The sequence below is a fragment of the Salmo salar genome, chromosome ssa01 (assembly GCF_905237065.1).
Source record: "Salmo salar chromosome ssa01, Ssal_v3.1, whole genome shotgun sequence".
Classification (NCBI taxonomy): domain Eukaryota; kingdom Metazoa; phylum Chordata; class Actinopteri; order Salmoniformes; family Salmonidae; genus Salmo; species Salmo salar.
The window spans coordinates 10374284-10517675 of NC_059442.1; the positions used below are offsets into that span (position 1 = coordinate 10374284).

Consider the following 143392-nt stretch of genomic DNA (forward strand, 5'->3'; position numbering starts at 1 on the left):
ATGCGTCTTCTGCATTTAACCCAACCCCTCTGAATCAGAGAGGTACGGGGGGCTGCCTTAAATCGGCATCCACGTTTTCTGTGCCCAGGGAACAGTGGGTTAACTGCCTTCCTCAGGGGAAGAACGACAGATTATCTTTTATGGTCTACCATCTGCCACACTGATTTTTTTACCTTGTCAGCTCGGGGATTCGGTTACTGGCCCAACACTCTAACCACTAGGCTACCTGCCACCTCTTATTACGTGAATCAGGCCTTCATGGTCAAATTGCTGCAAAGAAACCACTACTAAAGTACACCAATAAGAAGAAGAGACTGGCTTGGGCCAAGAAACACGATCAATGGACATTAGACCGGTGGAAATCTGTCCTTTGGTCTGATGAGTCCAAATTGGAGATTTTTGGTTCCAACCGCCGTGTCTTTGTGAGACGCAGAGTAGGTGAACAAATGAGCTCCACATGTATGGTTCCCATTGTGACGTATGGAGGAGGTGGTGTGGTGGTGCTTTGCGGGTGACACTGATTTATTTAGAATTCAAGGCACACTTAACCAGCATGGCTACCACAGCATTCTGCAGCGATACGCCATCCCATCTGGTATCTGCTTAGTGGGACTATCATTTGTTATTCAACAGGACAATGACCCAACACACCTCCAGACTGTGTAAGGGCTATTTGACCAAGAAGGAGAGTGATGGAGTGCTGCATCAGATGACCTGGCCTCCACAATAACCCGACCTCAAACCAACTGAGATGGTTTGGGATGAGTTGGACCGCAGAGTGAAGGAAAAGCAGCCAACAAGTGCTCAGCATATGTGGGAACTCCTTTAAGACTGTTGGAAAAGCATTCCAGGTGAAGCTGGTTGAGAGAATGCCAAGCGTGTGCAAAGCTGTCATCAAGGCAAAGGGTGGTTACTTTGAAGTATCTCAAATATATTTTGATTTGTTTAACACTTTTTTAGCTACTATATGATTACATATGTGTTATGTAATCGTTTTGATGTCTTTACTATTATTCTATAATGAAGAAAATAGTAAAAATATAGAAAAACCCTTGAATAAGTAGGTGTCTAAACTTTTGACTGGTACTGTATAAGTCAAAATACAGCCGGTATATTGAATTTCGAAAGTTACACATCTTGAAAACTTGATTGCTGACATGCAAAACATTGGGACTATATCAACAATGGACTAATAAAAAAAATACCAAAAATAGTTTTCGGGTAGAGTGTTCCTTTACTAGATATAAAAGGCTTTTAATCATTTCTCCTCCTAACAGCTGTCAGAGTTATTGCACACCCAAAATGTAAAGCCATTTTCCACTGATAAAACTATACTGAACAAAAATGCAACAATTTAAGGATTTTACTGAGTTACAGTTCATAGAAGGAAATCAGTCAATTGAAATACATTCATTAGGCCCTAAACTATGGATTTCACATGACTGGACAGGGGCGCAGCCATGAGTGGGCACAGGCCCACCCCCTTGGGAGCCAGGACCGCCAATCAGAATATGTTTTTCCCAACAAAAGGGCTTTATTACAGACAGAAATACTTCTGAGAATCCCCCACCCTTCCTCAGACGATCCTGCAGGTGAAGAAGCCAGATGTGGAGGTCCTAGCCTGGTGTGGTTACACGTGGTCCGTGACCTACGGTTGTGAGGCCGGTTGGATGTACTGCCAAATGCTCTAAAACGACGTTGGAGGCAGGTTATGGTAGAGAAATGAACATTACATTCTCTGGTAACAGCTCTGGTGGACATTCCTGCAGTCAGAATGCCAATCGCACGCTCCCTCAAAACTTGAGACATCAGTGGCATTGTGTTGTGTGACAAAATTGCACATTTTAAAGTGTCCTTTTATTGTCCACAGTACATGGTGCACCTATGTAATGATCATGCTGTTTAATCAGCTTCTTGATATGCCACACCTGTCAGGTGGATGGATTATCTTGGCAAAGGAGAAATGCTCACTAACAGGGATGTAAACTAACTTGCGCACAACATTTGAGAGAAATAATATTTGTGCGTATGTAACATTTCTGGGATCTTTTATTTCAGCTCATTAAAAATGTGACCAACATGTTGCGTTACTCACCAGACATGATGCTCTGGATCGACAGCGTGTTCCAGTTCCCGCCAATATCCAGCAACTTCGCACAGCCATTGAGGGACAACATTCCACAGGCCACAATCAACAGCCTGATCAACTCTATGTGAAGGAGATGTGTCGCGCTGCATGAGGCAAATGGTGGTCACACCAGATACCGACTGGTTTTCCGATACACGCCCCTACTTTTTTTGTTTGTTGGTATCTGACCAACAGATGCATATCTGTATTCCCAGTAATGTGAAATCCATAGATTAGGGCCTTATGCATTTATTTAAATTGACTGATTTCCTTGTATGAACTGTCGTTGAAATTGTTTCACGTTGTGTTTATATTTTTGTTTAGTATTGACCAAGCTACACACGATCACAGGTTTCGGTGTGCCTTGTCTTCCGTTCAGAGGACAGTCTCAGTCATAGTAGGTGTGCTTTTACCAGTCACTGTAACAAAATCTGTGCAAAGTTCTCAATGGGGAGATTCTATTTAAAAAAAAAACACTTGTAAAGAATTTGGTTAGAGGCAAATCCTTGGATGCTAAACGGTTAGTTCACTCAAATGTAATTTGTTAATCTTTTTCTTACCTTGAATGCAGCCTATGAGCCAGGAGTGACACCTACTATGACTGAGACTGCCTTCTGAACGGAAGACAAGGCACACCGAAACCTGTGATCGTGTGTAGCTTGGTCAAGAAAATAGTTGGGACTCTAGCAAATGTAATACCCTTTGACAGTGCAAAGTCATAAAGGCTAAACGACTTGATTTTTGTGTGCAGTTTTTAGACTATGGAACGCCATTATTTTACGGTAGCGGCTGGTGGCAGTCACTCCTGGTCCATGGACCATTTGCATAGGAATTATGAAAGTTGGGTGAACTCTCATTTTAAAACACAAGCATCATTTCATTGGTTTGCATCTAACTAAGCCAAGCTCAAAGTCCAGAAAACAGTCTTGTGAGATGTGGGAGCAAAAATAGACAAATTATTTAAAAAAAATAACATTTTAAAAGTCCAGACAATACATTAGAAACACTGTCCAAAATGTCTCCACACCCTTTCCATTTCTGTATTTGAATACTTCTACCATCTAGGCCATGTGAATGATAAATAAAGACAATAGAAAAAGTAACAAGAGAAAGGAAAAAGAATAAAAGGAAAAAACTTGCAATGCATTGTGGGGTGAAGAGCAGCACCAGGCTCTGGTGTAATGCAGGATTCTTAGCAGCAGAAATAGTGTTGGCTATATTATCGTTCCACTGGGAGAGACGGCTTGCTTTTGGGATGACAAACCCTGGAAAGGAAAACAAGGAGATTTGGCATTGGGGAAAGTTCTCAAAGCATCAAATGAATCACCCCCCATCTTCCTTCTCCCACTTTCCTGCATTCAAATGGCCTTTGCACAGTAGTTAGTGAGTGCATGCAGTAAATATAATGCATTAACATAGAAAGCTGAAAGAATCTGTGTAGTGGGTGAGCGTGCAGAGTTCTTGCTTGGTTATGCTGCGGTGCATTGTGGGATGGTAACTTGTCAATATGGGTGTTTTCGAGCCGATGCACACAAACACACTCGGTTGGGATCAATGTCTTCTTTCCACTAATAAGGAGGGCTGCCTAAGTGCACTTACTTATCCACCAGGTGACTTGATTGTACATAACATACAAGCGTCTAACCATTATTCATATTTTGAAAATGTATGGGCTTTGCATGGGGTGACAGATGAACACAAACCACACACATACAGACAGATTGAGATGTGACATAGTGCATGTGTAGGAGATCCCAACACAATGCCGTCCAAAATGTCCACAATTATATTAAAGTTTTCAAAATGGACCCTTGCAGTGCCCAAACTAACCACAAAGAGAAATGCATGGGTATTATGCAGAACTTAAATTCTATTCAAAAAGAACTTACCACTTTTCCAGGCCTCGCCCATGTCCAAATAACTCCCTCCTGACAAGCTGTCACTATACAGTCCTCAAGAAATATTAAGACAGTCAGTCTCTCATGTGCTATCTTTTTACAGATAAGAGGCTCTAGTAGGGGTAGGTCTTCCATGCGGGGACAGAGCAGTGTCCCCAGAGTCTTTGCAGGGTCTGTTCTGGATTTGGTGAGCATGTTGAGCTTGTCACTGCTCTTGCTGCTAATATGACCCATGCTGTGGTTCCGTTTGTGGTCTGTCTCCTGGTGCTGCTCTTTGCGATCGTGAAGGGAGAGCGTGGCGAACTTGCTGACACCCGAGGCGATGGCACTGCTCTTGTTGTTGGCAGTCATAGCTGGCGAGTGCGGTAAGCTGTTGGAGCGTGGCAGGGGAGAGGAGAGGGAGTTACTGGGGGTGTTGGCGCCGCTGTCGTTCGTGCTAGGGTTATTACTCACATTGTTCACTATGTCACCAGCGACTCCACCTCCTGCCGGGGGGCTGGTAGCATTCATCACATTGGTGTGTGTTCTTGTCCGGGAAAGCGGGAGGTGGGGGAAAAGGATATCTTCTGTGAGGTCCCACAAGCACAGCTGAGTGTCCTGGCCCACTGAGCCAAACCTGTAGGTGGTGTGTACTGTCCGACTGTCCGTGGAGTTGCATTTGGAGAGCCGGGACTGCGTACTGTTGGCCCGGTCGCGACCAAAGTGGATTTGGCCCTGGAAGTCCTCGTCGCTGCCGCTGAACTCCATAGGGTCTGCATCCTCCACGCTGGTTGTGTAGTGGTCAAACGCCACCACGCTGACCCATGATTTGTGTCCGTGACCGCGCGCGATAACCCGGCAGTCCACAAACGACCACACGGTCACCAGATCATCCTCGCCCCCCGCGACAATGTACTTTCCATCCGGACTCCAGCACATGCACAGCAGACCCCCAAAGTAGCTTTTCATGGTCCCGTGCAGCTCCACCGCGTCAAAGTTGAAGACCCGAAGGAAGCCGTCCTGGCTGACGCACGCCAGGAACTTCCCGTCGGGTGAAAAGGCAAACTCGTTGAGCGCTCCCTCGCCCACCGTCCATTTGAGCAAAGGGTTGCGCGTGGACTTGCTCTTACACGTGTGCACAGAGTAGTTCTTGCCCTGTTTGAGCAACTGGTAGTGAGGCGCCGTGGTGCCACACGTGTTTTCTACGTTGTACAAGTACATGTTTCCACTGGAATGAGCAACTAGGAACAACCTCTCCAAGCCGGGCACCCATTTTACACAAGTCACTCTAGATTTGTCTATTAGTCTCTGGGGAAAGCGTTTTGGGAGAGAAAGGGAGGAGGGAGAGAAGGAACAAAAAACAATTTCAAATGCAAATGTAAGCAACAATGGCTTTCATTGAGTTATGTCAAAAAATTACATTTGAAGTCAGTAACAAAACGCCATTTCTCTCTCTACCCCAATCTATGGTGGTTTTAGCCAATCACAGCTTTATGTGGCTTTACATTTCTTGAGACTTTCATGACAACTTACTTCCTCATTAAAGAGCTTGCTGGTCTCCTTCTTGATGGGGTCGATGAGCTGCACTTGGCCTGCCGAGAAGCCCACCAGCAGGGAGACGCTGTCCGCCGTGGCCGTCAGGTGGTTGAAGTCATGACACGTGGGCTGTGTTCCCTTGTATATCCTCTTGTCGATAGGCTTGCTCAAGTCAGCCGCCTGAAAGAGAAGAGTACAACAACAAAAAAACATAAGATTAGGGCAGTAACCTTTTCAATGTTTTCGGCTCTTGATCAAAATCGCAGATCAAAGCATCAAGCATGCAAAAGCAACAAAGCCAACTTGAGTAGAGTGCTCACGATGACACAGAATTCTTTGAACATGACAGCAAACACGAAAGGCCTTTTGAAGTGGTAACTAGGTCTATGACGTGGCCTTTCAAGTCAATAGTTTAATTGCATTACAGTACAATCCATTGTAATAAATCAGAGGACATCAAAAAGACACCCTTAAAAAATATCTTCCTGAAATAAAGGCCTACATGACAACGTAGTGTCTCTGGGGGCTTGATGCTGTGTGTTATGAACAATACTGACATAAAGAATCAGACCAGGGCATGCAACTCTAGCCTCTTGGGTTTGTGCTTTATTCAAAAGGCCTCAGGGGCACAGTGACTTTACTAGCATAACAGTCACACTGGTGAATGGTTGACACTATCAGCAGATCGGAAAGTTTTCTTGTGTCTCCAGACAGCTCAGCTGTTTTTTGCATAGGCCTATTCCAACCATAGGCCCAAATAGTATATCCCAGCTAGGAAATATCAGAAAGGTACACGCTTTAGTATTTTAAATATAGATTTTTACTTTATTTAACTAGGCAAGTCAGATAAGCCTACCAAAAGGCAAAAGGACTCATGCTGGGACAGGATTATTCTTTTTTAAATAATAAAATATGGGACAAAACACATATCACGACAAGAGAGACAACACTACATAAAGAGAGACCTAAGACATCAACATAGCAAGGCATGACAACACAGCATGCTAGCAACACAACATGGCAGCAGCACAAAACATGGTACAAACATTATTGGGCACAGACAACAGCACAAAGGGCAAAAAGGTAGAGACAACAATACATCACGTGAAGCAGCCACAACTGTCAGTATGCGTGTCCATGATTGAGTCTATGAATGAAGAGATTCAGATAACTGTCCAGTTTGAGTGTTTCTTGCAGCTCGTTCCAGTCGCTAGCTGCAGCGAACTGAAAAGAGGAGCGACCCAGAGATGTGTGCGCTTTGGGGACATTTAACAGAATGTGACTGGCAGAACTGGTGTTGTATGTGGAGGATGAGGGCTGCAGTAGATATCTCAGCTAGGGGGGAGTGAGGCCTAAGAGGGTTTTATAAATAAGCATCAACCAGTGGGTCTTGTGACCGGTATACAGAGATGACCAGTTTACAGAGGAGTATAGAGTACAGTGATGTGTCCTGTAAGGAGCATTGGTGGCAAATCTGATGGCCGAATGGTAAAGAACATCTAGCCGCTCGAGAGCACCCTTCCCTGTCGATCTATAAATTACATCTCCGTAATCTAGCATGGGTAGGATGGTCATCTGAATCAGGGTTAGTTTGGCAGCTGGGGTGAAAGAGGGATTACAATAGAGGAAACCAAGTCTAGATGCAACCTTAGTCTGTAGCTTTGATATGTGCTGAGAGAAGGACAGTGTACCGTCTAGCCATACTCCCAAGTACTTGTATGAGGTGACTACCTCAAGCTCTAAACCCTCAGAGGTAGTAATCACACCAGTGGGGAGAGGGGCATTCTTCTTATCAAACCACATGACCTTTGTTTTGGAGGTGTTCAAAACAAGGTTAAGGGTAGAGAAAGCTTGTTGGACACCAAAAACACTTTGTTGTTTAGCATTTAACACAAAATCCGTTGATGGGCCAGCTGAGTATAAGACTATCATCTGCACATATATGGATGAGAGAGCTTCCTACTGCCTGAGCTATGTTGTTGATGTAAATTGAGGATAGTGTCAGGCCTAGGATTGAGCCTTGGGGTACTCCCTTGGTGACAGGCAGTGGCTGAGACAGCAGATGTTCTGACTTTATACACTGCACTCTTTGAGGGATCTTTGGCTTGGTTTACTAACTACCACTCTCAGAGACACTAACACTCCTTAGCCGGCCCACAAGAATGGAATGGTCTACCGTATCAAAGTCAATAAAAATAACAGCACAACTGCTTAGAATCAAGGCCAATGACGACATCATTAAGGAACATTTAAGGTTGCAGTGACACAATCCATAACCTGTGCGGAAACCAGATTGCATACCAGAGAGAATAGTATAGACATCAAGAAAGCCAGTCAGTTGATTGTTGACAAGTTTTGATAAACAGGGCAAAATATAATTTTTGCACCTGTATAGTCCTTGTGAATATTGTAGATGTTTAGATCTGTTTACACACTTGGAAGAAATGGAAAAACTACAGATTTGGTCTACTATCTGCCACACTGAGGAAAATAGGATCAAGCACCTGTAGCCCTGCATTATCAACTTGTCATGTCCAAAAGTTCACAGCGACTCACTAAGATGCCCCTCTGTCTGTCTGATTGAACTCCATGAAGTACTTCCTACGTCACCACATCATTGGAAGTTAATGCAAAACCATTCAATGGAAATCTTGTATGCAGATTTAGATTGAGGTTATATAACATCTTCATATGCATGTGAATTTGCAAGTTATTGTGCAAATTAATTCACAACAACACCTTGTTCTTGACCCCACAACTGTTGTTTAAGCAGTCATGTAGCTAGCTTTACACATTTCAAGGCTAGATTTCCTAGGTCACATCAGACAGGGCATCCGTGCACTGTAAGTCGTCACCCAAGTGGAAGTACAAATAGAGGTCACACTTGTGATTTCACTAGTATGTATTCACTGCCAATATTGGGATTCTAGTAAAATGTCCACCATGTCCATGGTGCGTTGATAGGTGTTACAACCTAACTGTGACTGTCACATTAGAGTTAGCCAGTCTGCTAGCTGGCTCGCCGTGCATACCACAACACTTTTGGACGAGGTGGACTGTGCAGTCAGAACAGACTGGTGGTGGTATTGGACACAGTGCTGTGCATTAGTCATAAACCATGAAAATTGGACAACACTGGCCTGTGGTCATCAATTAAGACACATCAGTTATAAGCAAGTTGTTATAATAATATTTAGCTACCTACCTTTCTAACGCCTTTGTAGATGTAGAAGTACAGCTCCCGGCCCACATTAAAACAGATTCTGTCGCCGTTACCAGACTGGTCATTGACGTTAACGAAAGAGACTTTGACCGGGTTTGAACCCTGGGAATTAAAAGGCACCCTGTTGGGGCGGCTATATTCGGAGTGAGTGAGGAGTTTATAGACGCCTTCCCGTGTATTGAACTGAGTTTTAATTTCGTTCAACTCCTTCCCTCCTCCCTCCGCCGCCGCCATCTTTAAAATTAACAATAACATTCATCCTTCCTCGAGCCCGGATCTTACGCATGGAGCATGCGCATCACCGTTCATGGGTGAGTGTGACCGAAACAAATAGACAGGAGTTGAACAGATGAAAACCATTAAAAAAAAAAGTTTTTGTTCTAAATTGAAGTTTAATACTGGCAAACTCACGTTTCTTTCCTTGGTAAACGAGGCATAAAGGTAAAATAACCTGTTTAAAATGAACCAATAATAAACGAGTCAATCAATTCACAGTATTCAGCTGAGATGCCGACAAGGCGCACCTGTCCAAATCTGTGAAGTTGGTGGTCAATCAAAGAACCATGGCGACAACGAACCGGCAGCAGCAACACTCACTTCCAGGTAATTTTGGGTGAATTGAGTGTCAGTGTTTACAGATGGCAGTGAACAATGAAAACCGAATGCATACAGACTTATGCACATACTTTAGGTTTTCATCCGAATAGACGTGCGTTTCTGCAGAAAAACCTTGTTTTTAAACGTGACGAGTTTAACTTAACCAATGTTTAAAAAAAAACGTGGGCCTATTATCACAGTAGGTCACGTTATTAATTGTGATGACAGAAGAAAATACTCTAATTAGGCCTACTGATTGTTTACCTTATAAAATAAACATGGATTTATATTACTCGCAGGTTTTCCTGATGACAGTCTTGTTGAAAGTAGCCCCAGTAGTGTGGATAAGCTTGCATTCAAATACATGGTGAGGAAATACAAAGATGTAGTTGTATGCACATTTTGTATTTTCTAGACGGGTAAAGTCAACGCCTGTCGGCCTAGCTAGACATTATTGTGCCACAACTTTGAGGTGAGTAATATGTAATAACTTTTCTTTAACACTATTATTGTAGGAGCTGTGTAAAGTGGAGTCCAGTACTGATTCCGAGTCCGATGTCAGTCCAAGGTGGTCTGATACCAGCACCATGGTAAGTCTCATTGTATGTCCTTTTGACTGACAGTAAAATGTTATGGTAGGCATAGTCTACAATAATTATGAACATGCATGCACTTACCTCTCAAACTCTACCCTTATGAAAAAAAGACTGCAGTTACACTGCCTTCTAACTGCATACAACAACAAAAAGACTGGTTAAGTGCCATTCATCCACGAAATGACTTCCGCTACCAGTTTGAGTTACGCTGACACACCGGTGTTCGGGGGACATTAGATAGATAATAAACACAGGTGGTGGCCTCCTGTCTTCCGTAAACAAGCGCAATAACAGGGAGATATGGCCGTGTGGGAACACTAAACGTATCAATTGAACTTTTTTCTTGCTGATATTAAAGTTAAGTTCTTTATGCATCCAAAAACTGTACCGCAAGTGACTCATGTTAATGTTCAGATTGAGCATCGGCCTCTTAAACTCCCTTGTACAGAAGATGCCTTGTGTAATGGAACGGAGTCATGACCAAGAACTAGCATGCCCTCACCTTTGATACAAGTTAAAAACCTTTTATTTTTATAACATTTTAACTAGTTTCTACAATGTTACTCTGATCAGGGATGTGGAAGTAGTGCGCCAGAGAGCAGACAACCCATTCAAAGGATGCTAACATGTTCACACAAGCCGGTGGGACGATATTCGTGGCTTTCTTTGGTAAGTAGGATTGCAATTCACTTACATTCATACTATACTTAATACTATAAAATACCCATCTCGCTTCAGTCCTTGGACCCATATGACGGGAGCTCAGAAGATTCGGATGAGTCTAACGCTGGCCCCAGGCGACCGAGGCAGGGGAGCTGCAGGTATTGGGGCAGGAGCCAAAGAAGGAACAATCACCCTCCCACTGTCATCCTCAAAGAAGTGATCAAAAGTGGTGGCCCAACGGAGCCTCATCTCATTGATGTCCAGATGAGATCAGCAAGTGACTCTGAGCTTTGGACATGCAGCCACAGCAAGGGGCGGGGCCCTGTGACATCTGCAGACTCAGGAGTGCTCACTATTAAATCCTCACCTTGCACACCGGTGTTTCCCACTTTGGTGGGGGCAGCAACCTCTGTCCCCAATGTCCGGATACCAGAGAAATCTCCCGACAATACTATCCCCCTCAGGGGTGTCTTCAAAAGGAAGTTAAGTCTTCCAGGAGCAGAGACACTACAAGATTGTGGCCACAGGAAGAAGCAGTGTGTCACCAAAATGGAGGCTGGGGATTCTCCTCCTGAGGGGAGTTGGTCCATGACCAGAAACACCCCCCTAGCCTAGACACTATTGCTTATACCTGCTGTTCTACACAGGTGGCTAGGAGTGGTTTCTGGACAGGGTCATGACACTGGAAAAACGGGCACTTTTGATCATCTTTTTCTGCAGAACAAGTTGATAGTACATTGATGTTGAAGTTGTGGCTATTCAAGTTAGAGAATGTCACTTTTTTTTACTTAGATGCACTTTTTTTTTTAACACTTACATGTGAGAATTAAGTTAAGGAAAACATTCCATATTAATTTGCATTGCTATATTGTTAATTGGTGTGGTGCTGTATATTTTGGGGGACTGAATAAATCATGCATTTGCTAGTTCTATTGTGTGGTAGACAGATTTGCTTTACACTAATATTAAATAAAGCAGTTCTATCAAATTGACTAAATTTGTTTATATGGGTCCTTGCTTTGTAATTCTCTCCAGACAATGTCTGACTGCTCCCCTCACTGTCAATTCATTGGGTGCATTCCAAACAAGGATGGCAGACTACAAAGAATCATTTGTGGATTGAGAAAATTCCACATTACAAGGGTGCTAGTGTGCACGTAATTCAGCCTAGGAAAAGCAGAATGATGAATCTAATCCCACAGTGAAGTAAAATGCTCGGGTTTAGCCCCTCATATCTGAGATGGATAAGCAGCAATATGGTGCTATTCTTAATTGTGCATTTAAGGTCAAGCATAGACCATAGTAAAAATAAAAAACCTGTACCCAGTCTTTCAGCCATGTTAAACCACTGATACTTTATTTTCCATGTCGTTTACGCCATCATAACATACAGAATCCTTCAAAAATTCACCTCTTTCCAACTTCCCTTTCACAATCCAACTGACCACATTACTCAGACTTTCTTACACTTACCAATGACTTAGTGTTAAATTCAAATTTTACCCACTAGTTACTTAACTGGACTACACTATGAATAAGTGATTAATAGGAATGATGAATAAAACAAGTTCCAGAGTCTACTCTGTGCAGAGCACTGCCACTCCACGCTCGTAGAAGTTGTGAGGGTCTTCCTTGGTGGCGATGTCAAAGTCCACGGTGAAGATGAGATCAGCTCTGGTGAAGTTCAGATACACGGGGAGAGTGACCTGTGGGAATGATAGATATACAAGCGAGTTGTCATTAACAGTACAATGTTCACGGTATTTGGATAATGACTGATTAGCTCCCAACATTCTATGAACCATTTATTGAAGGGAATTGTGAGGTCTAGTCTCGCATATGGAATCTAGCAATACCCCCGAGGGGATATTGAATTCTAAAGAAAGCGTTGAGCTCAAGCTTCACATTTGTGCATTCCCATGTACCATGTGCTTCTTCTCAGCGCTCAACTGCTTCACCCAACGCAGCTGAGTCAGTGGCAACTCCGTGGAGATGTCGTTGGAGAGAGACAGCTTGTTGTTGCCGTGAGTGGCTCCCTGCAGCTTCAGACCTGTCGGGGAGAAAGAGGGGTTCATAAAGGTCACTTAAGTTGAACATGTATATTGGATGGATAAATAAACACTTTCAATAGAGAATGTATTTTAAAAATCCAGGAAACCAGCCCTGGAGGATCACAGCCAGACCATAACTATATTAAAAGTAGCTTTGGTGTTGTGGTTAATTCTTGCTTTCTGGTGAGAATACCCAATGCCCTGTCTGGTACTGTATACTAATATAGATGAGTGACTGGTGAGCTGACCTTTGATGCCGAAGCTGCAGGCATCAAGCGCGGCCCCCTGGGCGGTGGTGACGTTGACCTCCAGACACAGCTCCTCCAGGGACCAGCTGTTGGCCTGGGCCACGTACTGACGGGTGGCCGTGATGTAGGCCTCGGGGACAAACAGGCTGCCTAGGCACACATGGATGTTCTGGACAGGAAAAGACACTGATTCAGAGTTATTGGTAACACTACTGCTTCGAGTCCAATACCTTGTCTGTCATGTTCCCGGGGTCAATTATGGTATCAACCATTTATTTTTAACTCTAAAAAGTGACAACTTGTTCATGGACTTTAAAGTCATTCAGACTTAAATGAATACCATCCAATGGGATGCTAACATTAGCAATATTCCAACCTAACGAATTAGGCTGTCTGTCTCTACGTTGATGGAATCATTTTAAGGCAACACCAAATCCACTTATGGTCTTCCTATCCCTTTGATATAGGATGTCAAATGTACAACCCCGTTAATATTAGAGGTCAGATGAAGGCACCTTGAGCTCCTTAGCGCCCCCGCTGGCGGCTCCCTGGGAGATGGCCTGCAGTTGTTTGACACGCTCGCTGAAGTCGGCCACCCACTGGATAACAGTCATGGACGCAGGCACGGTGTAGCGACACCAGCTACGGGGCAGGATACCTGGACGAGACACACCGTTAGCACTGGGAAGCCTTGTAGAGACTACATGCCAAATCCTAACTAGAGTTGCATGAGTTTAACTTTTGACCCTTAAGTAAAAACATCCATTGATGTCAATGGAAGACTTGTATAAAAACAAAAAAGTACCACACATGGATCTTAAATTAGGATTTGGGCCATTGACTATTACCGTAATCCTCACATTGTCACTATGTAACCATATTAGATGTGATAGTGAAATGAAGATGATCTTGTGTAGAGAATGAGAGGAGAACCTTTGACGAGGTCGTTGATGAGGGTGCGCAGGTCGTTGGTCTGTTTCTTCTTGCCCTCGCACACCTGCACCACATCAGTCAGGTCCTGACGCACTTCCTGCAGCATGCGGGCGCCCATCTTCACCTCGCGCTCAAAGAAGCGGAACAGAGGATCCTGTGTGTGTGTGGGGAATTAAATATATAGAAGTTGATTAAACAAGATATTTTCACATGTATAGTCCTTGAAGACACCCACAGTGTTTGAATTGCATATTAGAAGTCAGATCCATATGAGTTTCATTCACATACTGCATCAAGGGGGAAAAAGCATTATGTAAGAGAGATTGCAGTGTGTGTAGGTTGGAAATAGAAGTGTAAAAATAAAAGGCATCAGATCCCAGGCGTCACACTGACCAGATGAGACGTTGCCGGGACATTACCTTGATGTTCTCCACGGTGCGCTTCAGGTGGTTGACCACCTGCGGGATGAGAGTCAGCCAGTTGGTGGCGGTGGTGAGCAGCGTGCGCATCCATGCGGGCTGGGCTTCAGCCGAGGTGGACGCCGTGCGCTCGCGCTTAGTCTCCTTCTCGTAGGCCAGATCATCCTCATCCTCCAGCATCTGCATTTTCAGCATCTTACCCATCATGTCAGTGCCTTAAGCAGCCAGCAAGGGGAGCAGGAGGGGAGAGGGGTGGAAGAGGAGGGGAGAGGGGTGGTGGAAGAGGAGGGGAGAGGGGTGGGGAGGAGTGTGGGAAGAAGATATCAGCGGTGGACCAAGAACATAGCCTTGTACTGCCTCATCCTCATAGAAGTGTTAATAAAAGGGTTGTTTCACAATCAAAAACAATAAAAGTCCAAGACAGACAGTAAAACATCTGACAAAAACAAGTCAATACCAACAAAATGGAGGGAGACCATGCAATATTTCTTAAAGGAGGACATATAGAAGTGAATACATTTTCTGGGGCTCTCTGAGAAAAATCAGTTGTAGCCAAAGGGGAATGGATGGATGAAGGGGATGAGTGAATGGATTGAGGGGTGGATGGAGGGGATGGATGGGAGGGATGGATGGATGCATCAACAGCTGGGAGTTGGAACTGGAAGCCAAGCGAGACACGATAAATGTGAAATACAGCTGCTGGAGGGTGAGAACACCCCTCTGCTGGACAGAACACTCCCATTCACATGGGCAAGGCTACCACACGGGGGCCTTCGGTTTTAACACTGGAACTGATATGAGGAAAGGTATGAGGAGAGGAAAGGGGTCTACAACCACGTTACTGGAAGCAGTGAGAGAATATGCTCTGTATCAATGGTAGTCATCAAACGAACACCTGCCTAATGTGTTGGTGGGTAAGAATACCTATTTTACTAGCCACGTTGGCGGGTAGGAGGACGTGTGCTGGTTGTGATTTAACAGTACTTGGTTGTGATTTTCAAAGTACTGCTGCCATTTTGTTTCGTAGCTGCTAATCACACCTATCAGACCTGTGCGCTCTGAGTGAAGTGCTGATAGATTCATTTTTGGAGGAGCTGTGCACAGGCATCAAAGTTGATCTAATTTACTCTAAAGTCTACAAGGTGAGACTTCGTCCTCGCATTTCTTGGCTATTTCAATTGTTTTGTTCACAAGCTTGGTTGTTTTTCAACATTAGCTTAGAGACGCCCTAGTCAGATCCCATCTCACGCACACAGACACGACTCAAGTGCCCCTGTTAACCTCCTGCCCTTAAAAGGGGCAGCTGAATATTTAGTAAAAAAAACTCAAGTCACAAAAAAAATAAATGGAATCGAGCAATATTACTTCTTACTAAAAACATTTTTTGTTTTAGAAACATGGTCATCAGTTTATTATTTTTTATGTCATTAAGGTAAAAAAATACCAGTGGCTGGTGGACCAAAACATACATTTTAGGCCCTGGTAGTCATTCCTGTAGTTCAGGGGTAGGCAACCCTGTTCCTGGAGTACCACTGGTACTGCAGGACTTTGTTCCAACTAGGATCCACACAATACCAATGGAGGTAATTAAAGCAGTGATTTCCTGAATTCAGTTAAATCAAAAACATGTGCCTGCGGCCCCTCCAGGACCAGCCTATCCTTGCCCACGTTAGAATATGCTCAACACCAATGGTGGTCATTTCTCTAGTTAGATGAGAATGAGGCCTGTGGGAATAAGATGTGTTACAACAGATATGGAGAGAGGAGAAACCAAAGATGAGTTTCAGCAGTCTCCTCGCTGCAGACAAAGGATCCCACAGACAAAACCGGACAAGCCGCTTGAGTGCAGCTGCAGCCAGGGCCAACCAGCTGTAGCCAATAGCATACCCTGAGTGGTGAGCAGGACCTTCTCGGCGTTGCTAGGCAGGCCCAGCCAGGATGGGGTCTGGGTGTCTGGCAGCATCTCCACCCAGTGCATGAACTCCTCACGTCTGGAACCAAAGACAGAACAGTGTTACTGAGAGAGAAGTGTTACAGAGAGAGGGAGAAGAGAGAGAGAGAGAAGTGTTACAGAGAGAGGGAGGAGAGAGAGAGAGAAGTGTTACAGAGAGAGGGAGGAGAGAGAGAGAGAAGTGTTACAGAGAGAGGGAGGAGAGAGAGAGAGAAGTGTTACAGAGAGGGAGGAGAGAGAGAGAGAAGTGTTACTGAGAGAGGGAGGAGAGAGAGAGAGAAGTGTTACTGAGAGAGGGAGGAGAGAGAGAGAGAAGTGTTACAGAGAGAGGGAGGAGAGAGAGAGAGAAGTGTTACAGAGAGAGGGAGGAGAGAGAGAGAGAAGTGTTACAGAGAGAGGGAGGAGAGAGAGAGAGAAGTGTTACAGAGAGAGGGAGGAGAGAGAGAGAGAAGTGTTACAGAGAGAGGGAGGAGAGAGAGAGAGAAGTGTTACTGAGAGAGGGAGGAGAGAGAGAGAGAAGTGTTACTGAGAGAGGGAGGAGAGAGAGAGAGAAGTGTTACAGAGAGAGGGAGGAGAGAGAGAGAGAAGTGTTACTGAGAGAAGGAGAATGGTAGAAAATCACCTGAAATGCCTAAATGTGTATTTCCCCTGAATTTCTTTATGACAAACATTTTACTGAGGAGAACTGATCACAATATAATGTCGTTTTTTTGTATGTACTGTATACTACACCTCAGTTTTCAGTTGATATATATATGAAATAAATAAATGACTGGGCAGGGAGCCAGGTCCGGTCAGAATGCGTTTTACCCCACAAAAGGGCTTTCTGACAGAAATACTCGTGTTGCGTTTCTATTTTTGTAATAACACTAAAGTAAAACTACCACCCAACCCCAGCCACTGACCGGATGCCATCGGGCATCTTGATGTCCTTGTGACCGTCCACCTTGAAGGCCAGCTTGAACTCTGAGTCGAAGCTGCCCGTGGTGAAGATGCGATCCAGGAAGGTGTTGAGTAGGCGCTGGTCAAACTCGTTGTCGATGCGGCCGCCATAGATGGACTGGGCCATCAGGGTCTTCAGGGCTGCCCAGGGGATCTTGTCTGGGGAGATGTTCTGACGACCCTGGGGGTGTGGAGGAAGAGGACAATGGAAGGTTACCACCATAGAAACACATAGAATACCTGTTCTATTGTCACCACGCCCATCCAACTTAGAGACTAGTCATTTATTGTTTTTAATTGAGTGACCTTCAACTTCATTCCTAATGGCAAGAATGTATATATTATGTTTGTATTGCATATCAGAAGTCAGATCCATATAAGAGTTTCATTCACATGAAATCAGTTTCGGGATAGATTCATCATCTAATGCAAGAGACGTTCTGCATACAGAAAAAACCTAAGGTAAGAGACAACAGCGTGTGACTGACCTTAGCGGTGTCGTCCAGCCAGGTGTCCACGGTGTCGCATGCCGAGCGCAGGTCCGACTCTCCGAACTCGTACTTCTTGGACCAGCCCAGCGGGGCATAGCGCAGACGCTCTTGGATGACGGCGTGGAACCAGGCCAACAGGAAGTAGAGGCGGGCACGCTCGTTGGGCGCCTGCAGAGGATGACAGACAAGTAGAAGGATTTGTTTTTAAAGGGGCAATCTGCAGTTCAAACAAAGTGGCCACCCCACCACTGTTTTGGTAAATAGCTGAGGAATGGGGTTGGAGCTCTCAAATTCAGACAGAGCTATGCATGCAAGGACTGACCATCCATAATATTAAAATTATAGTTTTAACCATGTTGTTTCAAGACTATACAACGTTAGTTTTCAATTACATTGTTTACAAATAATGGAGTAAAACAAGCGTATATCTTGGGTTCTTGATGGGGTAGGACACTTAAACTACACTCAATAGGCCTTAGTTATATTCTTAAAGAATCTATGGGTATATAATATAAATACATAATATAAAATTCATTTAAAAGATAGTCACAATTGCAGATTGACCCTTTAATAGTCAGGGTTAAAAAGAAATCATTCATCCAAGTTTACGGAGGAAGAAGGTGTGAGACGAACAGAGAGGCAAAACGTGACAGGAGAGAAAAGAAGGAGCGAGAGAGAAATCAGTATTCATATAGTTGTGTTGGTCACCTTGCACATGCGAGCCACAGGGATGCTGCTGAAGGTCCTCAGCATGTTGGCCTTGACACCAGGAGGAGGTTCAAACACAAAGATACGTCCAGCACGCAGCAGGTTCACTGGCACCTGAGAGGAACAGAGAAAACACATTTAGATCTCTCAATAGTCAACACATTCATAACTGTGCCACATGGCAAGAAAAAACTTGAGGTTAACCAATCACAGTGATAAGTCACACTTCAAGTAACAACGTGGATATTTTTAAATCACTGTTTTTACATTTTTTATCAACAATTGAGTGAGCTTGAACTTTCTTAAAATCCCTTTCTAGCGCTTTCATTATGTTTACTGTTATGTGTTTATGGTCCTCAATACGGAGTGAAAAACACTGTCAAACTCGCTATCTTCTTTATTTTTCTAAGGAAGTTGAAAGTGGAATGTGACCTTGGGGTTGATCTCCATGGTGAGGAAGAGGCGGAAGCTGGCGTGGGGCTGCATGGAGTGGAGCTTCTTCTCTAGCTGCATCAGCCAACCAGGAGCCAGGTGCACGTTCTCCAGCATCACCCACCTGCCGGACTTGACAGCGGTGTTGATGTCGCGGTCGGCCTTGTTAAAGCCCTCAGCAGAACCTGAGAGAGAGAGAAGAGGAACCAGGTTTCTAAGATGCCAGTAGATGTTTCATACTTACTCCTGGGCTGTTTTCAAACTGAACTGGCTAAACCCTGCTGTAGGCTACCTACCAATGGAGATGGAGGTGATGTGTTTGTTTTCCTCGGCTGCCAGGTCCCGGACCAGGCCGCTGGCGTCGTACCCGGGTACGGAGCACATCAGAACAGGGGTACTGGGTTTCACCTAGGCGGGTAGGAGAACAAGTAGTCGTTTCATGAGGAGATGAGCAGTTGTAATACGCAATGGTACGCAGAACAGTAACCCTTAAAAACATAATGTAAAAATAACACACTATATCTGAGATGATTGTCGATTCAGGGATGTCCAGACTTCTGTACCATAGATATGAAATGACTACAATGGTAGATTCTATTTCTATGCTCTGTTACCTCGCTCTCCACGATGTTGCCCAGGTCAAGGGGCTGCTCGATGATGGCCATGAAGGTGTCTCCCAGGACCTTAGATACAAAGATGTGGGCCATGGCCAGCATGCGGTCCGGACGGAAGGCTTGGATCAGGAGCAGCTGGTGCACTGCCTGACCGATGGAGGCTGTCGAGGACAGACAAAGTACATTTTTGACATTGACAACATTGCAGTCGGGACGGCACAAAATCACTGTAGCACTCTTTACTGCCACCACTGAACTACAAACACTCAAACTACCCATTTTTTCTACATTCATTTTGTATTTTTAATGCAAATTCTATCAAGAGCATAATTGGGATCTCGATAATGCATAGCAACCTCTTTAAACCCCATGGGTTCCCATGCTCCCCCAATGTAAATCGGATTGAAATACTCACTTGACTGTTTCTCCTCTGTCCACAGGTAGGGCACGGACAGCTCAGGGGAGTTGCTCTCAATCCACATGAAGAATTGCTGCAATGATATTAAAAAAAAAAGCCATGTCAACCTCAAATGACAACTTAAATTTTCCTTTCTTACTCTCTTTTATTCTAAAAATAAATTGTAATTCTCTTCTGCTTAACAAACGGCTTAGTAAAGAGCCGGTTTAACAAACGGCTTAGTAAAGAGCCGGTTTAACAAACGGCTTAGTAAAGAGCCGGTTTAACAAACGGCTTAGTAAAGAGCCGGTTTAACAAACGGCTTAGTAAAGAGCCGGTTTAACAAACGGCTTAGTAAAGAGCCGGTTTAACAAACGGCTTAGTAAAGAGCCGGTTTAACAAACGGTTTAGTAAAGAGCCGGTTTAACAAACGGTTTAGTAAAGAGCCGGTTTAACAAACGGTTTAGTAAAGAGCCGGTTTAACAAACGGTTTAGTAAAGAGCCGGTTTAACAAACGGTTTAGTAAAGAGCCGGTTTAACAAACGGTTTAGTAAAGAGCCGGTTTAACAAACGGTTTAGTAAAGAGCCGGTTTAACAAACGGTTTAGTAAAGAGCCGGTTTAACAAACGGCTTAGTAAAGAGCCGGTTTAACAAACAGCTTAGTAAAGAGCCGGTTTAACAAACGGTTTAGTAAAGAGCCGGTTTAACAAACGGTTTAGTAAAGAGCCGGTTTAACAAACGGTTTAGTAAAGAGCCGGTTTAACAAACGGTTTAGTAAAGAGCCGGTTTAACAAACGGTTTAGTAAAGAGCCGGTTTAACAAACGGTTTAGTAAAGAGCTTCACATTGCAAAAGTCATTTTCTTCCCCTTCCTTCCCTCCAAGTTTCTCACCTCATCAGCCTCCACCTTGGAGACCAGGTCCTTGAAGGCGGGGAGACGGCTGAGAATGATCATGGCCTCACACTGCTCCGTGGTCAGGCCCTTCACCTTGGGCACCGCTGTACCCTTCAGCACCATCTCCGCACCACGCAGGAAGTGCTGGAACTCCGCGTCGTAGGACGGCTCGCTGAGGGCAATAGGAAATGGTTATCAATAAGATGCAGGGGCAACGCCACACTGTCCACACTAGTATACCACTTAGAATGCATCCTCAATACATTGCGCTAGTGTAGATTTTGGAACTGAACCATGGACCTTATCCTTCACATAATAACCAGGAATGTGTAGAAAGTTGAATACCTTGTCATTCCTTTCAGGTTGATCCTGGCTAAGAGCATGGCGAAGGTGATGTGATCCTGGTTACACATGCCTCTGGCCACTCTGTTGAACGCCCCCTGAAATGACACAATGGGATTGGTGATTTTGTACTAGAAAACCTTTAAAACAAAAACCCATTGACTTGAGATCTTTGAAGAAAAACTCCAGTTCTAGATGTTCTAGAAGGTGTTCTAGATGTGAGGTTTTTAGATATTCTAGGTTGTAGTGGGTGTTTGAGATGTGCGGTTACCTGGAAGAGGTCCTTGGTGATGTGGGTGAGGCGCTGGGTGTGGTCGCTAACGCTCTTGAGGTTTGCGTTCTCGTACAGCACCGTGTGGTAGATATCCAGGAAGAAGTGCAGCGAGTACTGGTACAGGAAGTGCATCTGGAGATGGACAGGAAGTCATCAACACAACAGGCTGGACCGGTTCGGTACAGTACTAGAAGGTTTTTAAGAGGGTCACCACCATAGAAACAGAACTAGAAGAGACTTGCATATCAGAAGTCAGATCCATATGAGAGTTTCATTCACATGAACTCAGGTTCGGGATATATTCATCATTTAATGCAAGAGGCTGTCTGCACACGGGAGAATCTTTATAAGAGATAGCAGTGTGTGTACCTGGTTCAGGGCCTCCATGGTGAAGTAGATGGAGCTACAGGCCGAAGAGAGGGACAGGTACTGCTGCGACACCGCCTCCACCTCAGCCATCACAATGTCAGTCTCCTCCACCTTCCTGGTCACCTCCGCTGCCTCCTTCTTCAAGTTCTCCAGGGTGGTGATGATGGTGTCGTCGTCCAGGATACGACCCTTGACCTCGTTCAGGGCCTGCAGCAGGGACTTCTCCAGTTGGCGCAGACGCACCTGGAACTCACCTGGTGTAGGGAGGGAGGGTTAATGCTTCCATATTTGAAGGATAAAATAGGACTAAAAGTAGAGAGTAGATACTTTTGTGTGCATTGCATATCAGCAGTCAGATCCGTATACGAGTTGCATTCACATGAAATCAGGTTCTGGATAGATTCCTCATCTAATGCAAGAGACTGTCGGCACACGGAATGAGACTTGCGCAAGCGAGCGTCTCACCTTGCAGTTTGAGGAGGTCGGAACGCTTCTCGTCCACGTCGGGCCTCTCGGCCTTCAGCACCTCGTTGAGACACTGGCTCTGCAGACTGCTGCGGGTCACTGTGAAGTTCACAAAGGTCACACGAGAACACAAGTCTGGAGGGAACTCCACTGTGGGGTCGCGTGTGGAGAGGAAGATGACGAAGGATGGCGACAAGTCAATATCCTGGTCGCCAAGGGTGATGAGCACGCGTCCACCGGTCCTGCGCACCTCTCTGTTGAGCACCGGGTTCAGGATGGGGTCGTAGCTCTCTACATCCTGGGGGAGACGTCGTTACATATTACCATTAGGTACATGGAAGCTAAATGGTTTCTCCAATTGAACACCGGTTGGATAGCCCAACAGTAATCTTGGAACCCAGAACCAAATGTGGCATTCGCTAGCTAGCTACTGGACCTAACATTTACGTTAAAGCTTATGTTAAATATAGTAACATTTATGTTACCATTCTCAAGGGAGATTATATTTTACAGCAGCAGCAGAGGACTACCTCCCAATGTATTCAGATTAATAGCATGTGTTACATGCTATTGTTGAGGTACACATGGTCTGGAACATGCTGGATCAACCGAGAAGTCTGTTCTGACCTGCACAAGCAGAGGGTTTCCAAAACGCAGGGCGCTCTCCAGATTCTTCCGGAAGGCGTCATCCAGGAAGCTGGTCCTGGTGATCTTGCGGTCCTTGTACTCGTTCATGATGAACTCTGTGGCCTGGCCGGACGGGTCGATGATCAGTGGATACCTGGGAAAGGTTGTATTTTTTTTATGTATTAGAATCTCATTTAGCCCAAAGAAATTGACAGCTTTCCTGGAGTCTTTAAAAAACAGTCTATCCATCACACTCTTGGATGCACCGTGGAACTAGGATAAGCATTCATTATACAAACATTTCCATGGTGAAGGTTTGCATCTTCCGACAGGATCCTCAGTGAAGCGTTTAGCTTTCCATACAGGTTTATGATAGACCTATCATCCTCTACCACTCTGTGTTGGTCATTTAGGACACTTCAACTCCTAGACGTGGAAAAAAAGGGGATGATATTGTGATTCGGATGGACACACTCACCTGTTGAACCTCTTGAGCATGATGGCGTTCTCGGTGCAGAGATCATCTGCCGGGAGGGAGTTAGCCTGCCAGCGCAGCCTCTCGTCCGCATTGGACAGGTACTCAGTCCTGGCGATGTCCGTACGGAACTAGTGGGAGAGAGATCTGCTTAGCCATACAAACTGGAGTCTAGAACATTACATAGAAAGAATACGGCCTTGAGTTACAGATGACTGCCAGAGTAGGCGTAAAAGTCTGGGTTTCGAACTTGGGTTATCCATGCGACTCAAAACAGTTAGCCGTCTGAACTAAAGCCTAGGAAATAGCTGTGGGAGCCAACACAATTCTCCACATCTCTGGCAAGGTCATTTATCATTAGGGCCAGTATTTTTAACCCTCATCCTGTGATTTGACATGGAAAAACTCATGACCCCTCCCCCTACTCATGATGTCAACTAAAGCCTAGTGCTGAGAACTACCCCCGTTACATGAGCCACTGATCAACCCACTCCCCCCAGTACCTGGATGTTAGGCTGCTGCAGGTGACCTACACACCCCCCCCCCCAGTACCTGGATGTTAGGCTGCTGCAGGTGACCTACACCCCCCCAGTACCTGGATGTTAGGCTGCTGCAGGTGACCTACACCCCCCCCAGTACCTGGATGTTAGGCTGCTGCAGGTGACCTACACCCCCCCAGTACCTGGATGTTAGGCTGCCTACACCCCCCCAGTACCTGGATGTTAGGCTGCTGCAGGTGACCTACACCCCCCAGTACCTGGATGTTAGGCTGCTGCAGGTGACCTACACCCCCCCCAGTACCTGGATGTTAGGCTGCTGCAGGTGACCTACACCCCCCCCAGTACCTGGATGTTAGCCTGCTGCAGGTGGTGCGACCAGGTAGTGAAGAGGTTCTGCCTCATCTGCTGCTCGAAGTAGCCAGCGTAGGCGATGAAGGCTGCGGACAGCAGGCAGTCCCCGGCGATGGTAGCCATCTGGTTCTTGAACGTCTCGCTGGACTTCTCCCAGCGCTCGCTCTCGGCAGACAGGCTCTTGAGCAGGGCTGTGCTGCGGTTCACCTGCACTCGCAGAAGACGGTCGGATTTAACAATGAGAACAATGATGGATTGGATTGATACAGCACTTTTCCACCTAGTCATCAATTGCTTTACATTGGAATGGAGTTTTAAACTGAAGACTCATCCCACTGGGCAACATTCTATTGTCAAGTCTAGGGCATTGACTTTCAGAATGTTCATAGTGGAGATGCCACGCCTTTTTCTTTGTAAAAAACACTATTTGCTTTAAAACACATTTCCTAAATCTCTTGCTAATTCTTAAGGTTATGGAGATGGTAAAACGGTTGAGTTTATTGGGAATGGTTGTTTTATGGGTGGATGGACTTCCCTACCTTCGCCTCGACGGCGGCCAGATCTGCCTTAATGGCCTGGGCCTCAGAGATGAGCACGGCGTACTCCTCCTTGTAACGGGCGATGCTGGACTCCAGGTCATGGATCATCTGCTCTACCTCCTCGGCCTTGGACTTGTTGTCCATGGCATCGTCCTCCAGCTTCTGCAGCTCGTTCCTCAGCGGCTCCACGCGCTTCAACATGTCAGCGTAGTTCAGCTAGAAGAGGGAGAAGAGATGGGTCAATATAATTGCAGGCTATAACTGCAGGTTTTTACACATGGTAAGGAAGAATTTACTACTGGCACTCATTAGACATTACGTGAATCTCAAATCTTTCCTCTCCAAATGCATTGGAAGATCCAAGAATCCTCCTCTATGACATTCTCCTCCAATGAGTTTTGAGAGGGAGACGAGGATAGAGGATGCAAGGAATCGAGGAAAGACTTAAGATTCACCCTTAAACCGTTCCCAGTATAAAGATCAGCGGGTGGTGGTTTCCTTACCTGAGCGATGGCCCATTTGACCATAGGGCCACAGGCCAGGGAGGCCCTGTTGACCATCTCGTAGTTGAAGTTGGGGTTGGACATGTAGTTCTTCTTCATCTTCTCACGGATTGACTCACTGCATTTACAATAAGAGGTCACAGGGTTAGGACAGAGCAACAGGCAATTGTATAAAAATGTCAAATGAATTAAATTGCGAGTAGGGTTTTCAGAAATGATCATGATGAAATTATGTACGAAAAGGGGTGGCGTGTAAGGAAGCAAAAATAATTAAAAAAAGGCTTATTGGTTGTTAAGCTTTAAAAGGGAAATTTCACCAAAATATGACTGGGTTTGTTTTGATCGTGTTTCACATATATATTTGACCACAAAGGTCGGTGGGTCTTGGTTTCACGCGCTGAACGATACACCCAATGACAACATCCGGTGTATTGAATGAGATCTAAAAAGGCATTTCACGACGCCTCTATGTTATGCCGATCACACATCTGTGTGTAGATATGGTTGTCCTTGTTTGACAGAGCCATTAGATGTCTTTTCAGCGATGCTCCTATTGGCTGATTCACTGAAAAACTACCGCTTGGTGTGGAGGCGGTGCTTCCTGCTCTGGCCCCGCCGTGCATTCGCTATGAATGCCGGAGTGGTGGTACACTTGGAGCAGACGAATACACAGGAAGTTGAAAACTTCCTGATTCTACCGGTGAAAATAAAATGCACTTGTAGCTTGTGCTGGGATTTTTTTTGATAGATGGATGACAAAACCTAATGTTGTTAACATAGTAATGACCATGGCAGAGCTAGGGTGAAATTCCCCTTCAACTGGAAAATTGCATTCTATGAGACTTATGAATCATTTTGAAATGTTTCATCTAAATGGATACAGATCGTAGTGACTGATTTCAGACTAACTGTATGGCTACCAACTACGGTCAGAAAACATATCTAGCCAACTGCTGGACATCCTAACTTGATTCAATGAGCATAATCATGCCAAGATTGGTCTACTATCAATAAATCAGTACATTACTCTTCTTTTTAATTCTGATTTCTCAAGACAACCAATTGGCAATTAACAATAATGCAGTAAATCACAACTGCGTGAGGAAGATTGAGATCAGATTAATATAAAAATGGATAAGCACAGTACCTCATGTCCTCTGAGACAAAGTTGACTATGTTGGTGATGAAATTGTCCCTGACAATAACTTGTCTGATCTTTTTCCAGTCATTAGTCTCCTCGCCCAGCAGTAAGCAGATAGACTCTAAGGCCAGCTTAACCGTGGGAGGGGGGTTGGTCATGGCACGCACTTCAACAAGATGGTGACGCTTAATAGAGCTGACGGCTGGGGAGGGATGGATGGGGGGGGAGGGAAAAAGAGGGGGGGGCCACTCTTTAGGAACCACGCAGGACAGAAGGGGTGGGAGGAGGGGGGTTTGACAGCAGCAGGGTTGGAAGAGGGGGGCAAAGGGACTGTGTTTCAGGGCAGAGGTGTTTAGGGATTTGAACTCCATTGAAGAAAGAGGCCATTTTGTATCTCTTAAAACTTGCTAGCAGGAATGAGTCTTGCTCTAGATTTTACTGCAGAAGTGCCAAAACATGTCGGCAGCTCAGACCAAACCGCTCTGTAATTGGTTCAATCACACAACTCCTCTCTGCCATTGAAAAATCACAGACACCCCTTCCCTCGGTCACGCAAACCCCACCGCTGCAATCTTCCCCCTCCAACAAAACACTCATGGTCACCTGATCTCATCGGCAGAAAAGTTAACAATGGTGGGGATGAAGTTCTCCCTCATTATGATGGAGCGGATCTGCTTCCAGTCTGTGGTGCTCTCCCCCAGGAGCAGGCAGATGGACTCCAGGGCCAGCTTGACCGCCCCCGGCGGGTTGGCCATGGAACGCACCTCCACCAGATGCTGCTTCTTAATGGACTTAACGGCTAACCCCGGCCAGAGGGGAGGCACAAGAGGACGGAGAGGAGAATCAACAGCAAAGAGGGAAAGCGAGAAGAAAAGCAGAGAAGTTAGAATAAGAAGAGAGATATCCATCTCGTACAAGGAGACAGCGGAAGAGAGGACAATAAAGAACCTAAGTTGAACTTGGAAAGAAACAAAGAAATCTGCTCAAAAAGAGCAATGTTGTTTCTATCAGCTGGGCATCTCATAATGTAAACGTGTTGTTTCTATCAGCTGGGCATCTCATAATGTAAACGTGTTGTTTCTATCGGCTGGGCATCTCATAATGTAAACGTGTTGTTTCTATAGGCTGGGCATCTCATAATGTAAACGTGTTGTTTCTATCGGCTGGGCATCTCATAATGTAAACGTGTTGTTTCTATCGGCTGGGCATCTCATAATGTAAACGTGTTGTTTCTATAGGCTGGGCATCTCATAATGTAAACGTGTTGTTTCTATCAGTTGGGCATCTCATAATGTAAACGTGTTGTTTCTATCAGTTGGGCATCTCATAATGTAAACGTGTTGTTTCTATAGGCTGGGCATCTCATAATGTAAACGTGTTGTTTCTATAGGCTGGGCATCTCATAATGTAAACGTGTTGTTTCTATCAGCTGGGCATCTCATAATGTAAACGTGTTGTTTCTATCAGCTGGGCATCTCATAATGTAAACGTGTTGTTTCTATAGGCTGGGCATCTCATAATGTAAACGTGTTTCTATCAGTTGGGCATCTCATAATGTAAACGTGTTGTTTCTATAGGCTGGGCATCTCATAATGTAAACGTGTTGTTTCTTTCGGCTGGGCATCTCATAATGTAAACGTGTTGTTTCTTTCGGCTGGGCATCTCATAATGTAAACGTGTTGTTTCTTTCGGCTGGGCATCTCATAATGTAAACGTGTTGTTTCTTTCGGCTGGGCATCTCATAATGTAAACGTGTTGTTTCTTTCGGCTGGGCATCTCATAATGTAAACGTGTTGTTTCTATAGGCTGGGCATCTCATAATGTAAACGTGTTGTTTCTATAGGCTGGGCATCTCATAATGTAAACGTGTTGTTTCTATAGGCTGGGCATCTCATAATGTAAACGTGTTGTTTCTATAGGCTGGGCATCTCATAATGTAAACGTGTTGTTTCTATCGGCTGGGCATCTCATATGTAAACGTGTTGTTTCTATAGGCTGGGCATCTCATAATGTAAACGTGTTGTTTCTATAGGCTGGGCATCTCATAATGTAAACGTGTTGTTTCTATAGGCTGGGCATCTCATAATGTAAACGTGTTGTTTCTATCGGCTGGGCATCTCATAATGTAAACGTGTTGTTTCTATAGGCTGGGCATCTCATAATGTAAACGTGTTGTTTCTATAGGCTGGGCATCTCATAATGTAAACGTGTTGTTTCTATCGGCTGGGCATCTCATAATGTAAACGTGTTGTTTCTATAGGCTGGGCATCTCATAATGTAAACGTGTTGTTTCTATCGGCTGGGCATCTCATAATGTAAACGTGTTGTTTCTATCAGTTGGGCATCTCATAATGTAAACGTGTTGTTTCTATCAGTTGGGCATCTCATAATGTAAACGTGTTGTTTCTATCGGCTGGGCATCTCATAATGTAAACGTGTTGTTTCTATAGGCTGGGCATCTCATAATGTAAACGTGTTGTTTCTATAGGCTGGGCATCTCATAATGTAAACTTGTTGTTTCTATCAGCTGGGCATCTCATAATGTAAACTTGTTGTTTCTATCGGCTGGGCATCTCATAATGTAAACTTGTTGTTTCTATAGGCTGGGCATCTCATAATGTAAACGTGTTGTTTCTATCAGTTGGGCATCTCATAATGTAAACGTGTTGTTTCTATAGGCTGGGCATCTCATAATGTAAACTTGTTGTTTCTATAGGCTGGGCATCTCATAATGTAAACGTGTTGTTTCTATAGGCTGGGCATCTCATAATGTAAACGTGTTGTTTCTATAGGCTGGGCATCTCATAATGTAAACGTGTTGTTTCTATAGGCTGGGCATCTCATAATGTAAACGTGTTGTTTCTATCGGCTGGGCATCTCATAATGTAAACGTGTTGTTTCTATCAGCTGGGCATCTCATAATGTAAACTTGTTGTTTCTATCGGCTGGGCATCTCATAATGTAAACGTGTTGTTTCTATAGGCTGGGCATCTCATAATGTAAACGTGTTGTTTCTATAGGCTGGGCATCTCATAATGTAAACGTGTTGTTTCTATCGGCTGGGCATCTCATAATGTAAACGTGTTGTTTCTATAGGCTGGGCATCTCATAATGTAAACTTGTTGTTTCTATAGGCTGGACATCTCATAATGTAAACGTGTTGTTTCTATCGGCTTGGCATCTCATAATGTAAACTTGTTGTTTCTGTAGGCTGGGCATCTCATAATGTAAACTTGGGGATGTAATCATTCAACAGCAGCAGTGACATTGCAAATATGAACCCTCCCAAAACAACAGTGCTTGTTAAATAGATCAGTCTATGCCTCTAAGCTGATTTTGCAACAATGTCTAAAGCAGCCATCAGAAGTGTAAGGAAATGAAAAACAAAATAAAACACAAGGGAGACGTACCATTCTGGGCCTCAATAACAGCGGGCTCCACCTGATCCAGGTCTACCTTGACACTCAGCTGTTTGTCTTTGATCTTCTCCTGTTGCTTGTACACAGACTCCTGGATTTCCTGACTCATCACCTAGAAATCCCAATGGAAAACACAGGTCTAATACAACCACCATCTACTTCCACAGAGGTTAGTCTACAGCAGAGACATGAAAGTCCCGGCCTGGGAGCCACATCAGGACCTGATCTGCTTATTTCTTGGCCCAGCGGGACGGAATTGTCCGACCACTGGTATACAGTGAAGTAGTTCATCTATCTCACCTTCTTCTTCTCAGCCTCCTGCTGGTCTTTGACCATCTTTTTCAGCTTGTCGTTGGCATCCGCGTTCTTCACCTCCAGCTCCTGGCTCTTGATCCGCAGGTCGTGACGCAGCTCCTCCACCTATGGATGAAGATAGAGACTGTGGTATCAAACAACTGGAACGGACAATAAAAATCCACCAAACAGATCTACCATAATCTTGAAACAGTGAGCCAAATTGTGCGTCTGCAAGCTAGCTAGCTATCTTTATCCACGTCTTAAGTTTATGTTTGACAGGGAAGACCACTATGGAAGGAAGCGTCACCTGGTCCACGGTCTCCTTGATTTTCCTCAGGCCCACGTTGAGATGCATCTGCTGCTCCTCCAGCTCGCTGCGCTTCTCATTGAACAGGTCGGCGTAGTGGTTGATGAAGTCCAGGTAGTGGCGCGGGGTGATAGCCATGGTGCGCCCGCCACGCTTGGACAGCCGGCTGTTAGCCTGAGGAGGAAGAACGCCATCGTAAGCAAATGTGAGTACCATTTTACCATCATATGATCGACAGATCTGGTTTAAAATGTTGTCCCAATCTCAAATCATACCTGTAAGCCCACTTGTGGAGATCTGAGGGGAATTGACAGGTATAATCAAGCCTTTTGATAGGCTAGGTGGAAGTTTCACTATATTGCTTACACCAATCAAATCCTCTCAGATCTCCACAAGTGCATAGGCCTGGTATTTCTATTCTTTCAAATACTTTAAGCATTTGATTGAGCCTGCCTGGAGTGCCAGATTGGCCGTATTTTTGCACTATTCCATTGGTTCCATTGCACTAGGCGAGCTCATATATATATACACACATATACAATTTGAACCCAGGTCTGATTACCGAAGCGTGAGTCTTACCTGGTGCAGTGTCTGGTGGACAAACACGCAGCCGTTGACGATGGCCTCACGGTGAGATGGTGGCTGGGGCAGCTTGTCGTACACCACCGGCATGTAGTCAGGCACCTTGTAGTTGGGTTTCTCCAGGTCCAGTTTGATGGTGAACTCTTTGCCCACTTGGTAGAGGGCCTCAGTTGACCAGTCTCCAAACCAATTCAACACACACCTGTGGAAGGGAAGAGAGAAAGAGCTATGAGAGACCAACACAGATACTGCAGTGGAAGGTTACAATCATGACAGATCTGAAAACGACTGGGGGGGAATTGAGTGCAGTGTGTCTTGTCTATCCAAAAGGGATCCCAAAGAATCAATTCAACAACAAAAAATATGTTTTTCTAAGAGTTCAGAATCAGCCACTATTAGTGACCTGTGACAGGGTGTAAATGTGTTCAATGGAAATATTTTAGTGGGTTTAGAGTCAGCTACTAGGGTAAGACCAGCGTCACTGTACTGTAGGCTGGGCATAAAATTAACACCTGCCAAATGCGGTAGATTTAGGTATTGGCGGGTAAGAATGCATTTCATCAGCCATGTAAGTGGGTGATCAATTTGCAGGGCTCTACAGAGAGAGCGTTACATTTGCAAATAAAGATTTAGTACATAAAGTCATTTGCTAGTTGGGATTTATATAAATGTTGCGTTAGCTGTATTTCTGCTGTTTCATAGCTGCTAATCACACAAATAAATACAAAATCTATATCCCACCTCGCGCAGCAACAAGGCCTGGCTGGGGCGCTTTGTGCTTATAGATTGATTTTTGGAGGCGCTGAGCAATAGCGAAGAGATGCGGGGTCTACTAGTCAGATCCAAAATCCCGGCCACGTGGCATGACTCGAGTGGTCCCGTTACCACGGTAACCCCCCCCCCTAAAGTGGCAGCTGAACATTTTGCCTCTGATATTTTGGTTAATAAAAGACTCAGGTCACAAAAAATTTTACGAAATTGAGCAATTTATCACATTACTTCTTACTAATAAATTTTTTGTGTTAGAATCATTAAGCATGGTCATCTGTTTTTTTGTGTGTTTGTTAATTATGGCAAAACAACATTTCGGCTGGTAAAAAAATCTAAGTGGCTGGTAGATTTTTTCCATCTACCTGCCACAGTGGCTGGTAGACCAAAAAGTACATTTTAGGCCTTGACTGCAGGTGTGGATATAGGAGGCCCCCACCTGTTGAAGAGGGCAGGGGAGGTGGCGGCACGGTCCTTCAGGCCCTCCGATGAGGGGTTCATGGTGAAGACCACATGTAGGTTTCTGATGACCTGGCTGGTAAACCACTTGTAGAGCTCCTCGTGTGTGTCCAGCATCATGCCCTCCTTCTGGGCGCCCTCCTTACACTGGGTCATCAAGGCGGCATACTCGTCACCCTCAAACAGACCTGGCACCTGGACAGGGACACATGTTAGAGAATATATACACACAAAAAGTATATGAACATAGTGGATTCGGCCATTTCAGCCACACCTGTTGCTGACTGGTGTATCCAAATCGAGTACACAGCCATGCGATGTCCATAGACAAACATTGGCAGTAGAATGGCCTTACTGAAGAGCTCAGTGACTTTCAACTTGGCACCGTCATAGGATGCCAGCTTTCCAACAAATCAATTCATAAAATGTCTGCCCTGCTAGAGCTGCCCTGGTCAACTGTGCGTGCTGTTACTGTCAAGTTGAAACGTCTACGAGCAACAACGGCTCAGCCTCAAAGTGGTAGGCCACACAAGCTCACAGAACAGGACCACCGAGTGCTGAAGCACAGCGTGTAAAAATACTCTGTCCTCAGTTGCAACACTCACTACCGAGCTCCAAACTGCCTCCGGAAGCAACATCAGCACAACAGCTGTTAGTCAGGAGCTTCATGAAATGGGTTTCCATTTCAGCTGACGCTGGTGTAAAAGCTCGCCGCCATTGGACTCTGTTGCAGTGGAAACACATTCTCTGGCGCTCTCACGCGTCACCATCTGGCAGGAGAACGCTACCTGCCCCAATTCATAGTGCCAACTGTAAAGTTTGATGTTGGAGGAATAATGGTCTGGGGCTGTTTTTCCATGGTCCGGGCTAGGCCTCATAGTTCCAGTGAAGAAAAATCTTAACGCTACAACATACAATGAAATTCTAGACGATTCTGTGCTTCTAACTTTTTGGAACAGTTTGGGGAAGGCCCTTCCTGTTTCAGCATGACAATGCCCTCATGCCTTAAGCAAAGTCCATACAGAAATGGTTTGTTGAGATCGGTTTGAAAGAACTTGACTGGCCTGCACAGAGCCCTGACCTCACCCCCATGAAACACCTTTGGAATGAATTGGAACGCCGACTGAAAGCCAGAACTTATGGCCCAACATCAGTGACCAACCTCACTTTCGCTCTTGTGGCTGAATGGAAGTCCCTGCAGCAATGTTCCAACATCTAGTGGAAAGCCTATAACAGTGGAGGCTGTTATAGCAGCAAAGAGGGGACCAACTCCATATTAATGCCCATGACTTTGGACTGAGATGTTCGACGAGCATGCGTCCACATAACTTTGGTCATGTATATAGGAACTTGAGGGTATGGTATTTCCTACCAACACGTTTCTTAATAGCAGTATCTAGGACCAATGGAAGAGGCGACAGGGGATATCTGTTTAAAGTGACTACTTTCTCCTTGTCCCTTCTTCTGCTCTGAGCTGACAAGATAGGTAAAAGCAATATGATCTTGATTTGGCCTTCACCCCAGCCTGCCTCTTCAATGTCAGTGCAGACAGAGGAACGGAGACTGTTGTATTTTTGAGTATTAAAGTGTAAGCTTGGGTTGGCGGCCTCTACCTCTCCGTTGGCCAGCAGGGTGTTCATGCGCTCCAGGAAGCCAGAGTCCAGGACGTTGGACTCGTCCATGATGAAGGCGATCTTCTCGTTCTTGCACCCGGAGCGACGTAGCACCGTCCGCAGGTCCTCGTCAAAGTCGTCACCCGTGTACCTCCTGTGGACCTGGACACAGACATCACAATGCAGTCAGCACCTCATTCAACCACTCAACTCATTAGAACCTACATATTGACTTATTCCAATTTACATCCGATGGATTCCACACTGACATAACAAACACATCTGAAACACTACTTTTCCCATAATATTTGTCGTATTGTGTCGAGATGGCGATTCAGATAGCTTTCAATGGTAATTCAAAAGGAACAGAGTTAGATTTACAGTTAGCCATTACCGCTGGACTTTTCTTTACTAACCTTGATCTGATAGACACTCAGGCCGTTCATCCAGGCCACAAAGCGTGACAGGGTCGTCTTTCCTGCTCCACTGACTCCAATCAGGAGGAGATGACCCTGGGGTTGTCGGAAGATTCTGGAAAGGACATGAATTGGCCATTTTAACAATGTCAAGTAAGGAGTCACATCAAAAACCTCAAGTTTATCCACATGCTAAATTTCACAATGTGAAGCAGAGAAGTATTTTTTTAATTTACCGGTCGATTCGGAGGACATGGTCCAGAACCTCGTTGAAGAGCACAAGCGGCACGTCCAGCTCCTCCTCGTAGAAGACCCTCAGACGGGCCTTGACGTAGTCTCTCAGCTCCTCCTGTTCCACTGGGATATAATCCTGAGGATGGGGACAGACAGCCATTAACACAACAACTAAAAAACATATTTCATTCAACCTACACAAGCCATGATTGTCAATTTCTTGGCTCTACATTGACGGTGGGTATGTCTATATGGTAGTTAGGTGATGCTGCACCATATGCCGATACACAGAATTAAACAGAACCATATTATATTGCATCTCAAATCAAAATCACATTTTATTGGTCACATACACGTGTTTAGCAGATGTTATTGCAGGTGTAGCGAAATGGACAGTGCAGTAATATATATCTAAAAAATGACTTATATTGCGTCTGTATAAACAGAACCGTATTATATTGCTACTATGGGCAGGAAGCTCACCTTAGAGAGCCAGTTGCTGTAGAGGATAGGCCTGTTGAGGGCCTTTTCACGGTCAATGTTGGGGAAGTGCTTGAGGGCCACCATGTCAATGTTTTCGTCTGTCCAGCGCCTCTCCTCATCCTCCACCAACCTGTGCATGGGAGAGAATAGTTCAACAGGACAGTCAGGACTTAGACAACAACATTGATCTCTTTGCATCCAACTTTTAAAATCGATCAGGTCACACAATAGAGAAAAGTCAGGGCCTTGGTTATAGCCTGGAACAAGCACCTGGTGTTATTCCTGGCAAGGGAAAACTCCAAGCCATATTAATAATGCTAAACAATCTTTCCCCCAAAGATTCTACTAGGCTACTTCCCTAAGGACTGAACACACACCTGTCCTGGAAGAGGCGCAGGGCCTCGTGGGCCCAGATGCGGATGAGACCCTCCACAGGGAGTGTCTCCAGGGGCCGCAGGGCCTCGAAGATGCCCCTCACCCAGCGGGACATCTCACGGGGAGAGTAGATGTAGTGGGGCTGAGTGTCTTGGGTGAAGCGTTCCTGTAGTGGACAGAAGGTCAGTTCCCTTAAAGCACATCTAATCTACCCTGGTCCTGGATCAGTTTGTGACGTTTTGCTAACAACCATAGGGTTTGGCAAGATGGCATAAACTGATCTGGGACTAGGCTACATCCTATTCTACCATTGTGTTCAGCACTATAAAAATCGGACATTGAGAGTGATTCCTATAGTGGCTCTTATACAAGACATTTGTGAGGATGTTGTACCATAGAAATGGCTGCTGCTATTACTGCAGATAACTGTAAATATTACATTAGATAATACTACTGTTGATAATACTGGTGCTGTAGATCAGCCTTTCTTAAAGTATGGGTCATGACCCAAAATGGGTTGCGACATGTCAGAGTAAAAAAATAAATATATCTAAAAAAAAATAATAAAAAAATAAAAGTGCAACTCAGGGTCTCAACTTACTGTTTAGAGTCAGAATAGTACAATACACAATTTAAAAATGTGGTTTTGGATCAGCAGTTTCCTCTCTTGTTTCATCAGTCACTGACAGTTAACTATTTTTAGATTAGTATGTTAGTCTAAGCCAGCCGTCTAACCTAATTGTAGTCGAATACCAACCGGGCACGCGCCCAGGGGCCCTGACCTCCAGGGGGCCCCCATTGATATCATGGCATAAGTCATGGCAAAATGTGATAATAGTCAAAATACTACTGTAAATACTTGTACTACTTTATCCGTCTATGTTTGATATGCGAGCTCTTACCTGAGACATAGTGTAAAACTCCACCATGGCGGCGGTGAGTGGCTCAGCGAAGGTACGCAGCGAGGGGATGAGACGCAGCATGGCCCGGTTGAAGGTGCCGTAGATCTGAGTGAGGGAGGCGGGGCCGGGGTAGTCCACGTACACCACTGGCACGTGGCGCAGGAACCTGGAATTCAAAAAATAAAATAAAAATCACACAACAGTTACTCATCATTCAAAACCGACCACAGTGAGTCTAGTCCGGGGTCGTATTCATTAGGCACCAAACGGTAGAAAACTGACTGAAACGGGTAGGGGACTACTTATACGAAACTCTCCTTTTTCTGCTTCAAACGTTTTGCTACAGTTCGTCACGTCGCTGTGTACCATGTGAGTTGCTACTACTAAACAAGACCTAGGATAAAGCTACATGGTTTCAGAATGGACATAGGTCATGTTGACAGTGTACCTGTGGGTGAGGGGCTTCCTGCCGGGATCGGTGGGGGGGTTACAGGCTCCCACAAACTGGATCCTCTCCAGCTTGACCCAGGTCTGGTCTGAGGTGCGGTAAAAGCCTCCGTGCTCCACCATCTGCAGGGGGAAACACCAGAGGAGGGTGAGCTAATGCTCACGCAGGAACTCAGCATAACACAGGCCTTAGTGCAGGGGTAGGAAAACCTGTTCCTGGAGTGCTGCAGGCAACACACCTGACCAACAGATAAACGATCAATTCAATGATGTCCTAAATTCAACACAGGTCGGTTAAATCAAAAAGCATGAAGTGCCTGCAGCCCTCCAGGACCAGGGTTGCCGATCCTTGCCTTTGTGTTTAACTTCAGAACACACCGGCCCATTCTCAAATAGCATCCTTCCTGGTCTCGCTTTGCTTCAGTATCACTGATAGGTGGGAAAGGCCATTAAGGAAAGAGTCATTTTTAACCTATTGAGACACAGCCAGTACATGTGTTTGTACACGCTGAGATCGCCTCACCTGTCTGAGGAAGGAGATGACCCTCTGGGTACCATACTTGTCCATGTCGGGCAAGTTGATCTCATCACAGAAGAGCACGAGCCACTTGCCCAGCTGCACGGGGGCCAGGACCACACCGTTGGGCGTGCGACGGTACTCGCAGTAGTGATCAAAGGTCTTTAGCAGCAGCTCCGGAGTGGTGGCACTGGAGAAGTTCAGACCCACAACCTGGGAGCAGAGGTGAAAGTGTTAACTTAAGCAGGAAGAACGACTCATTGGCACACTTGAAGATTTAGCCTCTGGTCCAATGTCCACAGTAGCATACTTATTGTGGTATTAGCAATGTATTGGGTATGCATTCCAAGTTGTATGCATTCTAAGTGGACATTGGAAGCTGACCTAAGTCCAGCTCTAGGGTGACCAGCTGAAGACATGCAGGGTGTCCCGGCATTTGTTCCAATTCAGCACAAAACAAAAATCACGTTTCTCAATATGCATACTACCGTGCTCCACACTAATGCGCAGAGTGCATTCTCCGAGGGCGTTCTTGAGAACGCATAAAACATGACATTTATTTTAATACATTGAGTAATCTTTTACACGTTTGCCTCGTATTTCTTTGCATACTTTCAGTTGAAGCTTGCATCGATGCATGCTTCAAAATACGTACAAACGGAGTACGCATTTGATAACGGTACTCGGTTTCGCATACTTTGATTTGGACTAATACGCCGACCCTCCAGTAGTATGCATTTTCAGAAACACCCCATGACTCAGACCATGGTCAGTTTGGACTACAATTGACACCCACAGATCTAGCGCCGTCTAACGCCAGTAAACAGCATTCCTGATGGGACCACACTTACCTCCATGTCAGGCAGAGCTCGGAGGGCGCTGAACAAGGTCATGGTTTTACCCGAGCCGGGCGGGCCGCAGAGGACCAGGGGCTTGTGCTCAGCCAGCCAGGTGTAGAGCAGGGCTTCGTGGCGCACCGTGTCCAGGGTGGGTACCACGACATCCGGGCTAGCCACCTTGTGGGTCTCCACTTCGATCTGGGGCACCTTGCCCTGCCACGACTGCCACTCGCCGGAAATGGTGACCTGACGGGAAGAAAAACAAGGAGGGTTGGAGTATAATTCTAGGGACAAGAGGTTTTCCTAGTTAGCTCATATAGTCAGGAAAAAAGGAAAAACTCAGGTCTCCTGTCAGGGCCTAACACGGGCCACATGCCGGTAGATTTTGGAATTGGCAGGTAAAAATTATATTTCACCAGCCACGACGGCAGGTGGTCAGGGCTTGACAGTGCAAGTATTTCATTAGTCAAATATGATCACATTTATAGTAATAAAAATGCTGCAGTAGCAGTCTTAGAAGTATTTTAGCCGTTTTGTTTCATAGCTGGTAAATGTAAAATAAAAAAAATGTTAAAAAAAAAACACAAAAATTAAAATATTTTAAAAAATAAATAAATAAAATCGCACAAAGAACTATGAATCCTCACGCTGTAAACTGCCTCACTTGGGGCTGTGCACACGTGAAGAGCTGAGTGAAAGATTCATTTTTACAACGAATAATCTACTGAAGTGAGACTTTGTCCTTGTGTTTCCCAGCTATTTACATAGTTTTGTTCACAAGCTAAGTTGTTTTAGTTTCAACAGCTAGGGAAGAGAAGACCACGTTTCTACTAGTCAGAATCTCACGGGCACAAACATGACTTGAGTTCCGTTATCACGGTAACCTCCCGCCCTTAAAGGGGCAGGTGAACATTTGTCTCATCTGCTATATTTTGGCTAAAAGACTAAGGTCACAAAAAATGAAATTAAACATATCACATTACCTCTTACTAGTAACACATGTGTTTTAGAAACATTACAAAGCATGCTCATCCATTTGTTTGTTGGTGTCATTTTAGCAGCAAAAAAATACTAATTTGTCTGGCAAAAATTCTGAGTGGCTGGTGGACCAAAAAGTTAATTTAATTTGTAATGATTAATTTAATAGTTAAAGTTAATTTGAAGCCCTGGCTCCAGTTCTACCACAGGATTAGAAAAATAAGAAAAAGGAAAAAATAAAGTTTTGAATTTCAATGACATTTAAATGGGTGATCCACTTTGTTATTCAGCTTGATGATCTGAGATTGAAGAGCACATCCATTCCTACCTCGTAGTCGATGATGGGCACGTTGGGCGCAGAGGGCAAGGGCACAGTGGTGATGCGGCGGATATATTCACCCAGCTCGCCACGTATCTTCAACCGGCCGTCGCCTGAGAAGGACCACAGCACGGCGTAGATCAAGTACCTCTGTGGACCCACCAGGCAGAAATATGGTTAACATTTATAAAAACCCATTCATTATTTTCTCTAATATATTTTTGTACAAAAACCTTCATTCTCCGGTTTAAGTCTCCAGTCTGACAGGATAGTTTCAACTCAATCAATCCAAAAAGTGAATTGAAAAAACATTTGCACCCCCCCCCCAACTACTCGATTCTTAAACTGCAATTTCAATTAATCTCCTAAATTTAAATGAATTAAAATGGAATTGACACCAAGCCCTGGGGGGACTCCATTTAGCCTCCCCACAAGCAGGAGGCGCTGTGGCACCGCTGACTGACCTGCATGTAGCGCTCCAGCTGGTCGTTGGGCATGGGGAAGTCAGAGTGGTTGTTGTTGTAGAGCGCCACGTTGCGGCAGGCCTGGTGCAGCATGGAGAACAGGGAACCCATACAACGCAGCCGCGTGAAATCCATGATGTGCTCCATCTTGGAGGCGTGCTCCAGGGTCTTGATCACCAGCCCAGTGGAGGTGAAGTATGGCTGCAGGATGGCCGCCGTGTCCCTCTGGATCTGGAGCGAGAGAGAGAGGACAATGGGGAGTGTTACAAGGCTGTTAACGTAACGCGAGATGAGCAAGGGCTGTGTTCAGTACGGAGAAAATGTTTTCCAACAGAGTGAAACAAGTGTTTTGTTATGGTGTGCCCTACTGAACAGGATCCGGGTAGCTACAGTACCAACCTGCAGCATGGGGGAGGCGGTCTCCTCGCCCTCGTCCTCAGTGCCCTTGTGCATGCGGAAAGCCTCATCTTCGCCCTCGTCCAATGGGATGCTGCGCAGGCGCGCCAGGAAGTGGTTGAAGATCATGTCAGTGCTGAGCACGTCTTCGCTGAACCAGACCATGCCACAACGTGACACAGTGGCCAGGGTGGCATACTTCAGATCCTGCACCTCGAACATGATGCGCACCTACAGACACCACATTATGGAGTTATGAGAGGAATGCTGATGTCACAGGTCCAAATGTAAAATTGTTGGACCAATAAAAAGCTGGCGCTGGAACACACCCAGAGAAAATTGTTTAGTGTAGAGGTGCTGACTAATGGTGAATAAACCGTAAGCTATAGAAATAAATAAAAAAAGTCGCACACACACTTTTTCTAGATCTTTTTTTGGACTAAAAGATAATGACCAGTTTTATTCAATGGCGCAGTTTCACAGACCCAAATTAAGCCTCCACCTGGAATAAAACTGAATCAGTATGCGCAAGTGTGTTTCAAATGTTGACTTCATAAGGTGACCAATGGTATTACAGATGTAAAGCTCATGTCATGGTACTGGATTGTTTTCATTAAAAAGGATCTGGCTCGAGGGACACGACATACGTTTGGTGGCAGGCTGAGACGCTCTCCGTTGGGCAAGGTGAGCAACTTGTTGTCGTCCAGCACAGAGTTGAGATTCTCTACCCACTCGGGGTCCACGTCACCATCGAAGATGATCCATTGCCGTTTCTGCAACTCGCCTCTCACGTTGTCAATGATCCTGGGATGAAAAATCCCCAAAACAATCGATTAACTAATTGACTGGAATTGTATATATAAAAAGAGAAAACCTTCTGAGTGTCTTCAACCTGACATTGACAAGAGACACCATGTGAGGATATGACAGAACTGAAGTGACTTGGTGCACAGAGAGAACAAGAGGGCTTAGTACGGAGCTCTGGGGGCCACCAGTCGTGTCGCGAGACCATGTGGTGCTTAAAATCAGCACACTTCATAGAATGGCTTGAACAACAATACATTACATTAAAGCCTGCTAATACTTACTTCCTGAGCACGTGCGTGAAGAGCCCATCGGTCCACTCGCGTGTGTTGGGGTCCAGGGTTCCGTACAGGTGGTCCTTGCTGATGGCCTTGGGGTCGATGATGTGGGCCACACCCTCCATCCCCTCCAGGCGCTCCAGGGCCTTGAGGAGCACCCTCCAGGCCATGGTCTTGCCACTACCAGAGGGTCCCACCATCATCAGGCCGTGGTTGATCTGGGTGATCTGGTACAGTTGGAGCACCTGGAATGATATGATATGGTTTAACATTACAGATTTGACACTTGCTGACATCTTGGGAGTGCAGACAAACTTGGTTTCAAATTCAAACATTTGAATCAATGTCGGCAAAGGTTCTAAGAGAATTACATTCAAGTGAGAGTTAATAGTAACGACACTGTCATAGATGTAACAATTGTCATCAGGATAAAGACAGTTTGGCAAAACCAATCTATACTACCGGTCAAAAGTTTTAGAACACCTACTCATTTAAGGGTTTTTCTTTATTTTTTACTATTTTCTACATTGTAGAATAGTAGTAAAGACATCAAAACTATGAACACATATGGAATCATGTCATAACCAAAAAAAAGTGTTACACAGATCAAAATACATTTTATATTTGAGATTCTTCAAAACAGCCACCCTTTGACTTAATGACAGCTTTGCACACCTTGAATGAGTAGGTGTATATTTCTGGGTGAAACCATACAGAATGAATAATTGGGGATTACATTACGTACCTTCTCAACCCACATGCTGCCCACGTCGTCTCCGTCTCCATAGGTGAGGAACATCTCGGCACAGACCTTGCGGAGCTCTTCGCGCAGAGCCGTCATCTCGCCGCGCATGTACTGCACGCCGGGGAAGACGTCCGACAGCAGGCTGAACAGCAGGGGGATGTCCTCAGCCACCAGCTTGGGTACCATGGTCTCACACACACTCTGGATCAGGATCTGAACACAGAGGTTAGGTGACATCCCTTTCTAGAGGTCCTATCCCTTCCACAGGGACACACCTAGGTTAGGTGACATCCCCTTCTAGATAACAGAAATGCCATGCAATATTGGCAGTCCTTTTAATCTTTATACTTTGGGTGGCATGGTCTCCTAACCCAGCGTAAGAAAATATGGCTCATGGGATTAGCTGGTGGTCATACAACTGGAAGTGTATTGTGATTGTAGTTTTAGTATGTTTTTAATGCTGCAAAAAAACTGAATAGAGAAAACCCAAAGATTCTTCAGTTCCTTTACCTCCTGTTCGGGGAGGTTCTCTGCGATCTCGTTCTCGTCCACATTCTCGCCGCGCTCACGCTTATCCTTCTTGATCCTCTGGATGCGCTCCCGCTTCACGTTCCCGGCGCTTACCAGCACGCTCTTGAGAGCTCGCAGGCCAAAGTCGTAGTGACTCTGGGAGGACAGCTGTTCGTCGCACAACCTGCAGGTGCACAGAGAGAGAAATAGATTTTCAGTCAATGAGAAGGAACACAAAACCAATAGAGTGTAGCTTTCAGGGGTAGTAGTGCTGGCATGCATGACAGATTCCCCATTATTTGATCTCTCAAATGTTGTTGGAAATATGCAGCAGAAACGATATTAACCCTCCCACCCCCCGAGCTTCAAGCCCCGGCCTGGTTGAGTACAGGACATACTTGAAGAAGGGCACGATCTTCTTGGCCAGGATCTCTGCGGTGCGGAAGCCTTGTGAGTAGAGCATGACCTGGGCGATGAGTTGGCGGTCAGGCTTGGTCATGGCCAAGGAGCGGAACAGCTTCTTCAGATTGTCGGGCAGGTTTGAGCGGCCGGCGTAGCCGGGGTTCATGGTGATGAAGATGGCCATGTCGGGGCTCACCTTCACCTGCTTGTTGAGCAGCTCGCAGGTGACGGGAGCGCCTGGAGAAGGGGGAAACGATGACATTTTTTAAACTTACATTCTTAAGTGCAACGCCATATGAAAACATGCTTGGTATGAAATGAACGATGCGATATTATCAGCAGTCATTCAACATTTTATGTTTTTTATAACATAGGGCCTCTCGGTCAATACATTTTCATGGACTAAAAAGCATTTTCAAATGAAATTCTAAGAAGCTTTTAATGAGTCTGGAGATACGTACTGCGGTCTCGGTTGGGGTTGCTGTGCTCCCTCAGGGCCACCTGGATGAACTGGACCTGCTGTGACACAGCCGACAGCATCCTCTCCTCCAGACGATTGAACTCGTCAAAGCAGCCCCAGGCGCCTACCTGGCACAAGCCCACGAAGATACGACCCATCGCCTGGAGACAGATAAACAGATCTTCTTTAAAAAAAAAAGATGCTTCTCTGATTCTGAAAATAACATTAAACCAAGATTAGCCTCTTTTAGCGTAAAGTATCAGTCAGTATTAGCGTACCTGGAAGTCGAAGGTCTCGTCACAGTTGAAGACCAGGACGAAGCGTCCCAGCTGGTGACCCAGAGCCTTCACAGACTCGGTTTTTCCAGTTCCGGCGGGCCCTGGAAAAAAAAAGAGAGCGAAAAATCACCAGAGGATACGCTATAAAGTTGCAACTCAGTTTAGCTTTCAGAATTTAAACTGTCTACTTTATTGGCTATGTAGAGTCTAGAGCAGGCCTGGGCAATTCCAGTCCTCGGTGGCCTGATTGGTTTCACACTCCCCCCCCATCCCTAGCAAACACACCTGATTGAAACAAATAACATTTTTAACTGAAGATCATGATTAGTTGATTATCGGAGTCAGGTGTGTTAGCTAGGGCAAAAGTGTGACACCAATCAGGCCTACGAGGACTGGAGTTTCCCAGGCCTGGTCTAGAGAGTGTCATGCAGTTCTTGGAGCGTACCAAAGGGAGCTCCACCGAACCTGGCCTCCAGGGCCTGGGTCATGGTCAGGTAGCAGCGGTCGGTCAGGGGGGTCTGGACCAGCTTGTCCTGGACTCCTAGGTACTCAAAGCCATAGTTGAACTTGGCGTTGGCCATCTGGATGGACAGCTGCTGCAGCACGTCCGTCTGCTTGGGATCAAAGTAGAAGCGCATCTGGCTGAGCCACTCAAACGACTTGGGGTTGTCGACCTTGTTTTTGATCAGTTGCCTGGTCACGTCCCTCTGGTGGACCAGCTCAGTGATCTATAGGGAAGGAACACAAACAGTTTACTTATTAATCCGTTTGGATAGTGGGGACTATACTTCTAAGTGCTTAGAATTGGACTGACAGAGAAAAGCTTGATGCCGAAGTCTGTGCATTTAACAATAATAAAAACAACCTTTGAAATCCTACTTGGAGAATGCTCTTCTAAAAAGCTACACCCATTTCTTCCAAACCAACTCGTCCAGATTGTCTGCCGATGTGTCATCTTCCACTCACCAGATGTTCCAGCTTCCTCCTGCGGAGTGGAGGCTGCTCCATCAGCACGGTGTCAGCCAGCACGTTCAGGGTGGCCTCCACATTGGTCAGCACGCTCGACATGGGCGACATGTCCCCGCCACCCGAGATGGTGGTCAGAGCGGCATCCACTTTCTCAGACCAGTCAATCTGAGCCGACAGCACTACCAGCTGAGCCTGGAGTTAGTAGAGGGAGAGAGAGAGATGGTTTTCAACATGTTTAATTGGTTCCAAGATCTTTGTGGGCGTTACTGGTCTGACTACAATTTTCATGGATATTCTTTCAGGGCTACTAACCGGATTACTATCTGTTAACCACTTTGTCACATATTTTTGTGAAAAGGGCTATGTAAATAAAATGTATTGATTGATGATAGTGGGTCATGGCCAACTTCTGTTGTGTCATTGCCGACTCAACATGATCATGGCTGGACTGCTGGATGAACAATAGCCCACTGTGACGTTCCGTACCTGGTATCGGTCGATCCAATCGATGTATTTATCGAGTTCGATGGAGTTGCCCTTGTTGAACGCGCCCACCTCTGTGACCGATTCGGCTAGCAGCTTGGCCAGAGTGACCCGCATCTCCTTCTCCACCAGGGTCAGCCAGTCGTTGATCTTGGGGTGCTCTAGGAGGTCCACGGGGGTCTTGTAGAAGATCTCCTCGCCCTCACGGGATGAGATGCCCAGCACCACAGTGTTTTCCTCATTCAGCAGGATGCTGGAGACGCCGGCGAACATCTTCTTGAAGTGCTTCTGTAGTTTGGCCACGTTCTTGCTGTTTCCGATGATCTCCAGTAAGTCTTCATCACCAACGAAGTAGAACCTGGTAAACATAAATAAACATGTGTATCCTGAATGTGTTGACCATCAGTCACTTTACAGGACTAAATGACCAGCAATTACTAATTTCTTCAATGGGGGGGGGCTAAATATTACAGCTAAAAAAGCTTAGCTTGCTGCTTAGCCTGCTAAGACTATGCATATACAATCAAATAAATATATATATAATTTTATTTAAAAAACAGTAAGAGTCAACAATACTTTATAGCTATAATATAGCTAACGTTAGCCAGCTAATGAGAAGCTGTTATCTGCTGGATGCTTTCACGTTTAGTTTGTCTGGATTTGTTGCTGTTCGCTAGCACATGGACAAGCACTACTGCAGTAGTCAGACATGACACAAATTACCAACACAGGTGGATCCTTCCTTTATTTTTGCACTACACAAACGTTTATGAGAACAGTCAGCCCACAAATGCTAGCTAACGTTAGCTTGCAAATCAGAGTTGAAAAATGCTGGCTAGCAAACATGAGATAGCAGGGATTTTAGCTAGCTAGGAATTTTAGTGAGCTATCAAACCTGTCTGGTGTGTTTGGTTAGCCTGCTAGCTAGTAGCCTGTGACGTGGGAAGCAAGGTTAGGAATTAAGCTAGTTAGCCTGTTATGCAGGCGATGACGCTAACCGTTTAGCTAGCAAGCTAAACATTTGGCTAGCTGGTGTCGGGAGTATAAGGTAACTTTAGTTACAGCGTGGTGAGGGTGAATTTAATTATTTCTTCAACATCTTGCTAGCTAGCAAGTTTATCTAGCTAGTTGTTGCCAAATGGTCTAGTTTTCTAGCTAGCAATATTAACAAAGCTAGCTGCACAGTCACATTGGCTAGCTAGCAACATGACAATTTCTCTATTCAAGGCAGTGGAAACGCAATTCGAGCTAGCCCACGAAGGCCAGCCCAACCCAGGGTTGACTTTTAAGTGCGAAGCTTTAGATACGGCCCTCTCTTTTCAGAATTCAAACCAAGAGGTACGCTACAACAGCACTTGCTCTTGGTTTGAGCCATTTCTATTGAGAAAAGACCCTACACTTTAGACCGGATATATGATTTCCCGGATTTTCCCAAAAACGGATGTCCCGCCCCAGGAAATGAGAAACGGCCTATGGCAGATGCCACTATTAGAGACATGGATAACATCTTACCTTGGGAACGAGGACCTCTCCCTCTCCAGGTACTCCCCCAGGGCCTTCTGGATCTTTCCCAGCAGGTCGGCCAGCCTCTCCAGAGACCTCTGCACCCCCTGGATGTTCAGCACGTCCATCACCAGAGGAGACTTGGTCACCTTCTTCATCAGAGCCAGGAACTCTGTGCTGATGCTATATGGGAGAGAGAAAGAAAAGGTTGAGTAATGCTATCTTGGGGTGGCAGGTAGCCTGGCGTGTAGCAGCGTTGGGCCAGTAAACGAAAGGTCGCTGGATCGAATCCCCGAGCTAACAAGGTAAAAAATCTGTTGTTCGGCCCCAGAGCAAGGCGCAGTTGCCGATGAAGTAGATGTCGATTAAAACAGCTCTGCCGCACCGCTCTGATTCAGAGGGGTTGGGTTAAATGCAGAAGACACATTTCAGTTGAACAACTGACTAGGTATCCCCCCCTTCCCCTAAAAGCTTACCAAGATCTTTACCAAGTCCTCCTTCCCATAGACAAGGTTCTTTGACCTATTCCCAATTTTAGGTGACAAGGGGGAACCTCAAATATTTCCTTGATTCCTTCACAAAATGTATTGGAGGAGAAGATCAGAAGGGAAGAACTACGGATCTTACCTCGAGAACCTCTGGGTCTCCACAGGCAGCAGGTGTTTGATGTCAGCACTGCCAGTGAAGATGCCCTCCAAGTAGACCCAGCGACGCTGGACATCGATCCACACGTCAAACAAGGCCATGATCCGATTCAGCTTGTCCTCCCAGCTCATAGCATCTTCCTCAAACACCTGGATGGCACAGAAGGAACCATTAATGCCTCATTGAAACCAGAACCATACCATGTATACTGTGTATTCTTATACTAGACTGAGTCAAGACAGGAACTCGAGATTCAGACCAAGACCAGCCCAGACCCCTTTGAGATCCAGGCCCAACCTCTTAAGAAACCAGATCCCATCACGAGACCAAAGCTGCATTTATATGATGTGAAGACCACAAGATCAAGAGTACATCTCTAGCAAGAACCCATTTCAATTGAAAACGTCCACCGACCTTGTAGTAAGGTGACAGCTTCATGGCTGACACGCTGTTGATGTGCTCCTTGACCTTGTTGAAGAGGTCGTCCCAGCCGCGGATCAGACGGCACTTGTTCTGGTAGTTGATCAGGTCCAGCTCATAGGCGTTCCAGACCTCGCGGATCTGTCGCGGACCAATGGAAAAATAATACATCAATGACTTGATCACCAATTGGTCAAAAGGTGCACTAATATTGCAGTCTCTATGGACATACTTGGCTACCCAGATATTAAATCCTTTATCCTTTTTGTAATTGCGCTGCAGGGAACAATAAAGATTTGTTGAAGTGGAATGTTGTGGTTACCTGTTTGAGGAACTCCTCCAGGGCCATCTCTCCCTGGGCCACCAGCAGCACGTCTCTCACCACCATCTCGTTCTTCTGCAGGTCCACGTCCCAGATCTGACCCAGGGTCAGCTCCGACAGCACCCAGTTCACGTGCAGACGCTTCATCAACTGCTTCCAGTGACGGTCCTTCAGGGCCTCCGACTTCAGCTCGATTACCAGCATGTTGATCTGAGTGACGGACAGTTCAGTGTTAGGATAGGAAACTCGATTCAGGTACATTGTAGACGTGATCAGGATGTTATTCAACATTAACATGTACAAAGTCCTTGTCCAAGCTTTTCCCATCCAAGAGGAATGTCAACCAGACATGGTTCAATTTTTTGTCTCAAGTAACTACTTTTCCATTGCAACAATGCAATGTCTAGTTTCGACTAGTACCGAGGGAGATTCGGGGGTCTTACCTTCATGTAACTCTTGAGAAGCCTCTGGACATGCTCGTAGGACGCATACTGCCTCAGTCGAGCTGGGAAGTTCTTCAGCTCGTTTAGCAGGCCGTCTAAACTCTGACGCAGCTACAAAATTGGAAATACAGATACACATTACACTAACAGACTTGGCCCAATAGATAGGCCCAAAACAGACATGGTCCACAGTGTCCTTGAACACAAAGACGAATTAATCTTACCTTGCGTGGTTGAACAGAGACCCAGGGCTGCTCCTTGGCCTGGTCAATCTGCTCCCACACCTTGGACAGCTCTGACCACACCCCCTTCAGGTCCTGCAGCTCCTCCAGAGCCACCTACAGCACATAGAAACAGACCAAACTTGAGCACCACAGAGGAGCATCTGAGGACATCTTACTGGGAAGTGACATGTTTGTATCGACAGATATACCAGGACTCCAGGCACAACGAGGCAAGGAGAACAACAATGCCAAATGCCGAATTACTCTTGCACAGACTAATGAACAGTCCAAATGCAGTAGCGGCTGGCTGCAGATACCATAGTGCTGAAAAGTTAACACCTCTAGTTTAAAAAGACAGAGGTGTGATAATCATACCTGAACTCTCTCTTCGCTGCCGCTCAGCAGGCCAGTGTCGGTCAGCTCCAAGGCCTCTTTGGCGCGGGAACACTTATCCCGGTCATCCTTCAGCCGGCCAAACTTGCCCTCGTAGATGGTGAGAGACTGGAGGGCCTCCTCTGGACGCAGGCCCCCCTATGGAACAACAGATCTAGGATCAGCTTATATCCTCACCAAAATTCCAAGTGCAAAACTCATACGAATGATTTATGCAAAGATCAAATTAAACAAGACCATCCTATATATCAATCTTTCAAACAAAAATGTATCTTAAATTATTTTCTCTTACAGCCACCGGTTTGGTCTTCTCCCAGTCGGCAAGGAGATCGATGGTGCGACCCTCCACGGCTTTGTCTTCCTGGACGATCTTCATCTGCAGGTTGGCCACCTGCTGCTGGATGGCCGTGTCCTTGCGCTTCATGATGTCGCTGAAGGCACCCCACTCGCCCTCGATGTTGTCGATGTACAGCCACGATGGCGGGAACTGGAAGCGCTGCTTCTCGAGAAGCCGCTGACCGTTGCGGAAAAGCTGTGAAGAAAGAAGTCAGGATTTTAAAAAGCCACCCATCTTTTCAGATCAAAAATCAAATGTACTCAACACATACAGTTTACAGCAGGGTAAAAAAGGGCAGTGAAATACTTGTGCTAGCTCCATCAACAATGCAGTACATTTATCAACAATTTCAAGTAAAAAAATGGCACGTATTAGAAGTAGTAGAGGGAGCATGCATAGTAGCAATGAACTGTATTTAAAAATAGAAAGTGGGTAGTGGAATCAATAGTATATAATAGAACAGCAGTGTTGACTGTGCGAGTGCTTGTGTACGAGTTCTCACCCATGACAATGATTTGAGGTCACAGCTTGTGAGGATCCTATGATTTTTTTATTGTTTTTTACAGTACTTACATCCACGTTCTTCTCAAACTGCTTGATCTTGCGTTTGAGCGTCTGGACATAGGTGATGAAAGTCACAGCATCTGAAGTGCTGGCGGTGTCCACAGAGTGCTGCTCCAGCTCTTGGCGGGACTGTGGTGGGACAGATGAAGACATGGGAGTTGAAATCAGATAGACCAATAGTCTGCTCCAACAACCACACTAACAGTTTCATGCTAGTTATGACATTGGAATATATTGCCAGTGACAACAATGAAACCGGCTTACCTTGGAGATCTGGGAGTGGAAGTCCTGCATGTTGTTGCCCAGCATCTGGCCGAACCTGCTAAGAACCTCCTTGTGCCAGGAGTCATACTTCAGGTTCACCTTGGACTGGACCTGGAGTTGAACAAAGTAGATATCCAATCTGCATCACCACATTTCTAGGCAACAATACATCTCATGAGCGCACAACTGAACAGAACAGCAGAAATTGCTCTACTCTACTGCTGAATCGTCAGTCTCTTTACCTTGCCATAGTCAATGACCACGGGCCCAAACTCCTTCTTGGTCTCGGCGTTGTCGAAGGTCCCCCTGGCTTTGCGGATCTGGACCAACAGGGCCTGCCACTTGGTCAGATCCTCCCCCAGGCGGTTGTAGATGTTCTCTGCCTGCATGTCCCACAGGCATTGGTACTGCAGCCACACCTACACAACAGAGACACATGGGTGAGTGACAGAACCAATAGCTGAATGGAACTCCATCTTGGGGTGAATCTCAATAATCGTTACTTGCTTCCTTGTGTTCAAAAGACATTGGAGGACAAGGTACAAGGGGAGGAACCAAGGACACAAGGAAAGACAAATTGAGAAAGAGATCCAGTATACTTTATGGGTGTTTCAAATAGCTAGCTGGCTTAATTTAGCACATATACAGAAATGTTAAGGACACCAATACATCAACTATCCCCGTCACATCAATACGATTGATCGCATACCTTGACGTACTGCTCCACCTCGTTGACGTTGTCCTTGACCGAGTTGTAAGCCTCCTCCAGGGCTGCCGGGCCGTCTGGCATTCTTGTCAGGGCGTTCCTGTAGAACTTCTCCTCCTCAGACAGCTCATAGTGGACACCCACCTAGAGGCCAGGACACCAATACATCAACTATAGCAACCTATACCAAAACATCCCATGTACTCGTACCCAGCATGCTAGAGAGGCTAGCTTGATGATATCACTGAATTCAATACTAACTTGCTAAGGAAGCTAGCTAGGTGATAGCAATGAATTGAACATATAAAAGTGCTCTGCATGGCCTCCAGACCTGGTATCTCTGGCTCTGGATCCTGGGCAGAGAGAGGATGACCATCTTCCAGGCAAACATCTCCTGGTAGAGCTTGTAGCGACAGTCTTCAATGGGCGGGTTCAGGTAGATCACTTGATTGGTGATCCTCAGCTCATGCACAACGTTCTTTCACAAGTAGAAAAAAAAAAAGCATAATACGTTTCATAAACTGCAATTTGTGCCTTTGGGAAGACATTTTATATGTTATATTCTTACCAAATCAATCCTCCTACTGTAATCTTGGACCCTTACCTTGATCTTGGGCTCTCCGCCAGGCTTGTGGCTGACTTGAGGAGCCTCTGTGTCCATGTCCACATCAGCCTTGTCCTCCATCTGACCCCGGAGAACCTGGGTCCAGGCCCTGAGCCCAGCCTGCAGACGCACCCCGAGGATCCTTTCAATCTACACACAGGGAAAATAAAATTTGTAATGAATATTGATTCAATAAACCACTTTTTTTTTTTTTTTTTTACCAGAATAGGGACAAGCAGCAACAGAATAGGTGCTGGTATTTGTGGCCCCTACTGGTCATGTTCCAGGACAACTTTCCGGCTCGAAGGACCATGAAAAAGAGTGCCAACTTGTAATTGGAGTACTTCAGAGAGAGGTGCCATTTTAAATACTGAATAGGAATTTTCTCAGGAATGTGACCAGCAGGACACAGGGTAAGAGCCTCAAGACACAACACAACACAGAAAGTATACTGGAGAGTGTTATAAGGATTTTGGAGAGTGTTGTAAGGGTTTTGCACAGACCTCAATGTCCAGCTTGTTGACCCAGATGGGTAAGTTAGAGTAGGAGTGCAGGTTGAGGTCATCCACAGCTTTCTGCACGCGGTTGAGGATCTCTGTGAAGGTCTTGTGTTCGTACATGCAGGTCTCGAGAGAGCGCACTTCAAGGTCGATCTTCTCCTCGATGAGCAGGAGGTCATCCACCTGGAAAACAAAAGACATGAATATCATACATTCAGGGCGGAATGCAAACATACGATCTTCAAGTGCGGAACGCAAGTCTAGCATTGCTGTCAACTGCACGCTTAAAATAAAAAATTGCCAGGTGAGATCCAACCTTATGGTTCCAAAAAACACTGACCTTCTCCTGGAAGTTGAAGACGGTCTCGGCCAGGCGCTGGACGTAGGGGTCCAGTTTGTAGGACTCCCAGACCAGGGCAATGCCCTCGGTGACCAGAGCCTGCACTTCCTTCTTGAGGCCGGCCACCAGCAGCGAGATTGAGATGCGCTCCTCCACCTTCTCACAGGTGCGCTCGTACGTGCGCACGCTCTCGATCAGGGAGATGGCGAATGGATAGAGCTGGTTAGCCTGGTGTGCCTTGTTGACGATAGCAAGCGGCACACGGAAGCTCAGCCACTTGAGGTTGCGCACCTCCTTAGACAGCGTGATGATCTCTGGCAGGAAGTTGACCTTGAGCTTCAGCATGTTTCCTGTGCGACCGCGGGCCCGGCTGGTCTCAATGGTGAAGATGCGGCCCGACACGCCCAGGTTGCGCTGCTGCACCTTGCGTGCCCAATCGTCAAAGATCTCCTGGGTGTTGAGCTTGGCGCGGAAGCTGTCACCATCCTGCTTCAACTTGAGGCCCTCCACATGGTTCTCCCAGCCTTTGCCCAGCACGTCTTCCACACGCTTCATGTAGGCGGTCAGCTGCCGGTCGATCTGCTTGGCCCAGATGATGGAGCCCGACACAGGTGGCAGGTCACGCACGTGGCTCATCTTGCATGATTGGCTCTGTGGGTACTGCACCTTGAACTTGTCATGCAGCGACTCAATGTCATCTTTGACTCGCTGGATGAGCTGCGTCTGGTACTCGCGGATGGCGCCGCGGATGTGGGGGCGCACGAACAGGGCGTTGAAACGTGAGAAGATACGGAACATCTCGTTGGCATTCTTGGCCGTTCCCAGCTGGTCACGGAGGCGGGCGGTGATGCGGGTCTCCACGCGGTCGATGCGCTCGTCGTAGCGCTTCATTGCTGCCTCCCAGGCCTCCATGCCCTCCTTGGACACATCCAGACCATCCACCTCCTTAACGTTCTCATAGGCCAGGTTCACCTCCTCAATAGCGTTAGCGTCCGCAGCGTCGAACAGCACCTCCGCCACCTTCATCTCAGTGGGCTCCACCGCCTCGCCTGGGGCGTGCTGGGGCACCGCAGACACCTTGACAAGGCATAGAGAGAAAGAACCTTTTAGCAATGACGAATGATATTACCACTTAGAAACCAGCAAGGGCGACTCTTGACCAAAACGGCAAGTCATTTTGGGGTGAGAGGAATTCCAGAACTGTATTAAGCCTACTCCTGGACTTAAAAGTATGCTCAATAGAAAATCTCCATCAAAAGTGGTTAAGTCCAGATATAAACTTAATCTGGGCCCATAACACCAACTCTCGGGGGGCACTAGCCATTGACAAATCTTCGTCTCTTTCTTACCTGAGGCCTGAGTACACGAACGATGACGGCCCTCAGCTGCTCGTGCTGCCTGCGGAAGCGCCTCATGTGGTCGAGGCGGGCCTGGAGCTTGCGGTGGGCTGGGCTCAGGCGCCACACCATCTTCAGGTTTTCCTCCCTCTTCCTCTTCACGATGTCTCTCAGCAGGACCTGCAGCTTCTCATATTCGTCCTCCCAGGTCTGGAAGACCTCGAAGCATGCCACCATCACCTGCAATGGGGTAGAAATTAGTATCAACTAAATGCTACTATCAACTAAATGCTATTAAGTCATGTCAATACAACAATATAGAAGAGTATAGGAATGTTTAAGATGGGTTAGCTGACAACGACACAAAAACCATGTGCACCCATCCATGGGGCGTAAGTCAGTGTGTTGTTGTGAATCTGGATGGCCAGATTGCTAGCAAGAACGACAAGAAACTGCCGTGTGGGGAATCGTAAGTAGCTCATTTCAGCTCGTTTTATCTTGTTATTGGTACCATGTCTTGTTTTGACTGATGTCATGTCAATGCTAATATGGCTAAAATTCACTTGCTAGCTAGCTAGCCAACAACTAACAATGTATTTGAAAGACAAGTGGTCATTGTGCAAATGTATTCATGTTGTTTTCAATAAACATTGGGAGACGAAATATAGCTTACATGTTGTCAATCTAAGCCAACTCTGTCTGTTTTACCCCATAGTTGCACACGTCTCGTTTTTTTGTGTGCCAAACAACCAACTCGTCTATGGAGTATTTGTAGCAGCTGCCACTGTAGACTCACCTTTTCAAACTCCTCATAGGCCACGTGCATGAGCTTCCTGGTGCCCAGCACTTTGAGGAGCTGGGAGCTGAGGTCTCGGGAGATGGCCTCCACCAGCCGCAGGGCTCGCTGAATGGGGTACTTGGTGTTACGGATCTTCCTCAGGTGGGTGAAGATGGCCACCAGCGCCTGGCGGATCTTATCCAGCTCAGTGGCTGACAGCAGGTCGTTCAGGGGGAAGTCCTTCATCAGGGGGTTGTAGTCGTTGACCGTCTCCACTGCCTGCTTCAGACCTGGGAAACAGATGGGGGGGGGGAAACATATTCAAGTCATTAAGTCTAATAAAATTATGGCACGTTCTAAACATAGAATTAGAATACAATAGGATCTCCATGGTTCTAAAGTAGTGATGTCAATCATAAAGTGGAAAATGTATATTGATCGAAGGTTTGAGTGACAAGTCCTAAAAAAGAAAAGGAAAGGGTTCCTCGTAACATCCAATTCATAAAGAGGTATTGGCGCTTGTTCCATCAAACACAACTCACCGGTGTCAGTGTCAAAGCTGACGGTGGCGTGGAAGCGCTTGCCGTGCTTTAGGATGTCCAGAGTGAGCAGCACTTCGGGGCTCTCCCTCTTCTCCTGGATGCGGTTCAGGGCGCGCTCCAGGTTCAGCCAGAAACTGATCTCCTGCAGGGCCGTCCCAGAGGCCGGGTCACGGTCCAGCTTGGTCACCTGACAGGAAGAGGAGAGTATTCAAAACAATCATTCAGACTAGCCGGAGAACACAAAAACCACAGTAAGAGAAGCCAAATGCAACCAACAAGCCATGGTCATGTTCAGTCAGTGGCAAGCGTTTCAAAATGGAGTGAAGCGGGGAGGTACTAACTTATCGTGTTCTATATAAACACCATTTCCCCACCCTCTTTGTAAAACGTTTTGCTTGAGTATGGCCTGCTACTGAACACCACCCGGCACCCAATTTCTCAGACAAGTCATTGTTTCGACCCTCACCTTCTGGATTTCCCGGATCCAACGGTTGACCCCCGACTGTAGCTGGTTGAGGAAGGTGGGGTCCTCCACCTTGTCGCCAAAGTCAGTGACCTTGGGCTTCTCACCGCGTTCGTAGCACGCCTTGGCGATGTTGAGGATGATGGGGTGGATGATAAGGCTGATCTCTGGGATCTCGATGTTCTGCTGCAGGTGAAGCAGGCCCATCTCCAGCTCTGCAATCTTCTTCTCCACAGAGGGAGCCATCTTGTCGCCATCCCTGGACCAGGACAAAATGGAGCCATTATTAACCCACTGGGTATAAACGAGATGCGCAAAATATGAAAACAGTTTTACAAAACTATCATGATAGTCCACTTAGTTCCTGGTTTACCTGTCTGCCTTGCCAGATTCACGGATGTAGGACTTGAAGAAGGGAGCGACGGCATTGCTGATGAAAGAGTGCAGGGTCTCATAAGGAGAATCCTCACTCAGAGTCAACACGCGCACCTGGGTCGATATGGGCTTGTCAGCGTCAATAACTCCAGTCCTCTTGATGAAAGCCAGACTGAAAAACAAGTTGTAAAATGTCATAATCCACATATGAATAAACAGGGATATAGGTTAGTTGATGTAGTATTATGCAATGTTAGGAACTGTTTCACCACAGTTTGATACACAAAGGTAGCACGTAGGGCAGGCCTATCTAACCAGGAAAAGAATCAGTATAACTATTCCTAGGCCCGTCTTAAAATGGAAATCATATGCCATCACAATCTCAAAATGGATATCACTTGATGATCTTGCGGTCAAGGATGACGCAGGGCTTAAAAACAGACTCAGCGACATGACAGTTCCACAAGCGGCAGGGTGAACCGAAGATATTGTAGACTGCAAGACAATGCACTCACAGAGCGCATGTGCACGCTTCACTCTCCTACAATATGATAGCTTTCCAACAACTGGGAGGGGGGGATTAGGTTCTCGCTTCACACTCTTCGTTGTTGCGTAATTCTCCCTGATACTGCCATTTACTTCCTGTATCATAAAAGTTCTTGCCTGTTGGACTTGAGCCCATAGTGGATGTCAATGTTGATGTTGTAAGAGATGCACTCCTTCTCTTCCTCTCCTTCATCCCCAACATCCTCTGAGGAGAAAAAAAAACAAGAACGCTAGTCAGTGAATGCACAGAAGCATAGAAAAAGGGTGTATGGATTCAACCTACATTACCTAAAGCACAATATTTAGCATCCCGAAGAGGAAAGCCCATTCTAAAATATTAAAACACAAGTAGAAAATAATTCAAATGAAACAGCAGCATAATGTTTTAATGACATTAATACTTTAGCAACTAGCCTATTTAAGCCTACACTACAGTTTGTTCTTGGTGCAGACTGACTGCCATTGAGGCCATGAAAACAAAAGGTAAGTGCTATAAAGTGTTGTGTTAGGGCCAAATGTTGGCAGGGCATTAGGGTTGGGCGATATCTGGAATGCTACCGTCCCATCCAAACATGGAGGTGGGGTGGGGGTCAATTTATATTGCGCACAGAGGGGTCAATTGGTGGGAAGAAAGCAATTTAAAAGCATAAAGGACACATTGGTTATACTAGAACTGTGATTTGGTGCAAAATGTATTTAAAATTGTTCTTAAAGCCACAAAGAAAATCTCATTAAATAACTGTTCAAAACAGTGTTGGGCCTAGTTATGTTTATCTAATTATGGCTGCAGAATGGTAAATAATTTCATGGTAGGACCATGTTTCTCGTCCATAAAAATACTCAGATCAGTTATATTATTAGCCTACCATTTAAAGCCGTCAAGTGTAGGCTATTGTTATTTCATCTTGATTATCTAGGTAAGAGCACCTGCGACATTCGTACATGCAGCTACTTTGACATTCTGATTATATATATATTTTTTTAAAAGAGCGCAAGTGACAGGATTTCACTTAGTAACTATAGTAAAGCCTCCCTCATGCAAAAATAAAATGGAATGAACACGGCTGACTTAGTGGGAAAGAAAAGCACATCGTCGCCTGTTTGGCAGTTCTTCAGTTTCAGGTCGAATGGTGGTGAGCCAGCAGACCTGGCCGAAGTCACTTGCAGAAAGAGTCAGGGCAAAGGATGGACCAACTACAAACCTCCGTCAACAGTTACAAGTCCATCACCTGTTGAGTTCGCGACTCCGGGGCAGTAAAGGTGAACATGCTGGTGTTCCTTGCCAGAAACCTTTAGGTAGGCCATAGACATGGTAAAAAAAATAAAAAAATAAACTAGACCTAAAATGGTTCCTTACTGCGTTTTATAAATGTAGTCTATATTAAAATCCACATGCATCTTATTCGAAAGACAGTTGCGCTGGTCAGCGTGACTATAGTGGGGATTTATTGAAGCTCAATGTTAAAATAAACATTTCCCTACCATCATATATATTACACCAAACTCGATGAAAACGTACAAATCAACTTGTCGAGGTAAAACACACACTCCCTGCCTATAGTCATGATCCGTCCGGCCGTTACCGAGAACCACTATACCGGATTTTTTACAGAGAACCACTACTTTGAAGAATCTCAAATATAAAATATTTTGATTTGTTTAACACTTTTTTTGGTTACTTTTTGATGATTCCATGTGTTATTTCATAGTTGTGATGTCTTCACTATTGTTCTAAAACTTTTGACTGTTAGTGTACGTACACACACACACACACACACACGCACAGCGGTCTAAGGCACCTGCATCTCAGTGCAAGAGGCGTCACTACACCTGGTTCGAATGCAGGCTGTATCACATCCGGCCGTGATTCGGAGTCCCATAGGGTGGCGCACAATTGGCCCAGCGTCGTCTGGGTTTAGCCGGGATAGGCCGTAATTGTAAATAAGAATTTGTTCTTAACTGACTTGCCTTGTTAAATAAAAAGGTTACACACACACCAAAAAGTTATTTTGATGGCATTTATGAATGTCCCCATCACCAGTAAAATATATTCAAAACCTATTTCTTTCACTTATTTGTTGTGCCGTTTCGTTGTTCATTTGTTCAGTCATTTCATTCTCAACCAGGATAACTATGGAACGCCGTTTGAAATAACACTATTTGACGTGTCAAATAAGCTTGTTGACCAATCAGGACCTGGATGACTACACGTCACATAATTGAACGCGTTCATTAATTTCTTACATAGTTATTACACTATCCCTCGTATTTCATATTTCACAACGATTCATCGATACGTATGCTATGATGCTGGTAAAGTTGTCTCGCGCACCTACAGTGCTGATAATAATTTTTAAAAAAGCTAGCTAGCTCATGGACGCAAACAATGTTCTTCCCCAAAAACATAGCAAAACGAAATAATCTGTTTCAGTAACTATAGCTAGGTGTCATCTAAAATAACCCTAACTTATAAGACAGTTATTTGATTAATGGTGGTCGGACTATATGAAACTAGCACAATAAGGATTAGCCACAATAGTGGACTTTGTGGTTAGCCTTCAAAATAAGCGTAATTGACAGTGATGCAAATGCATACAAATAGTAGAATTATGCCATAATTGAATAGATCATGCTAAACGAGGTTGGAATGTTATATAAAAACAAAAGACAATCTGTTAAATTTGACAAATCTGTTGAAATCACACTGGATGTATTAGACTTTAGAATTGCATTGGTGGCATACTTATTTCACTGTACAGCCTTAATAACCTATGGATCAATGACATGGGGTATCAGTCAACTAAGTGACACCCAGAGAACATTAGCATCGTAGCTCTTATTGCAGGACTCTGAAACAACTGAATTGAGCCACATTTATTGTCAACCTGTGTGTATTGAACACTATTCCCGAGGAAAAACAGTACTGCGTGGGTGTTTTGGAGTCTGATAACTCTGAGGATGTTGGGAAAAAATATCTTGGGTATTGAGTTGACTGTTATTCCATTGATTCATATTGCACTGCACAGTTTTACAGTGCAATATGAATGTCAATACACACAATAGGCTGACTGGGGAGGTGATTTCACCGTCACAGTCCCGAGATAAGCGCTGCAATGCTAATATTTACAGTTGTGTTCGGTGGGTGTCACCGAGTAGACTGATACCCCATTTCATTGCTTCACACTTCAACCTTGTTTAACATTAGTCTAAATATGGCATGATTCCAGCAATTGTAAACCTCTTCATCACCTTCAAATAGGTACTTTTATTTTGAAGGCAAACAGCAAAATTCCACTATTGTGCCTAATCCTTATTGTGGCTAGATTCACAATACGGTCCGGACAAGCCATACTAGCCAGATGAAGCTAGATGGCTGCTTATAACATTAGCTTTGGGCAACAGGGTTAAGTAGCTGGCTAGCTATTGATTTTCATGAACTGAAGTTCAATTTCTAAAAGCAAACAAGTGGCTACCTAGCTAATACTTACTCAAGGATTCCCGAATCATTGCTAAGAATATTGAAAATGAAAGCCGTTTCTACTGGTCTTTGTTTTCAGGCTGCTTGTATTGGTGCTAGCTAGGTACCATGCTAATGTTAGAGCTAGCTACCCCAGAAGTTGCGGTCAAACAAATAATGCTTTATTACCAACGCGGTATTGTAAACACATCGTTCGTGGCCGGTGTTTGCAAACTTTTTTGTTGAGCATTGACAGTGCTACGGATAGTAGTGGTGGCACTTGGCTTGCACGTGCAAATTCAGAACACACAACATTCTATAACAGAACTGTTATTTGACATGCATCTTTTTTGACACAAAGACCCAAACGGCATTCCATATTATGTTGTGAAGCTAATAGCAGTGACGCTATTACTGTGTAGGGCAACATCTGAACAATAGCGCATTTGGAAACATTCGTGTGTACCGGTGCTCGACCAGTCGCAAAAGCCAACATCACCCACGACAGAGAACGGTTGATAGTCAAGGGCAATTAATTCCATTATCTTGGCGTTGATGGATTGCCGTCGTCGAGTTGTCTCGCTGAAATTTTGTTACCTTAAAAAATAACAAAATTAAAAAGTATCTGGGACCAACAGATACATATACAGTGCATACGGAAAGTATTCAGACCCCTTCCCTTTTTCACATTTTTAGAATGAGGCTGTAACGTAACAATGATTAAATCGTCCCCCCTCAAGCCTACACACACAATACCCCATAATGACAAAGCAAAAACAGGTTTAGACATTTCCACCAAAAAATTACTGAAATATCACATTTACATAAGTATTGAGACCCTTTTGTCAGTACTTTGTTGAAGCACCTTTGACAGAGATTACAGACTCTAGTCTTTCTGAGTATGAAGCTACATGCTTGGCACACCTGTATTTGGGGAGTTTCTCCCATTTTTCACTGCAAATCCTTTCAAGCTTTGTCAGGTTGTATAGGGAGCGTCGCTGCACAGCTATTTTCAGGCCTCTCCAGAGATGTTCGATTGGGTTCAAATCCATCCTCTGGCTGGGCCACTCAAAGACATTCAGAGACTTGTCCCGAAGCTACTCCTGCGTTCTCTTCGCTGTGTGCTTAGGGTCATTGTCCTGTTGGAAGGTGAACCTTCGCCCCCGTCTGGTTTTCATCAAGAATCTCTGTGTACTTTGCCCCGTTAATCTTTCCGTTGAGGCCGACTAGTCTCTCAGTCCCTGTCGCTGAAAAACATTCCCACAGCATGCTGCCACCACCATGGTGCCAGGTTTCCTCCAGACGTGACGCTTAGCATTCAGGCCAAATAGTTCAATCTTGGTTTCATCAGACCAGAGAATCTTGTTTCTCATGGTTTGAGAGTCCTTTAGGTGCCTTTTCGCAAACTCCAAGTGGGCTGTCATGTACCGTTTGCTGCGGAGTGGCTTCCGTCTGGCTACTCTACCATAAAGGACAGATGGGAGAACCTTACAGAAGCACTCCACCTTTCTCCACAGAGGAACTCAGTCAGAGTAACCATCGGGTTCTTGGTCAACTCCCTGACCAAGGCCCTTCTCCCCCGATTGCTCAGTTTGGCTGGTGGCCAGCTCGAGGAAGTCTTGGTGGTTCCAAACTTTTTCCACTTAAGAATGATGGAGGCCACTGTGTTCTTGGGGACATTCAATGCTGCATAATTTTTTTTGGTACCCTTCCCCAGATCTGTGCCTCGACACAATCTGGTCTCGGAGCTCTACAGACAATTCCTTCGCTCTGACATGCACTGTCAACTGTGGGACCTTATATAGACAGGTGTGTGCCTGAATTTACCACAGGTGGACTCCAATCAAGTTGTAGAAACATGTCAAGGATGATCAATGGAAAAATGATGGACCTGAGCTCAATTTCAAGTCTCATAGCAAAGTGCCTGAATACTTATGTAAATAAAGTATTTGTTTTTAAATTTGCATTTTTTAAATAAAATATAAAGCTTTAGCTTTGTCATTATGGGGTATTGTGTGTAGATTGATGAAGAAAAACATGAATTTATTCCATTTTAGAAGAACAACATTTTGAAAAAGCGAAGAGGTCTCTATACTTCATGCACTCCTAGTCATGTGAAATCCATAGATTAGGGCCTAATGAATTAATTTAAATTAACATATCTCCGTATGAGAACTGTAACTCAGTAAAATCTTAAATTGTTGCATGCTGCGTTTATTTTTGTTCGGTGTAGTTTAACCTGTTATGGCTAGGGGGCAGTATTTTCACGGCCGGATAAAAAACGTACCCGATTTAATCTGATTATTACTCCTGCCCAGAAACTAGAATATGCATATAATTATTAGCTTTGGATAGAAAACACTCCAAAGTTTATAAAACTGTTTGAATGGTGTCTGTGAGTATAACAGAACTCATTTGGCAGGCCAAAACCTGAGAAGATTCCATGCAGGAAGTGCCCTGTCTGACAATTTCTTGGCCTTCTTGATTATCTCTATCCATTACAGGGGATCTCTGCTGTTACGTGACACTTCCTACGGCTCCCATGGGCTCTCAGAAGGCAGCAAAAAGCTGAATCGTGGCTTTGCAGGCTCTGGCTGAAAAAAAGTAGCGCGTTTGGATAGTGGCTGGTCACAGTACTGTGAGACTCAGGCGCGTGCACGAGTGGACTCCATGTTTTATCTTTGAACGAAAACCACCGCTCCCGGTCGGAATATTATCGCTTTTTTACGAGAAAAATGGCATAAAAATTGATTTTAAACAGCGGTTGACATGCTTCGAAGTACGGTAATGGAATATTTAGAAATTTGTCACGAAATGCGTCATGCGCGTGACCCTTATTTACACTTCGGATAGTGTCTTGAACGCACGAACAAAACAGAGGATATTTGGATATAACTATGGATTATTTTGAACCAAACCAACATTTGTTATTGAAGTAGCAGTCCTGGGAGTGCATTCTGACGAAGAACACCAAAGGTAATCAAACTTTTCTAATAGTAAATCTGACTTTGGTGAAGGCTAAACTTGCTGGGTGTCTAAATAGCTAGCCCGTGATGCCGGGCTATGTACTCAGAATATTGCAAAATGTGCTTTCACCGAAAAGCTATTTTAAAATCGGACACCTCGATTGCACAAAGGAGTTCTGTATCTATAATTCTTAAAATAATTATGTTTTTTGTGAACTTTTATCGTGAGTAATTTAGTAAATTCACCGGAAGTGTTCGGTGGGAATGCTAGTTCTGAACGTCACATGCTAATGTAAAAAGCTGGTTTTTGATATAAATATGAACTTGATTGAACAAAACATGCATGTATTGTATAACATAATGTCCTAGGGTTGTCATCTGATGAAGATCATCAAAGGTTAGTGCTGCATTTAGCTGTGGTTTTGTTTTTTGTGACATTATATGCTAGCTTGAAAAATGGGTGTCTGATTATTTCTGGCTTGGTACTCTGCTGACATAATCTAATGTTTTGCTTTCGCTGTAAAGCCTTTTTGAAATCGGACAGTGTGGTTAGATAAAGGAGAGTCTTGTCTTTAAAATGCTGTGAAATAGTCATATGTTTGAAAAATTGAAGTTTTTGTATTTTTGAGGAATTTGTAAGTCCCCACATTTCCCCTACTCTCCCACACCTAATAGCCTGAAGCCACAGCACAGCGTTCTTCTCGCAAGGTCTTTTTCCTTACATGGGAGCATAGGGAACCGTAGGTTGATTATTTGTTTTACCTGGTTACATGTACATTGAACACAGCAGCTTTTCGGCATGCTTTGTAATTTCTGTATAACAAAAAAAACATTACAAAACAAAACATTTGACAGTTGGGGTCAATGGGAAATAATGTCCCCCCAATTTGTTGGCGTGGTCGAGGCGAATTCCTTCTGATGAGGTCTATATGGACTTGGAGTATGCGTAGGCCTATAGCCTATTATTTGCCGTTTGGTTTGCAATGAGGAATTTTCTGACAACAATTTAGTTTGCATAAACTCTGGTCAAGTTAAACTTCCAATTTGATTAGTCCATCTGGCAATTATTTGTTCCCCCTCTCATTACTACTATTGTCATTTATTTAGGCTAGGCTATTCGCAAACAACTGAAATGTTACTCCGTTAGGCCAATATATTCATTTGATGGTTGATCGTGAAATAGTTGGCTATGCCTAGGCCAACAAGTCACATTCAAATCGAATGGCGATTAAGGAGAAATTAAGATTTTAAAACAATAACCTAGACAACGAAATTGAAAAGGCCCATGATCATCCGACATTGGGGGAGGTGGGAATAAAAACATGTCAGGCTCTGACATTTTGCGCTGTCCGCTCTTTTTACAATCATTATTTAACCTTTATTTAACTAGGCAAGTCACTGTTCTACACTATTCTCTTGCATTATGCTAAATAGTCTAACTACCGCATACATGTTGTGCTCTGCCAGACATGTCGTTTATGACATCACGATGTTTTCACCATCGACGATGGCTGTCAAACATAGTCGATAGATGATGCTGTCGTAAAAATCGCCCATCAAACATAGTCGATAGATGCATTCGTAAAATCACCCATCAAACATAGTCGATAGATGATGCATTCGTAAAAATCGCCCATCAAACATAGTCGATAGACGATGCATTCGTAAAATCGCCCAACCCTACTGAGCGCATGACACTGCTTTCAGAGATGACTCAAATCTTTTGTGCTCCCCACCCTGCAAGATGAGGTCACTCACTGCTGCTAGAGATAAAAATCTGCATTGCAGCGTACATATACACGTTCTGTCTGTGCATCCCAACCAAGCCTACAGAAAACAATCAAAGCCCATCACTCGAATGGAGACATTTCTACTCCTCATCACTGTAGCCAGATAACTATATGATCAGCACAGATAACTACCTAATTTCCTTAGTTAAGTGTGCCACGCCTAGATGATAAAAATGAATATAGACGTGCGTGTGTGACTGAAATGGAATTTCTATTTGGCACAGTGGTCTAGGACTAACTGTTAGGTAGAAGACAGGAGCCTGATATTCACATGATCCTATAGCTGAGGGCAAAACTCTACAACAATGGAGCCGTTCATTGAACCGCATCCACTGCAAACGTTACCTGCTTTTGGCAGTCAAGACTGCCTTGTATTTTCTATATGATTGTACCTCTGACATTTTAACGTAGCCAGTAAATGTTTGGGTGAGAGGAATCCTCTGACGGATGCTGCTGCAGCATGAGCACATTTCATTTGACTGGCTAGTTAACGTTAAGATGTAGCCTACGAAGGTAGTCTATTAGCTAGCAATTTGTATTATATATATTTTTTAAAACAATTATCTAGCAATTTCTTAAACTAGCTAGTTAGTTAACTACTTTATTTGAATCAGACTGACCTTTGAGAGTGCTTCTCTCAACCAGAATGGTGTGAATTTGGGGGTCCGAAAGAAACTTCCTCATTTGCTCTATGGAGCTTTTCTCTTCTAGGGCGGTTTCCAAGGAGGCCGGAGCTTCGCCGCCATCTTCCAAGAGCAGAGGGACAAGTTTACGAATATGCTTCTGCAGCACCGCGGCATCAGCAACCGTTTGTACGGCAGTAGACACCTCCATGGTGCCGGAGCTATCGTCGCCCCCACCGCCGTCCGACATTTTCCGAATTAACGACCAACAATCGGTCGTAGACTCAACACTGAACAAAGAGACTTCTGGTCAAACCACATCAACGGGTAACGTGTCAATGCGGCGGTACATTCGCTACCCTTCAGATGTAGTCTTGCATTGCATGCTGGTATTTGTAGTACCAGAGGACGAACTTGAAGCGTTAAATCGATAGCAATGTCCCATAAAACTACTACGCTACCCACAATGCAATTCAGACCGGTCTCAACTTTTGTCTGAAAGGGGGAAATGGGAGTTGGCTGATAAACTCATATTGTTTTACTGCCTGAAAACTAATAGTAACCTAAACTACAGCATTGCCTAAACTATGTGGTATATTTGGAACAAGAAACAATCAGATTTCGCGGTAATGCATATGTCTCTGATAAAACAATCTTTCAACAAATGCGGGTTCAGAAAGAGCTTTTACAAGCTAATTGTACCACTAGGGGGCGGTATTGCTATCAAAGTGTCTGGCACGGAAAACTAATTAAACTATTTTAGACAGGTTTATATTTATCTAGGCACCAACTAAATCAAAGGTCCTTTCTCTTACCTTCTATTAATATATTTTGATGTGAATAAACTGAAATCCCTGTCGTTTTATGACATATTACAAATTTAGTACGGACCAGCTTGATATTATAGCCTATCACAGTCTGTCTGACACCCTATTGAGTTGGCACAAGGTCGTTAAGGATTATGACAGTGCAGTAACCATAGGCAGTGACGGTAAATGAAGTGGAGAGCTGTGTGGATGGATTTTAAAGTCACATGACCGAAGTCAGCGACTCAAAACTCTATGGGCGAAAACAGAGGTGTGGGCTACTTTTGTCACGGAGGAATCAGAGGCATTGAGGGAGCGAACGGAGTTTTCAGAAGGACGGGGGGCTCCGACTCCTCGCCTGAAAATGCCGAATAAAGGGAAAAAATATAAGGTGAGTAGGCTAGATGTACAGATATTATCGAATAACAACTGTTAGGATTCATAGGTGAAATAGCCTAATTAGTTATTGAATGACTCTCTCTCTCAATTAAATTCAAAGGGCTTTATTAGCATGGGAAACATATTTTTACATTGCCTAAGCAAGTGAAATACATAACAAACAAAAGTTAAATAAACAATCACAAATGAACAGTATAGACATTTAAATGTAATGTTATGGCTACATGCAGTGTTGTAACGATGTGGAAATAGTTAAAATACAAAAGGGAAAATAAATACATATACATTTGGGTTGTATTTACAATGGTGTGTTCTTCACTTGTTGCCAGTGGTGGAAAAGGTACCTAATAAAGTCAGAAAAAAAGAAACGTCCCTTTTTCAGGACTCTGTCTTTCATATATAATTCGTAAAATCCAAATAACTTGTAAAAGGTTTAAACACTGTTTCCCATGCTTGTTCCATGAACCATGAACAATTAATGAAAATACACCTGTTGAACGGTCGTTAAGACACTAACAGCTTGCAGACGGTAGGCAATTAAGGTCACAGTTATGAAAACTTAGGACACTATAGAGGCCTTTCTACTGACTCTGAAAAACACCAAAAGAAAGATGCCCAGGGTCCCTGCTCATCTGCGTGAACGTGCCTTAGGCATGCTGCAAGGAGGCATGAGGACTGCAGATGTGGCCAGGGCAATAAATTGTAATGTCCGTACTGTGAGACGCCTAAGACAGTGCTACAGGGAGACAGGACGGACAGCTGATCGTCCTCACAATGGCAGACCAAGTATAATACCTGCACAGGATTGGTACATCCAAACGTCACACCTGCGGGCAACAACAACTGCCCGCGTTACACCAGGAACGCACAATCCCTCCATCAGTGCTCAGACTGTCCGCAATAGGCTGAGAGAGGCTGGACTGAGGGCTTGTAGGCCTTTTGTAAGGCAGGTCCTCACCAGACATCACCGGCAACAACGTTGCTTATGGGCACAACAAACCCACCTTCGCTGGACCAGACAGGACTGGCAAAAAGTGCTCCTAACTGACAAGTCGCGGTCTTGTCTCGCCAGGGTGATGGTCGGATTCGCGTTTATCGTCGAAGGAATGAGCGTTACACCGAGGCCTGTACTCTGGAGCGTGATTGATTTGGAGGCGGAGGGTCCGTCATGGTCTGGGGCGGTGTGTCACAGCATCATCCGACTTAACTTGTTGTCATTGCAGGCAATCTCAATGCTGTGTGTTACAGGGAAGACATCCTCCTCCCTCGTGGTACCCTTCCCCTTTGTTCAGGGACACATTATTCCATTTCTGTTAGTCACATGTCTGTGGAACTTGTTCAGTTTATGCCTCAGTTGTTGAATCTTATGTTCATACAAATATTTACACATGTTAAGTTTGCTGAGAATAAACGCAGTTGACAGTGCTGAGTTTAGTATTACTTGAGTAAAAGTAAAGATAACTTAATAGAAAATTACTCAAGTAAAAGTGAAAGTCACCCAATGACATACTACTTGAGTAAAAGTGTAAAAGTATTTTGATCGGATGCAGTAGGGATGACCAGAGATGCTCTCTTGATAAGTGTGTGAATTGGACCATTTTCCTGTCCTGCTAAGCATTCAAAATGTAACGAGTACTTTTGGATGTCAGGGAAAATATATGGAGTAAAACATACATAATTTTCTTTAGGAATGCACAGATACCCCCAAAAAACAACTTAAGAAGTACTTGTAAAGTACTTAAGTAAAAATACTTTCATCACTGCTGGTTGCCCTTATCTTGTGGCAACAGGTCACAAATGTTGCTACTGTGATGGCACACTGTGGTATTTCATCCAATAGATATGGGAGTTTATGGGACTGTGTAATCTGAAGGAAATATGTGTCTCCAATATGGTCATACATTGGGCAGGAAGTTAGGAAGTGCAGCTCAGTTTCCACCTAATTTTTTTGGACAGTGTTCACAAAGTCTGTCTTCTCTTGAGAGCCAGGTCTGCCTACAACGTCCTCTCTCAATAGCAAGGTTATTTTCTGGATTTTGATAATTAGCGGGTATTGGCCTAATTCTGCTCTGCATGCATTATTTGGTGTTTTACATTGTACACTGGGGATGTTTTTGCAGAATTCTGCATGCAGAGTCTTAATTTTGTGTTTGTCCCATTTTGTGAATTCTTGGTTGGTGAGTAGACCCCAGACCTCACAACCATAAAGGGCAATGTGTTCTATAACTGATTCAAGTATTTTTTTACCAGATCTATGTCTATCTAACCTGGGCCTACTGTCACTCACACAGTTGTCTGTCTTATGTAGGAATCTTCCAAGTCTGTGAAATCAAGCAAACCTGGATGCAAAAATGGACATTCCAAGTCTGACCATGAGGTAGGAAGCAGTCAAAGCTGTATTTTCTTCGTTTTGCCACCATATTTCAAAGCAATCTAATAAGGTTGGAAAGTACTGATGAACAATGATACTGATGAACCTTTTGATTTGAAAACGGATTTGGACCCATCTTTGTTTTGTTATATTCTATCCACACCCGTCATGTACTTATCAAGCAAGGTGAAATTCAATTGACTTTTACACTCATGTGTGAAACAAACTGTATGGATTCTTCTAAAATAGACAGAGGAGGGTGTCTTCTCGGGAAGCTGTGAAAGTACTCAATGAGCCAAGGAATATATGACTTTATCTGGGGTTAATTGGGGTTAGTGGAAAGAACAAACCGGTCTAATGAGAGATGTCATGAATCCTCATTCACCTTTTAGAGCCTTTCTAGCTTCAGACTTCTGGCTCTATAAATACACTGTCAGAGTGTTTCCAAAATGGTACCCTATTCCCTATCTAGTGCACAGGGGCATATAAGGCTCTGACCAAAAGTAGTGCACTAAATAGGGAAAAGGTGCCATTTGGAACAAAGCCTCAGGTTTCCTCTGGCATGCAGAGTTCTTAGAAAACCTACTAATTAATATTAGTGTTATGCATTGTAAGTGTTTTTTTAATACACTGTCAGTTGATCGACTGTTAGGTACTGACTAGAACTAGACAGTCACGTCTGGCTGTCTACAGTCTATCCGTATGGTCCTACAGTACGGTACTGTAGTATTTATTTAGACTTAAAACATATGTATATCTGCTGAAACAGCATGAGGAAGCAGAGCTTAAGTCCCTTTACCAAGAGGCTCTTGTGCTGTATAATTACCACACCAGTGTGAACATGAATACTGATTAGAAAAGAATCGTAGCAGCAAGCCTATTGACTGTTATTACTTTTTATCTGTGGTCACAATGAAGTGATACGATATTGATAACACACAGTTGTCACTGTTACACAAATATTATTGTGCATCATATAGCATTTATTGCATAGTAATACAGATTTCTTTTTTTTTTGTCTGGGGTGTGTTTTGTGGTTATCACTACCTGCAAAATACGCCCCAAGACATTGCAGAGCGTGAGATGAGAACAACTCTGTCCACATTCATAATTTACACTTCCAGACATAACTGTTGAAACTTGAGATAATCAATCAAATTCAAGTTCATGTTTTTGGATTATGATAATGTAAATGTAAGAAGCAGTACTAAGCCATTTAATGTGTTTCTGAGCTCTGACGAAGGCCTTGAGGCCGAAACGTAAAGGGTAATAAAGAACGGTGACACTAGCGAGAGCAGTGTGCAGGTTTCTTTTTTTCCCCTCATTTTATTCTATTGTTACCATGTACCTGCAACAAAGATTGCTCAGATGTGCGAGTGCCTTTTTGAATTTTTAAGCAGTATCCGTCAAAAAACCCAACTAGTGTTATATGTTGTTATATCTCCTCAGTCATGATGGCTGATGTGCTATACTTCATGAGAATGTCCATCGCCACCCCACCAGGCTTTAAAGCTGCATTCAATATTAACCTAATCAAAGTTTTAATGGAGATTATTGGGAAACATATGCTCTCATTTAACAAAGGAATAATATGAGGTAGGGTTTCCAGATTACCTTGTCAATGTTAACAAGACAGACAGACCGGCAGAAGACAGACAGACCGGCAGAAGACAGACAGACCGGCAGAAGACAGACAGACCGGCAGAAGACAGACAGACAGCATGATGCCACTATCACTGCCTGTACAACTCTATCAGTTATCTGTCTCTGTGGGACTCCATTACACACCCTGTGTCAAGAGACAGTGTATACACACACACACACACACACACACACACAGCGCCTCTGATCAGGTTCCCTCCCAGGGAAACATCTGATCTGATTTGGAAGAGGAACATGACCCTTAACCACAACTCCACATCATCACTGACTCCTCCCTGTGGAAACAATTTGGGTAATTGTGATCCCTGGCTTCCTTGGGCAGGAAACTGCTGGCCAGTAACAGGAACCCTCGCTTTGCGACTCTTGTTTCCACAGGGTTCCAATAAGAAGATTGCGCAGCCGCCCAACACCCAGTTGCTGAGGGTGAAACCTGGCTCAAACTCAGCAGTCAAGAGGGAGCGGAGGCTGAGTGCGTCTGTCTTCCCCATCAGCACAAATAGGAAGCTGCAGACGCTGCCTGCTATTAAAGGTACACTTGAGATGCACATATACAGTACACATGACAGACTCGGGTGGTTCAAACTCAAGTCTCCGAGTTAACAAGACTGTGTTAGCCCACTGAGCTAAAGCCTAAGTATTAGCTTAGGGAGCCAATGTAAGTCTTCAGGTCTCAGGCAAGGTTACTTATCACAAGAGTGTGGTTCCAAACAAACACTCTCTCTCACTTCCAATAGGGCCTCAAAGATGAAGTTTTAGAGTCGGAGTAGGACAAGAAGTTAAGGTGACTCCTCTTAAATATTAATTGTTCTCAGTTTATCATTGTACTGTTCAGTTCAATATGTCTCAAGGACTCACACATTCTGTGTTAACCGGTAATCATATGCATGACATTAGCGTAACACCGTTAGTTCTGACCTATTAGGATCAGGGGAGGTTATATTAACAATTCATAGGCTCCTAGGATTCTCATAACCAGCTTTTTAACCTTCAGGACTTAGCGTGCTACATTATTTAGACCATAGCGGATGGCAGTTCATGTCTATCTCCAATGCTAATCATCTGCACTCAACTGTATCTCAAGTCTTATCTTGAAGAAACAGATAGTCCCTAGAGAGGGACTGCACATCATGTCTAGGGTAACAGTGATTCAGATGGAGTCTTGAGACAAAGATCGGTCATTAGTGGGATTGGTGCCACTATGAAATCGGCACAGTTAAGGTAAGAGTGTTGACCCTGGTTGCTTCTGTGGGTCACTCTAGATGGGTCTGTTAGATGACTGAATGTAATATAATCTTGAGTGGCTTCATTGCAGGTAGATTGTATGTTTTAATATTCAATAAAACAAAATGGCGTGCTGATCTAAGATCAGCTGCCCCCTTGTCTATATAATGTTATTCGTTAATATCAGTTTTGCCATTCAGATCATATCACAGCACTCAGCACACATATGGGCCCTGGGCCCATATCCACAAAGTGTCTCAGAGTAGGAGTGCTGATCTAGCACCAGTTTAGCTTTTTTAGATAAAAATGAATAGATCCGCAATCCTACTCTGAGATGCTTTCGGTATACGGCCCTGTACTGCTTCTTGGAAATAATTAACCTGAGAAATAGACTCTCTGCAAATCTAGATAAAAATCCTTTATTTCCACTGTTTTGTTTGCCTTTATTGTGTTTTTAAAATGTTATAATTTATGTATAGATTGTTATGAGGGAATAGCTGTGTAATTTTCACATCATAGTAATATTCGAGGGAGCAGAGTGACATGCCGCACCATTCGGCATGCTGCCCACCAACAGTGATTGAAAGCACTGACTGAGTGATTTTATACAGATACTTGGCAGTTGTTGTTTGGACTTACCTGTGTGATGCACTCGATGAGATATAGGGGGTTGAGGTTTACACCTTTACATTAATCATTCATGACTCGTTTGTTTACACCGAGCATTACAGACAAGATCTGTTGCTTTCAGAAAAGTATCCTACAATGCGCTCCCCATTGGGGCCCAAAAAATGGTTAAATCAACGTTGTTTCCACGTCATTTCAGACCAAAAAGTATATGTGATGACGTTGAATGGTGAACTGATTGGATTTGCAAGAAGTCATCAACATAAGGGAAATTCGTCTTTTTTTTCTTTTTTACATCTGAGCCCAGTGGGTCTCTTCTTCTTACCCGCAGAAGAAAGACATTGATTGGTTGAATGACTGATTGATTGATTGACAAAAAAGAACCACAAACAGAGGTATTACTTTTCTATACAGGAATTATGTTGATCGTACACGATCAACCAGGCACGTTCAAAGCTTAAACAGTGCTTAAACCGTGTTTTAACAGTGCTTGGTTCTGTGCCAATATCCATACGATAGCATACTACATAGAGTGCAGTGTATTGGCATTGCATTCCAAGTTGTAGCCGATGCTAGTATGGATATCAGAGCACAACATGTTTTGTCCCCCCAGACCACAAACACAACCCTCCTTCCTACTGATCCAACATTACTAGCATATCTTACTACTTACAGAGAAGCAGTGTATTGGCCATGCATTCTACACTTGGACACCAGTATGGATATTGTTTTTCTCTACCTAGACAACACAAAGGCATTGGTGTTGTCCTTGGTTTGTTTTGCAGTAACCACTAAGCGAAGGTGGGAGCAACCGGAGCATGTCTGAGCAAGCCAAACCTTTTAATGTCATCACACAAATCACACCTGACATGTTTAAGGACTGCGCTGTGGCTGTACCGAACTACTACCCCCCCCTCCCCAATCACTATGTATTGTTGACAGTCCACTATTCTCTGGCAAATATAACTCATTTATATGTATGTCATTAGCTATCTGCTAACTAACCGCGTCTGATAGGCGAGCATTTGAAAAAACATTTGAATACCTACATACCTGCAAATGTAAAGATACAGTATGTCAGACTACAATGGTTTATGTGTTCTTACTTGTTACAGTACATTCACCCACTTGGCAGGTACCAATAACCCCACTAAACGGATAGGCGTCATAAATCTCTAAATGTAATTCACCTGTGTCGGACGACTTAGAAGTTATATAAACATTTGGAAGCTGCAATCGGGAGACTTGGATGAATGGTAAATGGATTTGGGCATTTGTGGTGGCAGAGTTAGTCAGGTGCCTATTTTTAAAGGCTAGTCCTAAAATGTATCTTTAATGCTCCAGGCCTTTGGCGTAGATTGGAATGTACATACGCATTAGGAAAGTTACCTTGAGAAATAAGGAACAAGATGGTATTCTGTTGGTCTATACTGTCTCATGAGTTTCCCTATTTGAGAGGCTTCTCTTATGGTGGTAGAATATCAGGGCTGGGGGTCAATTCCATTTGGATTTATTTTAATTAATTTCTCCCTAGTTACATTTCTGAAATGTCAGTTTACTTCCTGAATTGACTGAACAGCAATGGAATTGACCCCAACCCAGTTTCGTAGAGTATAATTAGAAAGAGGTGCAGACCGTTAAGTTCTCCGTCTTCAGAGATCCATGTGATCCGCAATTATGCTAATTGTCATTACTCAGCCCTATTCTTGCCATCTAAGCGCTGCAATCTATGGGTTTTGATTGACAAGTGTATTATTGCTTGGCCGCTCATGAAAGGTCAGCACTTTAACCTTTTTGGCAAGATAAAACACAGTCCATAAAAACACATCGGACTGTCTTTTCCAGATCAGAAGCAAACAAGACAACACACTGAAAGCATAATGTGCAGGTTGAGGAGGAAAAGTGTTGATAGACTGAAACAAGGACGTGGTGGAGGCTGAAACAAGGACGTGGTGGAGGCTGAAACAAGGACGTGGTGGAGGCTGAAACAAGGACGTGGTGGAGAATGAAACAAGGACAACAACAATTTACTCTTGTCTAGTTACCCTCTCCATCTTCAATGGTCAGTTGGCATTTTAATGCCCTGCATGTGAGTTCTCTGCTACCTGGCTCAAAACTGAAGTTTACCCACTACTCTTTTCACTTGTGTAGAGAAGACAATATTTTTTGTGCAGACTCAATAGGGTTTTCTAAACCATATAACGCACCTACAAATAGTTTCCATATTTCATAAGTTTATTATTCACTGTCAAACTGTCCTGATGATAACACTTCTGACAGCAGAGCTACATAAAATTGTCAAAGACTCCAGCCACCCATGTCATAGACTGTTATCTCTGCTACTGCATGGCAAGCAGTACCCATGCACCAAATCTGGAACCAACAGGACCCTGAACAGCTTCTTCCTCCAAGCTGTAAGACTGCTAAATAGTTAACCAATAGCTACCCGGAATATCTGCAAATACCCTTTTTGCACTAATCTCTTTTGACTCATCAGATACGCTATTACTGTTTATTATCTATCCCGTTGCCAAAGCAGCAGCTACTCTTCCTGGGGTCCAGCAAAATTAAGTCAGTTTACACAATTGTGTGCCCTCAGGCCCCTACTCCACCACTACCACATATCTACAGTTGTGTGTGTGTGTGTGTGTGTGTGTGTGTGTGTGTGTGTGTGTGTGTGCCAATGTTTATGTTGCTTCACAGTCCCCGCTGTTCCGTAAGGTGTTTTTTTTAATCTGTTTTTTAAATCTAATTTTACTGCTTGTGTCAGTTACTCAATGTGGAATAGAGCCATGACTACATGGAACTCTATGTAGTACTGTGTGCCTCCCATACTCTGTTGGACTATGGGAGGACTTGGGGACTGTGAAAAGACCTCTTGTGGCATGTCTTGTGGGGTATGCATGGGTGTCCGAACTGTGTGCCAGTAGTTTAGACAGACAGCTCGGTGCATTCAACATGTCAATACCTCTCATAAATATAAGTAGTGATGAAGTCTATCACTCCTCCACTTTCAGCCAGGAGAGATTGACATGCATATTATTAATATTAGCTCTCTGTGTACATCCAAGGGCCAGACATGCTGCTCTGTTCTGAGCCAAATGCAATTTTCCTGAGTCCTTTTTTGTGGCACCTGACCACAGGACTGAACAGTAGTCAAGGTGCGACAAAACTAGGGCCTGTAGGACCTGCCTTGTTGATAGTGTTGTTAAGAAGGCAGAGCATCGCTTTATTATAGACAGACTTCTCTCCATCTTAGCTACTAGTGCATCAATATGTTTTGACCATGACAGTTTACAATCTAGTGTTGCTCCAAGCAGTTTAGTCATCTCACCTTGCTCAATTTCCACATTATTTATTACAAGATTTAGTTGAGGTTTAGTGAGTGTTTTGTTCCAAATACAATGCTTTTAGTTTTAGAATTATTTAGGGCTAACTTATTCCTTGCCACCCACTCTGAAACTAACTGCAGCTCTTTGTTGAGTGTTGCAGTAATTTCAGTCACTGTAGTAGCTGACGTGTATAGTGTTGAGTCATTGGCATACATAGAAACTCTGGCTTTACTCAGAGTCAGTGGTATGTCGTTAGTAAAAATTCCTGATTTTGATTCTTGATTCTAACTGAATTATATTTGAGAGACTTCCATTAAAGAACACACTCGGTGTTATGTTAGACAAGTAACTCTTTATCCACATTATAGCAGGGGGTGTAAAGCCATAACACATACGTTTTTTCTAGCAGCAGACTATGATCAATAATGTCAAAAGCTGCACTGAAGTCTAACAAGACAGCCCCCACAATCATTCTATCATGAATTTCTCTCAGCCAATCATCAGTCATTTGTGTAAGTGCTGTGCTTGTTGAGTGTCCTTCCCTATAAGCATGCTGAAATTCTGTTGTCAATTTGTTTACTGTAAAATAGCATTGTATCTGATCAAACACCATTTTTTTCCAGAAGTTTACTAAGGGTTGGTAACAGGCTGATTGGTCGGCTATTTGAGCCAGTAAAGGGGGCTTTACTATTCTTAAGTAGCGGAATGACTTTAGCTTCCCTCCAGGCTTGAGGGCACACACTTTCTAGTAGGCTTAAATTTAAGATGTGGCAAATAGGAGTGGCAATATCGTCTGCTATTATCCTCAGTCATTTTCCATATAGATTGTCAGACCCTGGTGGCTTGTCATTGTTGATAGACAACAATACTTTTTTCACCTCTTCTACAGTGACTTTACGGAATTCAAAAGTACAATTCTTGTCTTTCATAATTTGGTCAGATATACTTGGATGTGTAGTGTCAGCATTTGTTGCTGGCATGTCATCCCTAAGTTTGCTTATCTTGACAATTAAAAAGTCATTAAAGTAGTTTGCAATATCAGTGGGCTTTGTGATGAATGAGCCATCTGATTCAATGAATGAAGAAGCCGAGTTGGCTTTTTTCCCAAAATTTAATTTAAGGTGCCCCAAAGGTGTTTACGATCATTCTTTACATAATGTATCTTTGTTTCATAGTGTAGTTTCTTTTTCTTTAGTCACATGATTTCTTAATTTGCAGTACGTTTGCCAATCAGTTGGGCTGCCAGACTTAATTGCCAAACCTTTTGCCTCATCCCTCTCAACCATACAATTTTTCAATTCTTCATCAATCCAAGGGGATCTAAGTTTTTACAGTCATTTTCTTAATGTCTGTGTGCTTATTAATAACTGGAATAAGTAATTTCATAAATGTGTCAAGTGCAGCGTCTGGTTGCTCCTCATTACACACCACAGACCAGCAAATATTCTTTACATAATCAACATATGAATCACTACAAAACTTATTGTATGACCTCTTATACACTATATTAGGCCCAGCCTCTGGAACTTTGGTTTTCCTAGATCTGGCTACTCTATTGTGATCACTACATCCTATGGATTTGGATACTGCTTTAAAGCAAATATCTGCAGCGTCAGTAAAAAATGTGATCAATAAATGTTGATGATTTAATTCCTGTGCTGTTTGTAACTTCTCTGGTAGGTTGACTGACAACCTGATCCAGGTTGAAGACACTGGTTACAGCTTGAAGTTTTTTCCTGAGTGGGCAGCTTGATGATAGCCAGTCAATATTTAAATCACCCAGAAAATATATTTCTCTGTTGATATCACATACATTATCAAGCATTTCACACACATTATCCAGATACTGACTGTTAGCACTTGGTGGTCTATAGTAGCTTCCCACAAGAATGGGTTTTAGGTGAGGCAGATGAACCTGTAGCCATATTACTTCAATAGTATTTAACATGAGATTGTCTCTAAGCTTTACAGGAATGTGGTTCTGAATATAGACAGCAACACCGCCTCTGTTGGCATTTCTGTCTTTTCGGTAGATGTTATATTCATGTATTGCTACCACTGTATCATCAAAGGTATTATCTAAGTGAGTTTCATAGATAGTCAGAATATGAATGTCATCTGTTACAAGCAAGTTATTGACTTCATGGACTTTGTTTCTCACAGTTGTGAGTCTGTCTAGGTAAGTCCCACACCTGGATTGTGCAACATTTGCCCATTTTATTATTTTCAGAATTCTTCAAGCTCTGTCATTGTTTGTTGAACATTGCTAGCCAACCATTTTCAGGTCTTGCCATAGATTTTCCAAGTAGATTTAAGTCAAAACTGTATGTCGGCCTGTCAGGAAAATTCACTGTCTTCTTGTTAAGCAACTCCAGTGTAGATTTGGGCTTGTGTTTTAGGTTATTGTCCTACTAAAAGGTGAATTAATCTCCCAGTGCCTGGTGAAAAGCAGACTGAACCAGGTTTTCCTCTAGGATTATGCCTGTGCTTAGCTCCATTCCATTTATTTTTTATCCTGAAAAACTCCCCAGTCCTTAACAATTACAAGCATACCCATAACATGATGCAGCTACCACCGTGCTTGAAAAATATGTGGAGTGGTACTCAGTGATGTGTTGTGTTGGATTTGCCCCAAACATAACGCTTTGCATTGAGGAAAAAAAGTTAATTGCTTTGCCACATTTTTTGTTAGTATTAATTTAGTGCCTTGTTGCAAACAGGATGCATGTTTTGGAATATTTTAATTATTTACAGGCTTCCTTCTTTTCACTCTGTCAATTAGGTTAATAATGTGGAGTAACTACAATGTTGTTGATCCATCCTCCGTTTTCTCCTATCACAGCCATTAAACTCTAACTGTTTTAAAGTCAGCATTGGCCTCATGGTGAAATCCCCAAGCACTTTCCTTCCTCTCCGGCAACTGAGTTAGGAAGGAAGCCTGTATCTTTGAAGTAACTGGGTGTATTGATACACCATCCAAAGTGTAATTAATGACGTCACCATGCTGAAACGGATATTCAATGTCTGCTTTTTATATTTTCACACATCTACCAATAGGTGCCCTTCTTTGACAGACATTGGAAAGCCTCCCTGGTCTTTGTGGTTGAATCTGTGTTTGAAATTCACTGCTCAATTGAGGGACCTTACAGATAATTGTATGTGTGGGGCACAGAGATGAGGTAGTCATTCAAAAATCATGTTAAACACTATTATTGGTGCTTACCTACGGAACGGCAAGAGGAACTTCCCCTCCCTACCTTCAGGCTATGCTCAAACCCTACACCTCAACCCGAGCAGTCCGTTCTGCCACCTCTGGTCTCATGGCCCTCCCATCCCTACAGGAATGCAGCTCCTGCTCAGCCCAGTCAAAAGCTCTTCTCTGTCCTGGCTCCCCAATGGTGGAACCAGCTTCCCCCTGAAGCATAGTCTCTGCCCATCTTCTGAAAACATCTGAAACCCCACCTCTAACAGTATCTTAAAAAATCCTCCTCCTCACCTCACCCATTCCTGAACTTATTTAGGCATGCCATAACAAAGGGATTGAATACTGACTCAATCTTTATTGATTTTATTTCACCTTTATTTAACCAGGTAGGCCAGTTGGGAACAAGTTCTCATTTACAACTGTGACCTGGCCAAGATAAAGCAAAGCAGTGCTACACAAACAACATAGTTACACATGGAATAAACAAAACGTGCAGTCAATAACACAATAGAAAAGTCTATATACAGTGTGTGCAAATGAAGTAAGATTAGGGAGGTAAGGCAATAAATAGGCCATAGTGGTGAAATAATTACAATTTAGCAATTAAACACTGGAGTGATAAGTGCAGAAGATGAATGTGCAAGCAGAGATACTGGGGTGCAAAGGAGCAAAAATAAATAAATAACAATATGGGGATGAGGTAGTTGGGTGGGCTATGTACAATGTTCTGTAAGCTGCTCTGACAACTGATGCTTAAAGTTAGTGAGGGAGATATGAGTCTCCAACTCCCCGCAAGCCATTTCAGCTATTCATTTGTCATTAATTCGTTAAAAATTGAACAACATAATTCCACTTTAACATTTTCTGGTATTATGTGTAGACCAGTGATGAGAAATCTCAATTGAATCCATTTTAAATTCAGGCTGCAACACAACAAAATGTGGAATAAATCAAGGGGTGTGAATACTTTTTGAAGGCACTGTATATGTACATATCTACCTCAATTACTTTGTACCCCACCCTGCACATTGACCCAGTACTGGTACCCCGTAGCCCAGTTATCGTTACTCATTCGTTTTTTTCCCCCTGTGTTATAATTGTTACATTTTTTTCTACCATCTCTTTTTTTCTCTCTGCATTGTTGGGTAGGGTCCGTAATTAAGCATTTCACTATTAGTGACAAATAAGACTTGATTTGACACAGTAGGCCTATCCCACCAATCATTTAAAGCACTGCCACTGTAAGTGGAATGGTTACAAGGATAGACAGCAGTTTTTGTGTTACAATAATTGATAGAAGATTTAGATTATTGTTGTTTCCTAAATTATACTCACTGACACTACATTATTTCCAGTGTGATATTTGAGATGTCATTTTTGCAGTGTTTGTGTTTTCGTTTGATCATATTACAATAGGTCCATCATGTATGTACCTTTTTGTCATTCAAATTGAGAATTTGACCAACCATTAGGCACTTGGAGTCATATTCAGTAATATCTGGAATAGAATACAGTGAATTTGTTGAGTTCCTTTTCCTTAAAGAAGGCAGGGCCAAGCTCAAAACGGCTCTGAACAATCACAGACCAATATTGCCCCTGCAAGTCCCGCCCCCTACTCAGTTTACCAATCAACATCCGCTTTCCGAGCTGCCTGATCACGTCACTTTGTGGCTGGGCTCAGCCAACCGGCTTGCTTCTCACCGCTGACGTCACTAACGAGACAGTTCCCTCCAGCAGCAGAGAGCTTCATTTTCTCATCTGCTTTTGTGCTAAAATGGAGGTTGGCCCCTTACCTTAAGTGGATTGCCTTCCTGGTCGAGTTTAGATGTTGACATGCAATAAAGCTGGAATCAGGATGGTTGTGGATGCACCTAATTCCAATGGGCCTTTCCAGCCCGTGGCTCTTATGCACTTCAGAGGTACGTAGGAACCATCGTTAAATTTTGTCCTCGAGAAAGAGAGGGAGAATGCTATCTGTTCTGTTCCCCTCCGTTGGTTATTGGCTGATTTGTCACCAAGACGGGAAGATAAGCTTTAAGGGTCTTTGTTTCAGAAGGATTGACGTTTGGAAAGGGTTTTTATTGTTTCCTTATAGGGGTTCAGGGGATGGTTTTCTTAGGGATTGCAGGCAGAGTTTCATGAAAAGATTGAGAAAAAGCTGGTTTTTCTACTCTCTCTGCCCATCCCCCGCACAGCCCAGTGAGGTCATAGCCTAGGGAAGGTTTTCATTATGTTTCTCTCTGTTTGTGTGTGTGTTTTGAGAGTGTGATTTGTATGTTTTTATATCTTTTTGTAAGAGGTAAGAGAAATGCATAAATGGGGTACGGCAGACTCAGCCTGTGTTCGTTAACTCTGTTTTTTCTGGCCTATGGTTTGTCACACTCCAGTTAATCTGGACACAAATTGGCCAGAGGTGTGTAGAATACTGCCTCCGCTGCAGCAGCCCCTTTTCTACTTCTGCTGCCTCCCCGCCCTTATCTGTCGAACTTCCTCTTCCCAACGAAGGAGAGGTCGCCACCGCCAAAGAAGGGCAAAAGCCTGGTATTTCCCTCCCCTGAAACAACAAACCTTTGAGAGTCACAGTCAGTAGGCTAATAGGCTAGCAGTAGGCTAATAGGCTAGCAGTAGGCTAATAGGCTAGCAGTAGGCTAATAGGCTGGCAGTAGGCTAATAGGCTGGCAGTAGGCTAATAGGCTGGCAGTAGGCTAATAGGCTGGCAGTAGCACAGTCAGTAGCAGGCTAGCAGTAGGTTATTCGGCTAGCTGCTAGCGCATTTAGTGAACTCTGGGCTAGCCAGCACAATGAGTCAATAGCACGCAGACATGGCCTTTTCTGGAAAGGTGGGCCTATGCCCCCCCCCCCACTGTTCTGTGAACGCCAATGGGGTTGGTGGTGTTGAATGAGGTCCATTATGCCGTGGGGAGTTATTGATTTGGTTGTGAATTGGAGTCGACCAACACCCCTACATTGAATGACATTAATTTGTTTTGAACAATCAAGTGGTCTGTGTCCTTGTAAGACATCAGAGGCTCCCTCTTGCTAATATAATAGGAAAAAAGGCAGAAAGTCCTTAGGTTTATTATTCAGATAGAAAGGTACAATGGAAATGTGGAGAATGCGATGGGTGCATTGTTTTGCTAATGAGGCACGCTTGACCTATTCAGAGCCCATGTCTTTGCCAGTGACCTGTCAAAAGAATACAAAAAGCAAATGTCACTGGTCCTCTTTGGCTCAGTTGGTATAGCATGGCACTTGCAACGTCAGGGTCATAGGTTTGATTCCCGTTGGGGCCACCCATATGAGAAGAAAAAAAAATGTATGTATGTATGGCTGTAAATTGCTTTGGACTAAAGTTTCTACTAAATGGCATATTATAAACCGGGTAGTTTGAGTCTTGGATGCTGATTGGCTGAAAGCCGTTGTATATTTAAGCAATAAGGCACAAGGAGGTGTGGTATATGGCCAATATACCACGGCTAAGGGCTTTTCTTATGCGCAACGCGGAGTGACTGGATACAGCCCTTAGCCTGGTATATTGGCCATATACCACAAACCCCTGAGGTGCCTTATTGATATTATAAACTGGTTACCAATGTAATTAGAGCAGAGGTTGTTGTTGTCATACCCGTGGTATACCACGGCTGTCAGCCAATCAGTATTCAAAGCTCGAACCACACAGTTTATAAAAGACCTTATGTCACATTGGAGCTCCTTGCTAAACCCGTTTTAAAGACTAATACCGCTATCCTGAAATAAACAACCAAAATGTTTGGCAGCAAAGTTTTTGACAACTTACAGTAGCCCGTATAGAAACAGATTGCGATTTTTGTTAAAAATTGTGATTATGACCTACGGAAATGTCACTCTTAACCCAATGTGACTCCCATTACTGCCGTTATTATAGTCACATAAAGATGATCAAGGCTTCCTCTGTGACACTTGTGTCCTATAGTAATGTGGGTTACATCAGGGTTAGTGCATATGCTTTTATCTCTCTTGCACATCCCATTAGAGGGTATTTTAGGCACATGTACAGAAACTTTATCAGCAAGCGTTTTTGTAATTGGAGAAGTCTCCCCATGACATAGGCAAGGTAAGGGTGCATGCAGGGCTGGTGATTTAACTGACAGTGGCACTGTTATATTACTTTAGAATGGATTATTGATCCTTAATTCTGTCCTTGTTTCCTTGCGGTAAACACAAATCTATAAGTGATTGGATGGCTGAAAGTAGTGTCACTGCCTTATTACTTTGCCCAATCCAAACAATGTGGATTTGTGAGGCCTCTCTGATGTATTCGAACTTGAGTCTTTGCCTAGTGTCATACCCACCAGCAGAAATGGAATGCCGTTTGAATATTTGCGTGTCAAAACAGACGTGTCAAATAACTTGTTGACCAATCAGGATATATATATATATTCGCGAATCCATTCTTCTGTAATTTAAAAATCTCTCCCTAATTTCTGAATCACACTTGTAACATTAGTAGGCTATAACCTAGCGTTTCCCAAACACGGTGCACGTTTTGGTTTTTGCCCTAACACTACACAGCTCACTGAAATTATCAAAGCTTGTTGATTTATTTGAATCAGATGTGAAGTGCTAGGGCAACAACCAAACATTATTAAAGTGACCACTGGTCAATGACTATGTACATAGGATAGCAGTGACTAAAGTTCAAGGCAGGGTACTGGGCGGATGCTGGCTAGTGGTGACTGCAGTGTCTTCGGAAAGTATTCAGACCACTTGACTTTCTACACATTTTATTACGTTACAGCCTTATTCTAAAATGGATTAAATAACAAATGCTCATCAATCTACACACACTACCCCATAATGACAAAGGGAAATAGTTTAAAGACATAACATACAAAAAAAAAATATATTTACATAAGTATTCAGGCCCTTTGCTTTGAGACTTGAAATTAAGCTCAGGTGCATCCTGTTTCCTTTGATCATCCTTGATGTTTCTACAACTTGATTGGTGTCCACCTGTGGTAAATTCAATTGATTGGACATGACTTGGAAAGGCACGCACCTGCCTATATAAGGTCCCACGGTTGACAGTGCATGTCAACGCAAAAAACAAGCCATGAGGTCGAAGGAACTGCTGGTAGACCTCCAAGACAGGAACCACCAAGACTCTTCCTAGAGCTGGCTGCCCAGCCAAGCTGAGCAATCCGGGGAGAAAGGCCTTGTTCAGGGAGGTGACCATAAACTCAGGGGCTGGGAGACTAGCCAGGATCAAGGGAAAGCTGAACGGAGCAAAGTATAGAGAGATCCTTGATGAAAACCTGCTCCAGAGCGCTCGGGACCTCACAGAGCCCAGACTTGAACACGATCGAACATCTTTGGAGAGACCTGAAAATAGCTGTGCAGCAACGCTCCCCATCCAACCTGACAGAGCTTGAGAGGATCTGCAGAGAGGAATGGGAGAAACTATCCAAATACAGGTGTGCCAAGCTTGTATCGTCATACCCAAGAAGACTTGGCTGTAATCGCTGCCAAAGGTGCTTCAACAAAGTACTGACTAAAGGGTCTGAAATACTTATGTAAATGTGGTATTTCAGTTTTATAAATGTGCAAACATTTCTGAACCTGTTTTTGCTTTATCATTATGGGGTATTTTGTGTGTGTTTAAAAAATCAGTTTTAGAATAAGGTTAACCTGTTGGGTCTAGGGGGCAGCATTTGCACGTCTGGATAAAAAAAATGTACCCGATTTAATCTGGTTACTAATCCTACCCAGTAACTAGAATATGCATATACTTATTATATATGGATAGAAAACACTCTAAAGTTTCCAAAACTGTTTGAATGGTGTCTGTGAGTATAACAGAACTCATTTGGCAGGCAAAACCCTGAGACATTTTCTGACAGGAAGTGGATACCTGATGTGTTGTATTGACTTTAAACCTCTCCCATTGAAAAACACAGGGGTTTAGGAATATTTTGGCACTTCCTATTGCTTCCACTAGATGTCACCAGCCTTTACAAAGTGTTTTGAGTCTTCTGGAGGGAGATCTGACCGAACAAGAGCCATGGAACGGTGATGTCCCATTAGACACCTGGCGCGCTACTTCATGTTGGGTACCCTCGTTCCAATACGTTATAAAAGGCTATGCATTCGTCCACCTTGAATATTATTCATGTTCTGGTTAAAAAAGGCCCTAATGATTTATGCTATACAACGTTTGACATGTTTGAACGAACGGAAATATATTTTTTCCCCTCGTTCATGACGAGAAGTCCGGCTGGCTTACATCATGTGCTAACGAGACGGAGATTTTTGGACATAAATGATGAGCTTTTTTGAACAAAACTACATTCGTTATGGACCTGTGATACCTGGAAGTGACATCTGATGAAGAGAATCAAAGGTAATGGATTATTTACATAGTATTTTCGATTTTAGATCTCCCCAACATGACGTCTAGTCTGTATCGCAACGCGTATTTTTCTGGGCACAGTGCTCAGATTATTGCAAAGTGTGATTTCCCAGTAAGGTTATTTTTAAATCTGGCAAGTTGATTGCGTTCAAAAGATGTAAATCTATAATTCTTTAAATGACAATATAATATTTTACCAATGTTTTCTAATTTTAATTATTTAATTTGTGACGCTGACTTGACTGCCGGTTATTGGAGGGAAACGATTTCCTCAACATCAATGCCATAGTAAAACGCTGTTTTTGTATATAAATATGAACTTGATAGAACTAAAAATGCATGCATTGTCTAACATAATGTCCTAGGAGTGTCATCTGATGGAGATTGTAAAAGGTTAGTGTATCATTTTAGCTGGTTTTATGGTTTTGGTGACCCTGTCTTTGACTTGACAAAACATTACACACAACTCTTGTAAATGTACTGTCCTAACATACTCTAAATTTATGCTTTCGCCGTAAAACCTTTTTGAAATCGTAAAACGTGGTTAGATTAAGGAGATGTTTATCTTTCAAATGGTGTAACATAGTTGTATTTTTGAAAAATTTGAATTTTGACATTTATTTGGATTCAAATTTGCCGCTCTTGAAATGCACCTGCTGTTGATGGAGTGCACCACAGGTGGCACGCTAGCGTCCCACCTAGCCCCAAGAGGTTAACCCATTTTTCTTTTAAATGAAGGCGTCTAAATACTTTCTGAATGCACTGTAGTTAAGTCTGATTGCCTGGAGATTGAGAAACAGTTTGTCTCTCGATCCCAGCTTTGATGCACCTTCTAGATGGCAGTGGGGTGAACTAGCTCGGGTGGCTGACGTCCTTGATATTGTTCTTGGCCTTGCTGTGACACAGGATGCTGTAGATGACCTGGATGGCAGGCGGTGTGCCCCCGGGGATGTGTTGGGCTGACCGCGCCGCCCTCTGGAGAGCCCTGCGGTTGCAGACGGTGCAATTGCCGTACCAGGCGGTGATACAGCCAGACAGGATGCTCTCAATGGTGCATCTGTAGATGTTTGTGAGGGTGTTAGGGGCCAAGCTGAATTTCTTCAGCTTCCTGAGGTTGAAGAGGCTCAGTTGCACCTTCACCACGCTGTCTGTGTGGATGGAACATTTCAGGTTGTCAGGGATGTGCACGGCGAGGAACTTAACTTTTCACCCTCTCCACTGCGGCCCTGTCAATGTGGATGGGGGCGTGCTCCTTCTGCTGTTTTCTGAAGTCCACAGTCAGCTTCTTCGTTTTGTTGAGGAAGAGGTTATTTTCCTGGCATCACTCCGCCAGGGCTCTCTTCTCCCTGTAGGCTGTCACGTCATTTTTGGTAATCAGGCCTAATCATTAGCCTTCATCAAGACAGTTTACAGCCTATAGAAAATAATTGTGTACTCACTTGATAACAATATATTCCTCAATGCACTGTGTTGTAAAAACGTAGGCCTAATCAATAGTGGAGCCTTGCATGCCTGGGGACCACTGAGCATCGCCTGGAGGAACAGACAGATATGCCATTTCATAATCTGTTTACTTTTTTTTGTGCACTTTGACTGGTAAATATTTGGCCTATAGCCCTAATATTTAGCTTTTTACTTTGGCTACAAACATCACTGGCCTCTCTTCTAGCTGTTCCCATGCGCAGCAGGCTACGCAAGCCTCTCCGCTATAGGCCATTCCTCTTATTGTGAAATTCCAGGTAAAGTGACTGCGTAGATAAACAGTGAGTAGCTGCAGTATTAGAACGGGGGGGGTCATTTGATTAATTGTTTAGCAGTTTTTTATGGCTCGGGGGTAGGAGCCTTTTGGACCTAGACTTGGCGCTCCGGTACCGCTTGCCGTACGGTAGCAGAGAGAACAGTCTAACTTGGGTGACTGGAGTCTTTGACCATGTTTTGGGCCTTCCTCTGACACCGCCTAGTGTCTGACACTGGCCATTTTCAGCCTGTAATCCAACCCACAAATGCTGATGCTCCAGATACTCAACTAGTCTAAAGAAGGCCAGTTTTATTGCTTCTTTAATCATAACAGTTTTCAGCTGTGCTAACATAATTGCAAAAGGGTTTTCTAGTGATCAATAAACTTGGATTAGCTAACACAACGTGCCATTGGAACACAGGAGTGATGGTTGCTGATAATGGGCCTCTGTAGGCCGATGTAGATATTCCATTAAAAATCTGCCGTTTCCAGCTACAATAGTCATTTACATAATTAACCATGTCTACACTGAATTTCTGATCAATTTGATGTTATTAAAATCTCGAATCTTTGTTGTACGAGAAGGTCAAATGCACTGCATTTCAAAAAGTCTGCAAAAATCCTATGAATTCAGGCCTTGTGAAAGTATTCCTAAGTTAAGCCTTCCACAACCATAAGGCCTGCTAATTATGTCATTATTTTATCTAAATAGTTGAACCTGCTTTCTTTGCAATAATTACTGATGTCTTTTGAAAATGCTATTTTTGTTAAATTTAACCAGAACCATGGATAATGCACATTCACTTCTCGTAGCAGGCACTATAGAAAAGTAACACAGGTCTGTCTCATCAACCATCTCTCAAACACAAGCCCACGTGCTAGTAATAGGCTAGCTTATGTTTTATATTTCAAGTTTAGCCAACTTGGATCTATTTGCTAACAAGGCAGAACAGTTGAATTATGAACGTAACCTTCTAGCCATCGCCAACTGTTTGAACAGCACGTTAGCACAACAGCACTTTAAGATGTTGAAATCAAGTGGCCTACCTTATTTCTCAGAATGAGAACGAGTTGCCAATTCCTTTTTATATAATTGTTTTCCTGCTTATTGCACACTTTGTAGAAAAAAAAAGACGAGACTAGTATACGTCTTTGGCTAAGACGCTACTAGTGGCACGTGGTACCGAAATGCCACGTGAGACAACCTGAGCATACGTTTTCCATAATCAATGTTAATTGATACTCCCGTTTCAGTAGTGTCTGCTCTGCAATTTGATGAGTTGAGACATAAAAAGGATATCGTTAGGAAAATGAACTTCTCCTATTACAGTAAAATAATGTCCATATGACTAATTCCAACAGAAATTGAACTTAATGCAAGTAGCAAGTTGAAACCACTTGTCAGAGAGGAAGGAGTGATCTGTCATCGTTGTTGTTGTGTATGTGACAGGGGGGAGGGGCTTGGCATGTGTTAATGGAGAGGTTCCCGCCGCACACAAGGAGCGACGGAAACGTGACCAAAAAGACATTCGAACAAACCTACATAAATTATACAAAAAATACTTGTTTTATTGCGATACAGGCATTTGGAATATTGCTCACAAACATATACATTGGAATTAATCAAATTAATTTGATATTGCCCTAGTTCTCTGTCATGCTGACTGCCTGCCACCCTGCCATGGCAGATTAGTGATGGCATATGTGCTTATTTGCCTGCTGTCTTTGTTTACATTGGCAGTGATGTTATTGGTGACTTTGGGACATGGTGCGGGCTGTGCAGCAAGAATGTATCTTCTGAGTGTTTTGGTTGCCAAGGTGGAAACAAAGGTCTTAACTCTGTATTGTACATACAGGAAGTGATGCCTTTTCAGTTGTGTGTTTGACCAAATGAAGCGACTGACTACACATTTGTAGTAGAGGTCGACCGATTAATCGGAATGGCCTATTAATTAGGGCTGATTTCAAGTTTTCATAACAATCGGAAATCGGTATACCACCTGCCTTACTTTGCATTCCACGAGGAGCCTGCGTGGCAGGCTGACTACCTGTTACGCGAGGGCAGCAAGAAGCCAAGGTAAGTTGCTAGCTAGCATTAAACTTATAAAAATCAATCAATCTTCACATAATCGCTAGTTAATTAAACATGGTTGATATTACTAGTTTATCTAACGTGTCCTGTGTTGCATATAATCGATGCGGTGCCTGTTAAGTTCTCATCGAATCACAGCCTATTTCGCCAAACGGGTGATGATTTAGCACCACTGTCGTTGCACCAAACCTAACCATAAACATCAATGCCTTTCTTTAAAATCAATACACAAGTATATATTTTTAAACCTGCATATTTAGTTAATATTGCCTGCTAACATGAATTTCTTATAATTAGGGAAATTTTGTCACTTCTCTTGCGTTCCGTGCAAGCAGTCAGGGTAAATACAGCAGTTTGGGCCACCTGGCTCGTTGCGAACTGTGTGAAGTCCATTTATTTCTAACAAAGACCATAATTAATTTGCCAGAATTGTACATAATTATGACATAACATTGAAGGTTGTACAATGTAACAGGAATATTTAGACTTAGGGATGCCACCTGTTAGATAAAATACGGAACGGTTCCGTATTTCACTGAAAGAATAAACGTTTTCGAAATGATAGTTTATGGATTTGACCATATTAATGACCAAAGACTTGTATTTCTCTGTGTTATTGTGCTATAATTAAGTCTATGATTTGATAGAGCAGTCTGACTGAGCGATGGTAGGCAGCAGCAGGCTCGTAAGCATTCATTCAAACAGCGCTTTCGTGCGTTTGTCAGCAGCTCTTCGCAATGCTTCAAGCATTGCGCTGTTTATGACTTCAAGCCTATCAACTCCCGAGATTAGGCTGGTGTAACTGATGTGAAATGGCTAGCTAGTTAGCGGGGTGCGCGCTAATAGCGTTTCAAACGTCACTCGCTCTGAGACTTGGAGTATTTGTTCCCCTTGCTCTGCAAGGGACGTGGCTTTTGTGGAGCGATGGGTAACGATGCTTCGAGGGTGGCTGTTGTCGATGTGTTCCTGGTTCGAGCCGAGGTAGGGGCGAGGAGAGGGACAGAAGCTATACTGTTACACTGGCAATACTAAAATGCCTATAAGAACATCCAATAGTCAAAGGTATATGAAATACAAATGGTATAGAGAGAAATAGTCCTATAATAACCTCAACCTAAAACTTCTTACCTGGGAATATTGAAGACTCATGTTAAAAGGAACCACCAGCTTTCATATGTTCTCATGTTCTGAGCAAGGAACTTAAACGTTAGCTTTTTTACATGTCACATATTGCACTTTTACTTTCTTCTCCAACACTTTGTTTTTGCATTATTTAAACCAAATTGAACATGTTTCATTATTTATTTGAGGCTAAGTTGATTATGTATTATATTAAGTTAAAATAAGTGTTCATTCAGTATTGTTGTAATTGTCACTATTACAAAAATGCAAAAAAAAATCTGCCGAATTTATTTTTTATGTTAAAAAAAAAATGTTTATTTATTTTTTTAAAATTGGTATCGGCTTTTTTTGGTCCTCCAATAATCAGTATCGGCGGTTAAAAAAATCATAATCGGTCGACCTCTAGTTTGTAGGCCCTTATATATTCCCCCCCCCCAAAAAAAATCTCCTTTTGTGGGAACAGGCAGAGATGGCTTTTTATCTGAGTAGGGGACATAACATTAAGTCCGGTCAAGCAGGGATTTGAACTAGAATTTTGAGCATTAATTTAACTTTGCGTTTCAAATTCCCCAGCTTTAAGACCATATGGGGCTATAAGGAAGTTGTCTCAAGTGAACAGGGTCAAAATTGGAATGTGTACTTCTGTTGACAGTGTTTTTTTTTTTGGTTGACTATTTTTCTGTATGTAGTTTGTTGCATGCAGCGAGCACTGTATTACATCTTCACAAAAAATATTTTAATAAAACATTATTTTCTCTCTCCTCAGACTGTGCTCCGGCGGAGCAGGAGAAGCTGTTTGTGCAGAAGCTGCGCCAGTGCTGCGTGCTCTTTGACTTCCTGTCAGACCCACTAAGTGACCTGAAATGGAAGGAGGTGAAGCGGGCGGCGCTGAGCGAGATGGTGGAGTACATCACGCACAACAGGAACGTCATCACAGAGCCCATCTACCCGGAGGTGGTGCACGTGGTGAGTGTCAGCAGACTGACTGGAGGAGAGGAGACACCCCTAAGGCAGGCTCGGGCGGGGTGTCTCTATTGCTGGGTAGGGCTGGTGCCATGATCATCTCTGCTGCTGCCCAGAATGTGCTACATTCTGACAGTCTGAGTTGTCCATCAGAATGTGCTACTATTGTGTCCCTACTGTTCAGAATTAAATACAAAGGGTAGGGTAGCACACGTTTCATTATTACCCAATGTGCTACCATAATCTCTGTTGGGGGTAGCACATTCAGAGTGGGTAGAACAAACAACCTTCTGACAATCTGACCTACTGTTCAGGATGTGCTACCCCCAATTATTGAAGCAATGACAGAGAGAGAGCCAAAGCGAGAGGTTTTACTCCACCCCAAATCCTGTCCATGAAAATACAAATTGAGGACATTTTGTATGGAGGTCAATGAGTGTCGAATTTGGTCAACAACAAAAATGTAATTGCTAAAATGCTACATGAGGCTTATTTGATCAAATGGAGAATTCATAATGGTTAGGTTGTTATGAATGCACTGATGTAAGTGGACGCATGTGACATAGAGATGAATAGATGACCTATAATGGATATAACCCGTTTTTAGCATGGGCATTTCCATTGAGGGCTTCCACCATTTTAAAGTAGTCAACTGGGTGGGGATTCCTATGAGTTGGGAGCAATCAGCCAATGAATAAAATGGGTCTAGGATAAAACCATTAGGTTTGGGCAGTGTACTGGGGTTATTTCAAAATTCCGACTGTATGAGTTAAGCCACTGCTTATAATTTAAGTATAACTATAAGAAATCTAACGTGTCAAATCAATTATATCAAGCTCAGGGCTCAATGCCTTTTGGTTTTCTGACTTGCTAGCTTGATGCCAAGATCAAGCTTCTTGGTGACTTCAGAGATATTCAATCCCCTCCTGGATCAATATCCCTGTTGCATAAATTGTTGTGTGCATCAAAAAATAAATACAATAAAGTGTGTGTGTACAGTTGGATAAGTCATGGATAAGTGTAAATGCAGCAAGCCTTTTCATGTGTCAAAACCTTCCGTTTAGTCCTAATTTTAAAAAGTAAATAAATATTAATTTTATAATTTTCCGCCCGGGATGCCTAATCTCCTACTCTTCTCTTCCTTGTCTGTCTGACGTCATCACCCATGTCCAGTCTGAAATGTTTCTCTATTATAGATCTAAGCTTCCATATGTAGCTGGGCAGCTAATGAGAGTTATTATAATAATTTGACAGTGAATTAAAATAATGTCCCTCTTTGAATGAATGGATCTTCAGATCCGGAGAACTTTTTAAATATCTTCAAAAGGCAGTTCATTATTCGAATTACATACAGACAAGATGATTTTAAAATGTAAAACACATCTCTTTTTTTCAAAGCTAAATCTAGACTTGAACATAGCGTACCTAGCTATCAGCCCAACAGAAATAGCGGTGTTCTATTCCTCAGGCCAACTGCACTGTCTCATGATCTGTCTTTACTGGCAGAAGCAGTTATAGCACCCCACACGCAGTCAGTTGATGTTCAGAGACAAATGGTAACCCACTTGGGTCAAAGGAAAGAACGGCGTTAGACTTTGCCAAGTGGATACTAACTAGGGACGTGTTTTGAATACTTCAGACATCCCCCCCCCCCCCTTCTTCCCTTCCTTGTTCCCTTGAGGTAAACACAGATCTAGATGTGATTTTAGATGGGATAACGTGCTCTCGTCTATCACTTTCACTAATTCAGATCTGTGATTAGTTTAGGGCTATGCAACTGGCTGTCTGCAGGCCAAATCCAGACCAGTTTTTATTGATTTAGACTGGCCCTTTGATCAGTTCTGAACATTAATAAATATCTCATCCAAACTCTGACTTTCAGTGCCATAGTGGGTTGTCTTATAGTCTGGGTTTTAGCGGTTTCTAGCGCCTATGTTGCATGTTGACTATTTTCTTTATTTTGAATGTGGCTCTATAGTTTTGAATGGTTTAAGCTACAAAATATTTCTGAAAGCTACGACTCTAAGGAACACGTACGTGACTTTTGTTTCCCCCTCTGACGCTCACCAGGACTTGTTTGAAGGGAGTGAGACAAACAATGCACAAAATGACTGAGGGAAATTAATTCAAAGCATACTTCCTTCAGACTGGAATTTGGCATTGCCTGATTTGACACATTTTTATTATTTATTGGGATGCTTAGTTTAAAAAAAAAAAAAAAAAATGAGTACCTCAAGTTTTAGGAAGCTTTTAATAGTTGAAATAAAAAAATAACAATGGTTGCTTCTTTTCCTTTTCAATTATGATCTAATTGTTGGGTTGCGACCGTCTTTCTAAATTACTTTTAGCAACGTTTAAGAACTCCTTTTATTGGTGTGTTGCCTTTAAAAAAAAAAGTTTTATACAGTTCTTCAGAATAATCACGTAGCACATTATTTTATATATATATATTTTTTTTTAATATTTTTTTATACATCTGGCCCCAGTAAGAATCTAGTTGACTAGCCCTGGTTTAAGGTAAGACGGAAAAGTCAAGTATGTATTCTTGGCAATCCTGTTACATTCAATATAAAACAACAGCTACTGAAGCAATTTGACTCCATACTGGCCTTCATCACTGTGGTCTACTGACTCTGAATATACTCTTTTGTTTCTCTCCCCCACCCCCCCAGTTTGCGGTGAACATGTTTCGAACGTTGCCTCCGTCGTCCAACCCCACAGGAGCAGAGTTCGACCCCGAGGAGGACGAGCCTACGCTTGAGGCTGCGTGGCCACATCTCCAGGTACCCAGGGATATTTACTAACCCAGCTCACATGGCCTGGGTCCTGTTAATTACGCACCAAAATGAAGAAAACAGACTTCAACCGGAAGGAACTACCTGGACTTTTACACAGCAATTCTTTTTTTTTTTTTCTGTTGTAAAGAGTTTTCAGTTGCGTGTCCTAATGAACACACGACCCTGCTGTTTGAGTAAGAATGAAGTGTTGCAGACCTTACATTAATTATACAGCACTGTATTTGAGAGAATGTATCAGCATAAACGATCATTGGACCTTCCTTACCTCTCGGCCATGACAAAAACAGCACGTCTGTTTTATTATGGATCATTATGATGTTATATACAGATATTACTGATGCTGTTATGTGATCTAATGAACATTTGGTTGTCTATTTATGTGATCTAATGAAACATATTTTTGATTTTTACCAAGCATTTTTTGTAAGGAAGGGCACTCTTGCTATGCGTTCTGCAAATTATGCATTTTAAAAATGTTTTCTTTCCAGCTCGTCTACGAATTTTTCCTTCGGTTTTTAGAATCTCCTGACTTTCAACCGAACATAGCGAAGAAGTACATCGACCAGAAGTTTGTGATGCAGGTAAGAGCTGAAAGAAGCATAGATTACACATTTTTAAATTGTCTGAATGGACAAGTAAAACAAAATCACTCAAATCACAATATCAAACAATTAGGCTACTCCGATCAGAATTGGATCACTGTCTTCCGGATGTGATGTTTTGCTCACTGTCCTCCCAAGCTCTGCAGAGTGCATCGGAGTATAATTAATATAGGCCTACATTGACCGCCACGAATGATCTTTTAATCATGCAGTCGTGAGATGTTTTTGAGACAAAGCGACGCTTGCTGTGTTTGCACATTTGTTGATAATAATTACTAGTGTGGGGGCCTCCCGAGTGCCGCAGCGGTCTAAGGCACTGTATCGCAGTGCCTTAGAGGTGTCACTACAGACCCGGGTTCGATCCCAGGCTGTGTCACAACCGGCTGTGACCAGGAGTCCCATAGGGCGGCGCACAATTGGCCCGGCATCGTCCGGTTTAGGGGAGGGTTTGACACGGGGGGGCTTTACTCTGCTCATCACGCTCCAGTGACTCCATGTGGCGGGCTTTGTGCCTGCAGGCTGATTTTGGTCATCTGAACAGTGTTTCCTTGGACACATTGGTGCTTCCGGGTTAAGCGGGCGGGTGTTAAGGAGCGCGGTTATGCGGGTCATGTTTCGGAGGACGCATGACTCGACCTTCGCCTCTCCCGAGCCTGTTGGCGAGTTGCAGCGAGGAGACAACATGGTAATTGGATATCACGAAATTGGGAGAAGGGGGGGGGGGTAAAATAAAAAAAATTGCCAGTTAAAGCAATGAAAATTCTGGAAAAGTAATGGTGTATCACCTGTGTGTGGGTTGTTGCCAGCGGGGAGAAAGACATTTGCGCAGCAGGTAAAATAAAGATATACAACAGACTTAACTACATGGCGAATTCAAGATATATTGTGTAGTTTAGCTAGTTAACTATTTAGCTATTAGCATGTGTTAATTTTATGTCCCATGTCCTAAAATAACTTTCCACCGACACTCATGTAGAACCGCAAATGCCCGACACCTAGTTGGTACGGGTGCTCGTGTGGAACCGCAAATCCTGAGTACTCCAATTGTAAAACCTTCTCAAGCGCTCAAAATTGACCAGGATTCACCTCCTATCAAATTCTGACAAAGTTACTAATTGACAAGTAACTCCTATGACCTATGCTGTCAAGATTTCCCCTGAATATTTTAACCTTTTACAAATGGATAAACATCTTTGTTTACTGCCTCGTCCTCCTTAGCCATTTTATCCCTGGTTCATTGAATGAGGGAATTATTTTATAAAGACAAAGTATTTGGTTGTAATTGTAATGTTGCAGGCAGACGGACCACGTCTTTGATACTGTAGCCTATCAGTGCAATATTTAACTTTGGGGAGGGTTAAGTGCCTTGCTCGTGGCACAGCGGCAAGAGATACACCACATGGGATCAGAGACCAGCAGTCTTCCATTGTCAACAGCAGTGATAATAATGAGGGATTATATTTTAACTATTTCCTTGCATCATACAACACAATTTTCAGTCACATTTTTGGCACATGGTGTTACAAACCATTTTATTTACTTAAGACATCTTTCCTAAAAAAAAAAAAAAAAGTTAATGTCAAGCACTGGAGGGATGTCATGTGTCCACAGCTTTTAGACCTGTTTGACAGTGAAGACCCGCGGGAGAGGGACTTCCTCAAAACAACTCTCCACAGGATATATGGGAAGTTCCTGGGACTACGGGCCTACATCAGAAAACACATCAATAATATATTTTATAGGTGAGTTTAATCATAGACGCTTTTTACATTTTTTTTTATGTCAGATATTTTAACATATCAAATCGATTGCTAAAGATTCAATGGTGACTTGTGGTTGTTTATAGTTTCATATCACCACTAAGAAATGGGTGTTTGGTTGTGTAACTAAAATCTAATATCTCTGTTTTTGACAGGTTTATCTATGAGACTGAGCACCATAATGGAATAGCAGAATTACTGGAGATACTTGGAAGGTACACCTTAAGCTCTACCTCGGCGTGTATTGCAGTACAGTTATTTATTTTGGACTGCAGAAAGGATCTCTAACCATTGCTCTGCCGCTGTTTAGCCTTTTATCTTTTTCATATTCAGTACTATTTTGAGTTCAGTTGAAATGATTTAGATTAGAATCATTCTAATTGTAATTTGTTTCTCTCTTTCACAGTATAATCAATGGGTTTGCCTTACCACTAAAAGAGGAGCACAAGATATTCCTTTTAAAGGTCCTGTTGCCTTTGCACAAAGTCAAATCACTTAGTGTCTACCATCCGCAGGTAAGCCCTTGTCTGTCTAGGGTCTGGGTCGTGTTCAGTGGGTACAAAATGGAAGTTAACAGACTGAAACAGGGAGGGACTTCCTTGTCCAATAAGAAACGTGTGTTTTCATTTTCCGTTTATTTCATATTTTTTTCCCATCCCCATTAGCTCATGCCAATGGCGACAGCTAGTCCTACTGGGTCCGACATAACGAAAAGGACATTACAAAATACTTTACAATTTACATACATTTAACATGTAGTGTGTGTGGACATTTTTTTTTTTTACTTTCCCATTGTGTGACCCTAATGAACACAACACAGTTCTGATTGTTCTATCGGCCATGCTGCCCTGGGCTCTGTTCAAGAGGGTGTGAGGTTACAGAACGTTCACACAGAAATACAGTGTGTACAACAGACATGATTCTCTGCCATCAATAATTGGGAGTTGTTTCAGCTCTATTTAATCAATTTCAATCTGCCACATTCTGAATGTTCTGCCCCTTTTGCTCTAGTGAATGCACACTATGGAAATGACTGATTATAGGTGTAGGTCAGGCAGTGGGGCTTGTTTCCAATGGGGCCTGGCCTGTTTAGGCAGTGTGTGTGGGGGAGGTGAGGTGAGGGCAGTGGCCTGGCTGCTACAAGCTAGCTGGAATCAGATATCTGCTATTCACAAGCCAGAATTACTATGAAGACAAAGGTTCTTGTCAGGGGCCTCTCGCTCTTTGTGTCTTGCTGTGTTTCCCTCGCTGTCTTGGTGTCTGCCGGCCTGTTTCAATCTTATCTATCTCTGCCGTGCTTGCTATACATTGCTCCATGGACCATAGCATAATATCTACATTACAGCTTGATCAACTGTTAAAGCTAGCCTAATGCAAAATGAGAACACCTCACAAAAAGTCATTGTTTTGTTACAATGTAGTTATACTGCTAGTATTACTGTTACTGCAACTTCATGACTGCAATTATTTGTTAGTAACTATTGTTCAGAATGTCAACACAATTAGGCTGACTGGACCAGCCAGCGTCACCAGTAATTGTGTCCTATCGTTGTGAATGTCAACACAATTAGACTTATTTTAGGATCAGCCAGTAATTGTTTCCCATTGTCTTTTTCTCCCCCCTAGCTGGCATACTGTGTGGTGCAGTTTCTAGAGAAGGACAGCACTCTCACTGAGCCAGTAAGTTGTGAAATTTCTGCTCACAAGTAAGGTGTATTGATGACCCCTTCAGTGACGTTGTATTCTGTCATCTCAAAGGTTTTTGTATTGCAATGCATATCGACCCATTTGATCAAAAAGGATCGGTTACACTTTATAATCGTACTACACCGGCTGATGCTGGTCAGATGTGGCAGGGCTTGCAAACTATTACGGATTACAAAGGGAAACCAAGCTCTCCAGTGACCAGACGGGCTAAATGCCTTTTTTTTTATGGTCGCTTCGAGGCAAGCAATACTGAAGCATGCATGAGCGCACCAGCTGTTCCGGACAGCTGTGTGGTCACGCGCTCCATAGCCGATGTGAGCAAGACCTTTTAAACAGGTCAACATTCACAAGGCTGCGGGGCCAAACGGATTCCCAGGACGCGTACTCGGAGCATCATGCGGAACAACTGGCAGGTGTTTTCACTGACATTTTCAATCTCTCCCTGACTGAGTCTGTAATACCAACCCGTTTCAAGCAGACCACCGTAGTTCCTGTGCCAAAGAACGAAGGTAACCTGCCTAAATGATTACCGCTCGTAGCACTGACGTTGGTGGCCATGAAGTACTTTGAAAGGGACTCGTTTTAATGTGGATATAGATATGTTTGTACCTGTTTCTTCCAGCATCTTCACAAGGTCCGTTGCTGTTGTTCAGGGAATGATTTGCACTTTTCGCACCAAAATACGTTCATCTCTAGGAGACAGAACGCTTCTCCTTCCTGAGCGGTATGACGGCTACGTGGTCTTATGGTGTTTATACTTGCGTACTATTTTTTTTGTACAGATGAACGTGGTACCTTGGTCTTGGAGGTCTTGGCTGATTTCTTTAGATTTTCCCATGATGTCAAACAGAGGCACTGAGTTTAAAGGTAGGCCTTGAAATACATCCACAGGTACACCTCCAATTGACTCAAATGATGTCAATAAGCCTATCAGAAGCTTCTAAAGCCATGACATCATTTTCTGGAATTTTCCAGGCTCTTTAAAGGCACAGTCAACTTAGTGTATGTAAACTTCTGACCCACTGGAATTGTGATAGATTATTTCACTGTCTGTAAACAATTGTTGGAAAAATGACTTGTGTCATGCACAAAGTAGATATCCTAACCGACTGGCCGAAACTATAGTTTAACAAGAAATGTGTGGAGTGGTTGAAAAACGAGTTTTAATGACTCCAATTTATGTAAACTTCCGACCTCAACTGTATGTGAGATTGCTGTTCAGTAACTACAGCTCAGTGTTCACCACCGTAGTGCCCACAAAGCTCATCTCCTAGCTAAGGACCCTGGGACTAAACACCTCCCTCTGCAATTGGATCCTGGACTTCCTGACGGGCCGCCCCCAGGTAGTAAGGGCAGGTAACACATCCACCATGCTGACCCTCAACACAGGGGCCCCTCAGGGGTTCATGCTTAGTCCTCTCCTGTTCACCCACGACTGCACGGCCGCGCTCGACTCCAACACATCATTAAGTTTTCTGACGACAACGGTGGTAGGCCTGATCACCAACAACGATGAGACAGCCTATAGGGAGGAGGTCAGAGACCTGGCAGTGTGGGTGCCAGGACAACAACCTCTCCTTAATGTGAGCAAGACAAAGGAGCTGATCGTGGTCTACAGGAAAAGGAGGGCCGAACACGCCCCCCTTCACATCGACGGGGCTGTAGTGAAGCGTGTTGAGAGCTTCAAGTTCCTTCGTGTCTACATCACCAACAAACTATCATGGTCCAAACTAGAGGTCGACTGATTATGATTTTTCAACACCGATAACGATTATTGGAGGACCAAAAAATTATTTATTTATTTTATTTTTTATTTTAGATTTGTAATGATGACAATTACAACAATACTGAATGAACACTTATTTTAACTTAATATAATACAGAAATATCTATTTAGTCTCAAATAAATAATGAAACGTGTTCAATTTGGTTTAAATAATGCAAAAACTAAGTGTTGGAGAAGAAAGTGAAAGTGCAATATGTGCCATGTAAAAAAGCTAACGTTTAAGTTCCTTGCTCAGAACATGAGAACATATGAAAGCTGGTGGTTCCTTTTAACATGAGCCTTCAATATTTCCAGTTAAGAAGTTGTAGGAATTATAGGACTGTTTCTCTATACCATTTGTATTTCATATCTTTGATTATTGGATGTTCTTATAGGCACTATAGTATTGCCAGCCTAATCTCGGGAGTTGATAGGCTTCAAGTCATAAACACTGCAGTGCTTCAAGCATTGTGAAGAGCTGCTGGCAAAAGCAGGAAAGTGCTGTTTGAATGAATGCTTACGAACCTGCTGCTGCCTACCACCGCTCAGCCAGACTGCTCTATCAAATATCAGATCATAGACTTAATTATAATAAACACACAGAAATACGAGCCTTAGGTCATTAATATGGTCAAATCCGGAAACTATCATTTCGAAAACAAAATGTTTATTCTTTCAGTGAAATACGAAGCCGTTCCGTATTTTATCTAACAGGTGGCATCCATAAGTCTAAATATTGCTGTTATATTGCACAACCTTCAATGTTATGTCATAATTCTGGAAAATGAATTGGTCTTTGTTAGGAAGAAATGGCCTTCACGCTGTTCGCAATGAGCCAGGTGGCCCAAACTGCTGCATATACCCTGACTCTGCTTGCACTGAACGCTGGAGAAGTGACAATTTCCCTAGTTAATATTGCCTGCTAACATGAATTTCTTAACTAATTATGCAGGTTTAAAAAAATCTATACTTGTGTATTGATTTTAAGGAAGGCATTGATGTTTATGGTTAGGTACATTGGTGCAACGACAGTGCTTTTTTCGCGAATGCGCTTGTTAAATCATAACCCGTTTGGCAAAGTAGGCTGTGATTCGACAATAAATTAACAGGCACCGCAATGATTATTTGCAACGTAGGACATGCTAGTTAAACTAGTAATATCAACCATGTGTAGTTAACTAGTGATAATGTTAAGATGGATTTTTTGTATTTTTTTTATATATAAGTTTAATGCTAGCTAGCAACTTACCTTGGCTAATTGCTGCACTCACGTAACAGGTGGTCAGCCTGCCACGCAGTCTCCTCGTGGAGTGCAATATAATCGGCGTCCAGAAATGCAGATTACCGATATGTTAACTTGAAATCGGCCATGTCCGAACACGGCAAGACAGGGCACGACCCAACACCTATTCCCCCTCAGGAGACTGAAAAGATTTGGCATTGGTCCCCAGATCCTCAAAAGATTCTACAGCGGCACCATCGAGAGCATCCTGACTGGTTGCATCACCACCTGGTATGGCAACTGCTCAGCATCCGACCATAAGGCTCTATAGAGGGTAGTGCGTACGGCCCAGTACATCACTGGGGCCAAGCTTCCTGCCATCCCCCCTTTGTTTTTACTGCTGCTACTTGCTGTTTATCTAGGCATAGGCAATTTACCCCTACCTACAGTACCAGTCAAAATTGGACACAACTACTCATTCAAGGGTTTTTCTTTATTTTTACTATTATCTACATTATAGAATAATAGCATCGACCATAAAAAATGAAATAAAACACATGTAGTCATGTGGTAACCAAAAAAAGGGTATATTTTATATTTGCGATTCTTCAAACTAGCCACCCTTTGCCTTGATGACAGCTTTGCACACTCTTGGCATTTTCTTAACCAGCTTCCTGAGGTGGTCCCCTGGAATGCATTTCAATTAACAGCTGTGCCTTGTTAATTTGTGGAATTTCTTTCCTCCTTAATGCGTTTGAGCCAAACAGTTGTGTTGTGACAAGGTATGGGTGGTATACAGAAGATGGCGCTATTTGGTAAAATACTATATTATGGCAAGAACAGCTGAAATAAGAAAATTGAAAATGAAGCTCAGTGAATCTGGAACAATTCAAGAACTTTGAAAAATTCTTCAAGCGCAGACGCAAAAACCATCAAGCGCTATGATGAAACTGGCTCTCATGAGGACGGCCACAGGAAAGGAAGTTACCTCTGCTGCACAGGATAAGTTCATTAGTTACCAGCCTCAGAAATTGCAGCCCAAATAAATGCTTCACAAAGTTCAACTAACAGACACGTCTCAACATCAACTGTTCAGAGGAGACTGAATCATGCCTTCATGGTCGAATTGCTGCAAAGAAACCACTACTAAAGGACACCAATAAGAAGAAGAGACTTGCTTGGGCCAAGAAACACGATCAATGGACATTCGACTGGTGGAAATTTGTCCTTTGGTCTGATGAGTCCAAATTTGAGATTTTTGGTTCCAACCGCCGTGTCTTTGTGAGATGCAGAGTAGGTGAACAAATGAGCTCCACATGTATGGTTCCCATTGTGACGTATGGAGGAGGTGGTGTGGTGGTGCTTTGCGGGTGACACTGATTTATTTAGAATTCAAGGCACACTTAACCAGCATGGCTACCACAGCATTCTGCAGCGATATACGCCATCCCATCTGGTTTGGGCTTAGTGGGACTATCATTTGTTATTCAACAGGACAATGACCCAACACACCTCCAGACTGTGTAAGGGCTATTTGACCAAGAAGGAGAGTGATGGAGTGCTGCATCAGATGACCTGGCCTCCACAATAACCCGACCTCAAACCAACTGAGATGGCTTGGGATGAGTTGGACTGCAGAGTGAAGGAAAGCAGCCAACAAGTGCTCAGCATGTGGGAACTCCTTCAAGACTGTTGGAAAAGCATTCATCATGAAGCTGGTTGACAGAATGCCAAGAGTGTGCAAAGCTGTCATCAAGGCAAAGGTTCGCCTCTTTGAAGAAATCTAAAATATATTTTGATTTGTTTAACACTTTTTTTTGTTTTTTTGTTGTTACTACGTGATTCCATATGTTATTTCATAGTTTGTCTTAACTATTATTCTACAATGTATGAAATGGTCAAATTAAAGAAACCCTGGAATGAGTAGGTGTGTTCAAACATTTGACTGGTACTGTACATGCACAAATTACCTCAACTACATTGACTTGGTACCGATACCCCCTGTATATAGCCTTGTTATTTTAATTGTTTATTTAACTAGGCAAGTCAGTTGAGAACAAATTAATATTTACAATGATGACGCTGGGCCAATTGTGCGCCGCCCTATGGGACACTCAATCACAGCCGGATGTGATACAGGCTGGATTCGAACCAGGGACTGTAGTGACGTCTCTTGCACTAAGATGCAGTGCCTTAGATCCCTGCACCACTCGGGAGCTTTTATTGTTACTTTAAAAAAAAACGTGTCTATTTAGTAAATATTTTCTTAACTGTGTTGTTGGTTAAGGGCTTGTAAGTAAGCATTTCACGGTAAGGTCTGTTGTATTTGGCGCATGTAACAAATAATTGGTTCTTTATTAACTTTTATAAACAATGTGTGTGTGTGTGTGTATATGCTCTTTGCATGTTAATACATGTTAACATATACACTATTTATAAAAAGTTCCAGTGAATGTTTTTGCTTATTGAATATCCACTCCACTCCCTGCTCAATGTGTTTCCCAGGTGGTCATGGCCCTTCTGAAATACTGGCCCAAGACTCACTCCCCAAAAGAGGTGATGTTCCTTAACGAGCTGGAGGAGATTCTAGACGTCATCGAGCCGTCCGAGTTCGTCAAGGTCATGGAGCCACTGTTCAGGCAGCTGGCCAAGTGTGTGTCCAGCCCACACTTCCAGGTGACTGACCCCATGCCATGGGAACCCTGTTATTGGTGACCTTTTGACTTTTAGTCATTACGGTTAGGTGGGAAAGTGAATTTGCGTAGTGAAATGTTCCTAGAACTAAGCAGTCCATTGAAACAAAACAAGATCCAGGATGTAATGACCGTGCCGCCTGGTTCGACCCTGTAGTGGAAACCAACATGAGGGGTTCTAGAGAGATGTTGGAACAGTTATTTCTAGGCTTAATGGAAGGATGTTTCACCAATCAAGTGTGCTTCTCTATCTCTACATGGCTCCTCCTGCCATCACCATTTTGAGTGAGCTGTCCTCACAGACGTTGCTGTATGCTTTGGGTCATTGTGCAGGTAGCGGAGAGGGCTCTGTACTACTGGAACAACGAGTACATCATGAGTCTGATCAGCGACAACGCAGCCAAGATCCTGCCCATCATGTTTCCGGCGCTCTACCGCAACTCCAAGACCCACTGGAACAAGTAAGTAGCCACTCAAAAAGGGCCGTGTTCATTAGGCACCAAAAGAAAGACAACAAACTAAGATATTGAGGGATTACCTGGTCCAGTAAGACATTTTTCATTTTCTGCTGTGTGATCTAATAACAGTGATCCTGATCTGCCCTCATAGGCCACTCACTCCAATATCTCAGAACATGTAGTGTTAGCAAGACCTGGGTTTAAATACTATAAACTTTTTAGCTGCTCTTGATTGAGCTTGCTTGGTTTTCGTGAGCTTGCCTGGCACAAAATAACCAATGGAACAGTGGCGAAAGTGCACAGCCATCTGGCACTGCAGGCAGGTTCAATCAAACAGATTACCAATAAAACTAAATTTCATCCCATGTCCCTTGGAGGCATATTTAATGAACATAATTATTTTTTAATGATTTGAAAGTTCAACACCTTACCAAACTGTTTTAGGTGGAATGAGAGTTGTTTAACATTAAGTTGCTCTGAAAGTGCTAGTGTTGACTGCAGGGAGCTCAACAGTGGTTCAGACCTACTTTAGTCATTCACTGGAATCTAATTTTGGTTTGGGCTGGAGGACAGGCCTACCCTTTTAGACATGATGGCAGACTGACTCACTGCTGTCTTTGTCTGTCTCTGTGCAGGACCATCCATGGCCTCATCTACAACGCTCTGAAGCTCTTCATGGAGATGAACCAGAAGCTGTTTGATGACTGCACACAGCAGTTCAGAGCAGAGAAAAACAAGTATGTAATATGCTAATCCGAAATGAGAATATTCTAGATCTCAAATCTTGACTACAGATTGTAGTTAAGACTAGAATATGATATACTAATGTGAATGATAATAGTACGTTTCAAATGTGGACCATATTCATTAAATATTCTCATTCAGATTAGCATGTATCAAATCTTGACTATATATTGTAATGGTAAATAGATTATGATATGCTAATTTGGATAAATCTTTTCTCATGTTTAGACAGTATTGTAATGATTACTACATATGAAATATTATCATTCAGATTTGCAGATCTGAAGGACTATACATTGTCGTGACTGTGGGGGGGGTGTTACTGTAGGGTGACTAGAGGGGGGGTGTTACTGTAGGGTGACTAGAGGGGGGGTGTTGCTGTAGAGTGACGGGGGGGTGTTACTGTGGGGGGTTACTGTGGGGGGGTGTTACTGTAGAGGGGGTGTTACTGTAGAGGGGGTGTTACTGTAGAGGGGGTGTTACTGTAGAGGGGGGTGTTACGGTAGAGGGAGGGTGTTACTGTAGGGTGACTAGAGGGGGGGTGTTACTGTAGAGGGGGGGTGTTGCTGTAGAGTGATGGGGGGTGTTACTGTGGGGGGGTGTTACTGTGGGGGTGACTGTAGAGGGGGGTGTTACTGTAGAGGGGGGTTGCTGTAGAGTGACGGGGGTGTTACTGTGGGGGGGTGTTACTGTGGGGGTGACTAGAGGGGGGTGACACTGTAGGGTGACTAGAGGGGGGGTGTTACTGTAGGGTGACTGGGGGGTGTTACTGTAGAGGGGGGGTGTTACTGTGGGGGGTGTTACTGTAGGGTGAATAGAGGGGGGGTGTTACTGTAGGGTTACTGTGTAGGGGGGTGTTACTGTAGGGTTACTGTGTAGGGGGGTGTTACTGTGTAGGGGGGGTGTTACTGTGTAGGGGGGTGTTACTGTGTAGGGGGGTGTTACTGTGTAGGGGGGGTGTTACTGTGTAGGGGGGGTGTTATGGTAGAGGGAGGGTGTTACGGTAGGGTGACTAGAGGGGGGTGTTACTGTGGAGGGGGGGTTACTGTGTAGGGGGGGGTGTTACGGTAGAGGGAGGGTGTTACTGTAGGGTGACTAGAGGGGGGTGTTACTGTAGAGGGGGGGTGTTGCTGTAGAGTGATGGGGGGGTGTTACTGTGGGGGGGTGTTACTGTAGAGGGGGGGTGACTGTAGAGGGGGGGGTGTTACTGTGGGGGGGTGTTACTGTAGGGTGACTGTGGGGGTGACTGTAGAGGGGGGGTTGGTGTTACTGTAGGGTGATGGGGGGGGGGGTGTTACTGTAGGGTGACTGTTGGGGGGGTGTTACTGTAGGGGGGGGTGTTACTGTAGAGGGGGGGTGTTACTGTGGGGGTGACTGTAGAGGGGGGTTTGGTGTTACTGTAGGGTGACTAGGGGGGGTGACTGTAGATGGGGGGTTGGTGTTACTGTAGGGTGACTAGGGGGGGTGTTACTGTAGGGTGACTAGGGGGGGTGTTACTGTGGGGGTGACTAGAGGGGGGGTGTTACTGTGGGGGTGACTGTAGAGGGGGGGATGTTACTGTGAGGGTGACTAGAGGGGGGGTGTTACTGTAGGGTGACTAGAGGGGGGGTGTTACTGTAGGGTGACTGGGGGGGTGTTACTGTGGGGGTGACTAGAGGGGGGTTGGTGTTACTGTAGGGTGACTAGGGGGGTGACTGTAGAGGGGGGGTAGGTGTTACTGTAGGGTGACTAGGGGGGTGTTACTGTAGGGTGACTAGGGGGGTGTTACTGTGGGGGTGACTAGAGGGGAGGGGTGTTACTGTGGGGGTGACTAGAGGGGAGGGGTGTTACTGTGGGGGTGACTAGAGAGGGGGGTGTTACTGTGGGGGTGACTGTAGGGGGGGTGTTACTGTGGGGGTGACTGTAGAGGGGGGTGTTACTGTGGGGGTGACTGTAGAGGGGGGTGTTACTGTGGGGGTGACTGTAGAGGGGGTTGTTACTGTGGGGGTGACTAGAGGGGGGATGTTACTGTGGGGGTGACTAGAGGGGGGTGTTACTGTAGAGGGGGGTGTTACTGTGGGGGTGACTGTAGGGGGGTGTTACTGTGGGGGTGACTGTAGGGGGGGTGTTACTGTGGGGGTGACTGTAGGGGGGGTGTTACTGTGGGGGTGACTAGAGGGGGGGTTGGTTTTACTGTGGGGGTGACTAGAGGGGGGGTTGGTGTTACTGTGGGGGTGACTAGAGGGGGGGGTTGGTGTTACTGTGGGGGTGACTGTAGGGGGGTGTTACTGTGGGGGTGACTGTAGGGTGGGGGTGACTGTAGGGGGGGTGTTACTGTGGGGGTGACTAGAGGGGGGGGTTGGTGTTACTGTGGGGGTGACTGTAGGGGGGTGTTACTGTGGGGGTGACTGTAGGGGGGGTGTTACTTTAGCATGACTAGAGGGGGGCTGAGGTTATGACTGTAATGTTTGTTTCCTCCTATAGAGAGAAGGCCAAGTCAAAAGACCGGGAAGAGGCCTGGATCAAGATTGAGAACCTTGCCAAATCCAACCCACAGGTGTGTGTGTGTGTGTGTGTGTGTGTGTGTGTGTGTGTGTGTGTGTGTGTGTGTGTGTGTGTGTGTGTGTGTGTGTGTGTGTGTGTGTGTGTGTGCATGCGTGCCATCTAAAGAGCTGAAGTAGTTTCCTTTCTGTCTTCCCTCTGAGGACTGTTTGGTTTGCTGTGCAGAGAGCATGACCAGTCTTTTCTATCTAAACATTCCCACATGCACTGCACCACCCTTTCCTGGTTAAGATCAGGAGGTTGGTCAGGAGGTTGGTTGGGTGCTGAATGATATATTGGCATACGATCTCCGTAGCCAACCCTGTACAAGTCAAGTGAAATGCCAGTTGACTGAATGGTCTTCCTAAACTGCGTTCCCATTATTTATTTTTTATATTGCTTCATTTCTGGTCTCAGTAAATACAAAACTAAGGTGGAAGTACCTACAGTGAACTGCATTCCCAATGTCTTGTTTTATTATAGGTAGTCTTCTAAGGTGGATGTTGAACAGTCCTCGTATTAGGTAAAAATCTACTCTTAATGACCGTACTAACGATCAGTTGAATTAGTCTGTCTGCACCGCATCATTTTCTACTCTCACCAGATCACTAATAGAAGCCATGACTCCAGCATCCAATTTCTAAACCCTTCTGTTTATCTAAACTCTCTCTGATTCATTCTTCTTTGCATGCGACTTAAGTCTCTTTCTCCCATTCTTTTTGTGTGTTCGTTTCCTGTTACATTAGTCTCTTATCCGTGTTGATTCCACTGGCCTCAACGGTCCAGTAGCAATGGAGTCTGATGGTCCATTAACCTATGAAGAAGTTCACAGGTTAAAAAAGACTGTAACGGAAGAAGTCGCTCAGGTAACTGTCCGTCTTCGGTCTGTCCGTCAGTGCTGCTCTAGGATCAGGTCCCCCCCTGCACCTGTCAACTTAATCATTATGATTTACTCTGAGACATGTTATGACATTGGGCCCTGATCACTCTTTTCAAAATGGGTCCTGTACTGTTTCTCCTATAGAGGAGTGATGACTCATCAAGACCATGGACTGAACACTGGAATCAACTACTTTTGTTATTGTCTGTACCATCTCTCTTCTTCTCTCACTTTCCTTTCTTTTCTCTTTCCTTTTATTTTCCTTTTTCTTCCCTTCTTTCTTTCGGTCTCTTCTGTTTAAATGTGATGAGGGTAGTCCTGGTAGCTAACATTTCACCAACTCTTTTCTCACCGTCCTGTTTGGTGCATGGCGTCCTTAGTTCATTAGCATGAAGCATGGTGAGCGGTTTCCTGTCAATTGGTGATTGTTTCTAAACATTACTTTGTAATGTGAAAAAAGGAGTGGTACTTGTGGCAAAAACTTAGTAGACCATACCCAGGATAATACTAGTTACAAGCTAAGCATTTTATTCCATTGGACCTAACTCTCTTTAACACTCTCCCCTTCCTCTGTTGCAGTTACAAACGAGAGACCAGAGGAAAGACCGGCCTATGGTGCGGCGTAAGTCGGATCTCCCTCAGGACATCTACACCGCAAAAGCCTTGGAGACCCATCGCCGAGCCGACGTCATGATCACTACCCGCGATGGGCTCTAGGTCTGCCCCTCTCTCCCTCTAGTGTCCAGTCCCCTCTTCTCTCTTTCCTCTAGTGTCCAGTCCCCTCTTCTCTCCACATCCCATCTCCACCCTCATCCACACAGCACATTCAGATTACTGGCCCAGTTTCATCATCGTCGCCAGTACACAACCCCCCCCCCCCCCCAGATTTCTGCTTTCTCAGGTGTTTCTTTTTGGGAGGGGTGGGGCCGCAACTTTCTTTTTTAGTCTTGCCGACAATTTGTTTTTGCTTAATCGTGCATAAAACAGTATCGGCTCATCCCTCCAGGCTCTTACTGTACTAAAGGAAATGGGGGAAGTTCTGTCCCACTAGCAACATGACAGGCTCCTATGTTCCCCCATTGAGCGCAGTTGGTAGAATGCACAACAAAAGTAGAGAGCAGAAACAGAATGGGGGAGGCTCCTCTCGTTTCCTCTGTCATTTTCTGTCAAGGGGAAACAAAACTAAGAACAGCCATTGTTGGATGGTGGGGGATGACTGTTTGGATCGACTTTTGGGACGTTTTGTTTCTTCTCTAGTTTTAATTTTTTAATTTTGTTTAATCCCAGGGACATTTGCCAGTGCCAAGACCGTTTGTTCTTTCTGTGTGAGAGAAACCTGGATGACTATCTAGGTAGACAGCCTGTGTCGTTTGACTTCGTTTTTTTTGGAGCCTCAGATGATTCAATTATGCTTTTTTTTTTAATAAGCTGAAGAGCAACAGGACTTTCTGAAGTGACTGATCCATCTGTTCTGATGAAGTCACTATAACTAGGATGGAGGGAGGACGGGAGGTTCTCTGTGGACTGATCCATCTGTTCTGATGAAGTCACTATAACTAGGATGGAGGGAGGACGGGAGGTTCTCTGTGGACACTGATCCATCTGTTCTGATGAAGTCACTATAACTAGGATGGAGGGAGGACGGGAGGTTCTCTGTGGACACTGATCCATCTGTTCTGATGAAGTCACTATAACTAGGATGGAGGGAGGACGGGAGGTTCTCTGTGGACACTGGACTCTTTACACTCTACACTTTGTGCCATGCACATTCTTTTGTTGGATTTATTTCCCTTCTGTTGAAGTCCATTGGCAATATGTGAGCCAGATCACAATGAAATATTGACAGTTCAAACAATGGTACTTATTTCATACGGAGAAACACATTGGTTGGTTGTTAGTCTGCACCCAGTTTGTCATATTCAAAAGCCCTTCTTAGACATGTTAGTCTCCTTTAATTCATACATAATGCATGTCTCCAGTTCTTAATGCTATTGGGAAGCTTCATTTAACTCTCAATGGCCAGCTAGGAAGTGTTTGGTTTGACACAGAGTCCATCAAGACGCCTGTAGCCACACACACTGTAATGCTACATTATGCAGAACATTCCAGAAACGTTCCAACTGAAATGACATGACACTTTACCAGTTTGAGGAAGGCGAGGTGCAGAATTACTCATCTCGATCACATAATAAGTTATTTGGGATGCAGGGTGATGTTGTAGAACTGTGATTCTGCACAGCCCGACTGTAATGAAGTCCTTCTCAAATGCACATCTTGTCCTCAGATGCAGGCTTTTCAGAAGCCCTGGAGCTGCTTGCAAGTCAAGCATGGTCCTCCATTTGTTCCAGAGGTACCCATGATATCACATGCCCTGAAGCCCTCCTCCCCCAGTGTTCTCACGTTTCCCTGTTGGTTTTTACCAGTGCCCTCCTCCCCAGAGGTGCTTTGCTGTGGAGCTGGAAGTACTGAACAAATGGGGATCAGAGAGCCGTTTATCGAATGGAGGAATATTACATGATGAGAACAGCAACACTGTTTGGATGACTACCATTTCATGTGACAGTTGAATGAGCATAGAAAGAGGTGATTTCAAACCTGAATCCCTCTTTGGATGATATCTGTAACCGTTAAGAATAAATCTATTGAAAAATCACTTCCTGAAACTTGAAAGATGTGACATGTTTGTGTATCTTCAATGAAGCGCTCTTCAGTATCCTGTTGAGTCTATGTACAGTCTGTTCTGCTTTCTCAAGTTCAGGAAGCTGTCCATTTCCTGCACTGGACAAGGAAAGGACCCCGTCAGTAAGCATTTCGGTGTTAGTCCACACCTGTTGTTTACGAAGCATGTGATGAATAACATGTGATTTGATTGGGGCCCCATTGTAAATGTTAGTCTTTCTCTGGTACCATTGTTTGAACTTGCAAATCTAGCACATGTATCCAATCTGTAATGTCTTTTCTGTTTCTAGTGCCTGGCAACTGGTAGCCCGGGTGCTAGTTTTGGAAAAGGCTAATGCTGAAAGACCGACATCAAGGCTTGGCTTGGTAACTACATTATTAATACTTAAATGCAAAAAGGTGTTCATTTAACTACCATTTTAAACATGTATCTTTTGTCCTGGACAAATGGCACTCGCCAAAACAATTTGATTCCCCCCCCCCCAAAAAAAATCTTTGCTTTTATATAACAGTATCATTTGGAAATATGTTTGATCAGTTCGCTTTTTATTTGTTCAAACTTTTTTTTTTGAAGACACATTATTCGTATGGCAAGTTAGACAACAAATGTTTTGGATTGTTTTCTGGAATTCTTTGCTTGGCCTCTGCAGGTTTTTAGTTGGAACATGTACTTTCCAGAATATAATAACTTGACAAGTGTCCTTTTGTATGTGATCTGTACTATGTGGCTTCATTTAATATTGTACATATGATTTACTTTGTTTTATGTAGTGTTATATCTAGATTAATTTTGTACAAAATTGTTCTCTGTACAGAATAAAACATCAATAGCAATGACAAAGAAGTCAATGTGGCACATACCTTCTCTTTCCCCTGTAACTTTCTGCATTATTAGAAATGACAGGTCTAATATTTTTCTGTTAACTCTTGTTCCCTCTTCCAATTATCTGTGACCAGATTTCAGTCCGTAGCCTTTTGTGTGCTTTTATCACAATCTCAAGTGGTGTTCATCTGTAATAGAATGAATAAAGAGAATATTTGAATTTTATATTTTCAACCATACATCAATTCTGGAGGCATTTTACTTCACGGAAGTCTCAAAACGCAGACAGTTATTATACGTTTTGATAGTTTAAAGTGTATATGATTTGACCTCAGGGGAAAAATGGATACGGCTAAAAATGATTTCTTCCTCATCACTTACTGTATACACACCCCTTTTGGGTGGTGGACCATTCTTGACACACAGCCAGCAGTGTTGCCGTTCTTGATACAAACCGGTGTGCCTGGCACCTACTAGCATACCCCGTTAAGGCATTTAAATCTTGCCCATTCACCCTCTGAATGACACATACACAATCCATGTCTTGATTTTGTCTCAAGGCTTAATCCTTTAACCAGTGTTGTCCCCTTCATCTACACTGATTTTTGAAGTGGATTTAACAAGTGACATAGCTTTCACCTGGATTCACTTGGTCAGTCTGTCATGGAAAGGGCAGGTGTTCTAAATGTTTTTTTTACACTCCGTGTAGAAGTCAATGTACAGGTAACTGCCAAAATAAAGGAAAGGCAAACAGTGTCATAATGGGGTGTTGCGCCAGAGCAGTTTCAATGTGCCTTGGCATAGATTCTACAAGTGCCTGGAACTCTATTGGAGGGATGTGACACAATGCTTTCACGAGGAATTCCATATTTGGTGTTATGGTGATGGAAAACAGTCTCAGGTGCTGCTCCAGACTCTCCTATAAATGTTCAATTGGGTTGAGATCTGGTGACTGACACACCCTTTAAAACTATTATGCTAATTTTGAGACCCCTCTCTTTAACTCACAGATCTCTTGCCATGGTAGCCAAAATAATCACCAACTGGGCATTTTTATACATGACCCTAAGCATTGTTAATTGCTTAATTTAACTCAGGAATCACACCTGTGTGGAAGCACCTGCTTGTATTTGGAAAGTATTCAGACCTCTTGACTTTTACAACATTTTAGAATAAGGCTGTAACGTTTTTTTTCTAGGAAGAGTCTTGGTGGTGCCAAGCTTCTTCCATTTAAGAATGAAGGAGGACACTGTGTTCTTGGGGACCTTCAATGCTGCAGAAATGTTTTGGTACCCTTCCCCAGATCTGTGCCTCGACACAGTCCTGTCTTAAAGCTCTGAGGTCAATTCCTTCGACCTCATGGTTTGGTTTTCACTGACATGCACTGTCAACTGTGGGACCTTTTTCTATAGACAGGTGTGTGCTTTTCCAAATCATGTCCAATCAATTGAATTTATCACAGGTGGACTCCAATCAAGTTGTAGAAACATCTCAAAGATGATCAATGGAAACAGGATGCACCTGAGCTCAATTTTGAGTCTCATAGCAATGGTTCTGAATACTTATGTAGTTCTGTTTTTATTAAATTGGCAGAGATGTCTACAAACCTGCACCTCAATGTCAGGAAGGTGTTGTTAATGTTCTGTAGTGTATGTGCAGTATATTATTTATTTATTTCTGCAGGCAGTATATATATACTGCCTGCAGAAAGGTTAGTGTGCAGACAGCACCTTTCCTGTGACTGCCTTTATACAACTGACAATGATTTTCTTAAATCAAAGATGTTTAGGTCAATTTGCATATAGTGTCAGTAATACAAATGTAATGATTGTGTAACTGGGTAGTCTCCCTTTTTGAGCTGAGCTTGCTACTGAAATTGACCTCTAAGAACTCATTGTAGGTAGCATCATTGACCACAAGAGGGACCCAAATAACTTCTTTGGGTCTGACTGAATTGTATTTTGCGTCAGGCATAAACTACAACTTAATGTAATTCCTAATTTTCGAGTTTCTTTGGGTAATTTCTACTTTGCGGTGCCTTTTTGAACCTCCTAACTTTTGTAAATGTATTCTATCAGAAAAAGGACGTTTTTAACTTTCAGAAAAACATATTGGTCAAGCTCAGCCACTTATTGTTTTTAGGTGCATTTTCCAACCTGTTAGGTGCATATTTTGAGCCTAAATTGTCCATAGCTCTGTGAGCGAGCAAAATTGAGCTAGCATAATTGTGAACACTTGAACAGGATTTTAACTTCTCCATCAAACATATTTTGATAAAAAAAAATTTTAAATGTATAATTTATCCTAACAGGGTTGTAGTTTACAAGTGGGACATATAAACTAACAACATTGATCAAACTGAAATTCTGACACTTCCTGTGTCCTTGTAGGAAGAGGTTGTTTTCTTAAATGGAGCATTACAACAAACGAACAGGGTGGAAAGTGATATCAGGGACACTGAAAATCTTAAATAAAATAAATACAATAATCATGAAAAAAAAACGTTATTGATGAGAGAGAATTCAACTAGGAAGTTGATTAATAACACCTGGGGGCATGGCAAAAACACCTACATCCACTGAAAGAAAGTGTGTGAAAAATTCATAAAATTCCTCTTTCAAGATCCAAATGTTTGTGAACACTTTTATTTACTGACTTTATATTTAAAGCCTTTTGGAATCCCCATTTTACACTAAATAAGAAGTTATATTTCCTGGGGACAGAAAAGGCACCGCAAAATAGCAATGACCTACCTAACTGCCTGACCATGTAGTGGTTATGGACCCAAAGCCAACACCTAACTGCCAGATCAGAGTAAAAGGAAGGTTTATTTGTTATATTTGGAAAAATATACATATCAGTCATTTAAAGTACAAACTCCTCTACTAATGTACCCTGTCATTGTTATTCTATGCACTAGACCAGCTCTACAAATTAGGAAACATAATTAGATGTGTGTTCCTAGATCATTTACATTGAATTATGTTTTTAATCATAAAATGAATGGTGCCTTCTTTAAGGAGTATAAATCTATTCAGGGCCCCATGTCAGGAGGACTACATAACCAAAACGTTAGCATGTGGAAACGGTGCCAGGGAAACTAAACCAAAGAATGGATTGCTGTCATACCTTGTCCCTGGACTCCTTTCTGGGTAAGGAAACCAATGTGTCATTTTGAAATTTGGGCCTACTATCCCTTTAACACTTTTCTAAGTGTTATGTGAGAATCACAGCACCTTCTTGTCATACTGGATCTCAGGTTTGTTAGGTAAAGTTGGTGTACTTTTACCCCCCCCCTCCCTGTTTTTTCTTTTAAAAATGTTATATTTCCAGTTACATGGTTTTGTAGCTATAGCTCCTATATCATGAAATCTTTTTTTTTCAGTATTTAATTTCTTGGACTCAGCATATCAAATCCAACCATACAGCAACTAGTGCTTCACCAGCCCAGGAAGAGCCAAGCAATCAGCAGGAAAAGCAGTTTCACGGAAAAACATTTTCCACTATGCCCACTTGCACTTTGCCACACCAGGCCAAATAGGATATTTCATAATTGCTCTGCATTTTCTGGATTGGATTTGACTGACAAATGTCAGTATTGACACTAGTCTGCATCCACATGCTTGATGGATTACATCCTATATCACTACTAAGGACTTTGAATGAGAGTGTTTTTTTGAACTGTAAGCTGCAGATTATCTATTTTCTCAGTAGAATATTAATTACTGCACATGTTTAAGGTCAAGTTTCAGAAATACAGTACCAGTCAAAAGTTTGGACACACCTACTAATTCAAGGGTTTCTTTATTTTTACTATTTTCTACATTGAAGAATAATAGTGAAGACAAAAACTATTAAATAACACATGGGATCATGTAGTAACCAAAAAAGTGTTAAACAAATATAAATATATTTAAAAAAAATTGTTTCAGGAACTTCGAAAGTGTAGTTACAAAAACCAGCAAAAAACTCTTGACTGTCAACTTTTGACTGGTGCTGTGTGTATATATTTATGTAAAGGTGCATTTAAAGTGAGTCCCAACACACTTAAGAAATGAGGTGAAAAAGTAAAGAAAAAAGGAATATAATCATCAACAACATTAAAATCAAAAGACCGAGCCAATGACAAGATTGACGGGAGCAGTGTGGTACTCAACTTTGGTTCTGGTGATCGGGTATTTGGCATGTGAAGGCCCCCCAAGACGGAAAAAAAGCTTTTTTATTAAAGTTTACCAGGATCTTTACCAGTGCTTTGAGAGACTAGTCAAGGATCATATCACCGTCACCCTACCTGACACCCTAGACCCACTCCAATTTGCTTACCGCCCCAATAGGTCCACAGACGACGCAATCACACTGCACAAACCCATCTGGACGAGGAATACCTATGTAAGAATGCTGTTCATCGACTACAGCTCAGCATTTAACACCATAGTACCCTCCAAGCTTGTCATTGGGTCTCGACCCCGCCCTGTGCAGCTGGGTCCTGGACTTTCTGACGGGCCGCCCCCAGGTGGTGAGGGTAGGAAACAACATCTCCACCCCGCTGATCCTCAACACTGGGGCCCCACAAGGGTGCGTTCTCAGCCCTCTCCTGTACTCCCTGTTCACCCATGACTGCATGGCCATGCACGCCTCCAACTCAATCATCAAGTTTGCAGATGACACTACAGTGGTAGCCTTGATTTCCAACTATGACAAGACGGCCTACAGGGAGGAGGTGAGGGCCCTCGGAGTGTGGTGTCAGGAAAATAACCTCACACTCAACATCAACATAACAAAGGAGATGATCGTGGACTTCAGGAAACAGCAGAGGGAGCACCCCCCCATCCACATCGACGGGACAGCAGTGGAGAAGGTGGAGAGTTTTAAGTTCCTCGGCATACACATCACGGACAAACTGAAATGGTCCACCCACACAGACAGCGTGGTGAAGAAGGCGCAATAGCGCCTCTTCAACCTCAGGAGGCTGAAGAAATTTGGCTTGTCACCAAAAAAACACTCACAAACTTTTACAGATGCACAATCGAGAGCGTCCTGTCGGGCTGTATCACCGCCTGGTACGACAACTGCTCCGCCCACAACCGTAAGGCTCTCCAGAGGGTAGTGAGGTCTGCACAACGCATCACCGGGGGCAAACTACCTGCCCTCCAGGACACTTACACCACCTGATGTCACAGGAAGGCCAAAAAGATCATCAAGGACAACAACCACCCGAGCCACTGCCTGTTCACCCCGCTATCATCCAGAAGGCAAGGTCAGTTCAGGTGCATCAAAGCTGGGACCGAGAGACTGAAAAACAGCTTCTATCTCAAGGCCATCAGACTGTTAAACAGCCATCACTAACATTGAGTGGCTGCTGCCAACATACTGACTCATCTCTAGCCACTTTAATAATAAAAAAATTGGATGTAATAAATGTATCACTAGTCACTTTAAACAATGCCACGTTATATAATGTTTACATACCCTACATTACTCATCTCATATGTAAATACTATACCATCTACTGTGTCTTGCCTATGCCGTTAGGCCATCGCTCATCCATATATTTATATGTACATATTCTTATTCATTCCTTTACACTTGTGTGTAAAAGGTAGTTGTTGTGAAATTGTTAGATTACTTGTTAGATATTACTGCATGGTCGGAACTAGAAGCACAAGCATTTCGCTACACTCGCATTAACATCTGCTAACCATGTGTATGTGACCAATAAAATGTCATTTGATTTGATCCCATTCGGGCTATGCCATGCCCGAGCAACATTCCAACCGCTAATGCAACACTGTCTAGGGTTGCTGAGCAAGTCAATAAATCTCTATTGATATAAAGTGAGCTCCAAAAGTATTGGGACAGTAACACATTTGTTGTTGTTTTGGCCCTGTACTCCAGCACTTTGGATTTGAAATGATACAATGACTATGAGGTTAAAGTGCACACTGTCAGCTTTCATTTGAGGGTGAACTGTTTAGAAATTACAGCACTTTTTGTACATCGTCCCCCCCATTTTAGGAGACCAAAAGTATTTGGACAAATTCACTTACAGTATATGTGTGTTAAAGTAGTACAAAGTGTAGTATTTTGTCCCATTGTATGCAATGACTACATCAAGGTTGTGATTCTACACATTTTATGGATGCATTTTGTGTTTTGTTTTGTGTTACAGATTATTTTGTGCCCAATAGAAATTAATAGTAAATGATGTATTTTCTCATTTTGGAGTAACTTTTATTGTAAAAAAGAATAGAATATGTTTCTAAACACTTCTACAATAATGTGGATGCTACCATGATTACGGATCATTCTGAATGAATAATGATGAGTAAATTAGACGCACAAATAGCATACCCTCAAGACATGCTAACCTCTCACCACTACAATAACAGGTGAAGTTAGCATTTTTCGGGGGAGTGATATTTGTGCGTCAGTAACTTTTTTTATTTTTTTTATTTTTTACCTTTATTTAACCAGGTAGGCTAGTTGAGAACAAGTTCTCATTTACAACTGCGACCTGGCCAAGATAAAGCAAAGCAGTGTGACACAAACAACAACAGAGTTAAACATGGAATAAACAAGCGTACGGTCAATAACACAATAGAAAAAAGTCTATATACGGTGTGTGCAAATGGCGTGAGGAGGTAGGCAATAAATAGGCCATAGTAGCGGAGTAATTACAATTTAGCAGATTAACACTGGAGTGATAGATGTGCAGATGATGACGTGCAAGTAGAAATACTGGTGTGCAAAAGAGCAGCAAAGTAAATAAAAACAATATGGGGATGAGGTAGGTAGATTAGGTGGGCTATTTACAGATGGGCTATGTACAGCTGCAGCGATCGGTTAGCTGCTCAGATAGCTGATGTTTAAAGTTAGTGAGGGAAATATAAGTCTCCAGCTTCAGTGATTTTTGCAATTCGTTCCAGTCATTGGCAGCAGAGAACTGGAAGGAAAGGAGGCCAAAGGAGGTGTTGGCTTTGGGGATGACCAGTGAGATATACCTGCTGGAGCGCGTGCTACGGGTGGGTGTTGTTATTGTGACCAGTGAGCTGAGATAAGGTGGAGCTTTACCTAACTATCTCACTCATTATGGGTATGCTTTTAATCGTTAAGGACTGGGGAGTTTTTCTGAATAAAAAATAAATGGAATGGACCTAAAGCACAAGCAAAATCCTAGAGGAAAACCTGGTTCAGTCTGCTTTCCAACAGACACTGGGTGATAATTCACCTTTCAGCAGGACAATAACCTAAAACACAAGACCAAATATACACTGGAGTTGCTTACCAAGAAGACAGTGAATGTCCCTGAGTAGCTGAGTTACAGTTTTGACTTAAATCTTCTTGATAATCTGTCAATACCTGAAAATGGTTGTCTAGCAATGATCAACCAACATTTTCACAGGGCTTGAAGAATTTTGAAAAGAATAATGGGCAAATGTTGCACAGTCTACGTGTGGAAATCTCTTAGAGACTTATCCAGAAAGACTGTAAAGCTGTAATCGCCGCCAAAGGTGCTTCTACAAAGTATTGAGTCAGGGATGTGAATACTTATGTAAATTAGATATTTCTGTATTTCATTTTCAATACATTTGCAAACATTTCAAAAAATATGTTTTAACTTTTTCATTATGGAGTATTGTGTGTAGATGGCTGTAACACAACAAAATGTGGAATAAGTCAAGAGGTATGAATACTCTCTGAAGGCAGTGTATGTAGTAGTGCTACTGCAGCTGTTGTAGGCTACAGTGCGTCTCTACACTTGATCATGGTTTGGACGAGCCACTGCAGTGCCTTTAGGGTCAGCTATGGGGAATACGTAGAAAAACACCAAAAGGGAGAACTTGTTTCTACACTAATCTGTGATTTTTACTATCACCGGGGCAGGGTGCATTAAAACACACACTCTACATAGAGCGGATCAGCACCACCGCTTCATTTCCCAGCTAAAAGTAACATAAGGAACACTCAGCAAATAGCAAACAAACCAAGCATTTCATCTGTTAATATCCCAAAGCAGAGTATCCCTCATTGTCCAAATGTCATCATGTTAGGAGTAATGCCACCGGAAAATCCCCACTAGTCTAGCTTCTAATCTCATATTTGACTGTAGTCTTTCCAAGATTTGCCAGAGTGAACACAGATTAGGATTAAATAACAGGAAATGGACCATATTTATGTGCTTTATAATTTTTTTTTTTTTTTGCTTTTTACATTTTGCTGTTCCAATGTGAACCTTTAATTTACATTGGGCTAGCGGGATTGTAACAATGTATGTTGCATATGTAACCGATGTGAAATGGCTAGTTAGTTAGCGGTGGTGCGCGCTAATAGCGTTTCAATCAGTGACGTCACTCGCTCTAAGACTTGAAGTAGGGTTTCCCCTTGCGTTGCAAGGGCCGCGGCTTTTGTGGCGCGATGGGTAACGATGCTTCGTGGGGTGTCAGTTGTTGATGTGTGCAAGGGTTTGAGCCCAGGTTGGGGTGAAGAGAGGGACAGAACCTACACTGTTACACATATTGCAACATGAATTAGTTCACAAATGATGGTAAAATGCTATACATTTTCCTTGGGCATAAATTAGTACCCATAATGAACCACAAAATGATTATTCTGGGGTGGTAATGAATATCATGTCCTGGGAAGATGCTATCCTTGTTTGCCATACATTTACCATGTGCAGGTCACCAAGCCTTTTGAAACTTAATTGACCCTTTCCACTCTTCGCTTTGCAGAAGGCTTCTGGGGCTACAACTTCATGTCATAGTACCACAGTTTCTGAAAAACATTATCTAAATGCTGCAGGTGAGTCTCAAAATCTGATGAGTAGACAATTCCATAATTACCCATGACCACCTCCGAAGAATAATTTGGTGGTTTATTATGGGTACTCATTTATACCCAGGAAATTGGATAGCATTTAACCATTATTTGTGAACTAATTGAAGTTGCAATATACAATATATAACCTTCCAATCCCGCTAGCCCAATATAAATTCAAGGTTCACTTTGGGACAACAGAATGTAAAATAAATAAATTATAAAGCGCATAAATATGGTCCATTTCCTGTTATTTAATCCTAATCTGTGTTCACTCTGGCAAATCTTGGAAAGACTACAGTCAAATATGAGATTAGAAGCTAGACTAGTGGGTATTTTCCGGTGGCATTACTCCTAACATGATGACATTTGGACAATGAGGGATACTCTGCTTTGGGATATTAACAGATGAAATGCTTGGTTTGTTTGCTATTTGCTGAGTGTTCCTTATGTTACTTTTAGCTGGGAAATGAAGCGGTGGTGCTGATCCGCTCTATGTAGAGTGTGTGTTTTAATGCACCCTGCCCCGGTGATAGTAAAAATCACAGATTAGTGTAGAAACAAGTTCTCCCTTTTGGTGTTTTTCTACGTATTCCCCATAGCTGACCCTAAAGGCACTGCAGTGGCTCGTCCAAACCATGATCAAGTGTAGAGACGCACTGTAGCCTACAACAGCTGCAGTAGCACTACTACATACACTGCCTTCAGAGAGTATTCATACCTCTTGACTTATTCCACATTTTGTTGTGTTACAGCCATTTACACACAATACTCCATAATGAAAAAGTTTTTTTTTAAATTGTCGAAATGTTTGCAATTGTATTGAAAATGAAATACAGAAATATCTAATTTACATAAGTATTCACACCCCTGAGTCAATATGTTGTAGAAGCACCTTTGGCGGCGATTACAGCTGTGAGTCTTTCTAGGTAAGTTTCTAAGAGATTTCCACACCTGGATTATGCAACATTTGCCCATTATTCTTTTCAAAACTCTTCAAACTCTGTCAAATTGGTTGTTGATCATTGCTAGACAAACAGTTTTATTTCTTGCCATAGATTTTCAAGTAGACTTAAGTCAAAACTGTAACTTGGCCACTCAGGAACATCAAATCAAACTGTATTTGTCACATGCGCCAAATCAACAGGTGTAGACCTTACTTACTTACCTTACTTACAGGTGTATGCTTACTTACAAGCCCTAACCAACAATGCAGTTTAAAAAAAAGTAATAAAATAAAAAAATACCTAAAAAAATGTGCGGGGTCACCGGTTAGTCGAGGTAATTGAGGTAATATGTACATATAGGTAGAGTTATTAAAGTGGCTATGCATAGATAATAACAGAGAGTAGCAGCAGTGTAAGCAACACCAGTGTAGATTTGGCCTTGTATTTTAGGTTATTGTCCTGCTAAAAGGTGAATTCACCTCCCAGTGGCTGGTGGAAAGAAGACTGAACCAGGTTTTCCTCTAGGATTTTGCCTGTGCTTAGCTCTATTCTGTTTCTTTTTTATCCTGAAAAACGACCCAGTCCTTAACGATTACAAGCATACCCATAACATGATGCAGCCACTACCATGCTTGAAAATATGGAGAATGGTACTCAGTAATGTGTTGTATTGGATTTGCCCCAAACATAACACTTTGTATTCAGAACAGAAAGTTAATTCCTTTGCCAAATTTTTATTGTAGTATTACTTTACTGCTCTGTTGCAAACAGGATGCGTGTTTTGGAATATTTTTATTCTGTACAGGCTTCCTTCTTTTCGCTCTGTCATTTAGGTTAGTTAGTATTCTGTAGTAACTACAATGTTGTTGATCCATCCTCAGTTTTCTCCTATCACAGCCATTACACTCTGTAACTGTTTTAAAGTCACCATTGGGCTCATGGTGAAATCCCTGAGCAGTTTCCTTCCTCTCCGGCAACGGAGTTAGTATCTTTGTAGTGACTGGGTGTATTGATACACCATCCAAAGTGTAATTAATAACTTCACCATGCTCAAAGGGATATTCAATGTCTGCTTTTTTTTAACCTATCTACCAATAGGTGCCCTTCTTTGCGAGGCATTGGAAAACCTCCCTGGTATTTGTGGTTAAATCTGTGTTTGAAATTCACTGGTCAACTGAGGGACCTTACAGATAATTGTATGTGTGGGGTACAGAGATGAGGTAGTCATTCAAAAATCATGTTGAACACTATTATTGCACAAAGAGTGAGTCCATGCAACTTATGAGACTTGTTAAGCAAGCTTTTACTCTTGAACTAATTTAGGCTTGCCATAAAAAAGGGGTTTGAATAATTATTGACTCAAGACATTTCAGCTCTTAATTTTTTATAATTTAGTAAAAATGTTGAAAAAACACATTTTTCCATTTTAAAATCAGGCTGTAACACAACAAAATGTGAAAAAAGTCTAGGAGTGTGAATATTTTCTGAAGGCACTGCATATCATCCATACCAAGTGCTTGAGTTGCTCTTTGGGATTGCAAATACCCCTGAATTGCATCCATTATCAAGTAACTCAGCAAACCAAATTCTCTAGCTGACGTGAACGTCATGTTTCTAACATTCTCAGAATGTCTGTGGGATAACGTTTTGACAAATCCGTATAGGGGACCCAACCAGAAAGTCTTTAAGGCCTCTGTCCCAGTACCCTTAGACTGTACATCAAAGAAATGTATCACAGGAATCCTATAGAAGGTGCAGTTGTGGAGTGCACACAGTGTGGCTTTCTAGTACAGAGTGTGGTAGTCAGAAGGATTTAGAAGTGAAGGACAATGCCCTGCCTGTGCAGATAGAGCCAGTACCTGCCAATATGTGAAAGCTGAGAGCCTTCAGGATGTTGATTGAGGAGTGTCGTCACTCTCTGGCATGTAGTATCCTCTTGCAGGGTTCACAGGCGTTTGGGTGATCTTGGGTATAATCACATTCCAGGTGAATGCCAAAGGGCTGAGACTGGTGGAGACCCTGAAGAGCCTCTTTCAAACTCCAAGTAAAAGGCACAACAATGGGCTCCTCAACACTTAAGGCTGGTTTATACTTGGTCTACTGTCCTCTGTTTAAATTCTAATGCTCTACAGACTGATTCAAGATTGTTTAAATTGTAAATCAGTTTGTTTAAATTCCAATGGTACACAAACTGATTTACAATTTAAACAATCCTAAATCAGTGTGTAGACCATTCAAATTTAAATTGTTTATTGGTGTTAAAAGAGAGCAGGTATGCTATTTAAACCGCCAGGCTGCTAATGTCATGCAGACTGTCATATTTGTGTTTATATTTTTGGCAACCTTTATTTTACAGCTCGGTAATTACTACCTAATAACCAGGTAAATACCTAGTATCAAAAAGTAAACTCATGGTAACTATTCAGTCCCAAACTTAATTACTAGAAACCAAGCAAGTAAGTACTACATACTTAGTAAAATGTAATGAAATAGTATATTTTTTACTTGCCACATAAATACACTACCGTCCAAAAGTTTGGGGTCACTTAGAAATGTCCTTGTTTTTCAAAGAAAAGCAAATTTTTTGTCCATTAAAATAACATCAAATTGATCAGAAATATAGTGTAGACATTGTTAATGTTGTAAATAACTATTGTAGCTGGAATCGGCACATTTTTATTGGCCAGTCTGAGATATGGCTTTTTCTTTGCAACTCTGCCTAGAAGGCCAGCATCCCGGAGTCGCCTCTTCACTGTTGACGTTGAGACTGGTGTTTTGCGGGTACTATTGAATGAAGCTGCCAGTTGAGGACTTGTGATGAGTCTGTTTCTCAAACTAGACACTCTAATGAACTTGTCCTCTTGCTCAGTTGTGACCCGGGGCCTCCCACTCCTCTTTCTATTCTGGTTAGAGCCAGTTTCCACTGTTCTGTGAAGGGAGTAGTACACAGCGTTGTACGAGATTGTCAGTTTTTTGGCAATTTCTCGCATGGAATAGCCTTCATTTCTCAGAACAAGAATAGACTGACGAGTTTCAGAAGAAAGTACTTTGTTTCTAGACATTTTCAGCCTGTAATCGAACCCACAAATGCTGATGCTCCAGATACTCAACTAGTCTAAAGAAGGCCAGTTTTATTGCTTCTTTAATCAGATCAACAGTTTTCAGCTGTGTTAACATAATTGCAAAAGGGTTTTCTAATGATCAATTAGCCTTTTAAAATTATAAACTTGGACTAGCTGACACAACGTGCCATTGGAACACAGGAGTGATGGTTGCTGATAATGGGCCTCTATACACCTATGTAGATATTCCATAAAAAATCTGCCGTTTCCAGCTACAATAGTCATTTACGACATTAACACTGTCTACATTGTATTTCTGATCAATTTGATGTTATTTTAATGGACAAAAATGTGCAAGGAAATGTCTAAGTAACACCAAACTTTTGAACGGTAGTGTACCTTCAAGTCAATCATCCGGACGTTGGTATTCTCTCAAGATATTTCTGTGTACTTTGCCTTTAGTTCCCATGTTTGTATTGAAATAAAGTGGTGTCTATCTCCAGGTGGATAAAAACATAGTTACTTGAGAAATACCACCACATTGGATGACTCCTTCTAATGAAGACAACAGGAAATCTGTCTGTGATTGTTCCTTGTTGTTTCATGGGACCACTTTCATCATTACAGGGTAGGTAAAAGGTCAGAGGTCAGAGGGCTGTAAAATTAAGTCATTGCTAATACCATGCAAATACCAGATACCTGCTGGTCAACTAATACTCTTTTTTTATTTTTTTTACAATCCCTTTTTTGTGATATCCAATTGGTAGTTACATTGCTGCAACTCCCGTATGGACTCGGGAGAGGCGAAGGTCGAGAGCCATGCGTCCTCCAAAACATGACCCCGCCAAGCCGCACTGCTTCTTGACACACTGCTTGCTTAACCCAGAAGCCAGCCGCACCAATGTGTCAGAGGAAACACTGTCCAGCTGACAACCGAAGTCAGCGTGCATGCGCCCGGCCGCCACAAGGAGTCGCTGGAGTGTAATGGGATAATGACATCCCAGCCGGCCAAACCCTCCCCTAATACGGTCGACGCTCGGCCAATTGTGAGCCGCCTCATGGGTCTCCCGGTCGCGGCCGGCTGCAACACACCCGGGATCGAACCCAGATCTGTTGTGACGCCTCTAGCACTGTGATGCAGTGCCTTAGACCGCTGCACCACTCAGGAGGCCCAACTAATACTGTCTTTTGATTTAGTTGTATTATTGTGTAGACATCAATAATACAACATCAAGTAATTTTCCTGTAGTTACTAGGTAGACTCTGTGTATGTTGTAAAAGGGCCGACAACAACCACAGCTGATGTTGGATAACAATAGAATGTTCATGATGTTGTTGCGACAAGTGTCTACCGACTGTCAATACTGTATTTAAACATAACTTTATATTAAAGGGCACATAAATTCAACACTTTACAGTAATAGGTTTCCCAACACTTACCTGGCACAGTGGGCGTAGTGGACTAATTGACAATTACCTGGCACAGTAGGGCTAGTGGACTAATTGACAATTTTACCTGGCATGTCAGTGACCAGATCTCAACCCAACTGAACACTTATGGGAGATTCTGGAGTGGTGCCTGAGACATCATTTTACATCGCCCCAAAACACCAAGTTATGGAATTTCTCATGGAAGAATGGTGTCACATGGTGTCACAATGGTGTCCAATTGTAAAATCTATGCCAAGGCACATTGAAGCTGTTCTGGAGGCTCTTGGTGGCCCAACACCCTATTAACACACTTTATGTTTGGTGTTTCTTTTATTTTGGCAGTTACCTGTAGCCTCCATACTGTCCCCAGTCTTCCTGGTGCTGAGGTCGAAGTGGCCAGGAGAAACGGTTTCCTTGACAAGTTCCAGCTATACCGTGGACTATGTAACTATGTGTTGGAAAACACACATTTTAATTTGAGGTAAAAAAAAAACATTGTGATGTGCGAACTCATTTAGCATGTGTTGAGTATACATTACATCAAAGCTAGCCAAACTTGTATTACTCAGTTGTTACTTAGAGGACAGATGTGATTTACCCAGATAAAAATTATTTTGTATTATTGGTTTTAGTTTCTTGTTCTGTGGTGATACAAACAAGCCATCCACGTTCCTAGCAACGTCGCTGCCTTGCCTTGTGAATCTGAATGTGCCAGATGAACAAAAAGTTCCAGTTTTTCAAAAGGCCTCATTGTATTGCATAACACTTGGACTGACACTGGAGTTGTTCTCTCGTCATTCCTGGGGGGGGGGGGTGAGATTCCCATCAGCAGCCACTAATGAGACACTAGTTCGGATAGAAGTTGTGATAGAAGTGGGTGTTGTCCAGAGGAGCTACGTCGGAACTCTCAGAGCTCTCCATAATGAGTCATGTTTTGCTGTAAGTCTATTAGTATCTCCAGGCTACAGCTTGTTCCGCTGCAGCCTGTCCTTGTGTGCCCCACCTGAGCTGGTCACCTGCCAAGAGAGACAGCCTGTGGGAGGCGAACCTGTCATCTCTTTAGAACACCGGCCTTGGGTAACAAACATGGCCAGCTGCCATCCAGAAAGACAGACAGGCAGCCAGACAGGCATTTCCTCCTGTGATTATCTTAATGCAGTGTTAGTGATTATGATTTGAATTCATCAATTTTGTGTCAGGTTGACTCCATAACAAACTGTGACTCCAGGCAAAGAACGATGTCTATTGTATTTTATGTGGATAGTGATATCTAAACGATCTTTACTTCCAGTCCACTCTTCTTCTTCCTTTAGAATAACAGAGGATGGCGAACAACAACTTAACCTGGTTGGTTATATCTTGGTCCAAGTTGTCATCTGCAATAATCCCATGGTTCAGTGTGGACAAAGGACTAAATGAACCCACAGTGCATCCCAGTACACGTCTCTCGCTCTATCTGAACTCCATGGGGTTTCTTGAGGCTTCCTCTGGACTGGGCTTCAGGCCATATGCGGTTCACCTCTGACCTATCAAACTCACTGCCCCTGACCGCTCCTGGTTAATTGACTTGACTGGATTTTCTGAATTAAATAAAGTGGATCTAACTTAATTGGAAAGCACTTCCAAAATGTTTCAGAACTAAGTGGCTCTGCAGAAAAGACCTGATTATCTCGCCATGCAACGTTCACATCTGCCAAATCCCACACACAAAAGAAGTTTGTGCATTTTAGAAAAACGAATTAGAAAAATTGTAAGGCTATTGGGTTAAACTATTAATCAGATGTGATTTTATGCATCAACGTTTGTCCATCCCAATATTACACTTTCTGCACATTTTTTTTATTTAAAAAAAAATGTATTTCACCTTTATTTATCACCTTTATCACAGAAGACTGAAATATAACAAAACCGCTTGACAAAGAAACACTGGATTTTCGGCTAACAAAACTCAAACGTTCCACCCATGAGGCCACTAGGTCATTTGACTGCAGGAAAGGGCTCCCCCAGATTTCTTGACGCCATTGCAAGTGGCTCCTTGATCTTTAGAATGTATGTATACGTAGTTGTAGGCATTTTAGCCTCAACTATTGCCAATCAATAGATTTTTCCTCTCAATACACAACATCACAATATTTAGATTTGCAGTCTTATAAAGAATCTCTTAGGCAGATAGCCCAATAGTAAACCTATACCCTGTGTGTCACACAGGTAAAAGGTCAAGCGGTACATCATGGTGATAACCTTTATTTCTGCAGCATCACATCACTACTTAGCAGACATAAGGTCTGAAAAATGACTGTCGGGAGATTCATGGAATTGTGTTTGAACATCCACTCAAATGAGAAAAAGTTTAGTCTACCAACGTTTTCACTGACAACAAACTTCTGTGTAATGTCATTTGTGTAATGTCGGCCTGTTGACGTACTTCCAATTACTTTTATATTGACATTGATTGCTTGGCAAAATTGGCCAACCAAATAGCATTTGGAAATACTTAGAAGTCTCTGCCAAGGCAAACTAGTTGAAATAATTTAGGGAATTTCAAGTTGAGGCCTTCATAAACAGGACCAAAGGAGCCTCAAATGTCCTCATCCCTCACCCCCAGGCTTCAAATGTCCTCATCCCTCACCCCCAGGCTTCAAATGTCCTCATCCCTCACCCCCAGGCTTCAAATGTCCTCATCCCGCACCCCCAGGCTTCAACATTCTCGGCGGCATCAGCCATGCCTCTTGTGTAGCCCTAAAGAAATCCATGCCTTACGGCCAAAGCTGCCGTTATGCCCTTAGGCTGAATATAATAATTATAATTCCCTTCTCCCGGCTGCCAATAGTCGTGCTCCGAAGCACCTCTCACACACACAGCTCTCTCAGACATCTCAATTCTTATTAGCCAATGCCCGTCACATGATTGGGTCCTTCTCACATGCATCGCAGCTCCGAAATAGGCTACAAGTGAAGACAGACACATCGGGGACGCAATGGAGCGTCTCCTTCTTATCAAATTCTGAGGCGCACATTGAAGATGTTAAAATAACTGTCCACCTTTACTTTCCTCAGGCAAATAGAGGAGTAACAAACAGCAAAATCCCTAGCCTATGTCAATCTCACTAGAGGCTGGTGGGAGGAGCTATAGGAGGTAATGTAGTACAAATAATTTCCATATGTTTGATATGTTTGATACCGTTCCATTCATTCCATTCCAGCCGTTGCAATGAGCCCATCCTCCTATAGCTCCTCCCACTAGCCTTCTCTGGTCACTCTACTATGCCCCCATACAATTTTGCCTACCTATTTTATTTAATTACATTTTTTTATTTCACCTTTATTTAACCAGGTAGGCTAGTTGAGAACAAGTTCTCATTTGCAACTGCGACCTTGCCAAGATAAAGCAAAGCAGTTCAACACATACAACAACACAGTTACACATGGAATAAGCAAGCATACAATCAATAATACAGTAGAAAAGTTCATATACAGCATGTGCAAATGAGGTAGGATAAGGGAGGTAAGGCAATAAATAGGCCATGGTGGCGAAGTAATTACAATATAACAATTAAACACTGGAATGGTAGAATGTGCAGAAGATGAATGTGCAAGTAGAGATACTGTGGTGCAAAGGAGCAAGATAAATAAATAAATACAGTATGGGGATGAGGTAGATTGGATGGGCTATTTACAGATGTGCTATGTACAGGTGCAGTGATCTGTGAGCTGCTCTGACAGCTGGTGCTTAAAGCTAGTGAGGAAGGTAACAGTTTCCAGCTTGAGTGATTTTTGCAGTTTGTTCCAGTCATTGGCAGCAGAGAACTGGAAGGAGAGGCAGCCAAAGGAAGAATTGGCTTTGGGGGTGACCAGTGAGATATACCTGCTGGAGCGCGTGCTACGGGTGGGTGCTGCTATGGTGACCAGTGAACTAAGATAAGGTGGGGCTTTACCTAGCAGAGACTTGTAGATGACCTGGAGCCAGTGGGTTTGGCGACAAGTATGAAGCTAAGGGCCAGCCAACAAGAGCGTACAGGTCGCAGTAGTGGGTAGTATATGGGGCTTTGGTGACAAAACGGATGGCACTGTGATAGACTGCATCCAATTTGTTGAGTAGAGTGTTGGAGGATATTTTGTAAATGACATTGCCGAAGTCGAGGATCGGTAGGATGGTCAGTTTTACGAGGGAATGTTTGGCAGCATGAGTAAAGAATGCTTTGTTGCGAAATAGGAAGCCGATTCTAGATTTAATTTTGTATCGGAGATGTTTAATGTGAGTCTGGAAGGAGAGTTTACAGTCTAACCAGACACCTAGGTATTTGTATTTGTTCACATATTCTAAGTCAGAACCGTCCACAGTAGTGATGTTGGACGGGCGGGCAGGTGCAGGCAGCAATCGGTTGAAGAGCATGCATTCAGTTTTACTTGCATTTAAAAGCAGTTGGAGGCCACGGAAGGAGTGTTGTATGGCATTGAAGCTCGTTTGGAGGTTTGTTAACACAGTGTCCAAAGAAGGGCCAGATGTATACAGAATGGTGCCGTCTGCATAGAGGTGGGTCAGAGAATCACCAGCAGCAAGAACGACATCATTGATATATACAGAGAAAGAGTTGGCCCGAGAATTGAACCCTGTGGCACCCCCATAGAGACTGCCAGAGGTCCGGACAACAGGCCCTCTGATTCGAGACACTGAACTCTATCTGAGAAGTAGTTGGTGAACCAGTTGAGGCAGTCATTTGAGAAATCAAGGCTATTGAGTCTGCCGATAAGAATTCGGTGATTGACAGTCTAAAGCCTTGGCCAGGTCGATGAAGACGGCTGCACAGTACTGTCTTTTATCGATGGCGGTTATGATATTGTTTAGAACCTTAAGCGTGGCTGAGGTGCACCCATGACCAGCTCTGAAACCAGATTGCATAGTGGAGAAGGTACGGTGGGATTCGAAATGGTCGGTAATCTGTTTGTTAACTTGGCTTTCGGATAGCTTAGAAAGGCAGGGTAGAATAGAAATCGGTCTCTAGCAGTTTGGGTCTAGAGTGTCTCCCCCTTTGAAGATGGGGATGACCGCAGCAGCTTTCCAATCAAATCAAATCAAATTTATTTATATAGCCCTTCTTACATCAGCTGATATCTCAAAGTGCTGTACAGAAACCCAGCCTAAAACCCCAAACAGCAAGCAATGCAGGTGTAGAAGCACGGTGGCTAAGAAAAACTCCCTAGAAAGGCCAAAACCTAGGAAAAACCTAGAGAGGAACCAGGCTATGAGGGGTGGCCAGTCCTCTTCTGGCTGTGCCGGGTGGAGATTATAACAGCACATGGCCTAGATGTTCAAATGTTCATAAATGACCAGCATTGTCAAATAATAATAATCATAGTAGTTGTCGAGGGTGCAACAAGTCAGCAACACAAGAGTAAGTGTCAGTTGGCTTTTTCATAGCCGATCTTTGAGAGTATCTCTACCGCTCCTGCTGTCTCTAGAGAGTTGAAAACAGCAGGTCTGGGACAGGTAGCATGTCCGGTGAATAGGTCAGGGTTCCAGCAGGTCTGGGACAACAGGTCTGGGACAGGTAGCACGTCCGGTGCACAGGTCAGGGTTCCATAGCTGCAGGCAGAACAGTTGGAACTGGAGCAGCAGCACGGCCAGGTGAACTGGGGACAGCAAGGAGTCATCAAGCCAGGTAGTCCTGAGGCATGGTCCTAGGGCTCAGGTCCTCCGAGAGAGAGAAAGAAAGAAGGAGAAAGAGAGACTTAGAGAGAGCATATTTAAATTCCAATCTATGGGAATCTCAGACGATATGAAAGAGAGTTTGAACAGGCTAGTAATAGGGGTTGCAACAATTTCGGCAGATCATTTTAGAAAGAGAGGGTCCAGATTGTCTAGCCTGGCTGATTAGTAGGGGTCCAGATTTTGCAGCTCATTCAGAACATCAGCTATCTGGATTTGTGTGAAGGAGAAGTGAGTTGCTGTGGGGGGTGGGGGGTGGAGGGCTGTTGATTGGGGTAGGGGTAGCCAGGTGGAAAGCATGGACAGCCGTAGAAAAATGCTTATTGAAATTCTTAATTATAGTGGATTTATCGGTGGTGACAGTGTTTCCTAGCCTCAGTGCAGTGGGCAGCTGGGAGGAGGTGCTCTTATTCTCCATGGACTTTACAGTGTCACAGAACTTTTTTGAGTTTGTTCTACAGGATGCAAATTTCTGCTTCAAAAAGCTAGCCTTACCTTTCCTAACTACCTGTGTATATTTGTTTCTAACTTCCCTGAAAAGTTGCATATCACGGGGGCTGTTCGATGCTAATGCAGAACGCCACAGGATGTTTTTGTGCTGGTTAAGGGCAGTCAGGTCTGGAGAGAACCAAGGGCTATATCTGTTCCTGGTTCTAAATTCTTTGAATGGGGCATGCTTATTTAAGATGGTGAGGAAGGCACTTTTAAAGAATAACCAGGCATCCTCTACTGACGGGATGAGGTCAATATCCTTCCAGGTCGATTAGAAAGGCCTGCTCGCTGAAGTGTTTTAGGGAGCGTTTGACAGTGATGAGGGGTGTTCGTTTGACCGAAGACCCAATTACGGATGCAGGCAATGATCACAGTGATCACTGAGATCTTGGTTGAAAACAGCAGAGGTGTATTTGGAGGGCAATTGGTCAGCTTGTCATTGGTCAGCTTGTCATTCTATGCCATAAAGAAATTTCAAACAGACTCTGGGACAGTTGTGGGACGATAGATCCCAATACAACCACTCTCCATTAAAAAAAAATATGTAAAAGAAATAAGGCTGAAGCAAGTGGTTTCATGTGACAGAGATGAAAATATCCTTTTGAAATGTAGAAAAAATAAGATCTAAAAATGCCACAACTAGCATGGGTTGCTAATATAACTAGGATTGTGTCCATCGCTGCTGGACAATGAAAGAAAGTTAATTTGAAAACCAATAGAAATATCCTACTGGTTTCAAGGGTATACGAAGAAGTGCTGAGAAAATAATTCCCTCAACATTCCTATGGTCTGAATTTGGCTAGGCTACTTTAAACAAGGTAAGACATGCCTCTTAAAATGAAATAATAAAAAATCCAGGTTTTAAACCATTGCGTTTATGGTTAAATAGTTTCAAAATGTTGACTGCCTCCGCTCAGATTACAGCCAATGGCCTTTCTGTCCTTTCCTAACGAACGAACAGTGATTCCAGTATGCCAACAGAATCAAGCTTTTAGATGTTAATATGAATTGTCCTACATTATATTTGTCAAACATGACTGGCGTTTAGCCTATATATATACAGTACCAGTCAAAAGTTTAGAATTTGTATTTATTTTTACTATTTTCTACATTGTAGAATAATAGTGAAGACATCAAAACTATGACATAACACAATTGGAATCATGTAGTACCCCAAAAAGTGTTAAACAAATCAAAATATATTTGAGATTCTTCAAAGTAGCCACCCTTTGTCTTGATGACAACTTGGCATTCTTGAATGAGTAGGTGTGTCCAAACTTTTGACTGGCTACATTTTCTGGGTCCTCCATCACGTCAGCATCGGTATAGACATGAGAATATGACAGGCTATCCCCTACACTCCGACATGTAGGCTAGTCTTTTATGTACATTTACATACACTTAGGTTTTTCTTAACAGAATAGCTTGTGTTTTTTGGTTTTCAAATCAATTTAAATTGGCTATTCTAGTTAATGGCCTTTGTGCCCTGGCAGATGGCCCTGGTGCCCTGGCAGATGGCCCTGGTGCCCTGGCAGATGGCCCTGGTGCCCTGGCAGATGGCCCTGGTGCCCTGGCAGATGGCCTTGTTGCCCTGGCAGATGGCCTTGTTGCCCTGGCAGATGGCCTTGGTGCCCTGGTAGATTGGGCACCCCTAGAAGGCCAAATAGCCTTGCCCCTAAAATCACGAAGTTCCAGGCCTGCTCATCCCCTACCCCACCAACCCCCACTGACCACTGTCCCTGTTTGATCTGAGCCCCAGAAAGGCTATCAAAACGTACTCGTGGAAGCCTTCCCTCTTCCCCCTACTCCTCTTCTCTGAACACTGTGGTCCATGCGTGAAGCTACGTGCACCAGATGCATGAGTTCTGACCGTTTGGCCACGCCTTCCCACCGGGGTTCAGCCACTACGTGCCAACGGGGGTCAGCCAGTTCGTCCCAACGGGAGTCAGCCAGTTCGTCCCAACGGGGGTCAGCTAAAGTCACAGAGCCTCAGCTCACACTGGCTGTTGTTCAGCTGGTTCTGAGGAAAAGACATCAATCAGCCAGCCATCCATTCAGACAGGGGAATCCCTCTCCTCTCCTCCTCTCAGCCTGTGCAACTTCCAGTCCATGCCGCTCCAAATGTTTGTCTGGTTGCTGGTGCTTTCCATGTGGACAGTGGTAGTGGTGATATTATTGTGGAGCCAGCACATTGAAGACTCAGAGAGAGGGCCAGTAGGGGGAGGTATTGCTCTACTGGAGAGAGAGGTAGAGAGAGCCAGGGAGGGAGGGAGAGGGGAGCGAGGGAGGGAGGATATGACTGAGGAGTAGAGTGCAGTTGAGGTGAGCGACGGGGAGGCAGGCTTAAGCCCAAGCACAGTAATCTAAGCAGCTGCCGCAGTACAAGTCCGTCACCAAAGCACGTCTTTCTGTCTGACTCTCTCTCTCTCCCTCCCCCTCTCTCTCTCTGTCACGGTCGCTCACGATGATTGGGGATTTTCATTCTCCCCGTTTGACACAAGCATGTTTTATTTCACCTGAGAATACATGTTATGATATGAGCAAAATGAACAGTAAGCTGTTTAGTTTTTTTTTGTTCTTTCGGTTTTCCATGGAAAGGAGGGTTTGTCTGATACCTTGTTGTGTTGGAAAGACTTAACAAGATTTGTCTGAACACTTCTGTCTGAATGTTGTGTTTAAAATCCACCATGTAGCCAGTATCTTCTTGCTGTTTGTCCTGTAGGCATCAAAGTCATGCCACAAATTATACGAGGCTTACAGAGTTATCAGAGACAGTTCTACGGTGAACAAAATAAATGCTCAACAACAGTGTGTTCAAATACAATTATAGCAATGTAATTAATAACATGTAATTAATAACAACTAACAAGCATCTTGATTTGTCAGAGTAAGACAGACTTTTAAAAACAGAGAAACGACAGACCCACAAAGCTAAACACAACTTGGTTGAGACAGAATGGAATTCGATTATGGGAACATTTGGCATCAAAAGGGGAAGTCATCTGTATAATCATTATCAAAGTGCGTTCCAATTGTTGTTTCCAGAAAAAAAAGGTTGTTTATTAATGCGTCACTCCCAATGACGCCAATGGGTCGTGGCTTAGCCTTGATGCTAATTCTCATTTCAAAACCACGTCATGGGAATAATGTTTTTTCCAACATTGAACTGAGTTCCCTGACAACTGTCACTGTATGCAAGTGGCAACGCAGAACATTCTAATTCAACAACTACGCACGAACCACATAGTGCCCAAGTATCTCCCAGATGGCATTTACCTAACAACTGAACATATTGGGACATTATCCCACTCGGAAATGAAAGGTTATACATGCATTTAATGGCAAAAGTATTGATTTAAAACGGGACAAACATTAATTCCAGATGATTACAGATATCAACTGATTTCCAGTATACTGTGCATTGTGTCCCTTTTGTCCCCAACATACTTGCCAATGTCAATCAATGCATTATTTGTATGGTTTCAATAAGGGTTTCGTTTTCAGTTCTACATGAGCCATTGCCATTTGAGTTAACCAAAGCTAGTGTTTTAGGACATTACCTCAACGCTACACAAACATATTAGTCATTAAACAAAATGATTAGATACAGGAAACAAACCCTGTTTTAAATATATACATTAGGCACATTCTAATCATGTGTAAACACAAAGCAAAGAGTGGAGGCATCTCAATACTCGTCACGTCTCCTTTCCTACATTTGCACTGATGTGAAGTAACTTGACTGGGGTGAGAGCTAATTTCTGGTGAGATCCATTACGTTATTTTCTACGTTGTATTCTCGGAACCATGCAGATGAAGGAAACGAGATGAGGAGCAGACGAAGGAGAGGACACGAGGAGAGGAAACAAGGAGCAGACAAAGGAGAGGAGACAAGGAGAGGAGGCCAGTTAATAGTATTGGAGATGCAACCAGTAAGTTGATCTGAATCGTTTTCCACGACACTAGGTGTACGTACACATTTTGGGCCATGGTGTACAGAACCTAATGCTTATAACGTCGTATCACATTTGGATGGAGCTCACGAAGCGTCATCCACGACACGATGACCTCAAAGATTTGGTCGTTTTTGGATTGGTTGCCTTGGTAACATAAGTGTAGATGCCTCTCTGAGAGAGGAGAGAATGAGTCAGATCTTGACTCAGATCAATCAGATCTTGACTCAGACCAATCAGATCTTGACTCAGACCAATCAGATCTTGACTCAGACCAATCAGATCTAGACTCGAACCAATCAGATCTAGACTCGAACCAATCAGATCTTGACTCAGACCAATCAGATCTAGACTCGAACCAATCAGATCTTGACTCGAACCAATCAGATCTAGACTCGTACCAATCAGATCTAGACTCAGGAACAATCAGATCTAGACTCAGGAACAATCAGATCTAGACTCAGGAACAATCAGATCTAGACTCAGGAACAATCAGATCTAGACACGGATCAATCAGATCTTGACTCGAACCAATCAGATCTAGACTCAGGAACAATCAGATCTAGACTCAGGAACAATCAGATCTAGACTCAGGAACAAATCAGATCTAGACTCGAACCAATCAGATCTAGACTCGAACCAATCAGATCTTGACTCGAACCAATCAGATCTTGACTCGAACCAATCAGATCTAGACTCGAACCAATCAGATCTTGACTCAGACCAATCAGATCTTGACTCAGACCAATCAGATCTAGACTCGGACCAATCAGATCTAGACTCGGACCAATCAGATCTAGACTCAGGAACAATCAGATCTAGACTCAGACCAATCAGATCTAGACTCAGGAACAATCAGATCTAGACTCAGGAACAATCAGATCTAGACACGGATCAATCAGATCTAGACTCGAACCAATCAGATCTAGACTCGAACCAATCAGATCTAGACTCGAACCAATCAGATTTAAAAGATAAGCAATGCTTAGTATATTATTAAGCACTACATAGACAGTTATAGAGACATTATTCACTCTCACCTTTACAAATTAGTTTACACCTATAAGCATTTGGCTACATATAAGGCATTACAACACTTTGCATCATAAGGTTGTATGCTGCCTGCTTATAAAGCTTTATAGATGTTCACGAGCAGGTATTAGTGCATATGTGTTGTATTATGCATAACTCATAAGGCATTATAAATGTACTCATTATGCATTATGAAGAGAGTATTCAAGGAAGTGTTACCAATGTATGCAGTATATAAAATTACATTAGTATAAAGTAACAACAGTTCTTTGTTTTACACAGATACTATTTGATTTTATTGATCCTTTATTTAATCAGGCAAGTCAATTAAGAACAAATTCTTATTTACAATGATGGCCGGGCAAGAGGCAAAAGGCCTCCTGCGGGGACGGGGCCTGGGTTAAAAAAACCCCACAAAAAACGACAACTATGAAAGACAAAATGGACAACACAGACAGAAGACACTGGCAACAGCACAAATACAACAGCAAACAGACAGTGGATGTGTGTGTGTGTAAAGTAAAACCTCATGTTTCCTTACATAAGACAACGCAAACTAGTGACGACTAGAGACAATTACGTCTCAACAATCTGTTCATCTATTTGCCCTTTGAACTCATCCAGGGACACCAGGTCCTGTAGTTGTAGGTTGGCTTGGAGGCAATTCCAAGACCAGTGGGCTGAGTAACAAAGAACCTTCTTCCACGCTCTGTTATAACGTTCGGGACTCTTCATTTAAAACAAGATGGAGATCTGAGCTTGTACAGTTTATCATTCCCAGCTAGAAGACGGGATGACTAAAATGGCGTTAGAAATAATAATGTACCAGTGTTTGAGCCTGCGTGTTGCTAGTGATGTCCAGTCGACAGCACTGTAGAGATCACAATGGGGAGTTAGACGTCTCTGGTTGGTGACTAAATGAAGGGCTGCATGAAACACAGACAAGAGCCTTCAGTGTAGAGCTTGAGGCTTGCGCATAAATAGTACCACCATAGTCTAACATAGAGAGGAAAGTACAACCAATCAACTCCTTTCTGGCGGCAAAGAAAAAACTATCTTTGTGACGGTGATAAAACCTGGCACAAATGCAAACACACGTTCTCCCAGTAGAAGACATTTTACGTTTTATTGTTAACTTGGAAACCTGTTAACTGGTTTAGACTGTAAAAGGCGCTGTATCTTATATAATCAGCGACATGCATTGAATTGTGAGTGACAAAGAAATCTGCATATCTGAGTCTAAACTCAATAACCTTCTCAACACTGATAATGGTGATATTACAAGTATAATTGTATTGATGTTTGGACGAAATAATTGGTTATCTGTTATAAAACATTTGGTGGGTTGAGTTGTTGGTAAGGAGCTGGCAAGGAGAATCCATTCTGTTGTGATTCTCTGTCTAGGTCTTGTCGACCTATGAAAAACAGTAACCAAGCAACAGGGGGAAAAAACTTGTGCGGTGTCAGAAATAGCTGACAAATGAAGCAGTCAGACTATTCTGTTTGATTTCTATGTGATCTTCCAGGCTCACTGTCACGCCCTGACCATAGAGAGCCCTTGGTTCTCTATGGTGTAGTAGGTCAGGGCGTGACTAGGGGGTGATCTAGTAGGTTTATTTCTATGTTGGTGCTAATATGGTTCCCAATTAGAGGCAGCTGTTTATCGTTGCCTCTGATTGGGGATCATATTTAGGTAGCCATTTCCCCACCTGTGTTTTGTGGGATATTGTTTGGTTGCCTGTGTGCACGTCATGACTTCACGTTTCGTTGTTTCTTTATTGTTTTGTTTGCGTCACGGAGATTAAAAATATGTGGAACTATACTCACGCTGCGCCTTGGTCCGCTCATTACGACGATGGTGAAAGAATATCCGACCAAACATCGTGTTCACCAGGTAAAGGAGTTTTGGATATGGGAAGAAGTGATGGGTGGATGCGAAACCCTTCCTTGGCGGCAGACGGAAGGTAATAATTGAGGACAGTGACGACACCAGGGTTCGCGGCCACAGAAAGACCAAGGACAACCCCAAGTGTTTTTTTTTTGGGGGGGGGGCACAAGGGGTGGCTGGTCGAGCCGAGGAGAGTGCCAGAGCCCGAATGGCAAACTCTGGAGGAGGGGGGGGAAGAGCCGCGGGAAGAGCCAGACCAGAGGATCCGGTTAGCAGTCTGGTGCAACCTGGGCCGGTTCCACGCTTCTGGCCTCCAGTGCGCCTCCCCAGTCCGGTATGTCCTGTGTCTCCTCCTTGCACTCGCCCTGAAGTGCATGTCCCCAGTCCGGTAGTCCTGTGCCTGCTCCTCGCACTCGCCCTGAAGTGCATGTCCCCAGTCCGGTACGTCCTGTGCCTGCTCCTCGCACTCGCCCTGAAGAGCGTGTCACCAGTCCGGTGCAACCTGTGCTGGCCCCACGCATCAGACCTCCAGTGCGCCTCCCCAGTTCGGTACGTCCTGTGCCTGCTCCTCGCACTCGCCCTGAAGTGCGTGTCACCAGTCCGGTGCAACCTGTGCTGGCTCCACGCACTAGGCCTCCAGTGCGCATTCACAGTCCAGAGCTTCCGGCGACGGTTCACAGTCCAGAGCTTCCGACGACGGTTCCCAGTCCAGAGCTTCCGGCGACGGTTCCCAGTCCAGAGCTTCCGGCGACGGTTCCCAGTCCAGAGCTTCCGGCGACGGTTCCCAGTCCAGAGCTTCCGGCGACGGTTCCCAGTCCGGAACCTCCTGCGACGGTCCATGGTCCGAAACCTCCAGCGACGGTCAACGGTCCGGAACCTCCAGCGAGGGTCAACGGTCTGGAACCTCCAGCGATGGTCAACGGTCTGGAACCTCCAGCAAGGTCCGAAGCTTCCAGGCAAGGCATCCAGTCCAGCTCCAAGGCCGGAGCCTTCTACTGCGCCAGTGCCCAGTCCAGGCACGGCGTCCAGTCCAGCTCCAGGGCGGGAGCCTTCCTGTGCGCCGATGCCCAGTCCAGGCACGGCGTCCAACCCAGCTTCATGGCCGGAGCCCTCCTTTGCGCCGGTGCCCAGTCCAGGCACGGCGTTCAGGCCGGATCCGGGGTCTGGGCGGGGGCTATGACCTGCACCGGTGCCGCCACCGACACAAATCAACCCCCCACCCTCCCCATTTGGTTTCAGGTTTTGCGGCCGGAGTCCGCACCTTTGGGGGGGGTACTGTCACGCCCTGACCATAGAGAGCCCTTGGTTCTCTATGGTGTAGTAGGTCAGGGTGTGACTAGGGGGTGATCTAGTAAGTTTATTTCTATGTTGGTGCTAATATGGTTCCCAATTAGAGGCAGCTGTTTATCGTTGCCTCTGATTGGGGATCATATTTAGGTAGCCATTTCCCCACCTGTGTTTTGTGGGATATTGTTTGGTTGCCTGTGTGCACGTCATGACTTCACGTTTCGTTGTTTCTTTATTGTTTTGTTTGTTTCACGGAGATTAAAAATACGTGGAACTATACTCACGCTGCGCCTTGGTCCGCTCATTACGACGATCGTGACACTCACACTAATTGATATCATAGTCGTGAAGAGGGACACGTTTTGTTCTAAAAGTGCACTTGTTCATATGGAGAAAGGAGTCTGTGAGACCTGTATAATGGATCATTGAAAGGACACTTGCACAATGGGATTGGTTTTGGTGGAAATACATTTTGCCAAGGTTTTGCACAAACACAAAATGAAAGCTCTTGTAGGGACAGAATGGTTTGATTACAGGATGTGAGCTTGTCTAGCCAGGGGTGTCTTGCGCTGTGAAAAAAACAGGGTCACATTTGGAAAGAATGTGCATGAGTTTGAAGCTGTTGCAGAGACTGTTTTAGCCCAAAGAACTGGATAAGCCATACATAAACAATGCATTATATTGTCCCTACAGGAACTCAAACTCTGGTCGCCATGACCGAAGGCAGCAACCATAACCAGAGCGACAAGAAAGTTAAATCTTTGTTACAATATATTATTAATCATTCATAGAGAATGTATTCACAATATGACCTTAAATGTTATTTTCACAAAGGCCACCTCTTCTTAGGACATTCGGGTTTGATTACATGATACCTGTTGATTGAACCAGTATTGTTTTTTTCTCTCAATGATACAAAGCAGAGAAAAGCAGATCGTTTTTTTATGAAGTATGAAGACTGAAATGCTGTGGAACCACCCATGTTGGTCATACCTTTACGACCGCTCAATTATGTTATAAATGCAACATAGTGTAACCACAGCAGCGCAAGTGTTGTTCAAGTGCGTTCAAAACGACGTATTCTATATGATGATTCCTCAAGGCAGGAATACATGCATTCTTAGAAAAAAGGGTTCCAAAACGATTCTTCGGCTATCTCCATAGGAGAACCCTTTTTGGTTCCAGATAGAACCCTTTTGGGTTTCATGTAGAATCTTCTCTGGAAAGGGTTTTACATGGAACCCAAAAGGGTTCTACCTGGAACCAAAAGGGTTCTTCAAAGTGTTCTCCTATCGGGACAGCCAAAGAACCCTTTTAGGTTCTAGATAGCACCTTGTTTTTCTAAGTGTGGATACTTTTGAATATTCCTTTTTACACAGAAAGTTTGATCAGACAGAAGCTCTCTTCTCAGTGTTTTATCTAAGTGATCATCTGAATGATTTTTAATGAGAACACGGTCCTCAGAACAGTGAGCCTAATAGGGGTACTGAAGTCTGAGTAACAGTAAAAAAATTAACTTTTCTTATTATTGTTACTTTGATTTTATATTTGAGATAATTTAACCCATAGGGCATGGGCTTTACTTAGATATTTGAGATTATTGAACACATAGACAATTAAACACAGATAATTGAACACTTAGGATGCGTTTACACAGGCAGCCCAATTCTGATCTTTTTTCCACTCTGGTATTTTGACCAATCACATCAGATCTTCTTTTAGAGCTGATCTCATTGGTCTTAAGAATAATTAGTGGAAAGGAAGATCAAAATTGGGGTGCTTGTGTAGATGTACCCATAGATTATTGAACACATAGGGCATGGGCTCTACTTTGATTTTATAATTAAACCCGTTTGGCCATCAGCTTCAGTGTAAATTTGTTCATATGACATGGGAGCAAACAGCATACGTTTAGAATGAAGTTAAATGTTGATATGCTCTCTCTGATATCAATGAATCGTTTCTGAGAGAGAGAGAGAGAGAGAGAGAGAGAGAGCGTGAGCAAGAGAGAGTAAAGCACAGAAAATTGATATTCATTCTGATGTCAATAGTTGGGGTTTCTGACTGAAGTTTATAAAAAACCAGCATGCACAGGTTACTGTACACTGATTGTACAAAACATGCTGAACTCCTGCTCTTTCCATGACATAGACTGACAAGGTGAAAACAGGTGAAAGCTAGGATCCCTTTTTGATGTCACTTGTTAAATCCATTTCAATCAGTGTAGACAAACGGGAGGAGACAGGTTAAAGAAGGATTTTGAAGCTTTGAGACAATTGAGACATGGCTTGTGTATGTGTACCATTCAGAGTGTGAATGGGACAGACAAAAGATTGAAGTGCCTTTGAACAGGGTATGGTAGTACGTGCCAGGCGCACCGGTTTGTGTCAAGAACTGCAAGGCTGCTTGGTTTTTAACGCTCAACAGTTCCCGTGTGTACCAATGAATGGTCCACCAACCAAAGGACAACCAACTTACTTGACAACTGTGGAATGCATTCGAGTCAACATGGGCCAGCATCCCTGTGGAACGCTTTCGACACCTTCTAGTGTCCATGCCCCGTCGAATTGAAGCTGTTCTGAGGGAAAAACAACTCAATATTAGGAAGGTGTTCTTAATGTTTGTATCAAAGAAATGTGTGGTTTACCCAGTAACCGCGTTTCCCACAGTCTACTGCGCACAAGGGAGGAAGCCTGTTGCTAGAGGCTATAGGCTATCTACTCAGTAATTACCTTACCATCATTTTAAATGTGACTTTAGTTAACAAAAGTTATTCCATGCAGATCAAGCATGCTAAATGAATACCCTACACATCATCCTAAATGAATTCGCCTTCAGCAATGAGCGAAATGTTTTAAATAGTTATTTTCCAGAGTATAGAATAAGACATTTTATTATAAAAGTATCTCCATAAAAAGTTAACCATATTTACAAAACCAAAAATACAAGTAAAAAGATATTGCACACAATCATTATCTTCAGCATTAGAACATCAGTATCGGATTTCTGGTGAGGTACCTTTTAAAAA

The 143392-nt window shown here is 43.4% G+C and overlaps 4 protein-coding genes, 4 non-coding genes and 1 pseudogene across 16 annotated transcripts in view; 2 read left to right on the forward strand and 7 right to left on the reverse strand.

The window, feature by feature from the left end:
- Positions 1 to 1827: 1827 nt before the first annotated feature.
- On the reverse strand, positions 1828 to 9053 carry LOC106611292 (WD repeat-containing protein 20-like). Of its 2 annotated transcripts, XM_014211373.2 has the most exons (4): positions 8747 to 9053; positions 5539 to 5721; positions 4018 to 5313; positions 1841 to 3393 (listed from the first exon to the last, which is right to left on the reverse strand). In XM_014211373.2, the coding sequence occupies exons 1-4, from the start codon at positions 9017 to 9019 to the stop codon at positions 3343 to 3345; spliced, it is 1803 nt and encodes a 600-aa protein (XP_014066848.1). In that variant the 5' UTR covers positions 9020 to 9053; the 3' UTR covers positions 1841 to 3342. The 2 variants fall into 2 exon arrangements, with proteins under 2 accessions (XP_045570085.1, XP_014066848.1); XM_045714129.1 differs by lacking the exon at positions 4018 to 5313 and having other exon boundaries at positions 1828 to 3393.
- On the forward strand, positions 8984 to 11738 carry LOC106611540 (uncharacterized). 2 transcript variants are annotated; one of them, XM_014211879.2, is made up of 6 exons: positions 8984 to 9075; positions 9260 to 9367; positions 9661 to 9728; positions 9877 to 9951; positions 10531 to 10626; positions 10696 to 11738. In XM_014211879.2, the coding sequence occupies exons 2-6, from the start codon at positions 9328 to 9330 to the stop codon at positions 11233 to 11235; spliced, it is 819 nt and encodes a 272-aa protein (XP_014067354.1). In that variant the 5' UTR covers positions 8984 to 9075; positions 9260 to 9327; the 3' UTR covers positions 11236 to 11738. The 2 variants fall into 2 exon arrangements, with proteins under 2 accessions (XP_014067354.1, XP_045570149.1); XM_045714193.1 differs by lacking the exon at positions 8984 to 9075 and having other exon boundaries at positions 9086 to 9367; positions 10696 to 11737.
- Positions 11739 to 11949: 211 nt separating this feature from the next.
- On the reverse strand, positions 11950 to 65520 carry dync1h1 (dynein, cytoplasmic 1, heavy chain 1). Of its 2 annotated transcripts, none has more exons than XM_014211261.2 (75): positions 65170 to 65520; positions 56454 to 56541; positions 55789 to 55962; positions 55419 to 55674; positions 54953 to 55139; positions 54429 to 54700; positions 53645 to 53872; positions 52296 to 53372; positions 51959 to 52138; positions 51456 to 51605; positions 51183 to 51329; positions 50855 to 50995; positions 50388 to 50564; positions 50146 to 50256; positions 49891 to 50010; positions 49273 to 49512; positions 48963 to 49118; positions 48588 to 48701; positions 48364 to 48474; positions 47921 to 48130; positions 47593 to 47739; positions 47161 to 47327; positions 46543 to 46716; positions 45034 to 45388; positions 44545 to 44739; positions 44024 to 44306; positions 43579 to 43679; positions 43302 to 43461; positions 42837 to 43077; positions 42439 to 42622; positions 41929 to 42141; positions 41190 to 41428; positions 40749 to 40905; positions 40105 to 40332; positions 39706 to 39936; positions 39251 to 39391; positions 37957 to 38190; positions 37112 to 37318; positions 36590 to 36711; positions 36142 to 36307; positions 35242 to 35405; positions 34865 to 34994; positions 34384 to 34517; positions 34148 to 34262; positions 33732 to 33893; positions 32099 to 32313; positions 30889 to 31093; positions 30310 to 30483; positions 30006 to 30125; positions 29697 to 29817; positions 26293 to 26488; positions 25146 to 25263; positions 24643 to 24858; positions 24098 to 24310; positions 23256 to 23383; positions 22778 to 22931; positions 22151 to 22448; positions 21686 to 21939; positions 21314 to 21448; positions 21046 to 21140; positions 20698 to 20872; positions 19825 to 19900; positions 19410 to 19570; positions 19092 to 19203; positions 18796 to 18980; positions 18364 to 18477; positions 17653 to 17823; positions 17128 to 17345; positions 16159 to 16262; positions 14272 to 14486; positions 13853 to 14006; positions 13435 to 13577; positions 12920 to 13088; positions 12546 to 12670; positions 11950 to 12326 (listed from the first exon to the last, which is right to left on the reverse strand). In XM_014211261.2, exons 1-75 carry the CDS (start codon positions 65420 to 65422, stop codon positions 12198 to 12200), a joined length of 13935 nt encoding a protein of 4644 aa, XP_014066736.1. In that variant the 5' UTR covers positions 65423 to 65520; the 3' UTR covers positions 11950 to 12197. The 2 variants fall into 2 exon arrangements, with proteins under 2 accessions (XP_014066736.1, XP_014066663.1); XM_014211188.2 differs by lacking the exon at positions 26293 to 26488 and adding an exon at positions 26890 to 27085.
- On the reverse strand, positions 17521 to 17592 carry LOC123726815 (small nucleolar RNA SNORD50). Its single transcript, XR_006758967.1, has one exon. It is a non-coding gene; the product is annotated as a small nucleolar RNA SNORD50 (small nucleolar RNA).
- LOC123726817 (small nucleolar RNA SNORD50) lies at positions 21559 to 21630 on the reverse strand. Its single transcript, XR_006758970.1, has one exon. It is a non-coding gene; the product is annotated as a small nucleolar RNA SNORD50 (small nucleolar RNA).
- Positions 22028 to 22099, reverse strand: LOC123726818 (small nucleolar RNA SNORD50). The gene has a single exon (XR_006758971.1). It is a non-coding gene; the product is annotated as a small nucleolar RNA SNORD50 (small nucleolar RNA).
- On the reverse strand, positions 48777 to 48913 carry LOC123726825 (small nucleolar RNA SNORA8). The gene has a single exon (XR_006758978.1). It is a non-coding gene; the product is annotated as a small nucleolar RNA SNORA8 (small nucleolar RNA).
- A 761-nt stretch (positions 65521 to 66281) lies between the features above and the next one.
- On the forward strand, positions 66282 to 111974 carry ppp2r5ca (protein phosphatase 2, regulatory subunit B', gamma a). Of its 5 annotated transcripts, none has more exons than XR_001330103.2 (16): positions 66282 to 66369; positions 68686 to 68754; positions 70786 to 70939; positions 90902 to 91101; positions 93771 to 93881; positions 94385 to 94477; positions 96110 to 96240; positions 96414 to 96473; positions 96665 to 96773; positions 97885 to 97938; positions 103458 to 103628; positions 103979 to 104106; positions 104739 to 104840; positions 107311 to 107383; positions 108827 to 109895; positions 109965 to 111974. XR_001330103.2 is itself a non-coding variant. In XM_014211615.2 (16 exons), the coding sequence occupies exons 1-15, from the start codon at positions 66343 to 66345 to the stop codon at positions 107860 to 107862; spliced, it is 1494 nt and encodes a 497-aa protein (XP_014067090.1). In that variant the 5' UTR covers positions 66282 to 66342; the 3' UTR covers positions 107863 to 107890; positions 108827 to 111974. The 5 variants fall into 5 exon arrangements, 4 of the variants coding, with proteins under 4 accessions (XP_014067090.1, XP_014066977.1, XP_045570148.1 ...); XM_014211615.2 differs by adding an exon at positions 107851 to 107890 and having other exon boundaries at positions 108827 to 111974; XM_014211502.2 differs by having other exon boundaries at positions 108827 to 111974.
- Positions 111975 to 143241: 31267 nt separating this feature from the next.
- Positions 143242 to 143392, reverse strand: part of LOC106611653 (thyroxine 5-deiodinase-like) — a 1466-nt pseudogene continuing 1315 nt past the window's right edge. Inside the window, exon 1 of the transcript XR_001330141.2 lies at positions 143242 to 143392. This exon is cut by the window's right edge and continues 1315 nt beyond it. The product of XR_001330141.2 is annotated as a thyroxine 5-deiodinase-like (transcript).

Coding starts and splice junctions, on each gene's coding strand:
- LOC106611292 (XM_014211373.2), bottom strand. CDS start 9,019: ATGTTATTGTTAATTTTAAAGATGGCGGCGGCGGAGGGAGGAGGGAAG. Junction 5,314..5,538: donor GCAAGCTCTTTAATGAGGAA/GTAAGTTGTCAT, acceptor CGCTTTCCCCAG/AGACTAATAGACAAATCTAG. Junction 3,394..4,017: donor GGGCGAGGCCTGGAAAAGTG/GTAAGTTCTTTT, acceptor TTTCCTTTCCAG/GGTTTGTCATCCCAAAAGCA.
- dync1h1 (XM_014211261.2), bottom strand. CDS start 65,422: ATGTCGGACGGCGGTGGGGGCGACGATAGCTCCGGCACCATGGAGGTG. Junction 53,873..54,428: donor CCTATGAGGAGTTTGAAAAG/GTGAGTCTACAG, acceptor ACCCCATTGCAG/GTGATGGTGGCATGCTTCGA. Junction 30,126..30,309: donor TCAAGGAGACCGTGGACCAG/GTGACGCTTCCT, acceptor CTTCATCCATAG/GTGGAGGAGCTGCGTCACGA.
- ppp2r5ca (XM_014211502.2), top strand. CDS start 66,343: ATGCCGAATAAAGGGAAAAAATATAAG. Junction 68,755..70,785: donor ATTCCAAGTCTGACCATGAG/GTAGGAAGCAGT, acceptor TTGTTTCCACAG/GGTTCCAATAAGAAGATTGC. Junction 107,384..108,826: donor TTGCCAAATCCAACCCACAG/GTGTGTGTGTGT, acceptor CCTCTGTTGCAG/TTACAAACGAGAGACCAGAG.
- LOC106611540 (XM_014211879.2), top strand. CDS start 9,328: ATGGCGACAACGAACCGGCAGCAGCAACACTCACTTCCAG. Junction 9,368..9,660: donor GCAGCAACACTCACTTCCAG/GTAATTTTGGGT, acceptor TATTACTCGCAG/GTTTTCCTGATGACAGTCTT. Junction 9,952..10,530: donor GGTCTGATACCAGCACCATG/GTAAGTCTCATT, acceptor TACTCTGATCAG/GGATGTGGAAGTAGTGCGCC.